This window comes from Rousettus aegyptiacus, unplaced genomic scaffold (genome assembly GCF_014176215.1).
Source record: "Rousettus aegyptiacus isolate mRouAeg1 unplaced genomic scaffold, mRouAeg1.p scaffold_m13_p_3, whole genome shotgun sequence".
Classification (NCBI taxonomy): Eukaryota; Metazoa; Chordata; class Mammalia; order Chiroptera; family Pteropodidae; genus Rousettus; species Rousettus aegyptiacus.
Genome location: NW_023416306.1, coordinates 140,820,492 through 140,964,670, shown reverse-complemented (window position 1 = coordinate 140,964,670; position 144,179 = coordinate 140,820,492). Strand labels below are relative to the sequence as shown.

The window sequence follows — 144,179 nt, the reverse complement described above, 5'->3', positions numbered from 1 at the left end:
AATGCATTTGAGTTATATTTTTTAATCCCGATAAAGAATTGAATCTATTTTCTATTGACCAGTACCATATTGCCTGGTTTCAGTTTATAAAAAAGCAAAGAAATAATCTTTTATAGAAGAGACACCAAAAATACATTTTTTTCTCCTGGAATCATTATATATATTTTTCAAAATGGAAATAGTTTCATTTTTTTTCCGATTAGGAATGTGTGATTCATTAAACTTCAGTGAAGGAGAATATTTAAATAATAATAATAATAATGAATTGCTAAAGGAAGAGCCTAGTTTGATGATCAGACCAGGAAACATGTATGATCTTACACATAATTTCCTGACACTTAAATAGGTTGTAATTTATGTTAACTCACTAGGCCCTAAAAGTTAAGAGCATGAGAAGATGGGAGATTTAAGACAATTGCATGCACTTTTGCATGTGCAAATTCTCACAGACTTTGATTTTTCTACAAAGCAAACACACAGGAACCCTATTGGAATAGTCAGCAAAAAGAAAAAAAAAAATCAGATTATAACAAAAGCTACACTTGGCTCATATTTTCTTCCCAGTTCCTGGGGAGAGGGAATTGGAAATTAGCAATAGCAGTTTATTAAATGTTGCAAGAGTTTTGCTTATGTTGGCCGTGTAGAAAACCATACCTGCTTTTTCCTCCACTATGAAGAATGGTTAGTCATTCTAAAGTACTCTTGTTTACTGCTCATAAAACACTTGATTAAAAGAGCTCTCAAGATCCAATGCTATTATTGGTAGGGGCTGAACTAATGGGTATTATTTGAATGATGAAGTTAGGAAATGGGTTTTCTGAGAGAGGAAATGAGATAAGCAATACCTTATAGAGGGAAGTGCTTTAACAAAGTTTATATCTGCCATATGAAACATGATTTGCAGTGAAAGATTGTTCAGTCATGTCACTTTCATATTCAGAAAATAGTTTCTCGGAAAGAAAAAAAACAAAATCTGAAATTGAAAACTCAAGACATATGCGTTCTATTCCTACAACTGCCATTGCTACATTCTGAGAATAGGCAAAGGTTTCTCTCTATTGGTTTTTTAGGTGAATTTCTCATCCTCATTATCATGATTTCTAAGTAATTTGAAAAGTTTGAGCAAAAAAGTAAAGGAGTCATTAAGAAAATTATCAATAATACTGTAGTTTTGCTTTGCACTATTCCATCTATGCCTTAGATTCCACTTTAAATAGAGTGTTAAAATCTCGCAATATCTTACTAAGAAGAAATAACTGTAGTAATTTAAGTGCTTGTACACATTTCTACAGAGTTCATTTTGAAATATCAGCAAAAGTTTCTATCATATCCTCATGGTGCTTGAGCAATCCTGAGTGCTATCGGGATTTGAGAGAGGCCCAGTGTGGTGGAAGCATTTTGGCGGGAAATGCTGCCTGATTGATTTTTATCTAAGATAATTTTATCTTGGTGAATTACCTAAGGTCTACAGTTTAATTTCCCAAGTTCTGGCATTTAATATCCAGATTCTGTTCTGAGTGCATCAGGCCAAACAAATTTATGAGACTTTTGTATAAATGCAGAGAGCACTGTTCAAGTGATAACTATAATCTTCATTCTCATTGAGCTTACGGGAGAGAAACAGCAAATTAATAATTGTACAACTAACTATTAAATTAAAATCTCTGAGTGAAAAATTTCTGGGAGCTATAGAACATGTAATGGGGCATAACCAACAAGTAAATCATGAGGAAAGACATATTTTAAAATTTGTTTACAATTTGACCTTTTCGTTTATTTATTAAATACATTATCATATCAAGTATAATAATTTGCTGTCTGTCTCCACAGTGGAGATATCTGTTCTACAGATTTATAATTTATAGTTTGCTTATTGGGATTCTTCAACTTCCAATTTCATCTTCAACTTCTTTTTTTTCTACACTTTTATATACGCCATTTCCAACTGTTGATATATTCTTTCTTTAAATATACTAATATCACAGATCAAATTATATAAAAGTAAGGAGTTCTTTCAGCTTCAGAGACTTGTTTTTCACTATATGTTAATGTTACTAGTCGGAGTGTCTGAATTAGTTGGGTATTTAGTACCCCACTACAAGCACTCATGGCAAAAACAAAATAAGCCATTCGGAACTTACTGTATGCTCTCATCAACGGCTTGTGCTTTTAGAAGAAAATAGCAGAAAACATCTACTCAGCAGTGCTATTAAAATTCATAGCAGCGTTGTTCACAATAGCCGAAAGGTAGGAACAACCTAAATGTCCATCAACAGATGAATGGGTAAACAAAATGTGGTATATTTATACAATACAATATTATTCAAACTTAAAAAGGAATAAAGTTCTGATACATACTGCAACATGAATCAATCTTGAAAACATGCAGGTGAAATAAGCCAGACACAAAAGAACAAATATTATATAATTCCACTTATATGAGGTACCTAAAATAGTTAAATTCATAGAAACACAAAGGAGATTAGAGGTTACCAGGGGCTGAGGGGAGGAGAATAATGGTGAGTTGTTGTTTAATGAGTACAGAGTTTGTTTGGGATGATGGAAAAGTACTGGAAATGCATACTGATGATGGTTGCTCAACGTTGTAACTGTACTTAATACCACTGAACTGTACACTTAAAATAGTTAAAACAATAAATTTTATGCTATATATATCTTACTACAACTTTTAAAAATTGCAAAAACGAAACCAAACCAAAAGTGTCCAGATGCTGTCACTGCAGGATGCCTAATGCCTTGTATATCAATATTGTTTCTGCTTTATTGTTATAAAGCAAAACGAAGTTCTTAATTTCTTAATTTTTCTTTTCCACACTCAATCTTTTCACCTCTTTCAACTACCTTATAGTTATTTTAGTCTGTCACCCACAGTATTTTCTGCATATAAGTAATACAGTATTATTGTCATGATCATTATTATTATTAATTCTTGGATCTCTTTCATTGTTCTGGTGTCCCATTTATATTGAGGTATTGATATATCCAGTATAATCCTATAAAAACATAGATTAAAGGGGAGTAGAATAGGATAGTGCTGCTGACAGTATAATAATTTTGTCTGATTCTACCAAGCTTTCATTCTTGGTATGTCAAGACACTATCAGATACAACTGCAGCTTTTCATCTAGTTTTGTATCCTTTGGAGATGACATGGGCTCACCTTGACCTTGAGAGGATGCCTGAAATACAATAAAGTACACAAAGAAACTGCAGATCTGAAGATTGTTCTTCCAGTTCAAGAAAACACTTTTTATGAAATTGTTAGAAACATATACCGAAACCTTTTCTTCTTCTAACACCTACTTGGCCTTATAGAAATATTTTTATCAACACAAAACATGCTTACTATGCTATATGTTAATTTATAAGGGAAAAAAAGAATTCATCAGTTTCAGAAGTAGCTAAACCTCTGTAAAAACTCCCTTTATTACTTGGAAGGATTGTAAGAAAATGCACTGTTATTCTTGAAGTAATGAAAATTATTTATAGATATCTTTATCATCTAAAATTATGAAATAATATTTTTATTTAAAAATAGAACAAGAAAAGAAAATAGTGAGCAAAAATGAAAATTTTCCACTCTGCCCCATGGCAGACAATACCTCTCCTTTGAAATAATCAATGTTAAAAGGGCCACCTTTTATCTATCTAACTCATATAAATAAAAAATAAAAATAAAATACATAAAATAATATATATTAGTAATCTAAGAAGAACAAAAAGACATTCTTCTACAATGAGGTGTTTTACTTATTTATTTGTTATAATATTAAGGAAAAACAGATTATTACTTAGAATTGATTTGTATATATTGCTTCTTCTTTTTTAATCTATAGAATAGCTGTAAATCATAGAAAAAGTTTAAAGTGAAAAAAAAATCCTGTTTATGTCTGTCTCCCTCATTTCACTGCAAGCTCCTTCAGGTCAGGAAATATGTCTGCCTGATATTTATAGCCTCAGAACCTAATAGCATCCCTGGCACAAAATAAGTGCTCAATAAATGCTCATTAAGTATTGTGGACTCAACTGGGCAGTATTTATCTTGAGCTGGTAGAATGCAGTGCATTCCAGGACACCATCATATACCACATGTGAAGGCCTTAAAGGCCACAGGCCACTACCTGCCTTAAGAATTCTGGAGTCCAGAGATATGACTCATATGCAGATAGTTTTCTTCTCCTAAACTCTCCAAATTTGTGTATAGATGTGACATTCTTTTATGTCAGATTTCTAAAATGCATACTGTGGGCTTCAAGGGAATCTCAGCACCCTTGATGGTTTATTTTCATAAACAAGAGTCTGGAAGGGTCCTGTAGATTTATCTATGGCAGTCTTTCAAAATATCAGCATTGGAGTGGTTGTGTTCTTATGAGAGTGTGTTACAGCAAAGGTGGAATTGCAATATTGTGTAAATGTGGCTTAAAAACAAAGAATATAAATAGAAATTTAGCTGTACTTAATTATTTCATACTTTTGCTCCAAATTTCATTTATCTGTCCAATTTCAGTGTTTAAAAATTAATATTTAAAAATATATTTCATAAAATAGTATTTAAAATCTTACAAAAATATAATATTTTAGCTTTTTTATAAGTGATTTCAAGATTCTGTATTCTCATTAGGGAAGTGGCTCTCAAAATTCACCAGCTGCCCAACTGAATGAATTGGGACCAGAGCTCAGAGATTTATGGCACAATTATTCTCAAGACACATGAGTGGCATCATAGGTGGAAAGAAAGTTTGGATTTAACTTTGAATTTATTGCTAATTGTGTGGCTTTAATCAAGAAATCACTTGACTCTTCATTATTGGTTTAGATTAGTCCAAAATAATCAATTTCCACTTGCATGACTTTAATCTTTAATCCTTTGTTTGTGATTTTCTGTAGCACTTTGTTGAGGAGGATTTTGAAGCTCTGTCTCAACTCTATGACAGAGCTATCAGGACCCAGCAGTATCTGTCATGGCATGCAGGGAGGATGGAGACATATGTGTGGTAGTATATACAGGTCCCATTTTTTGTCTACACTATTCCAAATTAATTTGCAGGATTCTTCTAGCTCTAAAAGTCTAGTTCTCTTTATAAGTCCTTCTTGTACTTATATATTTCAGTTTAGAATAAATTCTAGAAAGATATTCATCAAATTGTCACCTGCTAACTTCTGGGTGGTAGAAATAAGGATGTTTATTTATTTTTGTCTTCATTTACTAACTTTCCTTCAGAGATCATGTATTACTTTTATGATAAAATTGTGAAACTTTTTAAAATGTCTGGTCCTAAAACAGATACTTAAGTGTATTTCCAAATTATAAATTTTAACAGGTAATTAAATCATCTTAGATTAATTATTTATTATAATAAGCAAAATGAATCTACTAGATGTCATCAATAGTATTATGTACATATTTAATACTAGTTTCTCTTTAAGAGATTGTTTCATTAATCTTTTAAACTAAAAATAGTTATATATACTTTTAGTAAAATTTCCAAAAAACTATAGAATAGAATGTAATCTTCTCCTCTGAGACTCTTAATCTTCCTCCCAAAGACAATTACAATTACTGGTTTCTTGCATATCATTAACAAAAATCATCATATGATATATAAATATATTTATGTATTTATATATTATTCTCCTCAAGTAGAAGTATACTACACATAGCATTGTGTTTTTATTTACTTTCTCTTAATAATATATATCAGAGCCCCTGTTCATTGACACTTAAATGTTTCCAAATTTTTTTGGCCGTTTCAAACAATGCTGCCTTGAATATAATTGTTCATATATCTTTGAGCACTTGTGTGAATATTCCTAGAGGATAAATTTCTAAAAGAAGAATTGTTAGGTCAAAGGTATGTGTATTTAAATTTTTTGTAGACAGTTTTCAAATTACTCTTCAAAAGAGTTGTACTAATTTAATATTCAGTGATCATGTATGAGAATGCTTTTGTTAAATCTATGACCACATTGTATATTACCAAACATGGATCTTTTATTTTTCTAATAGATGAATACAGTAACTTGTTTTAATTGGTAATGCTTTAATTATATGTGATATCTTCCAATTTTTTAAATCTTATTCTGAGAATTGCCTATTACTGTCTATTTCTCATTTTTAAGAGCTCTTGCAGAAGTAGTTAATGAGTGAACAGATGATAATAAAACATCTAAAATTAATTTTTTATAAGTTGTCATTGATATCTTTAAAAACATAGATTCCATTTCACTTAGGTCAATAAACATCTAAGGGAAGCTTTCCAAATGCAGAATTGTATACACTGGGGTGGGGAGGGGCAAACAGATTAAATGGATAAAGGTTATCTCAGGGAGCTCTCAATTTAATACAGAAAATGTAGACAAAAAGACATGCTCATAAAATTATATTATGAGGCTATAGGAGAGTGTAAGCAATTACTTTAGACAGATTGAAGTCAGGGAAGGTTTAATGGAGTAGGTGCCATCTAAACTGGGTCTTAAAGGACAAATGTATTAGATTCTCAGGATTGTTGTAATAAAGGACCACAAACTGGGTGGCTTAAAAGGCAGAAATTTGTTGTCTCATAGTTGAGAGGCCAGACATCTGAAATTCAGGTGTTGGCAGGGCCTCTGTCCTCTTTCTAATTCTGGTGGTGGCCAGCAATCTTTGGCATTCCTTGGCTCATGGCTGCATCAATCCAATCTCTGCCTCTGCCGTCACCTGGCTGTCTTCACATCATCTCCTATTTGTGCATGCCTGTCTGTATCTGTGTCCATATTACCCCTTTTTATAAGGACACCAGTCATATTGGATTAGGACCCACCCCAATGACCTCATCCTAACTCGATCATTTGTAAAGATCTTATTTTCAAGTAAGGTATTTTGAGGGGACACCATTTCAATTCATAATAATGGATAACCTTTTAATAGAGGAGAATGATGGGAGAGGGAAAGCAGTGGATAGAGCAGGTAGGCTTCCTAAGAGAATAAAATGAGTAAAGACTTGTGACTAGGGAGCACCAGGCATGTCCAGAAAACACAAGTACTTTGTCTAGCTTCTCATAAGCAAGTTTCAAGTGAGGAAACTATGGGAGTTCTTGTGGCCATTCACTCTCCAGGAAGTGGGTAATCACTGAAGCTTTTCAAGGGTGCCTGGTTCTGTCACTGGTGCTTCAGGGAAATTATGCCATACAGCTGTGTGGAGGATGAATGGGAAGGGGAAACTGGTGGAGGCAGGAAGAGCCAGAGAGGAAACTACTGCAGCTGCCTCAGAGGGATCAGGCAGCAAAAAATGAACCTGTAAAGACAATGGGTTAGGGCATCTGCGCTCACTCTCAGATGCTCTCCAGCTCTGGTACAAAAGAACTGCTAGCTTTGATTTGAAAATTCCCATAAGCCAGAGGAATTGCCCTGTTCCATCAGAAAAATTGCTTAAAATATACTAATGTATTCCCTCACCTGACAGTTTGCTTTATGAGTGGCAGTATTATACTCTTGCAAAGGTTACACATGTTGCTTACTTTAAAAGAGGTCCCAAGGTTGTTTATGACTATTCGGAAAGCCTTTCTTTCTGCTTCTTCCCTTTGTATTTTCAGACTGACTCAACAAAACGCCTGGGACCAGAAAATGAAATTTGAAAAGTGTCTTCTCCTTTAGGTTCTTAAGAGCTTTTTCTTACCTTTCTCTCAAAAGAATGTATAAAAGTGGCCGAATTAAGCAGTGCCAGGCTGGCAGACATCGTCTGCATCTCCAGAGGATGTCCACCCGCTGTTTACTATTGTGCTTATCTGTAACATGCTTATGATTATGTAGGGGGATCCAGTAACAAAAGAAAATAAAAGTCGCCAGAAATAGATGAAAAGTTACCATTGTTTTCAGGAGCAGAGGTGATGCACATTTCAGAATGTCCTGTTTTCTGCTCCAAGGAGAAGAGGAGCTGGATGTAAATAAAGTAACAGCCATCCTAAGACTAGGTAGTGCTCCATTCTGGGGCTGTTTCTCTTGAGATACTCAAATACATTTAGCATCTCCTTGGCTCTTTACAGAGAAGGCTATACTTGGCTTCATCTTTCTTAGTAATTGACTTTCAATGTCATGTAGCCAGTTCTGCTACTTCTGCTACTCAAACATAACACAATGTGCCAACACACAGATAGGGAACAAGAAGAACAAAATTTTACAAAGCTGACATAGGTTATCCTGAGAATACCTGGCTGATATTCAAAAGGCCACCATCATACAAGGAGAAAGAAAACTTGGAAAAACAACTTAAATTGAGATGCAAATCCCAGTGCTAATACTCATTTTAAAGACATTTTGTGTGCTCTGCCAGACACCATGTGCCTATATGTACATATTATAACCAATGTGTATGCTCAAGGTATGTAATGGACTAAAAAAGCTATTGCCCAGATATGTGGAAGTAAACGCAGTAGGCTGAATTTAACCGCTAACATAGTATCTATAATCATAAGGTGGTCCTGGTGGTATAGCTGAATTCAAAACATAAAAAGTACACTAAAAATGTTTATATCAAGATTAGGGACTCGATTATTATACATTCTCTTAATGCAGTGTTATAAATTCTAACCCCAAATGTATTTATTGTCCTCTGAACGAGGTAGATACCAGTTTTTCAGAGAGTAATTTGACTTAAGATGGAAATGACTTCAGTAGACACGAATCTGCACTTCATTTATTTGTCATTTTTAGCACCTTTCACTGGTGGAGCTAAAGTATCCTTTAAGCTATTCAATTATCTTTCAGAATAAACAGATATTGAACACCTTAACAGCAAATATCAGCATAGGAAAATCTACACAAGCAATGCTTTTTTTAACCATAAATAATAATCACACTACATTATCCTTGCCTTCAAGAACGTTGAGAAATAAAGATCTCTTTTAAAAGTCTCTTTCCCTTAAAATATAATAACAGAAAAGAAAGGCATTCAGGACCACTCTTTTTTAGTACTGTGAGTACTCAAGAAATAAAGACATTTATTTAAGTAAGTATGTACATGTATTTTAAAGTAATAGCAACAAGAGAGAAAGATTTATAGAGAATAATCATTTTGTTTATCCTTTTTTCTTTTTTACCTTCCTGCATTTCTTTTGTCTCCTTCTCTCGTTTCTTTTTCTTTCAGGTTCTTTGCAATTTAGGTTCTTTTCTTTTTCACTTCCATCTTTCCTGGTTAAATTTTTCTCTCCCTTTCTTCTTTTCTCTTTTTTTCTTGACTTTTCTGGCTTCCCCATCACACTTTATAAATACAACTTTATATTCAAGATAATTATTAAGTATGTCATTAAATATAAAACATATATTAAAGTTACAAATATTTTAATAAAAACTTCTCAAAACCCATGCATATAACAAATAAAAGAATGAAATTCATCAAGAAATTGAATTGTTTTTTCTGCCTTTGTCTCATTTCACATAATGTTTACAAATGTCTCCACCTTTCTTATTCAAATACCAGAAGCTAAGAATAGAAAGAAATATAATGTTATTATAAATCAAAATCAATTATAACGAGAGTTTAAAAGCAATTACATGGATTCAGTGATATTCTTTCTCTTATTTTTATCCTACCAAAGACAACACAATTGGCAAAATATTTGCTCATATTTGTCACCTTTGGTTCATAAGAAATATTGACATTATAGAATAAAAATACTTGGCAACAGGAAGTATAACAATCACAAGAAAGTTTTTTAGGAAAAAACAGTGCCTAGAGATCAAAGCAAAACATTTGAGATACTAGCAAAGCATGGTAACTTCAAAGGTTGTTCTCTGCACAACTGTGAATCTGCTTTAGGTATAAAGCTTGCAGGAACTTGAGCATCCTGAAAACATTCCAGATTAACTTCCCAGTTTGACAGAAAGTAATTAAAGGCTTTGAAAAGAAGGATAGGAAACCTAAAGCCCAGAAATTCATTTCTAAGATATTCTTTTCCTGGGGAACCTTTTTCTCAGATAAAAGCATGACTGGCCACTCTTAATATTTTGTTCAGAAACAGAGTTTAATGAACTATAACTGTTCAAATGGAGGAAGAATGGCAAACATAGATAGACTCTAATTTATACATGGATTAAATACCAAATATTACACCAGTAATACCTAATGCTCTTTCCCTTAGGTTCTGCTGCACAGATGACTCACCACCTCTTGATTTCTTTCATTACTTTTGATCAAATTTCATCAAAGCCGCTTCATTATTAGCTTTCCTCTAACTGCTTACTTTCTGAAACTTCTACAAGGACAACATGCTTGTTATGAGTAGACTGAGGTGCAAATGAAATATGGTTCAGAATTGATATTTCAATACAACCGCAATATACTTTTGTACTGAAGTGGAATGAATGTTAATCCCTTTTTGTGCATTCACATCCATTTCTCTCTTCCCTTCCTTTGTCTCAGTAATGCCATTCTTTCTTTCACAAACCTCTAGAGTTATTGCTCATGTAGTACCCAGCATGTACCTACTAAAATTTGCAAGCTTCTTTTTCTACATGGATTCCTTCTCTGCCACATGTAATTTTGACTTTACCGTACATCACTCTCACATTATAATGCAACTCATCAATTGTCCAACAATAATTCATCAATGAGGTAAAGTTTCCTCATGGTGGCTTATTCATAGGCACCAAGGATCTACTTTTGCTGCTTGTTTAGGGCTTGTTGAGACCCTCTTCTGTGTCAAGAAAACTTTTGAAGAGCAGAGTCACATTCTGCCCACATAGGCATTAAGATGGAGGGGGACCTTGTGGGCAGGATTCCAGACTCCTAGACTCACCGCCACTGAGAGGATTCACCACCATGTTTAAAATTCTCTCCTTCATTGTCAAGTAAATGAAGACTGGGTTATATATCCTATTTTTGTGCTAATGGTTTAATCCTCACAGTGCCCAAGGTAGGAAAAGTAAAACTTAACAGTAAGTCTCCTTTCTGAGGATAGGGAGTAATAGGAGGAAGATGAGCTTTAAGGTACTTTCAGCATTATAAATCATTATAAAGCATCTACATTCATGACTATGCTTAAAGTGTTTTATCAGGGAAAAGAAGTGTTTTATCAGAGGAAAAAAATTTGTATTTGGATCTGGAAATGAGGACAATAATAGTACTTACCTCGTAGGGTTACCATAAGGATTAAATGACATAATGCTTATAAAGCACTTAACTTAAGGCTGAGTTAGTACTCACTAGTATTCACTATTAATTAGTATATTGTACATTATTTAATACAAAAATTACACAAAAGTCTGCAGTGTTGCAAGCATTCAAAGAAGTGATTTTTAAAAGCATACATTTTTGTTACCCAAATTTGTCATTTAATTGGTTTTCCAAAACACCAATTTGGATATTTTCAAACACTTTTAGGTGAAGAAAATAGGTTGTCACTTTTGGGAGCTGATTTTTTTATATTACATTATTCTCAATAATGTATTGTTGGTCTTAAGACAAACTGTTGTAACTGAAGATGAACCCCTGCCCCAAAAGCAAACAATACCGATACATTTTGACTTTCTCCTTTTCTCACTCTCTTAATGTGAAACCATTAAGGTAAATACTCTTCTATTTTTCCATTCTGATAATGCTGAGGAATCTCAGAAATCAATGAAATGTTCAAGAAGGCACATTTGTTCTATTTGCTTGTCCTGAGTACACGCAGCTATAATATTGCTCTTTTGGGACAATAATTTTTTTATATTAAGTACGGTGGCCTAAGACTACATGAGCCTAATCTTAAATAATTTTCTCTCATTGTTTTTGTGTTCCTTAAAACAAACTAACAGAAATAGAAACAGACAGTCTAATATACTGCAAGTGTGAGTATATATTGATACAACGTATTTGGAGGTCAATTTAACGATTATTATTAAAATTTAAATGTGCATACTTTCTAATTCTGGAATTTCACTTCTAAGGATTCCTCATACAGAAATATTTACACAAGTGCCCAAAAACATGTATACTAGGATGTTTACTTCCAGTTATAATGGAATAACACTGTCTCCCAAAACCCATTAGGGACTGGTTAAATAAAATATGATGCATTCAGACAGTATAACACTATTCAGTTATTGCAAAAGACTAAACTAAATATGCATAAAACATATGGGGGAATGGGCACAAAGAGTGTTTATTTCTCTAGTAGAAGTAATGTGAAGGATCTTTACTTATTTTCTTCTTTATATATTCTACCAACAGTTAAATTTTGAAATAAAAATAAATTGCTTTTGTTAGCAAGAATACACACACACACACACACACTCACACACACACACACACACACACACAACGATGTAATAAATACACATAAAAACTCAAAGGAATGTGCAACACAAACCAGAGTGTTTGGGTGAGGTAAAGCAGGAATAGTATTCAGTCTCCTGATTTCAAGTCTAGTGTGCTTTTTCTTTCCCCACCCCCAGTTTTATTGAGATATAATTGAAATATAACATTGTTTAAGGTGCACGGCATACTAATTTGACATATATATATATTGTAAAATGATTATCGCAATAAATTTAGTTAACATCCATCATCTCATATAAATGCAAAAAAAAAAAATGTATTTTTTTCCTTGTGAAGAGAACTCTTACGATTTACTCTCTTCACAATTAGCCAATATTCCGCCCAGCAGTGCTAACTGTAGTCATTGTGTTGTATATTACATCCCAACACTTATTTATCTTATAACCAGAAATTTGTGTCTTCATCCAATTTCCCCACCTTTCATCCCCTCCTTTGGTAACTACAAATCTGATCCCTTTTTCCATGACTTTGGGGGCAAGGGTTGTTTGTTTGTTTTAGATTTCACACATAAATGAGAACATACAGTATTTGTCTTTCTCTGCCTGCCTTTTTCACCTTCAAGGTCCATTCGTGTGATTGTCAATGGTAGAATTTTCTTTTTTTTTTAAATGGGTGAATAATATCCCATTGTATATATTGTGTGCTCTTTCTTACAACACCATTTATATTCTTGTGCAAGCCACATATGACATCGGTTTATGCCCCTATGAAAAGGGGAAGGGCCATTAGATTTGGCAAACTATTTTTTTTTAATTTAGCATTCTTTGTGACTTAGACTCCTCTTTTTTTGTGGTTTTCATTTTCATTTCCCTGATGACTGATGATGTTACACATCTTTTCATGTGCTTATTAGCCATTTATACATCTCCTTTGAAAAAACGTCTATCCAAATCTTTTGTCCATTTTTTACTCATGTTTGTGAGTTTGTCAAGAATCAAAATCACATACTGTCAATATTTAAGATTAAAGAAAAACTATTATCATATATGCTTTTTTTAGTTTAGCACCATTTATTAAGTGATCTCAGTGCTTCAGTCCATCTTATCCAGGACAGAAGGATCCTCCAGGTAGCATGCCAACAGAACAAGAGACTCCAGTGAAGCCGGTTTCAATGACGATGCCATCCAGAGAGGAAGAGAGTCATGGCACATTGAACCAGGGCTTCCAGAGGGGCTGAAAAAGGAGGCTTTGGGTGCCCAGACTGCTTGGCATTTTGATGCTGTCATTGTGGGTTTTGTATTCTATAATGATGTTGGGAGATAGGTTAAGCACTCACCGAAGCGTCTCTCAGATTCGAACTGTGATGGTTTGGTCACTGGCAGTCTTATTCCACATGGAAATAATGTCCTCCTGAAACCGGACAGAGACCACAACCCCACAGATCTCCTCCCTAACCATGAGCTGTTCACCCAACAAGGCCAGGATAAGAGTCTCCCAGCAACAGGATGCCAAGCCCTTTCAGAACCAAATAATCCGGTTGCAACAATTTTTATTGCATCATCCTCCCACATGAGTTTAATTCCTTCTTTGAAGAAATGGAAGTCACTGTGGCCTGTCAGGTCCCCAGGACATATCACGTGGCTGTAAAACCTCCAGAACTGTTCCATAGAGGCAAAGGTGCCAATCTGTTTAATATTCTGCTCATAGCCCTGTGAGCTGGTGTGACAGCCGAGGGTTCTCCTGGGGTGCCAGAAAGTGTAGTTGTACTGCAAGGGATGCTCTGCTGGTCCAGAGACAACAGCCCTCCTCTTGCTGCTTCTCTGACTCTTGTCTCATTTCATTTTTTCCTTCTCACCATCTTTCTGTGTGCTCTTTTCTTTACTCTGATCATGGTCCCCACTGTCATCATCTTTCAATGTGTCGAATTTGTTATTCATCCTCTCGTTGTTGCCACTTTATTATATTTTTAATAGGGGAAAAACAATCTAAATTTTATTTTCTTCTATCAAAGAAAAAAGAAATAAACTTCCTTTTTAAAATACAAAATAAAGGGACTAAATTTTAAATATTTTTATGAGAGTTAAAAATATTTGAATAGTACCATTTAATTTGTAATTTATAAATTAATATTATCTACCTTCCAGGGTTGTTGTAAGAATTAAGTGAATATTTAGTTCAGCACTACATCCTTAGAGCTTAGTACAGTATTTGGTATATAGTAGACACTCGATAAATACATGTTAAATGAATTCATAAAGTACCCAGTAGAGTCTCGTAAGCACATGAATAAGTATGAGTTCCTTCCCCCTCTTCTTCAGGAAACTTGAAAGAAGAAAGAATAACCATACTAGCAGACCTCTCTGAACTATCTGGATTGGTAGTACATTATAATGTGTTGAGTCAGTTGCCTTCTAAATACTGTGGGATTTTCGGAGCCAAGTGATTTAAAGCATGCGAATACTGAAACCATCCCTGTTTTCACTGACAAAAGAGGAGTCTGAATAATGGTGGAGAATGTTTGGGTTAGGAAAGATAACGAACACCCCCATAGGCTAAGGTATTCCTAACTTTGTGACAGTGAGTAGCTTGTCAATAGATTTTTTGACTCTATGTTCTGAGTGTCAGTGACTTACCAAGTACATTGTCATTGTGCTCTAAATGGAGAGTAGAAAAGCTAACATGCCAGGGAATTCAAGATGTTGAGGTGGCTTAAACATTGAGATGTTTGTTTTTGGAAATGGTTACAAGTTATTGTCATAATGGATATTTTATAACTAATACATTAATTGATATATCAAATTTCAGGTAACCTCTGTCTCGCCACCCCTCCCTCATATAACTATTTTCATTTTCTAAAAATATTAAGAGTATTGCATAAATCAGGAAAATTTGTTACTCACCCTTTAATATTATTTATATCAATGCATAGTCCAACACAACTAAAAAAGGTCCTGCTTACACATCCTTATAAACAATGTTTAACTCTGGACCTAAGAAAAGAAGCTACTTATTACAAATTGGAGATTTCATCTTTTTTGATATAAAATGGCTTGTCAGGAGCATGACAGTTTGTAATACCTGAAAAGTAGAAATGACTTACTCATATAGTTGAATGCAATGGAAATAGCTGAAGGCACAAATTTGCACAAATTTTAAATCATTAGTTTTTTTATTCTTAAAATATTAAAAAAAGAAGAAATATTTTAATTTTTAAAGTACCCTGAAAATCAACAAATTTCATGTTGCACTTTTTTCATAGAAGGTGTGTGTGTGTGTGTGTGTGTGTGTGTGTGTGTGTGTGTGTGTGTGTGTTTTAACAAAGATATATTTAATTTTGCTGAACATTCATAATAATAACCTTTGGGAGAAAAAAGGAACTTACCTCTTCGAGATATCTGATACAGGGAAAGCATTATGAATCTACAAATCTCATTTAGTTCCAAAACTAAACTGTAGTTAATTTCTTTTCTTGGGGCTACACCAGGCAGAACTTAAAGACCAAGATATTCTGATAAATTTGATGAGCTCCCTAAGGTCAATGATTATGGAATACATCCTCCAGCAATGACTGGAGGCTTAACACCTGCTAATTCTGTGCTACTATAAGACGTTATTACCTTACTGAGTCTGAAAAGCAGGATTTCCTTTTAACCTCTGGTATTTCTTAGAAATTGCTGCCTGTTGGATGATCACCTGATGGTGCACTTTTAGTCAATCTTATGTCTTCACGGGAGTTTGTCTGTCTTAAAAAACACTTAAAGAAAAAGAATGGCTAGTTATACATAGGTGATCTTGTTAACTGAGATTTCAGTCAGAGTTAGAAAAATATGCTAAGAAAATAGAAAATATGCTTAGAAAAAAAGCTAAGAAAAATATGATGTGCATCATGGAGGAAAGGGTGGGTAGCAGATGTAATAATGTGAAAAACCATTAAAGGTAATAAAATTTTAAAAATCATTTATGAAAACAGGTAAATGTCTATTTTAACTAGTGGTCAAATTCTTGGAAAACTGAACCTATGAAAGATAATTATGTAGTTTGGCAAGAAGTCTATTACTCAGAAGCAGCAGAGGGTTTTTGCCTAATAGGCTGCAGAGAGGTGGTAGATGATAGCCATGGAAACACCATCCCTGGGCCAACCGGGTGCTATAAGGGGCAGCTGGGTGGCTAGTGCACACAGGCGGATGCAGGCCAGCATTTTAACATGACCAGTCATGTCTGCGGCTCTCACTGTAGCTTGTTCTAAATCGAATTTTGCTTCTCGAGTATGTTTTTTACTTGGGAAATTCAAAATAAGGTCAACAAAAGAACTCACGGTGTTGGCATGTTTTGGATATTATTGGGAAAGAATAAAAGAGTCCTTATGATTTGGGCATTTAAATCAATTCATCTGCTTTATTCCTCAGGGTCTTTATTAGTTTTTAAAGCCTGTTCTGGATTTTGTTTCATGAAGTACTATATTTCTCTGAAATTTTATGTGAGTTCTACTCACAAAAGGGTAAGACATGGTTTCAAATATATATGATAAAAATGTACTTCTTGACAGGTGTTATTTTTGTGAATAGTATCTTTCCTCTTTTGTATTAGATACCTAAAAATCTGAAAGATTTCCAAAAACATGTTCTTCAAAATCATAACATCCAGCAAGGATAATTATGCTTATTATACTTACAAGAGGCAGAAATGGAAATTGTTGAAACAATTTGTCCAAATGATCTCACAAATTCATGATTGAGCTATAATTTAACCTGAATTGCTAGGGTCCTATTTTAATGATTTTTGCTGTTGTTTGTTCAAATAAAAGAATATTGATTTTAAAGCATTCGCTACTGAGATGTAGTTAATATTTCTAATAATTTTCTCAGTAATACTGTTTTATTTCTCACCTGGAAGTAAAAGCATGTGTAAATGAGTTGAAATGATATATTTTGGAAGTACAGTCTCTACGTTTTCATAAATTAAAAAAAATTATAAGATGAGGGTTTAGTCAGGAGTCAAAATAAGAAATTTAAGATATATTAATATATAAGAGCCTTCTTATACTTTTTATTTCTTGGAGAAAGAGAAGAAATCAGAGTCTCAAAGAAATAAAATAAGAGACTGACCTCAAAAGAAAAAACAGTACCTTGTTTCTCTCAAGTAAATAAAAACAGAGGGGTTCATTTAATTGGCTAACTGAATTTTTAAATTTTGAATTTTTAAATGACAATCTCTACCAACTAGTTCCTTTGCTTTAGCTATAGAACTCTTTGTAGGCATGGATTAATTATAGTAAACAAGTATCACATATTTATTTTCCTAAGACAAAGAAGGATAAAATAAATTATTCTAGATAACCTCCCTGGAAGACTGTAAAAATTACCAAGATTATGGTCATTGGATTTCATTTTTATGGAACAGGTAAAAACAATTTTTAAAAATGACTAATTGAAATTAATACCTCTTCTGGGTAAAAACTTTAAAGAAGTATGTAATTAAGCATACAAAAATATAAAATACCTCATTCAAAAATTCTAGTAGAACAGTAGAATTTATTAACATCAATGGCAAACATATATTTAAATGTGCATATCTTATTATTTTTAATAACCCCCAGCATCACATTATTGACAATTACAAATAATAGCAAGATAAGCATCTTGATAAATGCAAAATATCATGGAAATACACTTTGCAATTGTGTAGTTCTGTTTGTTTATCAAAGTGTTTTCACATTTATTATATTATTTTATTCTTCATTTAAAAATAATAAATTATTTTATACCTTACAGGTATTCACATAATTAAAAATCTCTTTGCATGGAAGAAAATCCAAGGAAATAGCCACACACTCTTCTACCAGTTTTTTTTTTTCTTTATCTAAGTTGATTTTTAAATGTCGTTGATTTTACTAACTCCTGTTTTACATTCTCTACTTTCCCTTAGTTTATTCCCTAGAATACTGCTACCTCAGGAATATCTTTATCCTCGTGATCAGGATTCTTTTACTATTTTTCTTTCTTTTTCCTACTGAATAGGATCTCTTGATGTCCTCCTTGTTAACTATGGCATATTCTTCTTTGTATTATAACACCAATCATAGTGTTTGGCTGCAGGATTTATTGTACTACTCAGGCTATTTTCCATATTTCCCTAATTTGTACTTTTCATTCAGAACATAATGTAGAACAGAGATAATAAAGATTTAATAAGGAATCAAGTTTAAAATCAATTGTGTCTGCTGTATAATAAAGGCTGTATCTATTTGTTCTAATTTCCTTTAAGACATCACAAATACTATATTCCATATTTTTATGTTTTTATTACAACTGCTCTTTGATTGAAACAGCTATAAATGCATAACAATATGTACTTCATAACTATTGCTATAAACATAGAAACATTCTTAAGATACTTACTATCTGCCGAATTGTCATTAAAATGTCTACATGAAACCAGAGACTTACCCCGTTGATAACTTGTCTTATTTTTATGCTTCTTCATTTAACTTTTCCTTTGCCAAAACTAACAACCTGTTTATTTTTGTGATGTTTTTACTGAGAGAATGGAATCAGTTACTTCTCTAAAATTATTGGTTTTGTAAAATATTAGAACATTTGTGTTTAGTCTATTGGCTTATAACTTTGCAAGTTGTATGAACTTCCAACCTCATCAGTACTGTGATACCTGCTGTTCAAGATTTGTCCATTTTTATTTATATGTTTAGTTTTTTAGTCCTATACAGAATCCAGATTATCTACTACTTTATTCTTGAAGTTATCTTGTGTGGCAATTGTCTAGCTGTAAATTTTCATAGAAATTATTTGTGACAAGTGATTGACTTGTATCTTCCAGAGCCTTTTGCTTTCACCACTGTCATTGGTGCCCATTACATGTCACATGATGACTGTCATGGTCCATACTGAGGAACTGTGTGATTGACCATAAATGAAACAATTACAGTGTCATTTCACCTGTTTTATATTTTTTAAATTGGACTCTATGAATGAATTACTAACCATACGTAGATTACTAGATCTAGTGTGAAATAGCTATGTTGTTGACCCTTCCACCCTGTATTTTCTTAGCTATAAGGGTATATTTTGAGATAGTAGTAGTTGTAAGGGAAGTGGTCGCAGTATTAGAAACTCTTTAATGTCTTTATATGCTACAACCTCAAACGATCTTTGAACTTAATCCAGTGCCATTTCCATCGTGTTCAAATGAGAAAATGGCTCTCATGGGAATTCTTTTGACTATTTCCACCTGCCACTGGGTATTAGCAGATTAGAGCAAACATTGAGAAGTGCCCTGTGTCATCTAAGTGAACAATAGCCAGTTTGTTTGCCTTTCTAACTTCAAGGATATTTGAAGGTTGACTTTTGAAGAAAGTGTTTTGTGAACATAAAAATAGGCAGATACTCGACTGAAAGAAGGATCTTCCAAACACATAACTGCAAATGAAAAAGAAAGCCTAACATGATAGAGTAGTTCTCTTTGTGTCTGCTTTTTCAGTGTGCTGAGGGCCTTGCCCACCCATAGACAGCTCCCATTCAGGGAGGCTCTGTCTTAGAGACACCCAGGATCACACTGGAACTGTAAACCCTTGTCAGCAATCCTATCCCACAGGTGACACAGGAGAAAATCCCAAAGGGGAAGTGGTGAAGAAGTGTTTTTTCTTTCCACAATTTTGGATTCCATAAAGTATTGAAAGATACAGATTTCTTGATGCTGTTCCTGCACTGATAAATAATAACAATAGCAGTTAAATCATTTTATAAATGGTTTTCCTGGAATTTTCCACATTCCTCTTGCATAATAGGGATCTGCAGGAATCATGCAACTGGCCTTCATTTCCTTTTCTACAAAATGGAAAGAGTAATGGGTGTCTCATTCTTATATAATAGGATGTTCTATACACGTTTAAGAAATGTTCATTTAAGGAATGAACCCTATGGGCAGACAGTTCTTAAGATCCGTAAATATCATATTATTCTTGACATCTATAATACTAGATGAAAGAAAATGGTTTTTCATTTTACTTCTTATTGAAGAAAACAATGATATTTTTAAAAAGTTGACATACCGTAACAACTGGCAAAAGACACTCAAAAGAGTGGTGTGTGACGATTGATATTACAGTAAACAGTAAATGGATAATTGAAAAAGTTTGGGTTGTCAAAGTGTTATGTGGGAGATAAAGTGCTAATATTAGAGGCATGTATCTAATTCCATATGCCTCCAGAAACAGGAAACTGAACTGGGTTCAGTTATCGAAGAAGAAATCATTTAAAACAGTTGTGCCATGCTTCATTTTATAGTTTATTATAAAAAGCTGAAGCTTAAAACTGGTGAAGCCTGAGGAATAAAATTTCCATGCAAATAAGCTTTCAAATATATATATAGAAACAAGGCCTTTCGATGTCCAGAGTTCTGTTTTCTTACCGTGGAGTTTTCCAGAGGTCCAGAGGAGGAGATGTAGCCAAGCTTCAACTAGATGCAGGTGCAGCTGCTCTTCCACAGAGAAGGAACAATGTCGGGAGTTAGCGTCATTGGTTTGGCATACCCCATGGTGACTGCCAGTCGTTTGCAGGCTTTTGTCTATTCTTTGTGTACTGCTTGACTCAGCTAGAGCCAAAAGAATCAGCTGCTAAAGCTGGAGCCTACCTTTCTGTATAAAGAATAATGTTTGATGTTTCTGGACATTTTTGCAACACGTAACCCCTACCCCGAGCTCCTGCCGCCTTACAAGCACTTCTCACATGAAAGTATAAGACTCAAAAACGATACCTTCCATACACTATATTCTCATTTAGGAGGCAAGCAGGCAGTGCTTCCTGACAGGTGGCTGTCCCTCTGGTGTTTGATGTGTGGCAGAAAAGCACGGTGGGGTAATAAGGGAGATGGATGTTTCTCTAGGTGACAACCCTGTGTTCCTGAGATCAGACTCCCCTGGGCTCCCTGCCCTTCTGCCCTGCACGCCGCCTCTCGCCACAGGATGGCAGGCATCGTCTTAGTGCAGTGTAGCTAAGCTCTCTCTGTGTATATCTACCTGGCTTTTCATTAATTTGCAATTTCTTGATCACAACAAACATTTCAACCACTTCCTATAGTGTCGTTAGCATGAATGCATTTGAAGAGTTTTTTTTTTAACAACTTCCACTTTTTTCCCATTTTTATTTGTGCCTGAAATTCTGCTTTATTTTTATTCATTTGTGAACATTTTCTAGCCTCTCCATTGCAGAAAACTAAAAGGAATGTATACTGGACAAAAAGCAATCACCTGCCAAACTATATCAGGCTAAAGATAATTAATTTTAAACTCTGAAAATCTTTAGTTTCTTGCATTCGAAGTTTATAAATAGTTCAAATACCCGCATACTCATTGCTATATTATGCGTATCCAGTTTAAGAATTATTCAGACATGTATTTTCTGAAACAACTACATTTAAAAAAATTGTACTTGGTAGCTACAAAAATGCTTTACACTTTTGACAGAATATTGTTGCTTAACAAATAATAAAACATGAAGAAGCATGAATTATTCAAATGTCAGAATTGTCTGAATTCCCTTATTATAGATAAATTGACTCTTTTTAAAACAACATAAACACCAAACTTAGAAAAACCAATCATGTGCACACTTTAAAACACAGAAAATATTTTAAATTTTATATAAGTAAAATTTAAAGGCTGTCACTTGTAAAGAACTCTTCTGAGCTGTAATTATTGGGAAATTTATTTCAGAAGGAAATAAATCAATGAGCATTTTGCTGCAAAGATGATCCAGCCTTCTTTCTCCTTACCCAGTGTTATCGTCTTTGTTTCTTTTCCTCCTCACATTCTCTGCGCATTGGTGGTGGGAGGGAGGCCATCACAATTAGCCTTGGGCTGGCATCTAGTCTCCTTTTAGTTCATGAGATGAGAGAAAACGTCCAGAAATGGCTAAACTCAGCCAGGTCCACTCTGGGCCTTGCTCCTGCCTCCTACATTGAAAAATTAAGCGTTTCTGTTCTGTCCTGGGAGATAGAAGGAGACAATGGATTGGGCATCTGCTGACTGTGAGGCCAATACAGCCGGATGTGGGGAAAAGCTGAAATGGAAACCCTTGTTGTGGTTACTATCAACATGGAAAAATGACTGATAAAATTTGAAGTGAATTGAGGATAATTCTTGGGTGTTAGGGCGTTGCTGTTTGTCTTACTTAAAAATGGGGGTTGGGGGGAAACCCTCTTGTTTTTAAAAGCACAGTTTTAAGAGGCCTAATGAGGCATCTAGTATTCGCAAGTAAGTGGATTAAAAAGTAAGTCAAGGACAGGCTTACAGTGACTGCTGTTCCCAGTACTCTGGTCAGAAAGTTTTCATCATCTGCATCTACTCAGAGTTTTATGATTTGGCCCACCCTCCAGTAAAAGCTGAGAGATAAAGAAGTAAAAAAAAAAAAAAAAAAGCCAAAAACCAGGGAGAAAAAAGACCAAAAAAAGCAGAAAAATTACCATTACCAAAGTGTTTTTTTTTCCCAAATTTTGAATTCCCTCTTTAAAATCCCTTGTTCTTTTTTTACTTTTCAGAGGCCCCAGTTAGTTGCTTCTTATTCTTTGTCCAGAATTTTTGTTTATATTCAGCGGGAGAGATCAAGTTAAACATATAGTGTGATTACATATCTGTAAAAATATATGTAATTACATATATTACTTTTTTAAAAAAAATCAGTTGTTCAAAATTATCATCTTGGTTATTTTGGACTGGTGAGATTATGTTTTTTATTTTCTAAATGTCTTATAACCTACCTTTCTCAATGCTCTATAATTAATCTTTTTCTTCTGAATTTTAGTTAGCTGAGTCTTTTTCCAAAGGGTCATGTAGTTTACGACCATTAGAAACCATTAAACTCTGTATCAGCTAGATTTTTTTCAGCTGCAAAAAAACAGAAATTACCAACTTGGTGGCTTAAAAGGTAATGAAATTTGTTTCTTCACGTAATAAAAAATCCAGAAGTAGTTGCAGGGTCGGTTGACAAGCTTTATCTCATTACCTGCTGTACTTACATTTGGCTTGGGCCTCAGGCTGGTTTCCTCCAAGGCTGCACAATAGTCGCAGCAGTTCTAGGCATCATTTCTAGACACAACATCCAGAGGCTGAGAGAGGGCCATATCTTTCTTTGAATTGGTTAGTATTTGGTTTGACTGTAAATGACAGCAAACCCAAAATAACAACAGCTTAAGTGTAGCCTCTTTTTTGTTTTTCCAGATGTGGTCTCCATTTCCAAGGTCATTCACGATCCCCAATGGTTATTTCACCTCCAACTATCATATCCACATCCCACATGGCAGAGTAGAGGAAAGGAGAAAGAGCAGGAAAGAGCACCGGTCAGCTGTTAATAAGATTCCCAGGAGTTGCCGCACTGCACTTCTGTTTTTAGCCTATTGATCAGAACTTATCAGGCCTCAATGGGCTACAAAAGAGGCTGAGAAATATATCTTTTATTTTGGATGTTCGAGTACCCAGGTAGAGTTTCTGCTACTATGGACTAAGTGGAGCATGAACAGTGGGGAACACAAGCAGTTACTGCCACATTCTTGTACCTTTTAACAAGCTTTCTCAGAAGCCACCAGCAGATTTTCCCTTGTGTCTTATTGTCCAGAAGAGTGTTACATGCTCATGCCAAGGCCAAAATCTTGGCAAAGAAATAATATTACTATAATTAACATTATAGTAATATTACTATTAATCAGTCAAGAGTCACTATCTAGGCTTAAGGCCAGGGCTACCCTTCCAGGAAAAGGGCAGATACCCAAGAGAAGTCAGAATTCTTAGGAAGGAAAAAGGGGTGTAGGAAAAGGAGGGCCCCAAAGTGGACTTGGTAGGCAAAGTCACCTGCACACCCCCTGTACGGAGTATAACAGTGTCCATGTCCCTGATTTCATTTTAAGTGCCACTGAAAGGTTTACCTGTGATAGCTCCTGTCACAGCCCCATCTCTTCACAGCTGGTTATGTGGGGGATGAGACAAGCGAGTGGAACAAAACCCAATAAAATTCAGTTGCTGCTAGTGGCTCCCCCAATATGTTTTCTCTCCTTCTATCTAGGAGCTCGTTTGAATCAAGTTCTGATTATTTAAGTCATTTTTACTCAGAAGTGCAGATTAGATAAGCAATCTCAGGAAAAATATAACTGTTCCTTACTTATAGTTGACTAGGAGGATCCCCAAAGAGAATAAAACAGAGCAAACAAATTGGCATTTAGAATTTAGGGTGTTTTGATTAGTCACTTCTACTCTTTCCTCACCACATTTTTTGGGAAGAAGGAAGCCAGCATATAAAAAAGGATGAAAAAATTAGATGGAAAAAAACGGTGATGAATGAAAGTAGGTAAGAAACAGTAACTGGGCATGTATGTGAGAGAGGGAGGGAAGTAAGAGTGTGATTTTGTCACTATTATGTTGCTATGGTAATGAAGCGACATTTGACTGGTATAGCTCTGCTGGTTTTGTTTTGAATGAGGGACCAAATATGTGCAAGCAGAATAACAAATTAAGTCTTTAGTAAAGTAAAGAGATGGTCTAATTGTATTTCATCTAAAACTTCAGTATAATTTTAGTAAGAATGCCTACTTTGCATTCAGATAAGATCTAAAGACTTTGAAGACTTGTGCAATAATTTTGAAGATTTTTGTGAATTAACAGTGAATTAGAACTTCTCAATTATAAATATATATTCACCATAAAAAAATTAATACATAAAAGAACAAACCCGATATGTGTACACACACACACACACACACACGCACGCACATACATACATACATACATACATACATATATAAAAAGACACCTGATCCTGTCAACTTTTTGCTGTATAGCTTTTCAGTCTTTTCATATATGTTTTTACCAATTGGGATTGCACTTTATTATTGTAGGTTGAATTTAGGTTAATTCGTTTTCCACTGTCTTAGACAGCTTGGGTTGATATAACAAATTACCATAGACTGGATGACTTAAACAAGAAACATTTATTATTTCTCACAAATCTCAAAAGGTTAGGAAGTCCAAAATCAAAGTGTCAGCAGATTCAGTGTCTGGTGGAAGCCTTCTCCTTGGTTTGCAGACAACCACCTTTTTTTGCATCCTCACTTGGTGGAGCGCAAAGAGGCAGAGCAAGCTTTCTTGTCTCTTCTCATAAAGGCACTAATCCTGTTTATGAGGATTCTATCCTCATGACCTAATCACCTCTCAAAGGCCCTAACTCTAAATACTACCACACTGGGGATTAAGGCTTCAACATTTGAATTTTAGAGGAATACAAACATTCAGTCCACAGCACATGGACTTATAAATAAGATGTCTTTATTATTGTTGTTGTTGTTATTATTATTATTATTATTATTATTATTATTATTATTATTATTTATGCCTATAGAACCTGGTCTTCCTAAGTGGTCTCCCAACCAAGTACTAACCAGGCCAGACCCTGCTTAGCTTCCGAGATCAGACATCAGGCTTGTTCAGTGTGGCATAGCCAAAGACCATGGACTGTGGCTCCACTGGGGCACAAACCCAGGACCTTCTGCTACATTATGGAACCATATCCATAAATAAGATTTCAAGGGAAAAGTTTTACATACGTCTTATGTGCACTTTCAAAAAGTACCTAGAACTTCTCTTGACATGTAAACATTAAACAAATAGAAATTATCATTTTCACTAAGAACCACACATAAGTTTAGTGTGGTCAGTAATTATTTGTTGACTTAACAACTGAGGCTGCATTTGAAATGTTATAGAAGGTGACTTGCACAAGTCCTGTTTAAGTGTGTGGCTGGCAGGGTTAGCAAGACTTCTGCCAGAGGGTTCCACAAGGTGACATTTACTTTTCTAAGCTCTCAGACCTGAGGTTTTGCAGAACCTGCATCCACCTATGCACTCAAAATTTGCCGACTCATGTAAGTAACTAAACCCAGTAGAAATGGCTGAATTAATACAAATTTTAATTGGCAATGAGAAATATAACTGTCAGGAAGATGGTGCATTTCTATCTGCATACCCAATATGTTATCTTTTTGGACTTAAACTACCAAAAAGAGAATCAGAAGGTTACTAAAAACGAAATCAGATAAGATTTTGATATGCATGCAACCTTGTCATTCAGGTAAGTCACTCTCTTTTCTTGACAGTTCGTACAGTCTATTTCAGTTTTGGTACCATATAATTCACTATATAAGTCTCTATTTTCTAAACAGTTTGCGGTTGCTGGACCTTCCATGTTTTCTTTCCGCTCCAGGCTTTAGCTCAAAGGCTTCTCACTTTGCTTCAAATGTCCTTGTTACTTTGAGGCTAACTCCTGTTCCTCCTTTAAGGTAGGACTTGAGTATGGCCTCTCCAGGCATCTTTTGGTGACATTTTTACCCTTGCCTCTCTGGTTGAGATCTTCCAGACATGCTCTCACAGCACTGTGACATATGCTAGCAGAGGACTCTCTTTGCCCTGTGTTGTGAAAACAGATCTATTTTTCCCCCCACTAAGCTGCAAGTTCTTTGAGGGAAGAGATTGAGTCTTATTTGAATTCATATTCTATTTCCTGACTTGGAGTTTGACACATAGTGGATCTTTAATAAACACCTATTGAAGAATAAATGCATGAATGAGTGAGTTCAGAGAAGATGCGTCACTCACTTTAGGTTTAGAGTCTGTGAACTCATTTGCATTTCGAACGATGATGATTCTATGAAACATTGCTGGACCATATTTTATTTGAACACTGTAGTCTCATTAAAATTTCTTTGGCTATCAAAGCTAGAAAAATGATCAAATGTCTTATTTTTACAAACAAAGAAACTAAGGCACAGGGAGGTTAAAAGACGCTCGAGGGCACGTGACTGGGACAAGCTGAGATAGGGTCCTGGGCTCCTCTATCCTGGACCCAGTGTTTTTTTCCCAACTGCTTAGCTGCCTCCCTACAGCTCCTGTAATTTCAAATACGTTTGATCTTGTTTCTTTGAGAAACTGTTAAACACTTCTAGCCTCAGGAAATGGACACTCCCACCTGCATATGTCTCTCAGTAGACATGTAACTCCTTTCTGAATTGATTTTACTCAGTATTTCAGGCGGGAGGGTTAAACAGAGCATCTTCCAATTTGGCTGCCCCTGGCCTCCCCTCTACACTTTAGAAGTTCCAAGAAAGGGAAGTTAGCTTCTTCTCTTATCTGTCTGAGAGCATGAACATAGGTGGGCTCTGAGACAGGATTGACGTGATTGGGCGATGTGCCTTCCTGGTAGATTTTTATAAAATCCATTCACAAGTAAGTCATAAAACAAAAGCACTTGGTGTTAGTGGTGGTAGGGTGGGTGTTCAGAAAGAAAAATGCAAAGCCGAGAGCTGTTTCTATGATCGTTTTTCATAGTAATTTAAGCTTATTTTTAAGCCAAACCTAGTTTAGTGCTTGCTTCGATTTTCTTCTTTCTTCTGTTCTGTGTCTCTGCCTCCATCTGTTAATATGACCTCCCCTGATTTTTCTTCATTTTAGTTCCCTGATCACTGGACTTATTATTGCTTGTGGTGTTTGGCAAGTAAACTTGACTGAGATTTTCTTTAGTCATGTGACATAACATAGTTTAAATATTTGATTTATTTGAATTGCTGGATTCAAAATACTGTTGGGCATTTTACATTAGTTTTTAAACAAAAATGTTTTGTAGATGACTAGTCTCTCCAATTATTGTCTTTTATCATTTCACAGAAGTTTTCATAGTTCTTCTTTTAAGTGATTGTTAAGGATGTTTACTTACTACTCCCCCATCAAGAAAATAGAAAAAAAAAAAAAAAAGCCCTAAACCTGATCGCTAAGGGGCAAATTGATAGTGCAGACTTCCATCTTACCAAGGCTTTTCTGGGTTCCACTTTGCCCATAGATGGCATGCTGAGCGTTTATATATGATGTGTATGTGTACATATGTATTTGTTTAAAAATGTATAAATATAGCCACCATGAATGCTTATTGGGGTGGTAAGTTGAAGCACTCTTCAGAAATATTCTCTGCTAAGGGAAGGAACAAATTTGAGTTCCGTGGAGAAATTCTAAGGAAGCCTAATTAAAAATCATTGCATAAGGAGATAGAGCTTTTTCATGTAACATATTTATCACATAGTCTTATAAAAAAAAAGACACTCTAAATGTTTACTAATGAAGTCTTCTGAAATAATTTCTTGCTCATTTTTAGTTGAGAAAGAATAAAAATTCTAGGCGATAAACCCAAGGTCTGAGATTACACAATAGAGAAGAAATGATTCTGGAACTGACAATGTACTTGAATTTCATGGCAGCTTCACCTGCCAAGAGGAAGTCTGAGCATCCTCACAGTTTCCTCTCCCCCTGTCCATCCTTCCCTGCAGCCTCCAAAAACGCTTGTTCAGGCAGCCTCAAGCTTCCGGTAGGGGCTGCTGTTGTCTAATACAAGGCCTATTGTTCTCACTTCACTTTGGTTGTCGCTTTAGATCATTTCTAACCTTTGCCCTTTCCCAGGATTTAATCTGTTTAAATTGATATTGGTTATTTGCTCTTGAGTTTACTCTGAATTTAATCTTATGCTACTGTTTAATACATTAAAGTGCTATTTTGGTTGCTGCCGCTGCACTGATTAGCATTAATTTTCTCCAGAATGTGTTTTGAATATCAGTGAGCTTGTTCAAGAGAATGAATGATAATTTTATTGTTTTAGAAAACAGTGAAATATTTGATTACTTTATAAAAATGCATGAAGTGAATTCTGATGAGATATTTTCTGGAATCAACCTAAGACTTTCAAAGGAATTGAAACACCGGCCTTGATATACAAGTTTCACCTTTAAAATTTTATTTAAAATTTTATTTTTCTGCTTGTAGAGTTGCAATGTATTTGCATTTTTGAGCCTGAATAATTTTAATTCCGTTTTTATTGTATAAACCCAAGAGGAGCATTTACTTTGTTTTCGCTGATTAGTTATACAATTATTCTTTTCAGATACTACATGGACCATGAACCATAATATTATATTCCTTGCTAATACATTTTGGCAAAAGTATTTACATGAAAACACAATACATAAATGTAATGACTTTCTCAAGTAAGCACATTGTTGCCACGAAGCAATCACCTTTATTTTAATACAAGTAAAATTCATTAAATTTGTCTCAATTAGCAAAGTGACTTTTCCAAATGAACTAGTGAAGGAAAAACATTGCCTGTTATATCCTAACCCAAATGATTTGCCTTTTATTACCAGATGCCTATTTAAGGGGGAGGGGGTGGGGAAGGAAGTGTTTAATTTTAATAAACTTGATACAACACTGACTCTTAGGGAATTAGGTATGGTTCTGATATATTTAGCTTCTTTTTGGTTAGTTTCAAAGTAAAAGTTAGATTCCAAAGCAAAATCCTTTGAAGCAAAAATATTACCCTCAAGACTCTCATGTTGAAAGAGAGAACTTGGAAATCCAAATGAACAAATTCTTTGAATTTCAAAACTTACTTTAAAAAATATTTTATTTTTCCTTTTCACTAAAATGTTTTAATCCCATCATAAATCTAATAACCAGATTATATCATTTGACACAGACGGTTGAGTTGAGCCTTGTTTCTGTAAGTACAAATGTAGATTTCACGGGAAAAGTACAAGTAACTTTGAATTTACGTAGTATGGATTTCAGACTAATTTAACTGCCCCTTTCTGAAGTAATTTTTTAGTTATAGTATTATTCATTTTCTGTGTAGAGTGAAAAACATCTCCCTCCCTCTCAAAATAAGTTAGAAAAAAATGACACTAGCTACATGCACATTCAGGGTATGAGATTTATAAAATCTGTTAGGTATTCCTAATAAAAATGTGAAGACTAAGCCATAATGTTAATTATCACTGATTCTAATTCTCAGAATACTTCTTTCGCATTCTTTAGATGGATTATAAAATATTAGTTAAATAGTATCGTTAAGGGTACAAGGTTGAGACTGAAAATTCCAATTTCTAGTATTGTTTTTCTAGAATAAGAGACCACTAGTATATTCTCTGTCTTGTAGGAACCTATAAGAAGTCTGTTTTGTATTAACACTTTGTTCTAATACTTTAGAACAAAGTTTACATTAATCTCGAGGTAAGTTATTAATATCTTCCTCTTTCCCTGATATCCCAAATAGCTTTTAAGTTGTCAGGGAAGTAGAGTCCTGAAGAAAAAAACACAACAGTTTGGGGATATTTGACATTTTCTAATGAAAGGAACCAGGCTGATTATAGAGCCAAGGCAGAGAATATTCAGGATGAACCTGGAGTACCCTGTAGTGCCAGAGAGTAAGGAAGTGCTCAAAAAAAACCAAAACAAAAACAAGCAAACAAACAAATTAGTCATCTTAAAGGAAATAAGAGCCAACCTAAAAGAACAACCAATGGACAAACGTGGAACAATTTAGGCAACAAAAGAAACGATAGTATTAGATTATAATTCAAAGTATAAAATATATACCCACAAATCCACAGTTGAACAAACAATAAATAAATAGAGGTTAAGAGATAAATCTTTCATAAGGAAGAATTCCAGATAATTTATGTAAATACCACACTCCCTCAAAAAGGTGGAACTGAACTCTCCACCCCTTAAGTGTGGGCTGTGTGCTTAGTGACTTGCTTCTGAGCGTAGAGTGTGGAAAGGGGAAATAAGTGACTTTACAAACATTACCTGGGACAGGTAATCAGGATGAACATCATCAGGAATAAGTCATATTGGTAGCATGTATCCCTGATGTGACGTGAAAAGAATGGTCTTCACCTCCGTGGTCTTTCTTCTGTATAGCCATGACCCCAGTCTAACCATGATAATAACATCAGACAAAACCAAATTGAAGGACATTCTACAAAATACCTAAACAGTACTCCTCAACATGGCCAAAGTCATCAAAAACAAAGAGAATCTGAGAAATTTTTACAGACCAGAAGTGGTTAAGGAGATATGATGACTAAATATGCGATCTTGGAATATGATCCCGGAACAGGGAAAAATTAGTGAAACAGAATAAACTGTGGGATTTACTTAACAGTAGAGTACTGATGTTGATTTCCTAGTTGTGACAAGTGGATCACTATAAGATGTTAACGATAGAGGAAACTGAGTGAGGTGTATAAGGGAATTCTCTGTACTATTTTTGCAACTTTTCTGTAAGTCAAAAGAATTCTAAAATAACAAGTTTATTAAAAACAAAGAAAAGGTATGTAAGATTTTATTTCTGTTACATAGGACTTATAATATTGGGGGAGGTTGGAGATGGAGAAATAGGAAAATATGACCCCAAAACTAATCTTTCCTTCAAAAAGCATAAATTATTTGTGAAAAATGCCCTTGTCCCATACCCACAGCTTTTTGCCCTTCTGGATATTAGTGTTGATAATGGAAATTGGTTTGAAGAAGTCTGTTTTGTATTAAGCTAAAGATTTACATGATGGATATGTCCAATTGTGTGTAATATAGGCTAGAACTGTGATTCTACATAACTTAAACGGTATCTGATCACTTTTGTCCTGAGGACTCTCTTTACTTCTTTAATGTACAGAATCCTTAGTCTATAGGGCTCTAAGTTTTTCTTAATGGCCTTTCTCCCACCCCGCCTTTTCTGTGTGTTTATATATGTCAGAGGAAGGACATCCTCCAATAGTTACGTGAAAAAGTCTGCATAGCAAACAAATTTGTGGGACCTTGAATCTCCGAAAATGTCTCACTTAAGTGATATTTTGATTGAGCCTGGAATTCTGAAGTGGAAATTATTTTCCTTCAGAGTTTTGAAGGCAATCCTCCATTTACTTGTAGCTTCTGTGCTCTCCCAAGAAGTCTTATCTGATTTTCAGTCTTCACTGTTTATATCTAATCTATTTTCTCCCTTTGGAAATGTTGAGAATCTTCTCATGGTCCTCTGAGTTCTAAAACTTCATCTTTATAAGCCTATTTTAAGTGTATTTTTATTAATTATACTGGGCCTTTTCAATGTGGAAAATCGTGTTCTTAATTTAATTTGGGGAATTTTGCATGGTGATTTCTACCTCTCTATTTTTCCTGTCATCTTGTTATTCAGGTGTTGGATCTCCTGTATTTCTCGAATTTTTTTATGACTACTTTTATATTTTCTATTTGTCTTTTGATCTAATTTTGAGTTTTTCAGTTTCTTTCCTAATTCATTTCTGTTTTATCCAAGAACTCCTTTTTTTATACATTTTTCTAAATATTCCTTTTTAATAGTCTCCTGTTTTATAGATGTAGTCTCGTCTCTTATTTTTCTGAAGATTTTAATGACAGCTTTTAAAAAAGTATTTATCTCTCTCCTACAGTCTTTGTTTCTTGCAAGTTGCAACTTATTTGTTGCTTTCTTTTGGTTTATTTTGGACTTCATCTTTTAGGTTGAAGGTTTTCTTCGGCCATCTAAGGATTCTTACCTGCTTAATAATTAAGAATGAATCACTTAAAAACTCAGCGAACTTTCTATGGTTAGCCTGGAAGCCTTGATGACTGTGGGTCTCTCTGTAGAGTGGTAGGGCTGCTCTATATATGGGAACTCCCATCAGTATTTCTAGGTCATTTTTCTTGATGGGGTCTGATTTCCAAAGAAGATACTTTATCAGCTCCTGCTTGTGTGGTATGAGCCTCACTGTTTGTTTTCTGGGAGCCAACTTGGTATGTATACATATTTTACTTAATCCTCTTCCTTGCAGTATAGTGTCCTCTGAACCCCCAGTTCAGAGGCCCTCTGTTTTAGCTTTACTGTAAGGGAATCAGGCCCCAGTTCTCTGCAAGGTAGAAGAAAGGATGGAGGTCCAGTTACAAACTTCTACTGTTCCTCCTGCTTTCAGTTTCATCATCTTCATACACATTTTCATAAATATCTCAGGCCATTAACCCCTGAGGCTTTAGAGATTCAGTTGTATAAATCATGCTGGTTTTCTTTTTTTTCTTTCCTTGCCTTAGGATTCAAATTTCTCTGGTTTACTAGGTGAGATATCTTCTTCCCAGCTTCCAATATTTTGGTGCTGTCATCTCTTTTCTCATTATCTTTCTTTGGGACTTTATGCCTCTTGAAAAAAAAAAAAACTTCCTGTTTTTTTGTGTCTGTTTTGGTAAGAGTGTCAGAGGAAGTATGTACATTTAACCGGTCATTTTTAGGTTGGAGTGTAGCAGAACTTTATTGAGCACCTGCTCTGGACTAGACTGTGCTGAGAACAGTGAAGAATATACAGATATTCTCTTGGGTCATGTAACTGAGTCATTGTCAGGTCTCAGTTTTGACTTGAAATCTAGAATTGACCCTAGAAAGGACTAATTAATTCTAGATGCCGATTTATTCATGCTTGAGAACCAAATCAAAGGGGGAAAGAACCAAATTGATGTAATAATTGTGCCAGTTTAGAATGAGCAAAAAAACTTTTCGTAGATACTTTATGGACTGAGATTTCTATACACTGTAGTATTTCTTTTCTTCTTCTATTTCTCTATTAGGTCAAAAAAATTAATAAAGAAGGTGGGAGGAAAAAATGACATTTTTTCCTCCTGAGCATGTGCAAGACAATCTTAGAAAAATAACTCCTCTGTAAAGGGTCTTGAAGTTCCCCAGTATTCAAATATATTAAAGCAAACGTCATACAATCAGATGTCTATAGGAAACACATGAGCATTAATATTGGGCAACATTACAGAGAAACAATAGGGCATGATAACAATACAAGGCAAAAGGCCTTTGGCCTCAGTGTTGAGGAAACTGTAGGAAGCAGCAGGAACTGTGGAGAAATGTAACGAGAATTCCTTATTTAAGTGAGCTCTTGCTGCAGAAATCACCCTGTTGTTGCCTAGTGGAAATGAGTAATCCAAGTTGTCCACATAAACCAGAAATCTGGTTTCAAGTCTTATATTAAATTAAAAATAATTTATATTTTAATATAAATTATTTAAATGAGATATCATAAAAATGAAGTATTAAAATGAGACATTAATATATAAATATGAAATAGCCCAATTAAAGTTTTAAGTATTAGCAAATAGTTTAAAAATTTTTTAAATATTGTACAAAGAAAATACATTTGTGAACCAAACTGAGTTGGGTGTCTTTGATTTACAACCTATGCTAGAGTCTTCCATTTGCCCTGGGTCCATTTTTCAAGATTACACAGGATCATTCATAATTTTAATGGCAAATATAACCGAAAAGTTTGAGGTTAATTTCTGGGGAATAATAAACGTTTCAAGATGTGAGAAAAGATTTAGATTTACTAAAAATATGCGTCTAGAGAGTCTGTATTCTTTTTGCCATGGAGTGACACTATTTTCTCACATAGAGTTGAGCCAACTCCTCAAAACCAACCTTCATGTGCAAAAACCTTCTGATCAAAATGGATCCTGTAATACCACCTAGCTGTTTTAAAGAGTAAATAAGCTCCGAAAAGATACATTGTTAGGTAAAAAAGAAAGAAAAGAAAGAGAGAGAGAGAGAGAGAGAGAAACAAACAAGGTAGAGAACAATATGATACATTTTGTCTTAAAACAGAGGAAAGTAGAGGCAAGTTTTATAGATGCTTGTATATGTGTGAAGAAAATCAATTAGGTTACATACAAAATTTAAGAATGACTGTTAACCTATGGGGTGGAAACTGGGCAGATGGGACAATCTGGAAGAGGAGGCTTTTGCTATATATCTTTTTCTTCAGATACAATATAAACTTTTTGAAAAAGTAACTTTAAAAATATATTCTATTTTAATCACAAATCCATATCCAACTAACATAAGTTTGAAAAGAGTGATTTGTTGGCTTATGTACTTGAAGAGGCCAGTGGCAGGGCAGTTGGAAAGGCATGGCTGGATAAATCAGAACTTTTTTGCTTTCATTCTATGTCTCTCTTAAGTCTCAGCTCTTGGATGTTGGCTGCGTTATCTCTTGCAGCAGATGGCTGCCCTACAATGTTCAGGAAAACTGGCCACAAGATGTATGAGTCATAGCCTTGTATTATTCTGATAGCTTGCCAAAGGGGAAGAGAAAACACTTTTCTCTTCTCTGTCAGTGAATTGTCAAGAACTCTGGACCAACCTGAGTCACATATCCTTCTTAATGTCAGGAGGTAGAATGCTTTGATTGGCCAGGCCTAGGTCACATGGGAGTGGTGAGGTTACCCTCTCTTGTACCGCCTAGAAAGGGGAAGAATAATTCCCAAGCTAGGGATGATGGACAATAAACACCTATCTATTATAGAGCCAGATGTGCTTAAACCCAGAACAAACCTAAATTCCTGTGGCTCAGATCTTTATATCTATACTTCCTGCAGAACTCAGTGAACTGCAAGATGCTAGGGACATGGAAAAAGACCAAAGTTATATAAAAATGTGTTCCCCATTTTTGTGGGCTTTGAAGTTGAACCTGGAATATGACACCTTTCTCTAAGACCCTACTTGATTAAAGTTGCTGCTACAAATTGGAAAACACTTCAAGCCCCTTCCCCTCACAAACTGTTTTTCCTTCTTGGTACTAATAGTTTTTTAAACTAAATTTAAATAATGAGACAAAGGAAGATGTTTACTGAAAAAACGAGTAATGCAAGAAACCCAGATTTCAGAGATGCTGAATTAACCTCCACGAAACTGCCAAATTTTTAGAAAATTAAAACCTCAGCTAACCTCATTTAAAAGCTGTATAACCTGATGACCGAAGTTGAAGGGTGTCCAGCTAGCAAGTTACCTAATTCATATATCTTGCATCTCTTTCAGAACCTTGGGAGAACCCATCTGCTTCAAAAGACTGCGGTGCACTCACATGCATAGCTGCACACTGTGCATTGTGAGAGGAAGTAGGGTGAGCTAAGTCACTTGATACCCTTGAAATATCAGTTTGCTCATCTGTAAATGGAGATGATCAATTCGTTTAGGAAAATTATTGGGAGTTATACAAGTGCTCTCTTGCCGCTAAAACAAGTTGCCACAACCTTAGTGGCTTAAAATGACACAAAGTTATTATTTACAGTTCCAGTGGCCAGAAGTCCAGCATGTGTTGGCAGGGCTGCGTTATTTCTGGTGTCTCTAGAGGGATAATTCATTTTCATTCTTTTTCCAGCTTCTGGAGGCTGCCCACATTTCGCAGCTTGCAGCCCCATCTCTCCGACTTCTACTTCCTTGGTTATAGCTTCTCCTCTGACTCTGACCCTCCTGCCCCACTCTAATGATCCTTGTGATTGCATTGGCCTACCCAGAGAATCCATGATCATCTTCCCACATCAAGACCCTTAACTTAATCACATCTGAAAGTCGCTTTTGCTTTAGAAGGTAACATACAGATTTTAGAGATTAAGACATGGACTTTTTCGGAGGTCATTACTCTGCTTGTTGCAGTAGTATAACATGAAATAATACCTGTGAAGTTCTTGGCATTATGCTTGCCACATAATAGATACTTGACCAATGTCAATTTTCAGTTGATAAGTTTTAACAATTCAGACATTTAGCTATATATCCTGTCCACCTGTCCAGCCTTAAATTCTTAGATCTTCTATGGGGGTAGAATAGATAATGCTATGTTCTCAAGCCTGCCAACCTTTTTTTTATTTTTTATTTATTTTTTTTTACATTTATGAGCTCTGTCTGTGTTCTAAACTGAGAAACACTTTCTATCTAAAAGCAAAGGACAGTCCTTGAATGGAAGAAACTATTTTAAACATCGAAATAGTCAATATGCAAGTTCCCTTCAGTTACTTTTTAATGGAGACCAAACGTAATACATAGGTTGTGGAGAATTTTCAGAGAATACATATAAAGAAAGGAAAAGATTAAGGTTCCACAAATTTCAGTGAGAAAAATTAACACCCATGATACCCAAAGGGCTCAATCTTTGCAGTAATGAAGTTTAAATTTGGTATGATGGGCCATCCCTTATATGTGTTCTTTGTGGTTAATAATAGTCTTTGTTTAGTAGTCACTCTCCTAGGAGGGAATGCTAATGTAATACTCACTGAGTTTGCTGCTGCTGGCTGGGAATTATCAATAAGTCATAAATAAACTACCACCACATAAGAAAGACAATAAGATTATATATACTCCTACTAACTCCAATTACAGTAAGAGCAACAATTACAAGGTTGTACTCCTACAGCCACCCTAGGGAGAAAATGAGAGGAAAATGTTCCATTAGCTTAATGAAGAGAGCACAGCAGAGCCACAGTCAAATTTTCTCACTATTAGCGCCTATGGTGTGCCCTAGCACAAGAGGGAAGCTGGAGATGCAGGGTAACAATTAAACTTTCTGACAATTAGCCCCTACAATGTATGTTCCCTGAACCCAAAGGAGACATTTCAAAGACTCACATTTACATTTTTCTCACCTTTTCCCTATGAAATTTGAGTGAGTCGTTTGCTTGTGGAAATAGAGGGAGTCAGGACCGAAAGTTTATTTTACAGATGACTACAAAGTATTATTGGCAGACTTTCTAGAGAGCGCACATCAACTGAATAGCACCTTCTGTAAAAGGAAGGGTTAAGAAAGATGAAAGCAGGGAAATAGTCACACCAACCTAATTAGGGAAAAGATGAACTGGATTAATGTGAGTATTTAGCTTTAGTGTACTTTTGCTAGGAGGAAGACCACAAGAGAAAAAAAAATAGTAGACGTGAGGGCTCTCACTCCAACTGCCAAAGAATGAAGTTTGCCTTCTGGAAGGCATTGTATGAGGGAGAAGAAATGTCCCAAGATTGGCTGCCCTGTGCTCAGATTCTGATGCCACCACTTAACCTTGTCAAACTCCAATTTTCCTCTTCTGCAAGATGGAGGTGCCAAACCTTCATGGGTTATTGGGAGGATTAAAGAGAAAATGCCCAGGGATTAATTGATGAATGGTAAGTGCTTAACAAATGTTTGTTGTTATTATCTATGCTCAGAATCAGCTTAGAACACTATGCATTTGTATGGTGTAAGTAAATATTTGTGTGATAATGAATACTCTCAAAATTTCCTTCTGGAAACCAGGATTTAAATTTCACTTGGGTGGTAGAGAGTGAGCAGTCACTTAATTTCATCTTCATTAAAGGAGAAGTACAATTTGTATAATTTGAGGATGTCTGAATTGTTCTGTAAATTACCCATAAGTATATGGATAAATGTAGAGAAATAATGGGTCCCCGCCCCCAACCACTATTCAGAACACAAGCGGCTTTTGCTTGATCCAGCTTCATCCAATGAAGCAAAATACTATTGATCTTGATCACACCAGTCCATGACTACTATTGCTTCCTGTCGCCACATGAAAAGCGGATGCTCTACTGTCCAGCAGGCCACGCCTATGATACAAGGAGGCCTTTGTGGGCCTGTCAAAGCAGTTCTTAGATAAAGTCCAGCTCCTTTTCCTTGAAGCTCACTTTGACCAAAAATGAAGCTCTAGGTTGTGCCTCTATCTGTGTTATACCCCATGTTCTCCAGGGTACCGGTCAACCTCAGTACTTCTGGATCCGGACTGGTCAATCTAGAACCCACCAGTCAACCCAGAACCCTCTCTTGCCACCCTTCCCTGGAGTTTGCAATTCCAGGAACTGGGCAACTTCTCAGTTTAAACCTTCAAAGCACCCTCAGAAGAGTTTCTTGTCTTGCAAATTTCCAATCTCTGACTTCTGGTAAATTACTGGTAGATGAAAAAAAAAAAAGGCAAGTCCAATACCAGATTATCTTATCTTATTGAGAAAGAGTATTCCCCTATGATACGGTATTTCAAGCATTACTATCCTTAGTGTTTGTGGATTCTGCTGGAGTGTCACAAGTTAGTTTGCAACTGCAATTAGGCTTTATATGTTTTGTAATATTACCACAGTTGTTTCCAAAATATTTAGTTTGTATTAAGATACTGAGTTCGAGAGGTAGAAGTACTTCTCAATTGCACCTTCACTTGTTCTTGTGACACCTTGTGACAAGCAAGGACTGGGTCACTTCTCTTTCCTGAATGATGTAGATGCTACTTTTCACAGCACTTGCTGCTCTTTTCCTGATTACCAGCAGGCTCACTCTTACCCCGACCCCAACCCCACTGCTGTTTCTGTGACCATTACATTTAAAAAAATTGTACCCACTTTCACTTCTAAAATTCTTCATTCTTTTTCCTTCCCTTCTTTTTCTTTTTCTTTTTTTAACTCCAAAGAATTTATCACTACCTAATAGACTACACCTTTTATTGTTGCGATTTTGTTAAATTAACATTTGTTAAGTAGAGCCCCGGGTATAAGATAGTGAGCATGGTGAGTGGAAGATTCAACAAAACACAGGGAAAGTGAAATAGAGAAATTATTACTCATGGGTCCTGGAAGAGGTATATAGAATGCCATGAGAGGCTATGAGGGATATCAAGGCAGGATGCAGGTAGTGAACAGAAGGGCCAGAGGCCCACATCTTTATTAGGATCCGCGGGTAAAGTGCTTTGGAATTCCCGGGCCAAAGCCTGATTGGTCAATTCAAACCAAAAAGAGTAGGGTTTTGGAAGCTCCATGGGGGTCTTATCACAAGGGTCATTGAGAGAGTCATATCAATAATTTAGATTTACTGGTGACTCTTTGGGCCGTTAGTTAAGGCATGCATTTGAGAGAGGGTCTAGTGTCAGTTCAAAACCTCTGCAGGCAGCTGGCTGCACAAAATGGATGCCACAGCAGCTATACTATGGAGCAGCTTTGCTAAAATCTCAATATTTATTTTGTCTTTATTTTCTATCTCCTTTTAGTATAAGTTCCACGAGAACAGGGAGTTTTGTTTTGATTTTTTTGCTGAATCCTCAATTCCTAGATTAATGCCAAACATAGTAGATGCTTAATAAATAGATGTTGAATTAAAGAAGAATCTATGGGTGAAATTTAGCAAAACATTTTTTGTGTGTGTATGACCTAACCAAGACAATTCTATAAGGGAAGGATTTTTCTACCTCCACGACTTCCCTTCTTAACCAGAAGCCCTCCAATCATTGTCACCACCATCATTTTTTCCGATGATTAATAATTTGTCTCCTCTCTTTTCCAAAATTACATGGTTACAAATGTTAAAATTTGGTTTATATAACATTTGATTTATATATACATGCAATCGAAGCAAAAAGGTGAAACAAACATTGGAGATAATTCAACCACTTTGCCTTGTTCTTTTTTTTTTTTTTTAAGGTGAGGATATTGACAATAAATAATGGAGTTGTGATTGCATAGCTACCAGCCCTGCCTGAATCTAAAGGTTTTTTTGTTTTAGTTTTAAGATAGAAAAGTCTTGTGACTTTATAAAAAATTTTGAGAACTTGTCCTCATCAAGATACCAACTCCCATAAGTTCACAAGCTCTAATTCCCCGTTTGGAATCACAAGGTAATCGTTTGGTCTAAGTCACTTTAGCAGGGTGGGCCATGTGAGTAGAATGAGTAAGGAGGAGTCCTTGATGTGATATAATCTATAACGTAGTATGGAGGCTCTATAATCCAGAATATAGAACCCTGTCAATGTCAGAAATTGCACCACTGGCCTTTGTGTAAGCTTTATTCACTATGCAATCTTATTTGAAAAGCAAATCCTCTGATGGTGGGACACACAGGTTCTTAACACTTTAGTGGAAACATAGCAACTTCAAAGTGATCCTCCAAATCTATGACCACAGGAGCACTGAGATTCTAGGCATGAGGAGGGAACAGAGTGGAAACTAGGATTGTGCTCAAAGATAAAGCAAAAATGCTGAGGGTCAACTGCTCACTTAAAGCCAACTCTGAGTTTCCTCTCCAGTTAAATTGTTTAAAAAAAAAAAAAAAAAGGCCTTTCTAGTGTTAATAGTGGGATGTGATGCAGAATTTACCATGTTTAACGGCACTGGGATGCAGTGACACAGTTATTTAAAAATTGTTAATTTTACTAATAGACAGCACCCTGGGATCTCCTAAGTGAATATTAATGAATATGTAAAATATTGATGAATATTGAGATTGATGAGGTACATCTCTGGGTATTTTCTGCCATTGATATATCTGGCCCAAAACAAAGCAGGTTTTGTGGGTGAGATGAAATTAGAGTAAACAGGGATGTGTGGAGGGCAGGGTGGTCTCCCCCTGATATAGGCAATAAGGAGATACAGTTTCTGCAGAGAAGCTAAACAGGAATGAAACTGACCAAAAGTTGGTCTGCTTTTTATTATTGTCATGTGCCAACAATTCTAAAGAATGTCAGAGATGAAACAATCCTCCCCCATACTACCAGTCTAAATTTGAAGCAATTGCTATGGTTATTGTTGAGTTGAGGTAAAATACATGAAAGCTTCAAATTAGTACATTTTGATAACTTATCCTTTCGCAAACCTTGCATCCTGCACATAGGTTAAGTTAAGTTAAGGGAATTCCCACGTATACCGTTGGCCTGCACATGTGGGCTCTGCTGCACCCATTCCTTTCCAGTGTGTTAACCATTGAGAATTGTCGAAGCTTGCTTTGAAGGCAATTTCTATCTCCAAAGTTTGTGGCACTACATAATCCTGTGTTTAAACAGTATGTTTGAAATTAGCAATTTAGCACAGTGATTTGAAAGATGAAGAAATAGAATTTGAATTACTTAAATTCAGCCATTCTGGGCAGTGTTTATTACAATAGTGAAACAGCATGCTAACTCTGAGGTGTAATGTTTTTGTTTGAGAAGTGTAAATTTTATTTCAAACATCAAATCTTTTACTAAATTTGAATATTTATTTTTTATTGTTAATCATTGGTTTTAAACTAAAGCATAACTCAAGAAAATAGAATGTTCCGGCAGTGGTATGATTTAGTTGTCTAAATTGTACCTTTTGCAGATATTTTGGTTTTATTAATATTTACTTATTGGATACTGTAACGTTGTTATGCATTACTGTGACAGACCGATATGTAGTAATAAATTTGTCTTATTATCAAGATACATTAATGTAACTTTAAAGTATTAGCATATTATTATTTATTTGCTCTGTAATAAGTATTTCGTTTTGTGATTTTTACTGGCATGGTTATATGATATATAAGTATATATAGTGCATGTTCCTATATATCTGTATCTATATATACACACACATATATATCTAATATATATATATGTTTTCCGGACATCATTCTTAATCCTTTCATGATTATTATTGAAAATAATTTTATTATAATGGTGTTAAAAAATAGACCATTCTTGGTGGTGAATACTCTAGGTGTGCCACCAAAGCGTACACTGCTAATACACTGAGATCTACCAGGATCTCTAGTAACTAATTGCAGCTTTGTCAACATACTTGTATTTTGGTTGATTTTTCTAGCGATTACTATGCCAGCAATGGGCTATATAAGAATAATTTGAGTTCCATCTTTAATTCTATCAGCAGATAAGAATTCTTATTATTGTAATTATTTTGCCTTTACTGGTTAAATTAACATTCAGCTACTGGGGTTGCTGTGCAATATATGATATTATTTTACCTACTGTGTGTTCAAAGTAGCCTTACCATAGTAACAGCATGCTAGCATGAAAAGCCTTATAACGAATAGGTAAATACATGTCTTTTGTGGATTAAAAGGGGGGTAATTATGTCGGCTTTACTGAATTTGTGGGTGAATAGCTAAAAATAATAGAAGTAAAAATGTCAGGAAATATTTAACATTAAAGACAAATAATCACAAGACTGTCATAAATATGAGAATGCCCTTCAAAACATTTTTTTGTTTTTCTTGATAGAGTATCCAGATTAGAATATAAAAATACATGCACAAACACTCTTTTATTTTTCCTTCATTTTAAGCAGTTGCGGGCCTACCTGTATACTACAGGTACAATTGCTGTAATTTTCTTGTCAGAATAGATCTTTGCTATAAAGGACTCTCAAATTATTATTTTTATTTTAAAAATTTATCTTTATGCTTTATACAAACAGAACCCAAATAAATCCTGATATTAAAAATATTTTGGCTTCCTAGAAACATGTAGGACTATGCTGGATGATGTGTGCTTATTATTGAGGTTCATATGAAAACAAACAGATCAGAACTTGCAGCCGAGCTTCCAAGTATTCTCTTTGATTAACCACACATTTATTCCACGACTCTGTTGTTGTGCCAAATCTTTCTGGGAATTCCTTTCTCTGTGTGAATGACCTTCAAACTACGTGGCAGAGTCTTCCAAATGCTTGATTTCTTAAAATTGAGCCCATGAACATAAGACAGTTGATTGAGCTAAATAAAGTGGTTTTTATTTAAAAAGAAAAGGCATTCATAAGGTTTATTTTTCTTCTGTAGCTTCTAAATTAGCTTTGAAGGCTTTTACAAAGAAAAGTCCCTTAAATATTTTTTAGCCATGATGGCTTCACTGAGAATCATCTCTAGAGGAGGCTAATTTGAAAGACAGTACATCTTTGAATACATGAATTGGTGGAGTTGTTAATAAAGTTAGTCTCATTTTTATTTTTTTAAAAATAGTCAAATGGATTCTAATGGTTGTTGATGTAAAGCAATGGTTGGTAGCATAACTAAGTTAGCTGTGTTTGAGCAAGAATGAAATGCTTAAAATGAGAAGTTACCAGGGAACTGTTTGACTCCATAGGTTTCAGGATCATATTAAATTTTCTCCAATCTTTTCCTCTTGAATTTTGCATGGAACATTATCAGTGGTGCATTAATAACACTATTTTACACATATAATTATTTTTAATGTTATTCCAAAAATGACTTGAGAAAACTAACAATAAAACATATAATAGTATAACATCAACAAAGATCAATGTAATAAGATAGGGTAGTACAATAGGTTACGATAAGATAAAACGCAAATAAATTGAAGCAAAGGGAAAATAGAGAATAGTAAAATAAATACAATACAAAGAGAATAACCAAAAATGAATATGAAAAGCTCTGGAAAAGGTCAAATAAAGGTCAAAATTTCAACTCTCAGCTTTCAGTTCCCAAAGCAGAGAGGAAATTATTCATTATAAGAATATATATATATGTGTGAGTTCATTTTGTCTCTCTGTGTATCCGTGTAAGGAGAAGCAGTGAGACTAGTTAGCATAACTAGATGAAAAAATCTAAGTCTGAATTTGTCATTAACATGACCTTTTAATTTCTCTGTGTTGCAGTAAATATGTGGATTTAATATTTTCCCCCTATTTTGCTAGCATGGAACGTAAATAATTATGACCTACTTCCAGTTTATAAATCAAGAAAATAGAAACAGCCAACATCATTATTCGAGCGAGTGTCCAAGGAAATGAAGGGCAACGCCTGCCTACCTCCCATTCACTTTATATACGCTATGTCACTTAATTTACACGGCAGTCTTATGAAGTAAGATTTCTATTTTACAAATTAGGACCCTGAGCCCAAGGTTTACTTAAACAGAGGTAGCATTTGAACTGTGTCTGCCAAAACCACAGTATATTCTCCACTAATGACATTGCTTGTTAACCCCTCTAAGGGCTTTACTGAAGAACTGTCGTAAGTGGCATAATGAAGTTATCCCTAGTTCAGATTCCCTAAGCATCGCTCTTTGATTTTCAAAAAGCCCAAGATAACTTTCGTGCACTCATTTGAATTTCAACCCTTTTATTATCCATCTAGCATCTGAACTATTATTTACTCGATATTTTTTCTTTACATGTATTCATTTTTAAATTGAAATTTAAGGAGGAAATTCTGTCACTACGTCATATTTAAAATATTAAACCAGTGTTTTTTGCTAGAAATGAAATTAAGCATAAAGAGAAATAACTATTAATAGATGTGAGTCAGTGAAGCCTGTAGGAATCGCTCAGGCACCACCAACTGGGCATGCACTGTGGGAAGTTAGGAAGCTCCTCCCCTCTGGGTTGTAGGGGCGTGGTCTTCAGCTGGAGTTTTCTGAGGGTCAGAGAGAGGCTCAGCCCTGGGGAAGAGGAAGGAAGATGCCCTCTGTTATTAAAAAACTGCAGCTGTAGCTTTGAGTATTTTACTCAATAAAGCCAATTTTGGCAAAAGAGCAGTTAGAATAAAACAAAACAAAATGTCCTTATTCTATGAGAAGAGAACAAATCATTTTCAACTTTTTATCATTATTAAGACTTAAGATTCCTTGTTCTGAAACTTCAGATTTCTAGCAAGCTGTTTGACTACTTAAATATTGTTGTATTAAATCAATAAATCAAGTAATCTGACATTTAAGACTATGTTGTCAAGTAAATCAATAGTTTTCTATTATTTTTAGAAAAAATATTTTAAGAAAATTCAAGAGAAAACAGCTGGTACTTAAAGCATTTCTATATCTTTCAGATTGTAAATTCTGGGAAAGCAAGCACTTAATCTTTACATTTCTTCCTAGAGTCGATACAGTATGTTGCATAATAAACATGTCAGAATATTCTGAATGTGTTCATTTCCTTACTGGACATCAAAACTCAGGTTTAATCAGTAGTTTATCTTATGAAGAAATGACTTCTACTTGTAGCAAATAGTTTTGAATGATGCAGACTATATCTTGAATATAAAGAAAAGCCTTACAGAAGTTAATTGAGCTCTATTAAGAGTTTGTGGGTTATTAATACATTTGTTCAATGTTCCTGTGGATGAATTTCATTTTTGTTCAATCCCACTTTTGGCAGAATATCACTATTTTTTTCAAACCTTGTGCGAATTATGAGTAAATGTCTTTCCATGAAAAATGAATTGTTAAACTTTAGTAAACTTTTATAAAACGCTTATATCCGCTCAATTCTACAGCCATTTTATTAGCTCCCAGGACACATTCAAGTAACAGAGCAGGCATTTCTGCAATATAATATACAACTGAACATTCAAAACCAAGCCGAAAGGGATAATTCATATGATTTTGATAACCTGAAGGCATAATTGTCTAATTATAGACAGAACATGAAAGACCATTTCTTAAGCTTTGATATAAAAGGGAATGAATATCGGTTGAATACCAGAACCTGGTATCATTCAATACTCACAATAACCCTATGAAGCTAGAAGCGAAGTGAAGACCAGAGAGGTTAAGTAATTTTTCCTGAGCCACCTAGCTCATAAATAGCAGAGCTGGGATTTGAAACAAGGTCTGTATGACTTCAAAGACTGCATATTTCCTTTATACCACTCTGCCTGTGGTTAATGGAGTCTCCCGTATTATAATGGAAATGTTCAAAATAGTCACTTAAAATTCTTGGGCACTGGTAACTTGTTTTATCAGTATATGGCAATCACTGAAAGCTGTGGCTTATAGAGTGAGGGGAATCATATCAGGTCATATTATACTGACCAAAGTCAGGATTGACTCTGGTGAATAGTGGGGAACTCACAAAACCATTGTAGAGTGAGTTCCAGAAGGGAATTTCTAAGATGGGAGGGCCAAATGCTTTAAGGTTCACTGAAGCATAGCTGCAAAGAATGTGTCCTATGACAGGCAGCAACTGCAGGCCTCAGCTGTTGCTAGTCTGACAGGCTGAGCCAAAGCTATGCACAGTGTGTCTGAAGAATAGTGTCATAAATAGTGACGAATTCTCTGAATAGTGCCAGAGATATCACAGGATTGAAATCACCTGTGCTGAATGTAGACTGAACCACTGTTTGCACCATAGATTTTTTATACACACACACAAAACAGTCACTCAAGCATCATTGATTTGTTTTAGGTGGGAGAACTACCTTCTTTCTTATGTATTTAACATTTTGCTACTTTATTGAATCAAGACTAAGCTGCTTTTGTGTTTCTGGTGGCATTGGGAATACAAAGTTGCAAAGATGAACATTGTCCTCAAAAAGTAAAAATGTTGGTGTGGGAGGTAAGGGGAAAGATTTGCAAACTCATATGAAACCAATGCTCTAGAACTTTATTTTTCATTTTATACACACATGTATGTGCATATATATACATATTCAACTGAAACAAGGCTAAGAATGTATTCTGAGGTAGAAGTTCCACATGTGAACTATCTTAAATAAATATTTAGCTTTTCAATTGACTCAGCATAATACATATTAGCATATTGAGTATATGATAATTCTTTACATACTTTCTTCATAATCCTATTTACATATATTTGATATTTTCTTCATTGATAATGCAGAGGAAAATGTCATACTCACACATGTAAACATGCATTCAAAGTGAGCAAGGAAGAGAGTTAGAAGGGGGAGACAGTTGGGAGTGTATGTTTAGTATGTAGGAGTGCTTTCATATTTGTGTATATTAGGCTAGAAATTAATCACTTTCCTTAGAAATTTATATTTATTTACATATCCGAAGTTTAAACATTTGGAAGCAAAAAATATTCCCTTGCATACATATTCTTACCATATTAGAAGTTCAGGTTTCTAGGATTCTGCTCATCAGATAGACCTACAGAGATAGATGTTGCACTTCTTTCTTTTGGCTAGCAAACTTTAACCATCAACTCTTTGGACAATTTCTGTACTAACAGTGTAGTCTCCCGTATTACAATGCTAATAAATTGCCAGAGTTATACGATTCAAAATCAGGTACTATTTTTTGTCTTTTTGTCTAGTTCTAGAGTGGCATATAATAGCACAATAAAAGTTTAATATCAATGATGTTTTTATTGACAAATTAAGCTCTCCATGTCAACTAGATTACTCAGCAGTTTCTAATTCCAAATCATACCTATGTTTAATTGTTTAGGGCCTTAATATTAAATGGCACTTACTATTTTAACATATATAAGGGAAATACACATTATGGGCATGAAGCCGCTAATATTCTCATTAGTTAGAAAGCCCTCTTGCTACTATTGGGTAGCAAGCTATAAGCATTACTAACCACTTCTGGTTACTTCTTTGCAAAGAGAGAGTGAAAGTCTTAGCATTTGCTTTATTTTATATTCAAAAGAAATTTTTTTTTAGATTATGATTAAAGATCGACATTCCTTAGGAAAATATTAAATATTCATTATATATATCTGTATATAGTCACTGTAACTTTTAAATAATGTTATCAATTCTTTTTGAACATTAATAAATTTATGCTGCTCTGTAAATGTATTATAGAAATGATAAATAATAAAAATCTAGCTAAGAGGTTCTCAAGGGCGTATAGCATGGGCTAATCTTTGCTAACTATGACAGGTAAGATTTTTAGGCTGAAATGTGGAAAATGGACTACTTATTCTATTGGTGAATCTAATAATATTTCTTCAAAAATTAGTTAATCCATAAACAATTACTGAACACTGAATTGTATTCAATAACACTGATAAGAGACCAAGAAAATATGGTATTTTAATTCCTGTTAAATACTATGCTTCCCTTACTTCTAAAATATAAAGGTGATTTTAATTGTCATTTCAGACAGGTGAAAGCTGAAGTTCCTTCTGAATTTTTAATTATGGACTTTCCCGTTATTTTACTAGTACATATAATACTTATTAAATTTTTAATGTCATATTGGCATGCCTGTTTTCAATTGCTGTGTCTATTCTAAATTTAGTTTTTATGTAGTTCAAGATGATAGCTCACAAAAACTCTCAATTATCAAGTTATTTCTCAAATGAATATATTGTATATTTAATTACAAACTCACCAGTAATTTCACAATTATTTTATTTTTTATTTTTAGCTTATCATTTCTTATATGTTGTAGTTTCTAGGAGGAGGGTTACATACAGCACTTGGGAATAATCGTAAGTTATATTCAAGCACATGAGTCTTTTTTATGGGATACATTTCCTAGAGATGAAAATCTTTTAAAGAGAGAGTATTAAGTCTGATACTTAAATATTTTGAAGATAGTTTAGAAATAAGTTATTTTTCTATAATGTAAAATGACTTTTTATTATCACTCATGCACTGTAATAGTAGGGAGAACAGCAGGTTGAAGATGCAACAAATATTCTTTGAACACTTCAATAAACACAATGTAAACATTCACTTTAATGTTTCCTTTGTTAATGCAAAACTGTGTGCATTTTTTCCTTGCCTTTGGCTGAGTAGCAACAGCAGAGTGCCAAAAGAATTTTTCAACTGCAATTTGCTTGTTCTAATTTACTTTTCAAAGTTGATGATCAGGATCATTATGTTGCTTGCAAAAAAAATCTATTTCTATTAATTTGATCTAGTCACTCCTCTTGTTCTCATCATATTTAGTTCCCCTGGAAGCTTTAAGTGAATCAGAGTGCTGCTGGTGCTCCAGTTCCATAGTTTTATATGTAGAAAATGAACTACAATATCCTTTAGAAACTAATCTGTTATATCCATTGAGAAATATGGGTACATTGAAATGAGGACTCATATGTAAAACCTTTTGCCTTTTGCTCTTCGAATAGAAATACTCATTTTAGTCAGTTGATCTATGCAACAATAATACCAAAGTATCTGTTCAATCCTCATTTTAAATTCTAAGACTTGTTTTATAGCTTGAACATAATCATCATTCATCAACAAGATCAAGAAATAAAACTCTAATGCAATTAAAAAATTTTACAAGATGCATATTGAAAAAGGCTTATTTCGAATGTATAACATTCTAAAAATGTTATGGGAAATAAGTTATTTTCCACATCTTTAATACATTTCAAAATAGATGTTTTCCTTATTTCCTTTCTGTGAGGGACTGTGTATTAATTCTAATGTGTATAGTTCCAATAGTTAAAGAGCCCCAGCTAAATGTTTTGAAAATTCGATGGTATTACATTCTTTACACTAAACACAACTAGAAAACAGGCAAGAAAAAGAAACTCTTTCTTCAATTGCTGGCAAATTAACAAAGTTAACAACATAAATAAAATAGATCACATTTACGCTGGTTATGCTTCTAAAAGGGAAAATCAGGGTTTAAAAAGTCATTAATTATCTCTTTATAACCTGCAGAGGGCACTCAAGTCCCTTGAAAGAAAAAGTAAAAATTTTATGATAGAAATTTTCATTTTTATTATTAAAAATGTTATTTAAACCAATTTTTAATATAAACTATCACTTAAAAAAGAAGACATCTGAAAGAAACACAGTTTTACTTTTAACTGTTTAATGATATCAAAATATACAAATTTTCACATGTTCTACTAGAAAAACAATTCAACAGGTGGTTTCCATTGCAGGGCATCTGTCAATCTGTAAATGCTGTACATCATACATTACCATCATATTGCCAAGAATCAGGTAGATTGGCCATGGCCTTAGAGAAATCAACCTGGACCTCAGAGTAACCTGCTTACAAGACAGTAAACTAGTAGTACAGATAAGGCCTTGAATTGCTCCATGCTATATATGGACAGTATTATTATATTCATAAAATAGTCGAGGAAAAAAATTAGAAGCTAGGGGAAAGGCTTCAGCTCATAAGAATATTAATAATTTTGTAAAAGTGATCTCATGAGTTCTTTAAAAATTTTCATTTTAATGAACCTCTTCATTACTATTAACTAATATTGTATTTGGGGGGAAGATATTCGAATATTTGACTTTATTCTTCTTCCTCTGACATGATACTAAATATTTCATAGAGAAATCTACTAAGTCACACTCACTAACATATATGCATTACATAAATATACACATATTTTATATACATTCTTTTTCTGATGGCATATTTCAAAATATATTGCAATATTTTATTAACTAAATATTCACTGAATAGTGAATTGTTAACAATACTAGTTTCCTAGCAACATAGGCTGGGAACCCTGCCTTTCATCTTATATTTTCTCTGAACCTCAATTTTACTGTAGTTAAGTAACTTGCTATCAAAAGATATATGCAAACAGGTTACTAAATTAAAACTAGAGAGACTGGTTTGGTACCATGGTAAGTTAGACATGCACTTGAGTTATTGTTTCAATTTAGAAATTAGGTCACATAAAGTTTGAGCCAAAAACACGGTATAATCATGTAAATATATAGCTTATGTTACAAACTGCTACTAGAAAAATGCTTTGTCTATAATAATTTAACTTAAAAAACAAATTTCGTTACAAAAGTTTCTTAAGGATCTTGAAACGTATGTGAGAAATAGATCCCCCCAAATTTGATATTTTAAAAGATAAGTATTGACATTGATATTGATGTTTTTAAAAGTAAATTTTTTTTGAGAAACCTAGCATGAAACATAGCTTAAAAATTTAATCTTATTGTGCAAAATTCCAAGAATATTTCAAAGTTTAGAGCTGTAGAAGAAGAGGTATCCAGTTAAATGACAAAAAAAAAAAGGGGAGGGGGGAGAAAAAAACAGCAAACAATACTGTGGAAATGGTTATTTTGAGATTGTAATTACTTAGAAGTATTTTTTTAATGGCCTTATTTACCTTTATGAAATATCTTCATTTTGAAAATAAATGCAATTATTCTTATGACAGGAACATAACGAGTTCTTTTCCTCAAGAAAAGATGAAGTTAACAAATAAATCTTTGAAATCAGAAGTCTTAAGTAATTGTGTATTGTGTTTTTCCCTAACTGGATTTCTTTACCACAAAGCATGACATTTTTTTTTAATGGGGGGGTTGGGGTGAGGTGGAAGAAACCATGCAGTTTAATAAAATAGAAGCATCTTCTTAACCTAAGTTGGTAGCCACCACTGTGATTTTAGGGTTATCTCAGGGCCAACAAGTACATACTCTAGTACTATATGAAACAAAACTAGACGAAATACTTAGAATGTAGTCTTTTTGTTTCTTCTTCCTTCAAAGCCTACGTTTCCTAAAATCATTGTTAGACAAAGCAAAAAGAAATGTTTGTTCTATTACGTAAGAAATAAACTTCATTTGGTATTCAATTGACTTTCTAACTTAGCAGACAGGACTTTACATCTTCAAATACTGAAAATAAATTGCATTCTTGGCCCTTAATTTAAAAGGTTAGAGAGAATAAACGCACACCCTGGTAGTGTTCTAGTGATCTCCCTAATCTCAGTTGCACTTTGTCAGAACGAGGTAACTGGTAGTTAAGTGAAATACCCTAGATCAAAGGGGGATTAATCACCAACTGAATCCTTGCTGAATAAACCTGTCATTCAAGAAAATTATTTCCACTGAACTTAGCAGAGGATTGAAGGTATTTGCATAACAGGGACCAACGTACTTCAGCCAGGTTAAAAGGTTCAGAATTCATCCCATGTTTAGCTTTTTGCCTCCTTTTCCTTTCACCAGCCTGGTACAATGGTTTCTAATCTGATAATACAGCTAACTATCTAAATGATGTCAGAACAGGAAAGTATTGCAAAGTTTGGATGAGGGATGGATCAATTTCACTTTCAGTAACTCCTAAATCTGATTTGTTGGAATTTAAGATGTAATCCTAAAAAAGTCCCTTAAACCTGAGGACTGTTTATTAACATCCCTTTTCTGACCTTTGTCTTAGAAACGACCATTCTGCTGTGGCAGCCGCCCCCAAAGAGGCTCTGGATGAAAACTTGACCTACTTACCTCCTAGGGGTGGTGCAGGAGTTTATGAATATCTATAAAAAGTAGTCTGAAATACTACAATAAAAATAAATTTTAGAAAATTTAGTTGTTATTATGTAGAAAATTGTGCTTTGAAAGATCTTAAATCATACAATATAAAATCAATAATTTTAATTAAAAATACTGAATTGGTGTAAAAAAGTTAAATTTTGAGACAGACTAATGTTTAGTCAAAAAAATTTGTTGAACAAATAATCTTCCAAGGTTATTTAATTCAAACATGACATTTCAATCCATTATTTATAAAGTAAAAAATGCCCACCACTGTAAGGGTATTTGCTGGCTTTAAAAAGTTTTAAAAATATTGTTTAGTAAAAATTGAAGAAAACAAGTTTTACCAAAATCATGGTCCATGTTTCTGGAGTATATTTCCAGAAACTTGATGCGTTTTGTATCTTTTGGGCCTACTGAAGAATAATTACCCATATGATAGACATCAGATTTCATAATCATATTTTGGCACCAAAGAGAATTTAGCAATTTTGCATCTAGAGTAGGTCTGACAGTATCCAAATCTTTAACTGGAAGTAGGTGCTCATATTCACTGTAAACGCAAAGCATCTTTCAAGTTAAAAAAATGCAAAGAATAGTTATCAAAGAAAATGAATAAAATCCATAGTGAGATAATTTTTTAGAAAATGATTGAAGTTTTAACCCAAGAAAGGACTCTTATAGTGTCTTATAGCTTAGAATAAGAACATGTCAATCACGATTAAGCTTCTGGAATCGGAATCCCTTTGAAATGCAGCTGTTTCTTCTTTAATTGTGGCAGCGGACTCTGAAGAAAAGAAAGGTCCAGCCTTAAAGATGAGTAAGGAATACAAAGTAGCTCAGGATTAGTTGTGGAGTTCAAAGGTCGCTAATTACACTAAGGAGTTCCCAGACACAGAGAAAACATTAAACAGGTCACCTACCAAACGGGAAACAGACTTTGTCTTCAGAAATTATCCTGAAGTGACAGGTTTCTAGACAAAATCAAAAGCATCACAGTGTGCCCAGCTGATCTCAACAGGATGAAAACATGAGTTGGTTTTAGTTCTGTAGTGTTATGTTAGAATAAAACGGCAATAGATGGCATCAGGTTGCCCTACACTTTTCCAGTACTCCCTAGATGTTCCTTAGGTTTCTAGAAATGTCAAATCAAAGATTCACGGGTTTCTCTGATTGCCTATAAAGAAAGTTTTCCCTAGGGGATCATTATACCGAATCTCTGCCTACTCATTAGATAAATACCTCTTGCTTACATTAGAGTCCTTTGCTAAACATTATACAATCGAGATGTCCAAACGGTTTCTTTAATTTTAATGTTAAGCTTTCCTTGAGTTTAAGGAAGATCAAAAGCTTAAGGGAAATAGTTTTTTTATTCTTTCAAAAGGAAAGTTTTTTACTATGATTAGACTAGAATAACAAGTTAATGTCCTGGTCAGGCAGTTATTCTATTTCCTTTATTATTTGGGATAATTCTGAACAGAGAACATTGTGCCATGATAATGCCTTGCAGAAAAAGAGAGTTTATAATGAGTAGAACTGACTTTAATTAAAAAATTATATTTCAAATCCTAAATTTATATGCAATATCCCTTCAAACTATCACAGCTCACTTCGAAGGAGTTAGCAGCTTTTTCTCAACTTTTATTTAGAAGACTCATTAAAAAATAAAAACCAAGATATAGTTTGATTGAATATTAATCTGTAACGTATTTTTTTTTTTTTTTATATAATGCTTCTACTTCTGTTCTGTAAAAAGAAATGACATGGATTAAGTTTTGAGGATCTTGAGATTTCATCTTTTCATGAAGGGTCCCTCAAAATCCAACTTGACAGTGAACTGGTTTGAAAGCAGAATGAGACATACAATTGTAAAGACAGGTAAAGAGAATAAAGACTATGACAAGATGTTCCTGAGGAAACCAAAAGAATGCTAACAAGAAAGTGAGAGTGACAAATTTAAAGAAAATATGCTACATGAGAATAAGACTGAAATATGCTACTAAAATAAAATTAAATGATACTCTCCACAGAATGGCTTTTGAATTCATTCATTAGTGAATTTTAATATAATAAAACATGAAAAAAACAACATTATACCTACATTTATCTTTAAAAATTTGGCTGCAGACATTGTGATCGCAAAACACTATGCTCGTCTTCTGAAGGTTATTCCACCCTTAGAATTCTTGCTGACACCCTAAGCAAAATGTCATTGTAGCAGATTAATAAGCTTACAAGAAAAGTAACTCTAGAACAGAGATAAACACCTTACGTAGAATTATGCAGATTATTTATTAGTCAATAGGATAGCTCTGTTTAAGAACAGGTTACTATTTAAACAATTTTCCTTTGTTTTCACTGGCTTTTTTTTCCAAGAGATTTACAGTTGTTCTAATGTGGTCGCTGGTATTCTGGAACAACACGATGTACTGGAAGCTTAGTACTCAGGTTTGGAAGAGTAAAGCAGTTTTTTTTGCACATCATCTACAAGCCATCAGGAGTGGCTACCTGCAGCTCTGTACTGAATAGGAGCCTGAGCCTGTGTCCGAGAAGGCTCAGAGAAAGAGAGAGGGCTGTGATAGATTAGCCAGGTCTGTCACAGGCACAGGAAGGAACATGTGTGGCAGGATGACCCAAGACTAGTCTAAAATAAGCCTAAAGTGACTCACTACTATTTTACACTCTAAATTGTATTTGAGTAAAATCAAAGGCTAACAAAATTGGAGACATTAGTCTTTAAAATATTTTTTCAAATTATGTTAGACTAAAAACATCAAACGAGCATTTTTATAATTAAATCATTCAATAATTTTTTTCACACATAGGTACTAAGCACACATATTAAGATTATGATTTAATTTAAGCTATGCTATTGTATAAATCATGTTTAAATGTGAAATAATTACAGTAATAATGATCCATATGTTACTGGAGCAGGAGCTTTAGAATTCCAGATGTAATAGTCAGAAGAAATTAGTTTCCGATCTGAAAAAAAAAATGATAAGACTGTATCATCTTGACAAAAATTCAATAAGACAGCCAAATCATGATATTTAAAATTGTGGAACAATAAATTTTTCAAGGAAGGCAATATTTTGAAATATTCATTTTACTTTGACTTTCTCAAGGCTTGAAACTCTTACTTGAAAAATATGTTTTTATTAAATAAATAACCCATCTTTAAGGTTATTTATGCCAAATTTATGCCAATATTCCTCACTGATGCCTAAGTTTTTTTTTTGCCTAATTTTTTCCTCACATTTTCCCTAAATTTTGTTTCTTGTGGACCATTACTTCAACTACAACTACAATATAAAAACATTTTTTATTGTTTTCCCTCTAGTAACCTCTTTCCCATGGTCTTGATTCTGATCTTATTATTCTCTTTCACTCAAAGTTTCAGAGATAGAAATAAACAGCCGACTTCCTAATAATGTTTTTAAAAGATTGCTTCGATAGTTTCTGATAGTTCTGATCAAATTTAAGCTTTTTTGTCTTAATAGCTTTGTAGCTTTGGACAAATGATAACCTCTTTGAAGTTTTCTGACATGTAAAATTGAGATAATGCTCATTTGGAACTAGTCACATGTAAATTCTTATTATTACACATATCACTAAATATTCAATTCTGCCTTTTCTACCATTCTTCTTCATGCCCTTCTTCAAAATGAAAAGGATATATATTATCTTATCTTTTTTATTTTATTGCTTTCAGTTTGGAAACTTAGTAACGTAGAGAGGCAACATAGCATATTGGTTAAGTGGCCAGGCCCCAGAGCCAGACCACTTGGGTTTGATTCTCAGTTTTGCCATTTATCAATTATGTGATCCCAATCTCTCTGTTCTGTCAGCATCTACATCTGTAAAATGGAGATAACAACACTTGACAGGGTGCTGTGAGAATTAATGAGTTAACACACATAAAATACTTAGAACTGTGCTTGGCACATAGTAAGCAATAAATGTTAGCTATTATTATTTAAATTAACATTTATGTTCAGTATCCTACAGATATAATCTAAAATATTGGTTTATTTACATTTAGACAAAACCATTGGTTTGTCCAAACTGACGTAACTATGTTATGCCTTAACGAAAAAATGCATCATGAATACTATCCCATATATATGCATTTCTTTAAAAAACAACCAAAAAACAATGTAGTAGAAAATACAGGGAAAGCCTACAGATGTAAAGAATATGGCTTATTCTGATTACACTACAAAGAATTTATTACTGCTCTTTACAAGTAATTACTTAGAATTCTGTAGTTCTGAGTTCTATAATTGTTTGAAACTTTCAAGTAAAAAGTCCTGTCCTATCTTTCCTATTTTAAAAACCTTAATCTTTATAAATACTTACCTAAATATAATAGTTTATTCTCCTTAATAAGAGGCAAGAGTTCTACTTATGTTTAGCTAACTCTACCCCATTTTCTGTTCTATGCTATGTGTATGCATTTGATCTAAATTAAATAATTCTGAATTGATTTACAAATTGCTTTTTGTCTCCCTATATTTCATGTACACTATATACATATTTTTTTTATAACCAACAAACACACCAAAAGCAGGAAACCTTCTTTCTATTGCTTTCCTATTTGTAATATAGAGAGGGTACTAAGTAATGTTCATTGACTACAACATTTGCTAGAAATACGTAAAATTTTAAATAATCATATTTAAAATCTATTGAATCCATGCTACATGCTAAGCAACATGCTAAGTACTTGGTTGATATAATTCTATTTAAACTTCACAACAATTTCGAGGTAAATAATACTATCATTTCCATTTTATAGAGAGGAAATTAAAACTTTGAGGTCTCTAATTTGCCTAAAATTACACATAATGAATTGTCTGAGCCAGACTTAAATCTTTGTCAAAGCACCTGTGAACAGCCTCTAAATAAAATTAAATATTATAAACAGAACACAAATACAACTTTATACTAAAGCCCACCTCTATGCCAATCCCTGCTCATTCAGACAATTTAATAAACAGGATACAATTTTATACAAAGAATAGGTTCAGGCTAGAATTTTGATAATTGGGATTATTCTCAGATCTCTTTCTGTTACATTCTAATTTTACCTTATGTAATAACTGTGTGACACCATTTTCATTCCCTCAAGTTAGTTTGAATCTGTGCAACTTACATGTACTTATTTTTGGTTTTCCTGATGTAAAAACTTGAACTGAATGCTGATCCGCGTAACACCCAGTAAGTGTGTAATCTAAGATCCTAAAATGAAGCTAGAAAAAAAAGAAATGTACCAAATTAAGGTGATTCTTTGGTAAAAATAATGGTCACACTTTTTTCCTCTTAACATAGTTTTAGGAATTTACTTTACACAGTTCAAAAAATTAAAATCATAAATATTAAACTTGAATATGTGTGTACGCACGTAGATGTATACAAGTACATGTACCATTTCCCCTTTGCATTAGGGTTGTTTCTCTGTGAGTTTGCCATTATTATGTGCTTAACACATACCAGACACTTCAATAATATGAACTCTAATCCATACCGCAAGGTATCCCTATTTTCCAAACAGAGATAGAAGCAATTTGCATCCCAACATGTAAGTAGCAGAGCTGGCATCTGTAACTCAGACATGACTGACTACAAAAGCTGGTGCTTCTTCCCCTATGGTGTTTGGTGCTCTGTATATTTTCTTCTATCTCTAAGGCTTTGTGATTGTGATATGTTTCAGATCATAATTCTCCTACAGGCAGAAACGTATACATCACTTATGAAAACACAAGAATGCAATTACTAAAACCAAAATCACCCTATCTCTCACCTATAAAACCTTTCTAAAATGTAATCCATAGTTTCTGGATTTAATTGATAATGTGGCATCATCAGTATAAATGCCAATTATTATGTTGTACTATAATAGAGAGGAACATCAGTACCTTCTCTGAAGGCATGGTGCTGGGTGCCTCTGAGTCAGAATGATATTCACTCTAACTATGAAAGGTCTATATCTTACAGAGCTCCAGTCTCCTTTTGCTGTGGTTCTCTTCATCTTTACTGCTAAAAGCTTCTGATTTTGCAACATCCTGATATCTTTTCTATATATTTTTTTCTTCCATCTCCCTTCCCTGCTAATTTTTTCCTGTTTCCTAACTTTCTCGTTTTGATTGCCAACCTAACTGATGAATGTAATTTTCAGATCTTTGCAATTTTTTTCTTGTTGCAATTCAAATTACCTTGAATAGTAAAGGGCTCTTGCTTGCTTATTTGGTGTAATTGCTTGCTTATCTGGATGCTGGAAGTTACAAAAAGGTTGATTTCCACACTATTAAATATTATAAAAATAAATCTAGTGAGTGAACACAAATATATGGTACATGCTTTTGACTAAACTATAACTGGTGAGGTGCTAGATATGAATAGAAAAGTCATAATCTCTACTATTGAAAGACATAGTGTACTAACATCCCACATTTTTTTTTCTGAAAAATATGTGGAATTAGAAATTTTTATAATAATCCTTGAAACAAATCTTGTGGACATTGTTGAAGCCATGACAGAAGAAATTATCGCTAGTATACTTCTGACTTCACTACCATTTCCCCTAATTGCTTTTACAGATAGATTTCGATCTTTTTTCTTTGATTTGATATCATCCTATTTAGGATTTCTTGCTACCTTTTTGATCACTCCTTCAATTTCCTTCATTGGTTCTTCTGAATCTTCTTCCTTATTTTCTCTCATCTTTTCCTGATTATTCATTTCCAATGACTCAACTATTTCTTCCCCATGGATAACCCATAAATCCTATACATAGTTGAGCTCTCTCTTCAGAATCGAGCTCCAGGTTTTTAACTACCTACTGGACACTTATATTGGGATATGTTATATTATAGTGATATGAAGCCCACTCCCTCCTACCTTTCTCCATATCAATAATTTCTTCTAAGTATATCAATCCATTCAGCAAATATTTATGTGCTAGGTACTAGATTAGATGTTGGTAGTAAAACAATGAATGAGATTCACATGGTCTGCCCTCTTGGGACTTCAAGTCTGGTTTAAGTTATATATGTATTTTTAATAACAGTATCTTAAATAAAAACTATTTCTTGTCTCTATATTTAATTAGTGACCAAGGCTTTACCTTTCTTACAACTCTTATAGCATTCTCTTCCTTTTACTTCCTTCGTTTCTCTATACTAGCTCATTCATTTACCTTTAACTTATTACCTTTCATCTGGAATACTAATATAGCTAAAATACTTTCTTTGTCTCTAGCTTTTTGTTTAACTCATCTTCCTCACATCCATTCTAGACTGAACTTCATAAAGTATTGCTTTCTAAAAGACCACTCCCATACCCCAAAAAAGTATAACATTTTGTAACAAAGGAATAAAAGTCAGATTCAAACAATCTAAAATCCAGACTTAGATCACTTATCTAGCCTTATGTGTTACTACTATTTCCAGCACTGATTCCTAAGCATGCTTTGCTATCTGTCGCTCTTTTAAATTATCTCTTTACCTATGCAAATGTTAGTCACTCTTCAAGGCTTCATAGTTATGCTTATCTGGGCCTCAGAGTTTTGCTTAAACTCTACTTCTACTGAAACACTTTCCTTGAAACACCAAAAGCAGATTAATTATTGACATGAATCATTGAAAGATCCCTAGAGAACAAGGACTACATCATACATGTTTTTATATACAAATCTCAAATGTGATAACTAGAGTTGGGTAGAACTAGATTAAGTTGAAGTGTTTAGGCCGTACCTAAGTTTCATTTTCAATATTTTTAAGTATTAAGTGAAACAGGAAGTGACTAATACTAAAAAAGAATCTCACAAAAATTTAAAAAAGAACTTTGCATAGACATAATAGAACTTTAAAAAATGGCTAGAAAACATTAAAAAGTCAATGAGATATATGCAATTTAGAAACAAGAGAAACGTTTCTAATGTAGTGAGCCATACAAACATATTTACCTTTAAGTATGCTGTACCTCCAATGCAAATGTGGTCAAATGGCTGCTTCTCATGGCTCTTGGCTCCAAAAGTTATAGTTCCAGAAAGACTGATTTCCATTGATTTGGGGAACTTCTGTCCTAAAAACACAAATACACCAATCAAATATTCTAAATTAAGTAGATCCTCAGCAAATGAAAGAAAAATAATTAATAAAAAAAACCTAGCTCACCAATATTCCAGATCAATAAGCTTTTCTCTCGAAATACTTCGAGCTGGCCAAAACTAACTTTGTATTCTACATGTGTGATTGGACCTCTTTAAAAAAGAAATAGACACAACAGAGAGAAGTAATGAGGACAAATATAACAGTTTTAAGAACTTTAAGTCAAATCTTGCTACTGTTACTTAATACAAGGTCAGCATAAAAACATATCTATATTCAAGTTTGTAGAACAGAGACTAAGTAACAAACACTGTATCTTGAAAAACACCAGAAACATAATAGATATTTTTGGTGATGATCTACATTTTATTAATTCTAAAGACAATTATAAACTTACATGGAATGTATTAACACAATGGACTGACATAACATTGAAACTATGATTTTACTATATATTTAGACATCCTATGAATAGAACTACGCTGTAGAACAAATTTAAAAGAATTGATGTGGAAGTACAGTTAACCCTTGAACGACACAGGTCCCTACATAGTTCAAACCTGTGTTGTTCAAAGGTCAACTTTATCAATCCAGTTCATAGATGTGAAAGACCTACTGTAGTTAGGATTTTGCGGAGCCAAAAGTTATATGTGGATTTTCTTTTTTTAAATTAAAAAATTTTGTGTGTGTGTGTGTGTGTGTGAGACATTGGTTAACGAAATCCAGTAAATTTCGGGTTGTACTGTATGTGGATTTTCAACTGCATAGGGTTTGGCGGCCCAAATTCAGAGTTGTTCAGGATCAATTGAAATCTTATGATATAAATGTCTTAATCCACCAGGTAGTTGATTATTGGGCTTGACTTGCATGTAGAATACAGAGAAACTGCTAGGAATAAAGCCAGGAGTGAAATAATCCCCTAGGAAGCTACACTGGCTTAAGTTTATATTTATTAGCAAGTTTTACCAGTGAAATAAAGACGTGTTTAAAGGTAAAGAGATTATTTTTATGATTATGTTTTGGCTCGGAATCAGCATTCATTTGAATAACATAAAAATACCTTAAAAATAAGGTAAAAAATACAAGTAATTTATTGTAAGGCAAGGGATATGTACTAAGGAAGGCAGAAATCATGTCGTCATGTTATTTTATTCTTACCTATTATAAAAAGGTATATGAGCTTCACAGAATTCAAAATTATTTTTCACGCTTTCATGAAGTTTTAAATTAATTGTTATTTTTAGTTGTATTTCTTCCTCTTTCATTTGATAAAAGCCCAAAATTGGTGGGACAGGAACCTGGAAACAAACATAAACAAATTTTTACATAATTCTCAGGTTAATGGGTCTAAAATAACAATGGTGATTGAGAAAAAAGACTTGCAGGAATATAGTCATTATATATAGATATGACTTTAATGACTAATGGATTACTCTAAGTTGTTTCGATAATAGATAATGGAGCTACTTTTGTTCTAAGGGCAGAGATTCTCCCATCTCTTTTTGTTTTCAGAGACAAAAAAGGTGTGCAATATATTCATTTTCCTACTCTTGCTCATACAGGTTCTCTTCCTCCAGGTTTTCCATGATCTGCAATACAGGATGTGCACTTAGACATATTGATCACTGACACCCTGCCCACAGTTCCTGCTGCCCCATTTGTATCTTGTGACACCCCCACTCACTACCTCAGCACTAGCTTACTAAATTGGTTATCAACAGCTGATTGAAAGGGAGACAATCTGTAGGCTGGGGTGAGCTAATCACTCTTTCTGGTACATGCGAAGTCAGAAATAGGAAGGCCCTACTTACACAGTATAGGTCCTAGAGCTGTAGGTCACATGCAAGCAGAGAAAGCCAGTTAGAAGAGGAGTCTGAGAAGCAGAGATGAGACAGTGTAGACCTTGAGTACAGAGTGATTTTAATTTTAATCTTCTGGTTCTAGTTCTAGTACATCTTGGGTCTACTTTCTCATCCTTGTATGACAGTAAGATTGCCTCTTACATTCTCAAAATAAATTCCATTTACTTAAGCTAGCTTGAGTAGGTTTTCCTAAACTATCGATTCGCAATCAGGAAAAGAGACAAATGGTATAGCAGAAAAGATTTTAGGTTTTGGAGTCTGGAAAATTTGGGTTGAATTCTAGGCTCTGCTAATTATCAGTTATACTACCTTGTGCAAGTCATTTAACTTCTCTGAGACTCTCTTCATCTGTAAAATGGGGTTAATTGTACCAACCTTATGGGTTTTAAAAGTACTAGAGAAAAAAATATATAAAGTGCCTAGGACAATGTCTGACACAATAGTTGTTTAATAAGCAACAGCCATTAATTTATATATTTGTAACCACAGTTGCCTAGGATTATAGGTATTTTTACATGCTCATGACTAAATCATACCAGGATCTATCCTATACCATGGACTCCTTATTAGGGAACATTAAAAAAAAAAAAAATCCCATAACTTTGAAAACCACTCAATGCTGTTTCAGACACCAGAGATAAGAGGCATCCTATTCAAAGAGCTGAATCTTCACCTTCATTCATCAATTACTGTCTGATAAATAACTCCAGAAAAGTTCTCATTTGGACCAAATATATGAATGATTCGCTTAAAACAGAATTCTTAAGTATGACGATTAGCTACCTCTCAATTCCTCCAAGGTTGTTTACCTGGGAAGTGTAGTAGCATAAGTTGAATGACTCTAATGGTGGACTGAATGGAAATTTGTACGGTCCACTGAATGCAGAATCATCCAGTGCATCAATGCTACTAGAAGTTAGAATGGCAGAGTCAAGAGAAGTCACGCAAGGATGAATTAGAATATCTTGAAGTGGAGATCCATTGGTGGGAAGATTCAAGCTGACGGTAACATTTGGCATGATTCCTTCTAAATCACACTGCAATACAAACAGAAACAGATCTTAGCGAGATCTTAGAAGCATACTTCTTGAGGCTTTTCTGAAATTATGAGTTATTTTCCACAACTTAACTCATTTTCTCTCACTGCATTATTCTCTTTACTTTCTGTGATCTGGTTAATAGTTCTATCACGCTCTCAGATACTTCCTAGAGCTCTCTGCTTATATCTGAAACTTGAAGAAAGCTATTTTAAATCCACTGACTTTTCTCCATTCTCGTTGCAAACACACTGGTACGGGCCCTTACGATTTGTCATAGATTTGTTTTCCTGTAAACAAATCCATCCATCCTCCATTGATGCTGAGATATGTTGATGAAACATATTTCTAATTATATTGTATCCATGCTCAAGATCTTTCAGTAGTTTCCTCTTGGTACTGTATTAATTTTAAAGCCTTTCATTGTTTGGCTCACACTTACCTCTTTAACTGTAACTAAATGCTGTGGACACTGGATTCTTGAATTTCCCTGAGTAAATCATAATGTCTTATGTATACCTCCATGCTTTTATATGTATTATTCCCTCCAGCTACAATCTTTTCTCTTTGTAACATCAGCTTATTTGAGACTGTGTGGGGCCCTACATTCAAAAATTGTTACCTACACGGCCTACTTCTGCCAAGTAGAGAAGCCCAGGATTTTCTTTCCTATGTGGTCTGGATTAGTTTGCCAATGAGAGGTACTCACGACAGATAGGGAAAGTAGAAGAAAAAGGGAAGTCAGTATTTTTGGAAGGTCATGAAAGCCATAATTGACAGCTTCACGAACCTCTACTGAGCTCCTGCTAAAGCTGTGGTGGCCAGATGTAGCACTATCCCAGATCTTTCCATGAATTACTGCTTTAAGGCTGTAATGGATTGACATGACAGCTTCTTAGAGTTCTCTGTGAACCCTGGCTTCTCCAGCTCCTTCAACTGTCCAGACTGAAGTCATTTAGTGACTGTTTCTGAAATGCTGCAGTTAGAGGATCACACTTTTATTCCCTCAGCTCTTCTTAAAATTGAGTAAGCCCTAATTCCTATATTAAACACACTTATTCCCATAAATCTTACAGTGGCTTCTTTCTCACCCAACCAGACTGATATACCTTATTTATATGTATGTGGGTAGTCAGGTTCTTCCTTTGTACCACAACTAACTTGACATTTACCTCTATTAAATCTCCAGTTAATACTAGCCAATTGAGCCATGCACAGCTTATTGAGATATGTGTGTGTATATATATATATATATATATAGAGAGAGAGAGAGAGAGAGATGTATGTATATATATATAGGCTAGACCACTAATTTAAAAATTAGTGAAACTCAGCAAGTATAATGCTTAGCTCAAAATGCAAGCAGTTAGTTCCACCATCATATGCACAGTCTATTTCATCTAATAACTATTCACCCCTATAGGTATTTGCCTCTGCCTGTTTCTCTCTTGATAATGTAAGTTCTTTGAAAGCAAGATTTGTTATATTTTTCTTCATCTCTCTAGTGCCTAGCACATTGCTAGGCATAAGAGACACTGCAAAAATGTTTGTTGAATAGATATCTTTTTCTAATTATGGACCTACCTTTGTTTTCCATTCTAATATGAAATATTTCATGTCTTTAGGTTTTATGTACTGCCTGACATATGCGTTAATTCAAGAATATACGTGCTATATAATGTAAGCACTTAAGAGCAAGGAGGCATTATGAACAATGTCATATATAATTAGTGCCTTTTCATGAGTTACAATGTCAATTACATTTGAAAATAAAAATGCCAAATAATCTTATTATAAAATTTAAAAATATTTTAGTGTTTCAACTTCTAAACCATCTGCTACTTCATTCTTTATACGTGAACTAGCAAGAACAAGTTTTGTTTTTTGACAGATATTTATGGAGATAAGAAAATAAGCAAATATTAATAGCAAATACTATAGAATTTCAAAAATATTTGGTTTATACTTAGTGGCTTCTAACATACTCAACGAGATTATAAAATTGTAATCATTATGAAAATCAAAAACAAATTACCCACTTCCTAGGCATTTAAAGTACCATATCACCAGTCATTCACTATAGAATGAGAACATCCATTCTAGAAGAAATCTATGTACTACCCTTTAAACCAATCTAGTATATGTAAATCTGGTTAACTAGGAATTATAAAAACAGAAGGGGCCTAGGAACTTACCTATTTTAAATATGACAAAGGATTAAAAAAATGATGTGACTTTTCCAAAGACTCACAGAGAATTAGCGGTAGAGTGGGGACTAAAACTTCAGTCCATTTAGCTTTCAGTTTACCAGGTATTCTACTAGGACTAAGATAAAATGAAGATAATTATTTCCATTTACAATAGGCTTTCACAATTAAACTCCTTTAAAATACTAAGCTTCTAAAATACTTAAAAAATGTTTGGCTAACAGTTATATTTATATACAAGTTTAAAGAAACATTTAGCATGTGGGTGAAGGTACGCATCTATTCTTTTTATTTTTAAAAGAAAGTTTTTTGATGAAATTTTCCATCATGATAATTTGTGTTAGACTAGGAACAGGATTCAATCTAAAATTCCCATACGGCATAAAAGAAGGTTAACCTATCAATAAACAGACATTTATACCATGATACTAATTAGTAGTAAATCATATATAACATATTCCCTACTTATTGTCACAGAATGAAAAAAAACAAATAGCGAATTTTCCTTTTATCTTATGGAACTTACAAGAAAGAGAATTCAACTACTTTAAAGATTTATGAATAACATAATCCATGAACATCTCAATTTTGGTGCTATGCACAATAGTTATTTCTTATAAAGTTAATAACTGAAATTTATTTTTGATCATGATGGAAGTGAGTTTAAAACAGACACATCAACTCTTAGGTCACTTTAAAGTTAAAAAGGAAAGAAGAGATCCAATTTGTTTGCCAGGACTGTTCCAATTCTGTTCTTGAAATCTATTTTTATCTACAGGATTTGTACATAGCTACTAATCATTAAGTTTGGTATATAAAAAGTTTATATTCATAAATGTAGAGAATAAAAAAAGATATCAGAAAAATAAAGGTATCTGAGAATATTAATATGCATTTGTAGAACTTGTACTTGGAAGTTTTTTATTTTGGATCATTTTTTAACATGGCACTGATCACTGCTAACTATGCTGTTATTTCTATTGTCTTTTCCCATTTTCTAACTTAAACCAGAGAACCCTATATTAATCTACTGACTTGTTTAAACAAAACGAAAGCCCTTCAAATTGGTTTTAGATATTAAGTTAGAGATTTATTGATTCATCCCCCTCTAGAAAAAAAGGAAAATACATATGATGGTTTTAAAACATTTTTACAAATTCTTTGACATTACTTTTTTTTTTTTTTTTTTTAAAGGCGAAGCCTAATTCCAGACCTCTCAAATGTGGACCATACTTAGTGACCTGCTTCTAATGAAGAGAAAATGGTGGAAGTGATGCTATATGAGCTCTTCGGTCTTGGTTATAAAAAGAACAGCTTTTACCTGTACTTTGTGTCTGTCTTTGTCGCTCTAATCATTTTGTCTACAGGAAATCAGTCACCAGTTGTGAGACATTCTTAAGTATCTCATGTTGAGAAGTCCACATGAAAGAACTAAGCCTACTACAGTTAACCACCCATGTGAGTGAGCCACTGTGCAAATAGATCTTCGAGCTCCAATCAAACCTTCAGTTGACTATTATTGCTCTGGCTGAAATCTTGACTGTGAACTCATGAAAGACTACACACTAGAAGTTCCAGCTAAGCTGTTCTTGAAGTACTGACCCATAGAAACTCTGAGGATAGTAAACGTTCATTGTTGGGATAATGAGGCAATTCATTATGCAATACATAACTAATACAATTTGTAAGGCATGCAAAACGGTAACATTACAAACTTTCACATGAATCTAATGTCTGATGACTGCTATTTACGATAAAAATCAAAATGTCATATAACAATACAAAGTAAAAGTTAACAAGTTTTCCTTTTCATAGTTAAGTGTTATGGTAATACAAGTACCTGAGAAAAAGCTCACCTTGCAAGTGACAGTTCCAACAACTTGCCAAGTATCTGCTATATCCTGTTTATCATATTGCATGGATTTTACCTTTTCAGTAATAGAAATAGAAACCTGTGGTTTTCCTTTGTATGTTCCAGCTTTCCAGGCTGGCTGTTTTTGTGGATGAGTCACAGAAGCAAAATTAATACTATCCAATGAATGCTGTAAGTTGGCATCTAACAAAGTTCCAAATGGACAAGCATGTAAAAGCAAGTCAGGCAATTGGCTCAATTTTGTATTTAGCTCAGTGTCATTTTTTTGACCTGAGTAAAGAAAATCCTGTATCCCAAAAAGAAGTTCAAAGCCTTGTGAAACTGCACTAATGCTTATTAATGGTGGACGAGGGGATAAAGTTTGTTCAACTAGTGGAACACAAGCATATACTGTGCCATTCTTCAGAAAAGCAACAACCGGCCAGAGTTCTTCACCTCCGACTGGGAGTCCATAAACAGATGTTTTATTGATGCGTGAACAGCTATCACGACTCTCCATGAAGTCCTTATCTTCATCCAATAATCTGAGTTCAAAGAGTAACGATTTAAGAAAGGGACCATCTTCAGGAATAGACACATAACTTGCTCCATTGAAGACTCTGGCTCGTTTTTCAACAGTTGGATACCGTCTGCATTATGGAAGCAAAAACATTATAAATGATTCATTCAAATAAAATAAAAATAGAAGAATCTAAAAACAAACAAAAACCCTCAAAACACAAGGCAAACAAAAATAACAACAAATGCACATTAACAGATATATACACACCCCCATGAAAACCACATCCAAAAAAATGTCACATGTTAAGTTCTGACTATAGTGACTGTTGATACTTGGTATTACCTCAAATGATAAAGTATCACTTCCTAGTACTAAAAATAATTCAATTTAGTTAGTTTTTAAAATAGGTAGAGCACATGGTTTTAATTCAAAACTCTAGTCTCTTGGCTGCTCAGATTCACACTTGGTAGGCAAGAAGTGTATACTGGACACATTTTAGACACCTATAAGAATTTTTTTATGATGCCATCTGGTAGAGTAGTAACAAAAGAAGTGGTTAATTTAATCCTCTCCAATTCTGAATTCACTAGTTGAGATGATACAATTATAAAAAGAAATGTTCTATTCTACTCAACCTATAGTGAATAACATGTACACTGAGCCTTGTCAACTCCTACAAAAATACATAAGAGCATTTTAATAATAATGGTTTACTTCTATGGTCCTGGAATATATTATAAGGTAATAAAAATAATAAAATTTGAATAATCTTTTATGGTTTGCATCCTCTGGGCTGAATGGTAAGTTACTAATTCATCCCTTTTTTGGTGGAAGAACAGAAGATGCTTTTGCTCACTTATAGAAATGAGAGATCACATTTTCCTAGTTCAAAAAATATGTTCTTTCCCTATTTCTTACTTCTCTAGTGGAGACTTCAAAAGTCCATAACAAAGTCATCTATTGGCTATTAACTTTTGTGTGAATCATCTAATTTCCTCGTCTGTTTTCTTGTAAAATAAAAAGATGGCTAGAGAACACATCAGTAATTCTTATCAAGGATCAAAAACACACCTGACCAAAATAATCTTTTTCACTGATACTACTAACAAAACATTGACGATTACTAACAATCTTAAAAAAGAAAAATAAGAATGTATTCAAAGTTATCAATGTATTAGTGCATCTCAATCATTCAATTCACATTCTGATGCATTTTCTTGATTGAGAAGGGTAAGAATTAGTTAGCACTCCTGTAATAAACTAGTAGGTGAATACCACTTCTTTCTCTGAGTCTCTAGATAAGAATAGTTGAGAACTTTGGACCAAACTCTAGTATAGTGCTTGTCTACTAGTTATCTAGAGGATTATTAGAATTCTTAAGTGGAAGAATCTCATGATTCAATGTAAAGATAAGAAATTAATCTTGGACCTTTCACAATGCTTCAATATGTGCTCAATAAATATTTTTGTCAGATGACTCAATCTGCCATTCAGATTTATTCTAGGTCTTTTCTGCACTAGGATTGAAACTTTAAATGGTCCTACAACTATATATATATATATATATATATATATATATATATATATATATATATATATATATATACATATACTGTTTGGAAGATGATGTTGGTACAATACCAACCTCAGCCAGACTTAATCTGATAGTATTACTATCTATATAGCAAATCTTTAAAACAGAATCTAAACCAAGTTAGATACAGAGAAGATCATTTGCTTTTTAAAATTAAATCATAGCCATTATCCTTTGGCATATATGTGAATAACATGCCAGTGCATACTACCAGCCCCAAGAGGTCAAAAAACTGAAAATAATAAAATTTAACACTACAGAATTGGTGACAGGTAAATTATTTGAACTCAACTTGCTGCGTCTGTGGAGATGTTGAAATATCCACCCAAACATATCTGAAATTTTCTTCTGAAATATTCTGAATACAGTGGGGAAAAATTTCTGAAAACAAGCATGACTTCTTCAAGGAGCTTTTAAAAAGCAGGAAAAAAAAAATCTTACCTCTATGGAATACTAAGACAAGCTATAAAGCCACAGATATATATACAGTGTGGTATTGGTACAAGAAGAGACAAAGTGATAGAATTGAGGCAGACCAATGTTTATATGGGAGACATAATAAACTATCAATAGCCTAACAAATTGATTAAGAAAATATATACTGTTTGGAAGATGATGTTAGAAAACTGACCCACGGTATAGAGAAAAACAAAATGAGATTCCTTCATTAATAGCACATCCAAAGGTGGACTACAGAAGAAGACTTAAATGTAACAGATAAAATGATAAAGAGATAATAATGTAGGACGATATCTTTAGAAAATAAGAGTAAGGAAAGACTTCAACAAATCTTCCAAAGTATTAACTATTTTGCTTGCAATAGAATTAGTGATTTCTTTTAACCAAGGGCAACACAAAGTTAATTGACAATGATACATTAAGAGAAAATATCTGTGATAGCTAAAAATGACATAGGACTAATATTGAGAATACACAATAAACTCTGGTAAATTAACAGGAAAAAACCCAGTAACTCTTAAAGAAAAGATGAACAAAGGATATGTACAGGCAATTTACAGAATAGGAAACCCAAAGGGCTAATTATTGCTACACGGAGAAAAGCAATGAAAATATAGATACTGTACTGGCAAAAACCCTTGCTCACCGCTGCTTAATGTGTAGACTGGTGAAAGTATTCTGAGGAGCTAATTATTTAGTAATATTCAGTCAAAATCAGCATAGGGTCGTCTGAGAATATCTACGGCAGTAGCGTTCTGATGCAAGAGTTCGAGGTAACCTGGGATATCATCACTGGGACAGGTAAAGTGTGGAGGATGTAAATCATGGAGTACTACAGAGCAAGTAGAAGTAATGGCCTCGATCTGCACTGATCAATATAGAAGGCCCTAGCCATATGTGACTATTTAAACTTAAATGAAATTGAGTTCCTCAGTTACAACAGACACATTTCAAAAGCTCAATATATGTGGCTAGTGACAGCATAAATTTAGAGCATTTTCCACATCCATCAATGCAGAAAATTTTATTGAACAGTGCTGCTCTATAGGAACACAAAATAACATGAAAGTTCCTTAAAAATATTGCTGAGAAATCCAACAAGAAAAGGGAATGAAGTCTATAGCATAATTATGTAATTTGAAAAATGCATACACAAACACACAAATACAGGATAGCAACAAAGATATGAGTTACCTGTGAGGTGGGGGAGAATGGCAGATATATAGATACTCAAAGGAATATATAAGTAAAACTTGGTCTACCTTGTTATATCAATGAGGCTGGTGAACCATACTAAAGAATATTATTAACCTCCTTACTTGAGGTACCACAACAAATGTCAGTCATGTATCCTGGGGGAAAATGGTAAACTCGAACTCTGATGCCCTCATCAACTCAGTTTAGGTTGCAAAGAGGGAATTTTTCACATGCATATCGCCAACCACTTTTCATTTAAAATCACACTTATCTCTATCTGCCTCAACCTCAATTCAGAGCTATGCTACTTCACCACTGAGCTTAACTCAGGGAAGAAGGAATTTGTTGGCAAGAACTGTCAATAGCCACTGAGAATAAAAGGTGAAAGAGTCCCCAAATGCCACCCACATTTACAATGAGTGACTGCATCTTGATAAAATGTGGCAAATTCTAAAACTGGAACCAGGTCAGCTTATATATACCATTTAAGAAAATGCGAATACAATTTAATTTTGTACTTTAAAATCTTTCTTTAGTAATTAGAAACTTGAAACGATCTAAAATTTTCTACTAATGAAACATAAGATGAAAATAACAACGTTGATACTGCTCAGCAAGGATTTTCCAGAACGAGTTAAAATGTCCTTGAATTTTATTAATGAAAGAAAAATTTTAAACATGTGTAGTGCTCAATAAATTTCCTTCATCATCTTTTTTCATCATCTCCATATCAATCCTAAGCAGGTGGAGTTAATTGATACGGTAATACTAATACTGTATTGGAAAACACATAAAACTTAGTATGTGCCAGGCACAGACTCATTTTATTCTCACAACACTATCAAGTAGTATTGTTAAATTTTCATTAAACAGATGAAATAAAGGTTAAGTAGCTCGCCCAAGGTGGCGAACCAGGGATACTTTGCATCACAAAGCTAGGCTACATCATCCACCCCTCCGACTCATCATTTACCTGGAGAATCTGACGGTGCCACCGAGTGGGGTCCCTGGTTCGTGGCTTATGAGCCACACTGCCCGCAGGGCCATGATACGCCGCTAACGCATGAGCTCGCCTCTGAGGCCGCCAACGAGGAAGAGCGCAGATCGGCTTTCCCAGACGGACTCTTAGAAGGCCCTAGGCTCACTCATCCTTAGCCACTTCTGCGCCACCACAAACAGGTCGGGCTCAGAGTCCCTCCTGGCCGACACACATCACAAAAAGTTCTGTGCATCCGCATCTAAAATCTCTAGAAACTTATTTATTCCCAGCCGCCCTAATATTTGCTTCCTTTAAATTCCACTTCCGGGATGGTGGCCCGCAAGGATCACAGTTCCTCACTCGCCCTAGCGACGAGCCTCTCAGCGGTTCACCGACTGTTTGCTTCGTCCGTCGGCCCCTCCCGACAGCCAACCCGGCGCGCGCAGCTCCACTTCCGGCGTGTGAGGCGGTGACAATGGGAGCGGCGCGGGCGGTGCCGAGAGGCAGCTGACAGGCGTCTGCGGCTTCGCTTCATGGCCGCTATCCCGCTCCGCCTGGGCTCTGTGGGGAGTCAGGGAGCCCGCGGCGGCCAGGAGCCGGAGCCGGCGAGCAGAGCGGAGACCTGTGCGCGGCGCCGCTGAGGCGCAGCATGTGAAGAGGAGACGGCGTCCAGTGCGAGGCGAGCCTCTCAGCCGGCCGGGATGGCTACGACGGCCGAGCTTTTCGAGGTGGGTCCCGGCGGCTCCTCGGGGAGTGGCAGGCCTGAGGTGCTGGCTGCGAGGAGGGCGGGCGGAGCAGCGGGTGTGCGCCCGCGGCCCGGGGGCAGCCCTCGGAGGAAAGGTGTGAGAGAGAAGGGGCGGGTGGCGGCTCCGGTGTCAGCGCGGGCGGAGCGTGAAGTGGGGGAGGGGTGGCTTGGGGACTGGGGTGGTGAGGCAGGGAAGGGAACCCCGAGTCCGAAAGGAGAAGGGGCGGTTGTATCCGCAGGGCTGGGGGGTTTGGGCGTTGGAAGGTGGACTTGGGCTGAGTGGTGTGGGAAGGGCGGACTCAGGCGTGGAAAGAGGAGCCATGAGCCCCAAGTTAGGCGAGCCCTGACTTGTCGCTTGGGTACTCGCGTAATTTTCTCAGGGCCACCTGAGATTGGGATGTTTGGGGGCTTCTGGTTGTTGAGTAATCATTCCGTTAGTAAAGGGGAGAAGTAGCACTTATTTGCCTGTCAGCTTACCCATACATTTGAAAAGGCCGAAGTATTTTTTAGAACAATACGGGCCTACTTAACCCTTCATGCTGAAGGGTGGCAAAACTAAATATTAACATTTATGTTCAGGTTTCAACGAATTGAAGTGTGTTAAAAAAAAAAAAAAAAAAGAACCCACCTAACTGCTAGCCAATGAATCCTTAACTCGTGAGACAGTGAGCATTCATTCTAATGTGTTTTTGGGCAAGATATTAAAGTTCTGTATGTAGTTCTTTGTTTTATTTTTTACATTTTATAAAGGTAGAAAATTATTTATGAAGTTGAGATCTTTAATTTACTTAATGAAATACTTGACCAGCTAGATATTAATAGAAAACTATTATTTTGTCATACAATTCATAAGGTATTAATCTTTGAGTTAATGAATCCTGCTTGACAGTCCCAATTGTGTTTCAGACCATGCTATGTCTATTTTTCTTACATGTTTGACCACATGAGTTCACATAACTTATTTGAAAATGTGTTCGATTTCTGTTCCCCTCCAGGGAGGGAGGGGAGGAGGTAGAGAAATATATATATTTTTACTTTCTAGGGTCTCACCATTTAGTAAAGTAAGTAGTTAAACCAAATTAGGATTTAACTTAACTCAATGACTCTAGTTATGTGATAACCAGTAATATTCACTTACTGACCAGTGACAGTAGAGACCAACTGGTTCTGTGGCCAGAAGGTTCATAGAGCAACCTTAAACATGCTTATGGATCTTAACTCATGAGACTTTTTCTTTTCTGATCTTATATAGTTTGTTGCCTCATCAAAATGAAAAGCATATCACATTACTAGTTACAGTTAAATATGAATATTATGATTAAGAAATATATTTATCTTTTCAGCCCTACAATAGACTCTACTCTTGGATAAGTGAAAAGTTAGTCTCTTTGCTTTAGAGGGTAGATGGGGAGAAAAAAAAAAAAACAAACCTCAGTCATTGCTGCTATTTCCTGTTGCTACTGCTGTTGGATCTAGATTGTAGGGACAAGTCGGGGAGTGTCTTTTTCTTTTGCTTCCCTTTCTTAGTCCCAGCTGGAGAACTGTGGGGAACAGAGGTCAGGATGTAGTCAAGGTTATTTTGTTTTTATGCATCCTGGTTTTAATGCACTATTAAGTTGAATTGTGCTTTCATTTTTCCACACTGAGTGAGGTCAAAGTAATACAAAATTATGTTCTGAACCCATGAAATTTCATGTGTTAACTTTGTTTCTTTTAAAATCTTGTTATTGGTCCTGTAAGACTTCCATTTTTTTAATATGAACACCTTCATACAACAAAATCAAACTATAGGATATTTCCTCAGTTTACAGAAATGATTAGTAATAGATGCAGCTATTTTAATAGTGAGTATCCTGGAAATTAACTAGAATACCTTTAGTTTCAGCCCTCGTTGACAGAGCTTTCTAAAAGGACCTATGTGCAGCGTTTCTAAATGATCACCTCAGGACGGACATACTAAACAGGAATTCTTATGTAGTTTGGATTAATTATTCCTCTACATATAAAAAATGGCTGGAATAGTAAATTCTTTTTCTGTTGTTGCAGATATTCCTGTCTTGTCTTGCCGCACTACTGAGGACATTGTACTCCCTTCTCATTTACTATTTTCCTTTCCTGTTATTCTTTTGTAGTCTTCTATTCTCGCTGGGCAAGTTACTTTAATAGGAGAGTTTTTTGAGAACTAGGGCCAGTTACCCATTCATTCAAGTATTTGCTGAGTACATATTAAATTCAAGATAAGGTGCCAAGGTTAATTAGGTTGCATGTCCCAAAGGGCATGCCATAGAAATATTAATCCTATGAGGTGTACTGCAAATAACCCAAAATGGTTTAGAGGCCAAATAAATTTTGGCAATGTGCACACTTTGTTTTGTTAGAGATTTTCAGTATACCTTAGTATGTTAAAGATTTTGAGTTCATTTCCCAAATATTTTTGACTATGAAACTTTTCTAGTGCTTATTAATTTTGTCAATTTCATTTAGCATACCTTGGAAAATGTTGAATATATATTGTACCTGTCCTTGTTGTTAAATAGAGGGAGAGAAAATAGATATATAGCTACATACTCTTGAAATAAAGTTATAAATGGTGCCAGGTCTAGATAAAGTGCTATTGGAGTTTAGAGGATGGTAGATTACCTTTAGAAGTACAAAAGGATCAGGGGGTGTTATTTGAATGATATACGAAGAATAAATTAGATTTGAGTTTGAGTTTGTGGAACTAGGTGAGGGAACTTTCTAATAAAGCAGACAGTAAAAGCCAAGACATAAAGAGGTAAGTGTAGCCCCTGAAGACAAGGGAAATGTTCATTTTGGCTGTCATGTAGCATGCATGAAGACAAGGAGTAGCATGCAAAATAAATTGAGATTTAAATGTGGAGGTCCTAAATGCCAGGATTGAGAATTTGGTTTTTTAAAGTGCTTTGATAATAGTATTTGAGGTCATGTAATTTGACTGTGATGACAATGGCTGTTTGACTTCCAGATTAGAAATTGAATATCCAAGAACATTTTCACACACAAACTTAGTTATGTCTCTCAGATTTTCAAACTTAGTAACAAAACCTCTTTAAACAGACTTAATGAGAAAGGCTTAATGAACATGAGATATACAAGTAAGGACAACTTTACCTTTATGGTGCTGAAATGCTACTTGTTTCAGCCATATTAGCTGAAATAAATGTTTGTGGAACCTGTCTACCAATTACAGTGTCATGTATGTGAGAAAATGTATTAATTTAGCAAACATTTTATTGAGTATCTTACCTACCCTAGGCCAGAAGTCACTCCAGATCCTAGAGTTAAAAGATGTTTTGAGTTAAAAATCTAATTGGGGGAGTGAAAGGAAAAGAACTCTTTCTCCTCTCACATTATACCACTAGTCTAATTACTTTACCTCTGACACCAGATGTGTGGAGATTTTTCTTATAACAATTCAGTTTTCCAGCGGACAACAACTGGGTATCCTACAATTCAATTTTGACATACTCTACCTGGAGTTAGCATCGGATCCCACAAGTTAAGGGCTCAGTCCCACAAGACAACCCCACTTCAGATATCTATTGCAGTCCAGGTTGTCACCGGTGCTTTTGACTAACTAGCTATAAATTTGGAGGTTTTCATGACCCTCTCTTCAGATTTAATAATTTGTAAAACAGCTCACAGACCTCAGGAAAACAGTTTACTAACTAGATTATTGATTTATTATAAAAGGGTACAATTCAGGAACAACTGGAAGAGATGCACAGGGGAAGATATAGGGGAAGGAATGCAATGCTTCCATGCCCTCTCTAGGTGTGCCACCCTCCCAGCATCTTGATGTATTCAGCAACCTGAAAGCTCTCTGAACCCCATACTTTAATGATTTATCTGGAGGCTTCATCATGTAAGAATAATTGATTATTAACTCAATCTCTACCTCTTCTCCCTTTCCTAGAGTATAGGGGTTGGGGATAAAAGTTCCAGTCTTCTAATCATGATCTTTCTGATGAGGAGTCCCCATCCAGGAGCTCACCAAGAGTTGCTTCAGTAGAATGAAAGATTCTCATAATATCCAGGAAACTCCAGGAGATTAGAACTTCTGTGTCAGGAACCAGGATCAAAGACCAAATATTAGAATAAAAGATGCTCCCAGCATCTTTATCACTTAGGAAATTGCAAAGATTTTAGGAGCTGTGGCCAGAAACTGAGTACAAAGACCAAAATATATTTCTCATATCACGATATTACAGGGAGAAATTCATTTACAGATAATATAGTGCAGTAGGAATACAGAATCTCTTCCAGGGATAAATAGGAAAGTTTTCGTATATTAATACATATAAATTAGGTATTGATAAATGAGTAGAAACTTTTCAGAAGTGCATTCCAAGGCAGAGATAAAAGATGACTCCAATTTTTAAGTTGAGGTGCATTCAGGAAATACTGAGAAGAGTTAGGATCTTCTCAAAACATGTATGCATTTTTAGGTGTGGGAGTGGTAGCTTCTAACAAGATGTTGAGACCACAGGGGCAGTTTAGGGGAAGCTTTAAGGCTTTATAGGCCATCCCGAAGGGAGCTAACATGACTTTTTTGGAAGGGCAGAGTGGAGCGGTAGATACAGATGGTTGTAACGCATTGTATTTTTGAGAAAGATGCTATAAAAGATATAAACGTTTAGTTGGATTTTCTCAAAGAAACAATGTTAAATTAGGGATTTATGTTTTTATCCAAGGGCTTGATGTCTTACTTTTTAATAGAAAGGACCACAAACCTCATGTTTTTCTTACAATTGGTAGCACTTGTAAAGAGTATGAAATGAAATCAGTTTAACAGAGAAACACAGTAACCAATTGTATAAAGTTGGATTTAATATGATAGTATCTTAGTCTGTAGTGTATACTTCTTAGGTTTTTGTTTTTGTTTTGGCAATTTTTGCTTTTAATTACCGTAGTAAAATAGAAGGTAAAGATATACCTTTGTCAGGTTCATGAAATTCTGAAGGATTTTGGGAGAAAATTGTTTACAAGTATCTTTAAGAATCCTCTTGGAAGGACTTGGTCATTTGGAGGTCTTAGAAATTATTAATTTGGCTATCTTTTTTTCATTGTATACTCCTTTGTAGCAAGGTTGTGTATTAGAAAGCAGGTTCTTGAAATTATTTGGTTTTATATGATCCTTTAGATCAGGAGTCAGCAAACTTACAGCCCAAACTTTAAAACTGTTTTTTAAAGTTTTATTGATACATGGCCATGCCTATTTGTTTACGTATTAGCTATGGCTACGTTTGTACTATAGTGGTAGAATTGAATGGTTGTAACAGACTGTATGGCCTGCAAGCCTAAAATACTTACCATCTGGCCCTTTAAGAAAAAATTTGCTGATCCTTGCTTTAGAGCTTTAAGAATAGCACTAATTTTTGCCATTCCACTTGATATACTATACTGAGTAGAGAGCGGGCAATTTCAGAGACTTCCATTTGCACTTTCCTACTATAATAACCCATATTGTACAGACCAAGTGCCGTTATGATGATAGCAATAATGATAAAAAGTACAAGGTTATCTATCACTCATTGGTCTTAATTGTCACCTCTCTCTGGATTCCTATGATCTAGTCCATGCTTAATTCTCAGTCCTCTGATGGGTTAAGCTCTATTGTCTCTTTCCCTAGGATCTAGAAAACTATTCATTCCATTTTTGTCTGGCTGATTTTTCTTCATTCTTCTGGTCTCATGTAATATATCACGTTCTCAGAGTTTGCTTGCTGCTACACCTGCTTCTTACTGTTCTTCCTCTATCCTTCACCATCTTCCCATTATCTCTGTTTCTGTTGTATACACTTAGAGCATCCAGGTCTTTTTTTTCTTCACAGTTATCACAATTGTAATTAGTTGTTTCTGTAATTACTTGTTCAATGTTGGCATCTGTACTTAGAAGATCATATCTATGAGGCCTTTCAGGGACTCTATCTATTAAATTCACATCTGTATTCTTGGTGCCTGCCACAGTGCCCAACACATAGTAGGTGCTCAGTAAACATTTGCTGAAATAATAAATATCCCATTTCCATCCTCCATCTACTTACTGAGTTGACAATTCACTAAGCAATTTTAAAACTGAAGTTTATGCATACATTTTAAATTTTACTTATCACATACTATTGCTTTCTTTATTTTTTTCCATTAGACTATGAGTTTCTTGGGGGTATAATTTGTTTTATGCATCTCTTTGTTCCAAAGCCTAACAGCGTGCTTGGCACTGGAAGTTTTATTTTTCAGTGAATGTTGATCAATGAAAATGTTTTTAAAGAATGACTAATACATGGAAAATTTTACAGATATAAGAATACAAACTAGAATCACTAGCAGATGCTACCAGCTTAGGTTACATACTAAACTGGGAGCAAACATATGTTATTCATTTTCATGAAAGAGGGTAGTATGAGAAATATGTAAATTAGTACTTATTAGTCTAAAAAATGCATTAGTCTAAAAAATGCTGATGGTGAACATTTGAATGTTTATTTTATTGATTGGTCCTTCTACACTTATATTCTTTTGTTTTGTAATTAATGCTTTTTTCCTGAGAAAACTTAGAACATTTTATATCCTTTTTCATGCGATATTATATGTGAGCATTTTTCTCATGCCATTAGTTTTTTTTATAACATGATTTAATAGGAACATAGTTTTTCATCCTATAAGTTTGCCATAATTTTTCAATAATGATTGTTGAATATTTATGCATATTTTCTTTATTGTATGTAATAGTGAACATTCTGCAAAAATTTTTGTGTTCATATTTACTTTTCCCTTCACATTTTATTTTTATTTATTTTATTTTAGTGGCATTCATTAATGAAATCCAATGTTTCAAGTGTACAATTCAAAAGTATAAAATTTTAAGTGTAGAATTCTTGGGTTAAAGGATAAGAGCATTTATAATACTGTTGATGTCACCAAAGTATTACCTGTTGCCCTCCATAAATGTTGTACCTGTTAACATTTCCAACAATAATATAAGTGTGAATTTCAGCTTACTTCTCTTGCATTACATATTATAATTAAAAAAACTTTTTCACTTTGTGAGATAAAAAAGTGATAATATGATTTTATTCGATTACTTATGAAGTTGCATATTTCTCCTGTTTCTTGACCATTTGTATTCTATAAATTATTTGCGTCCTTTGCTCACTTTTCCATTAGAATGTTTTAACTGATATTAGTAATTTAATTTCATTTTAAGTTCTCACATAGTAGAACCTGTTTCACTTTTGTAAGTGGTATTGTTATATTCTATGAAACTTTTTAAAGAACATTATTTTGTAAACCAGGAGCCTTTTGTGGCAGATGAGTATATTGAACGTCTTGTATGGAGAACCCCAGGAGGAGGCTCTAGAGGAGGATCTGAAGCTTTTGATCCTAAAAGGTGAAGTAAATTTTTTTTTTCATAAACCCAATCTAGTTCAAATTTGTGTTTAGAATAGATGTGAGTGTTGAATTCCTCTGAATGTTCATGTAAAGGGATTTCTGTTAACAATTGGTCATTGAAAGACACAAGCATCAGAAGTTTGGGATTGATTTTTTTTTTTCCTTTATGTTCCTTTTATTTTAGAGGAGGACTTTAACTGGAATGAGGGAAGGGATTTTCTTATAAGAATTGAATATCTTCTCTAATTCATAATAAGAAAGCATCGGTAATACCTTTAAAATAAAAACATGTTGAATATGTTGTTTTAAGTATAGTTGTAAATTGGGGAAACAGTCACTGTACCCTAGAATGCAGAATATTATTTTTATGTAGTATATTTATTTACTTTTGACTGTTTCTTTGAAATTGATTTCTGTTTTGGGGGGAATGGAGATTCCAGGTGAGGTTTTCATTCGTGTCAGAGATAATCCTTAACAAGATGCCATAGAGAAGATTAACATGATCATCCTTAGTTCAAGAAATGCTTATTAATACCTGATTTACAATTATAAGGGAACTGGTTAGTTCCTAAAATTAATCATAGATGGATTGATACATATTCTCATTTCTGTAGATTATTAGAAGAATTTGTAAATCATATTCAAGAACTCCAGATAATGGATGAAAGGATTCAAAGGAAAGTAGAGAAACTAGAGCAGCAGTGTCAAAAAGAAGCCAAGGAATTTGCCAAGAAGGTACAAGAGCTCCAGAAAAGTAATCAGGTAAATATTTAGCTAAGCAATGAATACTTTACAATAGGCTATAATATTTTTATTTCCTTCCATTTTTAAATTCTTCATAAAAATCTAGTTAAATGATAGTAACTGTTGAGGTTTCTCTTAATTGACATGGGATAAATGTTAATTAATTGTTATCATACTGGCTTGGCACTGAATGTTGATTTGGGATCACAGTACTTCCTTCTTAGGATTGGGTGGTATCCAGTACAGTGTGGTCCTTGCTTCCCCTCTAACAATGCAAGCCTTCAAAAATGATGCTTCAGCAAACCTGTATCTTTAGAGGCTCATTATTAGCTTAGATATTTAGGTAGTCGTTTGCGTTCTCTATCATAAAACAAAGTAATACCAGACCAGCTATTGTTTAGATTACGTTTTTCCCTAGAGGAAACTGGTCTGGGAAGTTTGACAAAAGTCAGGAGGTTTGTGCCCCAATGAGAATTCTAGTGTAACTGTGGGAAAAGCAGATGCAGAATTCTTCCTCAGTCCATTTTGGAGTAAAATTAGATCATTAGATCTGCCTTGGGGCTAAGTAGGCCAAGCTTCTTAACCATTCTTAGACCCTAGATTTAATCTAGAACCTCTGAATGCCTTTCACAGCCTGGGCCTGATCTGGAACTAGATTGTTCTGTATCAAGTCTGTAAGTTTGAGGAATGTTGTTTAGTTCTACTGCCTCCCGGGGGCTATTTGTTTTTTAGTGTTAGGGATTAGCAAACTGATTTCTGCTCAGATTTCATTTATTTAGATTCCTTTAGATTCCTTCACTTAAGCATATATGGCTGTGAGAAAATACTTAATAAAGACGTCTGTAAATTACACAAGATAGAAGATGTGTTTTTAAGTAGTCGCGGTAATAGATTCCAAATACTTCTAATGCAGATTTCTCTTGATGGTAATAATAGTATTAATAGTTAATCAAGCTCTGGATCCTGTCTGCTCTGCCAGATATTAGCTGTGTAATCTCAAGCAACTCAGCCTTTCTGTGCCTCAATTTTTTTATCTGCATATAAAATAGGTTATTTTAAGTATTAAATAAGTAAATACATGTAATATGCTTAGAATAGTGTCTGGCAATAAAGAATGTTGTTAGTAACTGTTTTCAGGTTTTCCCCCTCAATTTAAGGTTAGAATAAAACTACCGAACTGAATTATCTGCAATTTTGTTATTGGCAGTTAGTTCTAAGGCATTCATGGCATATAATTTTCATCTACCATAGGATAATCAGCGTATCCTGGGAAAAGGGGTATTCTAGGAAGTAAAGTACTTTTGCCTCAGCAGAATAATTATTGCAATCTTTTCTGTTTTCAAAACTGGTCAAAAACCATTTTACCTTATTTATAATATTAGCGTTGCTCTTTAAATATTTTAAATAAATGATTGTTAAATATTCTTTTTAATCGGTGTCTTTTGACATATGTTTGGCCCATTTTAGTATAGTAACAAGTGAGTTGTTCAGGTGATTGGTCCCCCTTGATGCTTAAAGGTTCATTGTTTTCAGAATCATTATTTAGGAGTAAATAGTACTAGGAACTTTGTTAAACAGGACGAATGGTAAGCAGCCTTGCTGTTTGGTTGTTTAAGAATATATTCATGGTAAAATATGATAACTTTAATAGTTAAAAGTATAAAAGTCTGCAAATCTGTTAAGTTTTCAGATTGTGTGGTTATTTAATGGGCATGAATTATTTTTTCAGATCATCTCATGTATAGCTTTTTTGTTATCTTTAGTTACCTAAGTTTGAGAGTAGTGATGAGTTGGTTTAGTTTTTATATGATTTAACTTATAAACTGGATTCTGTCATGGTATTTTATACCTATGCACATTTTTTCTAGGTTGCCTTCCAACATTTCCAAGAACTAGATGAGCACATCAGCTATGTAGCAACCAAAGTCTGTCACCTTGGAGACCAGTTAGAAGGGGTAAACACACCCAGACAACGGGCAGTGGAGGCTCAGAAATTGATGAAATACTTTAATGAGTTTCTCGATGGAGAATTGAAATCTGATGTTTTTACAAATTCTGAAAAGGTGAGCACTGTTAGAAAGATAAAAAGCAAATTACAGCTTTTTAATAACGATGTCCTAAATTACAAAGTACAATTATTACTTTTCAGAGTCCGACTTCAAATTACCGAGTAGCTACTTTATTAGAAGTTTTCATTGTGAAATGTAAATTAGTACACTTACCTACAGATTGTTGATGAAGTGTTTATATTCAAATTTTTAATTAGGTTGCTTGGCATTTTTGTTTATGAAATTATGTGTGGCTTAAAAATACTGAGGTAAGCGTTAATGAGTATTTCTATTTTGTAATTGACTTAATTTTAATAGGATTCCTATAGTTTTTGAATAGTTACATTCCATTGGATGAGGGGGTGGTGTGATTTAAATCACTGATAAGCCGAAGTGACATTTTTGTTGTTTTATTCACTTAGCTTAAAGTGGGATATATGTAACAGTATCACCTGAATTATTTTCATAAATTTTATCTGTTTTGGGTTCATAAAGTCAGAAAAAACATACACTTCTGCTTTCAGCAAGTAATAAGTTGTATTGTTTTAGAGTAAACAAAATGCAGGTTTCATTGGGAAGGCATAATGACATTGTAAAATCATAAAATTTCTGTGCCTAAAAAATAATTGTTTATATTTTATTGACTCATAGGTGATACCCCAAATATATTCCTGTTACCCACAAAGTTTTATTTGTTGTGGATTTTAAAAGAAAATTTTGGGAGTTAGGATCTGTAGGCATACATAGGGGAATATTATTATTTTGAAATATAAAATTATTTTTTTGGTATACGTAAGGGTTTTTAAAAAATTATTGCTTTTATTTTTCAATAGATAAAGGAGGCAGCAGACATCATTCAGAAGTTGCACCTAATTGCCCAGGAGTTACCTTTTGATAGGCAAGTTTGTTTCTGAAGAGCTAATTTGGATGTATGGCATAAGTTATAGAATAAAATTGTATTTTTCCCTATTCGAATTTGCTCATTAACAAGAATTTATTGAGTGCCTTCTTTGTACAAGGTATAGTATGTAATAGTTGATTGAAAAATGTGGTCTCTTAATATATCAATTTAGTAATATACCTTGAAGTAATTTCAATCTTTTGTTTTCCTTCTGAAAAATCAATGGAGAATTTTAAAACTGACTAAAGTGAGACTTTGAATTTTCAGTTTTTGGACTTTGATAATCAGCACATGAAGGGACAGGGAGAGTTTAAACATGGGGCCATTCAGCTGTTTTTTCCTATCTCAGGACGAGAGTTGTTAAGTTTTGGGGGGTCTTGGAGACCTTTGAAGAGGTGATGAAAGCTAGAAAGTTTCTTCAAAAAATTTAGATACACACAGATTGCTGTATACAGTTTTATGGAGTTTTAGACTCTTTAGCCTAGCCTCAGACTCCTCCCTAGGGACTTCAGATTAAGAACCTTTGCTTTAGATGCAGAGTTCTAGGGCTATTGCTGAGTCAGGTATTAATGGTTTCATCCTAAAAGGAACTTTACTGAGAAGGAAATTTTTTCATGATTTTCTTTACTCCATAGAATGTCAGACACTTTAATAAAATTTTGGTAGTAGTTCTCCATGTGAATATCTGAAAGAACTATGTCTTCCTGTATAACAGACAATATATCTGTTATTTTGGTAATACTTGATGATTCTGTTATAGGTAGAATATAATTATATTGCTATACTTGAAGCCTGACCACTGTGTTTCAAACATAGTGAATTTCCTATCCCCAAAATATATTTTATTTTACTCTCAACTCTATGTCATCATAAAGGATTAGCAGTAATGATCGTCTGTCATTTAGCTATTATTAATAATCACATATTTGCCCAGCATTATGAGTAATTCCTTTTAAAGTCACCCACAAAAACCTCTCTTTATCTCATTTCATAGTTGGACCATTTACTTAAATGGGTAAAATGTGTGGCTCACAATAGGTGCATAATTGTTGGCTACATCTCTCACCCTTCTCTCTATCCTATTCTTCCTCTACAAAACACACATGCATATTCTCATCTTCTCCCACTTCACAGCTACATACCTCTCTTACAGTTTTATTTTAGCCTCTCTAACAACCCTTGGAATTGAATATATATCCTAATCAGATTTAATTTTTTTGCAAATATCAATATGGCCCTACAAGGACTTTGTGATCTTCTATAACTTTGGTACGGTCATGCCCTGCATGTCGATTTGTTCATCCATATATGATGGTGGTCCCATGAGATTGTAATGGAGTTGAGAAATTCCCATCGCCAAGTGATCTCATAGCTGTTGTAATGTTGTAGCACAATGCATTTCTCAAGTGTTTGTGGTGATGCTGGTGTAAACAAACCTGTGCTGCCAGTCCTAAAAAAATATAGCACATACAGTTATATATACTATATAATACTTGATAATGATAATAAACAACTGTTACTGGTTTATGTATTTACTATACTATACTTTTTATTGTTATTTTAGATGTAGTCTTTCTACTTATAAAAAATGTTTGCCATAAAAAAGTATGCTGTGTTACACCAGCAGCAGCCTCATATGTCATCTTGTGTTTACTGGGTCTTTTGATTAAATAATTTTTCTCTTCTGTAATTTTGTTGTACAGACTTGTAGCCTAGGAACAATAGGCTATGTACTCTATAGCCTGGGTGTATACTAGGCTATATCATCTAAGTGTGTGTAAATACACTCTATGATGTTTACACAATGACAAATTACTTAACGCTGCGTTTTTCAGAATGTATTCCTGTCATTAGGGACATGCCAACATATCAATTTTGTATAACTCTAAATTTGTATTACTTTCTTAAACTGTCTTTAGCATCTTTTTGCGAGCCACTTTCCTCTCTCTTCAAAGGGTTGTGTAGGATCTTTCAACATTAATTTTCCATGATGTGCATTCCCCTTGATAGTTAAGATTTGAAAAAATTCTAGTATGTGATTATGTTTAATGTTTAAGTTTCTGAATTTGCAAAGATTGATTACTCTGCTGGGCACATTGCTAGATTCTTTTTGTAACTTCTAGTTTTAAAATAACTCATTTGCATATACTTTTTATCATTGTTTTTATTTTAAATAACAGTAATAGAACTTTATATGAGAAAATCCCAATGCAGAGGCAGGGGCAGTGAGGGAGGGGAATAGGCAAATATCAAGTGAATTTAAAATGCCAGTGAATATGAGTAGGGACAGTAACTCAGTGTTGGGTCTGGCTGGATTATTAAGGCCTCATGTAATTCCTCCATTTTTAATAAGGAAATTGCTTTTTCAAGGTGAATTTTGTGAATGAGAACCACCTTCCCCATCTGAATTGCCCAAATTCAGTTTTGTTACCTAGCATCCCTTCTGACTTTGTCTTTTTTTTTTCTCTTTTTTATGATGACTTTTAGTACAGAGGGTGCCCATATAGCCCAAAACTCAGGTTATCATTTTACTAATATTTTATATTACTATGGTATATTTGTTACAACTAATTAACTTTATCACTGGTCTTTATCTTGCAGATTTTCAGAAGTAAAATCTAAAATTGCAAGTAAGTAGGGTTCTGTTTATTTAACTATTTTGAACAGATAATAGAATGACTTGTGTGAAATAAAAAAAGATAGTAAAAGGAGCAATAGTGGAAACAATGATGTCCTTCTCTATCCATGAGTTTGATTCCTTTTCTTTGAAACAACCATTACCAATTTCTTGGGTATTCTTTCAGAGTATTCTACAGATATACAAGCATAGGACATAAGTTATGTATATATGTGTAGAATTTAGTTCTACTATTCCCATTTATTTAAAAATAATTGGTGGCATACTATACAAATAGTTTTATACTGTCTGTTTTTAATTTAAAAATGTATCTTGAAAATTGTTTTATACCTATATCTCTAAAGTAGATTTTTATTTTTTTTTTTAAGCTAAGCTCATATGAGCATTTGATTTTAGTACCCATTTAATTCTGGTTTGATCCTTGTCAATCTTTGAATTATATTTTAGGTGGATCATACTAGGTTTCTGGAAAAGCCACTATATTTGCAAACTTCCATGGTAGCCTGAGTCATTGTTTGGGAGACCATTTTTTGTAGAAGGTTCAAAGAACCATCTATTTTCCCAAAAGCGTTAAAATAAAGATGACATACAGAGTTGGACTTCCTGGCAATGTTTTTGATCATTGTAGTTTAGACCAAAGTTCCATTACTCATTCAGAACCGTAATAGCCTCAAGAAGATAGTGAATCAAATATTACATCTCAAGGTAAAATTCAGTGTTGACTCCACCATTGTTTATGTAAAGACATCTGAACCCTAGTAAAGATTTCTGTAGTCTTCCTCACACTTTCCATAGTTTCAAGTTTAAGATTTTTCCTACCTCTATCAGAAATGACATCTGGAAGGTTTTTCCCAGTCAACTGCTTTTTAAAGTAATGATACTCAGACTCTGGTATTATATCATTCAGCTACTTTGCCATTTGGGAAGATTTTTTTTTTTTCTTAAAAATATAAATTTGTATATCTCAGTATATTATAGGGTCTAGATTCACTGCCTATAATTTCATATTGTTTTTGTAATCCTTTCAAAAGAAGGCCAGATCCATACTCATATTTATGAGTGATTCATATACTAGTATACTTTATCTGCTTCATTATAGTTGAATGACTTTCTTTTTAGGTAAATATCATGATTTAGAATGCCAACTGATTCAGGAGTTTACCAGTGCTCAAAGAAGAGGTGAAATCTCCAGAATGAGAGAAGTAGCAGCAGTTTTACTTCATTTTAAGGTAAGTAGTAAAAATTAAATATGAAGATTAGTCTTCAAGACTGTGAAAATTATATAAATTCTGTATATTATTCTCTCTGATTTCCCCCTATTGTGTCACTATCACAATGATAATTTTCATTGTTTTGAATTATTTGAATGTACATGTCATATCTCCATAAGTGATGTTAAATTTTAGATATTAATATTTAAATAAGGATTTTATAATGTAATGTTATATTCTATAACATTAATATTTTATCAAATAGCTGTATGTAATATCAATATATTTCAAGCTATATATGAATAATTTTTATATTGACATAGATAATCATGTTGTTTACCTTCTTGGTTTGTAATATATATATTTTTTCAGTCAAACGTGTTATGAAATAGATCAGAAATAAGAAGACTTGACCTTAAGTATCTAGTGGAATGTAGAGTAAATGAAATGTGACTAGTAAAAAACTTAAATTCATAAGGTCTCAGGTGGTAATACAAAGGAATATTGTGTTAGGAACTGTCTTACTGGTATTTGAATTAGGGAGGGAATCCCTGTATGGTAGTACATTTCTCCAAAACAAATGCTTAAAGAAATATTGCTTCCTTCAGTCTTTTAATTTATATTTGTATCAGATTAGGGAAATATAAGCCAGTTGTTGAACTTTTCATTTAAGTAACATATCAGAGTATTAAGAATGGCTCTTGAGACAATAGTATACTTTATATTGCCTACCTCACTTGTTTTCATGTATGATTTGTTAACAAGTAAAAATTTCATTTTAGTGAACTTAAATTAATATGACAATTGTTTAAATATTCTATTAAAATGGATTTAATTTTTAGAGTAAATGTCCAGAATGTCAGTTAAATACAGCTCTGTCCATATTCTTGCAAGGGAGGACAAACACTTTAAATCCAAGAGAGGAAATAAATAAATAAACAAATAAACAAATAAATAAATTTATATTTATGTATAAATAACCTTTTCTCAAGACCTTGAATCTGTGTGTGTGTGCATGCATGCGTGTGTGTGCACGTACGCACACATACACGTGCATGTTTTGGAGTTGAAGGAGATGGCTAGGCGATGATAAGGTAGAATGACTATAAAGAACTCAGTTAAACCTCAGTTTTTTCTTTTATTCTGAAATCCTACAAGGATACAAACCAGCTGATCAATTCTGTAGAGAGCCATTGGGAGAAGATACCTGTATTAGGTTATTGGTTTTCTACAATTGCATTTAAGTCCAAGAACTATTAGCTAGTATATGGCCATGCCACCTTGAACGTGCCCAGTCTCCTCTGATCTTGGATGCTAGGTAGGGTTGGGCTTAGTTAGTACTTGAATGGGAGACCACCTAGGTATACCAGGTGGTGTAGGTGTTAAAAAAAAAAAAAAAGAACTGTTAGCCATTCATTGGGACAAAAACATAGCTTTATTACATATAATATCTCTCATTGATATTATAATTTAACCAAAACAGTGATAATGTATTTCTTTCTTCTTTATAGGGTTATTCCCATTGTGTTGATGTTTATATAAAGCAGTGCCAGGAGGTAACATAACAGTACACTTCATTGGATTTTATTTTATGCTAATTTGTGTTTAAAAACATTTAAAATTATATATTCATTATGTAAAATGCCTCTGCTATTTAGGGTGCTTACTTGAGAAATGACATATTTGAAGATGCGGCAATACTCTGTCAACGGGTGAACAAACAAGTTGGAGATATTTTTAGTAATCCAGAAACAGTACTGGCTAAACTTATTCAAAACGTATTTGAAATTAAATTACAGGTAATTTTAAATAATCACTAAGTAGTTTTTAAAGCAATATGTGATCTTTTTTTCTCTATGTTTTAAAAGTTTTTTAAAAATTAGTTTACTTAAGTAATGACCATAGAAATAGTAGTCTGCTTACTCCGTGAAAGGGAAAGGGATGACAATGTTGTGCTTTTTAAAAAATGTTTTCCTGTTCACCAGGAAAAGAATATGCTAATCACGAAGTGTTATCAGAGCACACACTTGAATTTTGTGTGACAGTGGTAGTAGTGACAGTAATAGGTTGTAATAGGGTAGCCTCAGATTTTTATTTTTATTTGATCTTTACCTTGACCAATAGATGGCATTTGTGAAATTGAACAAGAATTACAAATTCAGTCTATAGAATTTTTTATAATATGGCATTAACATGGAAAAAAAAACAAACCAGGAATTTAATTTATAACTTACTTCCCATAGCAGTATACTTTAAGGCAACATTTCTTAAATTATGTTTACCACTGGATTAAGAAACATTAAGTAAGTGTTTTTAAAACACAATTCAGGACTTTTAATATCTCTTAAAGGTACTAATATGTATTGTGGTTCTCTAGAAGTGGGAGTGTAATGTACGGCATTTCCCTATTACAGAGTAATGCCTGTTAACGTCTAAAGTGACACTTATGTTAGTTACCCAGACCACAGTTTGGTAAATGCTTCTTTAAGGAGTTGACTATATTGATATAGCCTTAGGTTTTGTTTCTTTGGGGATTTTTTTGTTGTTTTTTAAAAATGTATTTCATGAGCCAGGATAGGCCATTTTCAAAAAAAAGAAAAAAAGATATTTTGAAATTCTTAGTACCTATTCCTAAGACTGATATAGATGTACAAGTAAATACAGCAGTAAAAATTAAAAACCTATTTAAAAATTTTTAAATATTGGTCTGTTTTTCTCTGCATTGCCTTGTAAGAACAGTTTAAGAATGTGGAGTAATTTTGGGAAAAAAATCTTGACTATGTAATTTAATATTTACTTGACAGAATCTCAACTTCTTTTTCTTTTAGAGTTTTGTGAAAGACCAGTTAGAAGAATGTAGGAAGTCTGACGCAGAGCAGTATCTCAAAAATCTCTATGATATATATACAAGGTATATTTTTTAATTATTACAAAATAACATCTCAGATTCTCTTTTTTTTTTTTGTAAATGGAAAATGGGGAAGTATTCAGGTATTTCTGAATAACAGTTTGTCAGATAGCAGTATGCCTTTTAGCATTAAATACTTGCCTCCATAGACTATTATACAAGAGCAGCATTGTTAGTACATCAATTTAAGGAATTGGATATATACTTTATAGTAATGTACTTTGATGAAACATAAAACTTTGTTTACCTTGTTTACAGTCGAGAATTTTATTTCTGATTTTAATCGTAAGCTAGTTCCTGTTCTTTAATTATTTTCTCCAAGAACTAGTGTAATAACATCTGCAGTTAACACTTTAGAAATTGAGAAAGTAAGTGACAAATTCTTTAAAAATGATAATTTCAGCCTTAAGTCTGGTGTGAGAATTTGTTTTGTTCTTTTCTAAAAGGCAGTATTACAGTTAGAAATATCATAAGAAGTTTTAACCCAACCCTATGGCTAGTATTCTTCAGCGTCATTATTTTGAGAGGAGGGTTTTCAAAGTAACCATAATCTGAAAGTTCATATCAGCAACATTGTAAGCCTATCTTCAACAATGAAAAAAGAAAATTAGAGGAAAGTCCACATGGACAAAGTCAGAAGAGAATGATCAGAGAGTAAACCTCTCAGCATTCTGACTTGGGTGTCATGTTGTGAAGGACATTAGGGCATTCTTAAAGCCATTCTGCCACTCGTTGTCATTTCTTCACTGGTTCATTGACTTAGTTTCCTCTTCTAGGTCATCCCTAGGAGTTTATGACAGTTTTCAAAACCATAATGATGTTCATGATATTCGTTCTACTTTATATATAACACTAAACAGCTGCTATCTGCATCCTAAGTACTTTCAAAAGGTTTAAGAAATGGTGGTTTAACCTAAGTTGTTAAAATCACATTGTAAAAATATATATTCCTTAGTATTGTTACTATACCTAAAATATATATTAATTTTTTTTTCCTCCTTTTCCATGAAAAGAACCACAAATCTTTCCAGCAAATTGATGGAGTTTAACTTAGGTACTGATAAACAGACTTTCTTGTCTAAGCTTATCAAATCCATTTTCATTTCCTATTTGGAGAACTATATTGAGGTGGAGACTGGATATTTGAAAAGCAGAAGTGCTATGATCCTACAGCGCTATTATGATTCAAAAAACCATCAGAAGAGATCCATTGGCACAGGAGGGTGAGTGTTTCTATTAAATATTATAGTTAGAACTGAAGATGTTAAGAACTTTATTACATTTTGACAAACTTGCCAAATATTGACAGTCATTGCAATTTTCTAGGAAGAACTTTTTAAATCAAGTTTATGTATGCCATTGATCAAATCCTGTTTCTTAAACTACGTGTTGAAATGACCTAACATAACATGATTAAAATGTAAAGCAGAACTATAGAACTATAAAGAGTTCTATAGTTTTTTAAATATTTTCAGACTCAGTAAATTATTCCAGATTATTAACTAGGGAGCACATCATTTTTTTGTTGATTGTTGCAGGTGTGGAAAAAAACAGCAAATAGTTCACAGTTTAAGTACCCTGAGTTTTTCAATGACTTGTGCATAAAATTATTTAATTAATACCTTAAAATTTGTGATTATTTACATACTAGAAGAAAGTTATATGCTGTAAGAATTGGTGACACCTCAGTAATCCAGATCTCAACTATCTGGAACCCAGTTGATACCAGGAAGAGGCAAAATGACTTCAGTGGAACCATGCAATCAGGGTCCAGAGTACACATACATATACACCCAAATCAGTTTCTTATTTCTCAGTTTGTCATATATTAAATAATGATCAGAGAGAGGTTATAATGAAGAATAAAAAGTGATATCTGAAAGGCAGTAGCAAATAAAGGAAGAGAAATACTAAAGAACTATCATAATATATTTTCTTAAAAGTAGTTCACAGTAATGTGGAGCTATATATTCTAGGAGCAAAAATCAACTAACTTTCTAATGATGCCATCATATAATAAATGTTCAAAGTGACCCTTAGTCATTAAGAAAAGCTAAATTATGTTTAATACATCTTGTTTAACAATGATGAAGAAATGAACAGTATGCTTAAATGGTTAAATGTATTTTAAAAATATTAAAATTTTAAAGTTTATTTTAAGCGGGACCATTTAGTTATCTGAAATCTTAACTTATTTGGAATAGCCCACTTCCTATGAAACCAAACAAGGAGTTTTTGGCTGTTGAGTCAGAATCATATAGCTGAAAGAGACTTCAGTGGTCATAACTCTAAATTTCCTATTTTTTCTGATGAAAGTCTTCTATGTAGAGATTTAAGGCTTGCTTCACTTTACAGAACTAATTATTAGAATTAGAACTTTTAGGTATCCTGGCTATTGGTCCATTTTTCTTTGTTGATGTATACTAAGATTGAGAGTACTCAAAATTGAAATATATATTAAGTATTCTTTTTTTATTTGTCAATATGATGCACTAGTATTCAAGATTTGAAAGAGAGAATTAGACAACGTACCAACTTACCATTGGGGCTGAGTATCGATACTCATGGAGAAACCTTCCTATCCCAAGAAGTGGTGGTTAATCTTTTACAAGAAACCAAACAAGCCTTTGAAAGATGTCATAGGGTAATTGTAAATTTATTTTATTTACATATATATATTTTAAGTTTTGCCTTATTTATACTGAGATATAAATCTCTCTGCTTAGGAACAACTATTTTTTATAATAAAAATATAGAGATTTTGCTTTAGAGAACAGAATTTTAAAATTATTTAGAGGTACATTTGTAAAAATGTTACAGTATGGCATATCTGGGTAGATGATGTTTGTATTTGGTACAGTAATATCTTTACTTTTCCGAGTGCTGTAAATATGTTAGAATATTTCTAAAGCCTCAAATCATCTAACATGAAGATGTCAACATTGTATCGTTTGACTCATTGCAACTAGCTCTAGGTCATGACCTTCTGTCTGGGAAGTTACAAGATTGAAATTCAGTTCAATTCAGTGCAGTCTGATTCAGCAAACATTATTGTGTTTACTTTGTACTAGCTGCCATGTTAGATGCCGATGATATAAAGTTTAGACATATACACCACCTTAGAATAGTGTGGAGAACAAGGTATACATGTAAAGAATTAGTGCAGAGTAGGTAGGTATACACTGTTGGGACCAACGAGGAAGCAACCAGCTTTGCTTCGTTAAGGAATTGAGGAAGAATATCAGGAGAGGTTTCAAAAAGAAGGGACATCTGAAGCCTGGGTCTTGAAAGGTAAATAGGGTTTTCAAGAAGACCATTCTGGTAGGCTTTTTCAGGCAGAGAGAATAGTACATGTACAAAGATGTATACAAAGATCAGTCATGTTGCATGAAATGCTTGCATTAAAAATGTACATGAGAAGAAGAATAATAGAGAGGAGGTTGACAAGGTAGACAAAAACTCTGTGTACCCTGCATAGAAATTTGGGCTTGACTTTGTAGATAATGATGGCAGCTTTAAAGAATATTAGAAAGGGCAGTGTAATGAACAAACAAATTGGTGTTTTTTCCTTTTTTAAAAAACTATTTCATCATATAATTGGGATTCAGAAAACTGCATATATTTAAACTGCACAACTTGGTAACTTTGATAAATTATATGTACATTTGTAAAACTGTAACTGCAGTCAAGATAATGAATAGATTCATCATTTTCCAAATTTTTCTTTTACTCTTTTATAATCCCTCTTTCTTTTCCTCTTGCTTCTGTCCTTAGGCAACCATTGATCTACTTTATGTTTCTATAAATTAGTTTTTAAAAAGAAGACATTTGAGGACTAAGTCTTAAAAGCTAAATGGGATGTCTCCAAGAAGTTGATTAATTTTCTAGAATTTTTTAATAAATAGGATTATAATATAGTATGTACATGTGTTTCTGGCTTCTTTACCTGAAGCATAATTATTTTAAGATTCATCCATGTTGGCATATGTATTAATGAGCATGTTCCTTTTTATTGCTGAGTAGTATTTCATCAGTTGAATTACCACAATTTGTTTTCTATTGATGTACATTTAGATTGGTTCCAGTGTTTGACTATTACGAATGAAGTTGCTATGAACATTCATTTATATGTCTTTAAGTAGACAGTGCATTCATTTCTCTTGGGTATATACTTAGTAGCAATGTAATAGTAGTGATGATATATTTCTTTTTAAGAAACTGCTTGTTTTCCAAAGTTGTTTCTTTTGACATTCCTACCAGCAGTGTGTGACTATTCCATTAACTCCACAAGATCTCCACATTTAATATGATCAGTCTTTTTAATTTTAGATAATTGAATAGGGTATATAGTGATACCTCATTATGGTTTTAGTGTGCATTTCCTAATGACTAATGATGTTGAGCATCTTTGCACATGTTTATTTACCATTCATACCTATTCTTTGTTTTTTCATGTGCATTTAAATTTTTTTTTTTATTGTTCTCTATTTATTGCTTGTTAAGGGCATCTGTTGAGCATCTGTGAGCAAAGAGGGGAGGGGAGAGTTGTGGTAGAGCCTGATGAAGGCTAAAGATTGGGGTGGCATTAAGAAGATAAGGGGGGGAATTGAGCAATACCAAATCAGTATTTATAATCAGTGGAAATTTAGCAGATTTAAGATGGGTTATACACTTCAACTCTTAACTATATATATCAGATAATAAGCATTACTCAGGATGCATGAATGGAGACTACAGATAGGCAACAATCAATTGATAAATAATATAGGAAGCAGTTATAAGAAGCTAAGAGGTAAATTTCAAATTAACAAGTTAAGAGGGATTTTATTTTCTCAGCATGACTACTAATAATTCTTTTGCTGAGTCAGTAGTGGAATCAACATCAAAATGAACATTGGGCTTACTATGTGCCAAACACTGCTAAAAGTACTAAAGTACTTTTTTTACATGCATTTTCCTATTCTCACTTTAAGACTAGGATGTAAGTACTATTCATACTATTCCCTCCTTAAAGATGAAGAAATTGAGGCATGGTAGGGTTAAATAACATTTGAGAGGTTCACTCAACCAGAAAGTGATAAAGCTGGGATTTGAGTCTGTCATATTTTATAGTGCATCTGTTTATTGATTTTCTCATTCCTATCCCCCAATAAAAAAAAAAAAATACTTTTTGTTGTGAGTTTTGCTAGAATATGCTTTATTCAGTTGGTGGCTCTCAGACTTACTTGACCATGACCCGTAATAGCAATTCATTTTACATTGCAGTTCTGTATACTTTTGTTATATGTATTTGTGTGTATATGTATTTCATGAAATCATATTTGATTTTACTGTGTACATTATACTTTATTTTGTATTCTCTCTCTCTCCTTACTCTCTTTTCACAATCCACTAATGGATTACAATCTAGGTAGGAAAAACATAGATCTAGTCTAAGGCAGGAGAGTTGTTGAGCATTGTATGTACATGAAAGAAGCTTTAGGGGTGGGGAAGAAGAGTTGTGTAAGTTATCATTTTGATACCTGAATAATGACTAGTTTTATACAACATCAATTGCTAAAAAAAATAAAAATAAAAAGGTTCCCTTTTTAAAGGTAAACTTGAGGATTGATATATTTGGTTTCTGTTTTTAAAGCTCTCTGATCCTTCTGACCTACCAAGGAATGCCTTTAGAATTTTTACCATTCTTGTGGAATTTTTATGTATTGAGCATATTGATTATGCTTTGGAAACAGGACTTGCTGGTAAGTATATTTATTTGTGTTATCATTGGTATTAAATCATTTAACCCGGTTTGGTTAAACTATGTTTAATGTTGTTTTGTATATATTTAACTCTGTATGTCAAATTTAATTCAATGCAATGAATAATACTGTTTGAGCCTCTATAATGGAAGGATTTGTCAGGTGCTGGAAGCCATACAGAGACACAGTTTCTCTCATATGGTTTATCATACTGAGCAGGGCAGGGTAAGCTGCATCAGTCCCTGTGGTATATGGCAGAATGCCATACAGTGCTATAGGTTATGTCAAGGAAGAAAAATTAAGGTGATAGCAATTCTGGTTGAGGTAATTGAGTAATGAAAAAAAATATATTTTAAAATAAGTCTGGGAAAGAATAGATTCATGCAAAATTTTTCTTTTGCTTTTAGTCTTTTGGGTTTACTGGTATTAATAGGATATTATTGACTTCTTCCCTAAATTCTGGTCCCACTAACCTGGTAACCTTTCCACCTGTTCAGTATGCATCTCAAATTTAACAAATCCCAAACGAAACTCTTTCACCTAAACCTGTCCCTTTCCCATTCTTCCCTATGTCTTTAAAAGGCATTACTGTTTACCTACTGGTTGCTCAAGTCCTAAACCCAGGAGTTGCCATAATTCTTCCTTTTTATTAATCCTAACATATACTTCCAAATGTAACTCAAATTCATCTACTTTTTTTCCATCCTTACTGATGCTGCTCTAATTTAAACACCATCTCTGTTCACTCTTAACTAATTTCCTTGTGTACATTCTTTCTTCTCCAAATTACTGACTCCGTGAAACAGTCAGTTTGATTATTGTTTTCTTGTTTAAGACCCTTTACTGGCTTCTTGTTACTCTGAGAGGGAAAACAGCAACAACCTCTACATAGGCATGGCTTTTGAGCTGGTCTACTCTTAAGTAGTCATCCTCATCTCCTATTGTATTTCCCCTCACTACCCCAGGTACTCTGTCTGGCCTTCATTCTTTTTCTTCACTCAGGCTTTTGGCACATGGTGTTTCCCCATCCCCAAAATCCTTTTCCTTCAGTTCATCTCGTGTCTGGCTTTTCAACCTTCTTATCTCAGCTAAGATATCACCTTCTCAGAGAGGCCTTTATTGATCACCCCTGCTTAGATAGCCTTCCTCTTCCAGCTTGTTACTCATTATTTTGTCTTGAGATTAACTTTTTTCATGGCACTCATCACAGTGAAATTTTCATCTGTTAATGTCTGCCACTACTCACCAAAATTGATTCATTCAGCATGTACTTAAAATGTGCCTACTCCTGCATTCATGGAGCTTACATTCTTGTGGAATAGATAGACAAATGACTAGGAAGAAAAACAAAATTAATAAGATAGAGAGTGGTAATTGTGAGGTGGGATGGGAAGTTGAAGGGTGGAGGGCTTTTTTAGAAAGGATGGTCAGAAAAGGCCTCTCAGGAGATATCAACCAAGAGAGTGAAGGAGTAAACTGAATATTTGGAGAAAAAATATTTTAAGTAGAGAACAGCATATAATCTCTTGTAGGTAGAAATCTTACCTGTCTTATTCACCAGTATAGTCTAGCACCTAGAAAGCACATAGCAGATGCTCAGAAAATATTTATTGACTGTACATAACATCATTCCATAAAGTTTCTAACATTGAGCAAAGTTATATTTAGTAATCTTGTGGTTTATTCTTACCCAATTTTTTTTTATATTGCTGCTCTCTGGATGTAGATAAGCTTTGTATCCTCTCTTTTTTGTTTCTTAATTGCAGCAGTCTTACAATCAAGCATTTAACATTTGTCATTTGCAAATGACTTAAAGATATGGCAGTTTATATTGAGAAGATAATACTTCAAAGTTGTGAAAATTAAAAGAGATAATGAAAAAAGTACATTAATTTGAATTTTATGTGGTATGAAAAATTTGTTATTTAGTTAGTCTGGAAACCTAGCATCTTCTTCTTAATAGCAGCATTCACAATTTGGAAAACATTAGAAAATTTCCTGGTAGGATAAGAATGTCCCTTATATTCATGAATATTTTCCCAGCATCTATTTAGTTAGTACTTATGCTATTATTTTTAGTGATTGCATAAAGTTTTGTCATACATGTATATTGTAAAGTTAACCATCCCTATTATTAGACATATTGGATCTTTTTGGCAATTTAGTAATATAAATAATGTTACAATGAACATTGTAGAGCTTAAATGTTTTCTTATTTTGAATTATTTTCTTTGGTTAAAATCTCAAAAGTAAAACGATCAGCTCAAAGTATGTTACACATTTAAAAAATTTCTGTACATATAAACTTTTCCTAATAGGTGTTCCCCCTACTAATTTACACTGCTACTGGCCTTTATGACTGCACCAGTTTTTCTGCACATTGTTGAATATTCTTTTAAGAATTTAATAATTTAGTGGTTAAAATATGCATAAATATTGCCTTAATTTTCTAGACTTTCATTAATAGCAAGGATTAGTATTTTCTACATGTATATTGATTTTATTTTTTATCTTATAAATTTGTGTTGGAGACTTCTTTTTTGTACCAATTGGTGATTTTGTCTTTTGTGAGAAAATAAAACACCTTTGTTTTTCATTTTGAAAACTTTGAGAAAAATTATCCTGTGAAGAACTCTCTAGATATTAAATTTTTATTTTCTCATTTGCCATGTATATTTTTCCTAGTCCTTTTAATTTTAGCTAGACACATAAATATCTAGAGTGAGAAAGGACCTTAGAGTTTATTTATTACTCTTTTACAAAAAAGAGGATATTGAATTCTGGAAAGGTCAGCTGTCTTTTGGGGGGTCAGAATGTTGAGTGGCTTGAATACTATGCTGAAAATCAAGAGTTTATTCTGTAGACTGTGAGGATACTTTATATTTTTGAGGCAATAGTAGAGAACATGGTGAGTGAAGTGTGTAAGTTTAAATATGTTGCTATGGCATAAAATATAAAGAGATTTGAACCAGGAAGCTAATAAGAAAATTATTTTAACTGTTATCAGAGATAAAGAGGCCTGGCTATAAGAAAAATGGTGAAGTGTATTCATGGCTCAAGTGAATCATTGGGCACAAGAGAGTGGGAAAAGGAAGGAGAAGGTATAGTTCAAGATGATTCATTTGATTTTTTTTTTTGTTTTCGGTTTATCTCAGAAAATTCCAAAGACTAAGTAGCTGGTGAAAGTTTGGGCATAAAAACTTTGGGTGAATTTTATGACATTGTTAACAAGCTTAATTTTACTTCTCTGTCCACAAAAATTATTGCTGATTTATTAAAGCAGCATGTTGTAGTTTAAAACCACATTTTTTCTGTTGCCAAGATGAACTTTTTAAAGTATGATTCTAACATCCATATGCCTTCTAATTTTAGGAATTCCTTCTTCAGATTCTAGGAATGCAAATCTCTATTTTTTGGATGTTGTGCAACAGGCCAATACTATTTTTCATCTTTTTGACAAGCAGTTTAATGATCACCTTATGCCACTAATAAGGTTAGTGTCTGATTTCCATTGGTATTGCAATGAATATTGTAATATTCTACATATATTTTTGTTAAAATTTAAAAGAATACATATTCATAAAAATATCAAATAGGACAGGAAAGTATGAAATAAAAAGTAAAAGTCCTTTTTCTTCTTTCTTGCCTTCCTGTTTTCTCTTCCTACTCTGGTATTAATTTTGGTTTATTTGAAAAGACTGAATCTGTCATCAACCTATATCCGATGTGAAAGAGGACCTTGGGCTTGTATCAACTTGTTATAATAAAAAGACATATAACACAAATTTTATGAGATTAATAGGACAGATTTTGATGAGGCATTAAGTAAAGTTTGGTTTATATCTTCCTATCAATTTATGTGAACTTTTAAAGCACATGAGCATTAAATAAGGTAGTGTATTTGTTAACATGTTTTATAAAATTGTGTAGTACTATTATTAAAGAGAAATTTTCATGTAAAGATAAAATTCTAGACATTTTGTTATAAACATTGATATGCTAAGAAATCAGTCCAGAAACAATCTCAAAGATGAAAGATCACTTGTGATCTGTGAATCATACTTTGAAAGGAAATTTACTTTTTAAAGAATTATCATGCTGCATAACAAAGAATTCACATAACTGTTAGACTTGCATATTCCTTAATATAATAGTGTTTTGATATTTAGGTAGCATTCAGAAGGCAAATATGATTGTCAAGTTTTCATTGTTTTTAATGTAGGAAAGCTAAATACGATGGGAGTAGCTTTTAGTCTCCAAATTTTAATGAATATAACTTACTATATTCTTAAGACTCTGGTGATAGTCCCTGACTTTGCCTGTTGTTATACAAGATATTTAATTAAAAAGGAAACCAAATAATTTCAAAATTTCAAAATCACATTTTTATATTCTTAGGGATGTCTCCTCTGAGATGAAAGTAACAGATCTAAATCTTCCTCTTCCTTCACTGTTAACTGGTTAAGTTTTCCTATTGTGACTATTATAATGAATTGGGCATAGTGAATACTAAATACAGTTGACCCTTGATTAATGCAGAAGTTAGGGACACCAATCCCCCTTGCCTCTGCAGTCGAAAACGTGTCAAACTTTTGATAACCGAAAAACTTAACTAATAGCCTACGGTTGACTGGAAGTCTTACTGATAAGATAAATAGTAGATTAAGACATATTTTATATTTTATATGTATTATTTATTTTTATTTTTTATTGTTTTTATTTTTAGGCGAGGCAACCTTTGGTTGACCTCACAGATTGCAAGGACCTTGTCAACTTACAATCCCTTATTTTTTTATTTTTTACACTTGCAGCACCTAGTCTTCCTAGGTGGTCTCCCATTCAAGTACTAACCAGGCTCAACCTTGCTTAGCTTCTGAGATCACACATCAGATGGGATTGGGCTTGTTCAGGGTAGCATGGCCGTAGACTATTTTATATGTACTATATACTGCATTCTTACAATAGAGTAAACTGTTGTGAGATTCTCGAACAGAGAGATGGGACACTGAGGCTATATTCTGGAAGCAGTGTTTATTGATGCTGGCACTGGCTCAGTGGATATCCAAAGGCTGAGCCCCGATTGTAATATAATGGGCAGTTTTATACAGTCTTGTCATTCCTACACAGCTACAGATATAATGAAGAACATTGATTGGTTGGCAAGCTATGAGAAAACTAATGTTAGCTGGAGGGTTGGGGGCAGGAGGCAGTCAGCAATAAACTCATTCGAGCAGAAAATGGCCAGGTAGGGTCAGGTGGCCACAAAGCTAGAGAAAAGAAAATGTTATTAAGAAAATCATAAGGAAGAGAAAGTACATTCACAGTATTTATTGAAAAAAATCCACATGTAAGTGGACCCATGGAGTTCAAACCCATGTTGTTCAAGGTTACCTGTAATTACTTTACTACTTATGTGCTTTTTGGATTTGTGAGCATATTAAAATAATGTATATGTTTATGTTTATAAATATATAGCAGTACACATGCATATGAAAAACTTGTAGAATTGTAAGGCTACTAACGTGATTTATTTTTTTCAAACATTCAATAGCTCTTCTCCTAAGTTATCTGAATGCCTTCAGAAGAAAAAAGAAATAATTGAACAAATGGAGATGAAATTGGATACTGGCATTGATAGGCAAGTTATTAGTTTTACTTTTTCTCTAACATTTGTAAAAATTGTGAAAACATTATAGTAGCATAAAACTAGTTTTCAGAGAAGAAATTCTATCTTAATTTCACTATCTTACTATAACATTTGACTTTATTTTTACATGTTGCCTTCATCCTTATTAGAATGATATTTTTATTGGATTCTCAAGCTTATTATTTCTTGAACTCAGTATGTTTCTTTTTTTCTTGCTTTCTTTTTTTTAAATGTAGTAGGGCTAAAAGCCTGTAAAATGACATTTATTTCATTTTTTAATTTTTTATTTTTTAATTAAGTTTATTGGGTAACGTTGATTAATACAATTATATAATTTTCAGGTGTACATTATCATTTAACATCTGTATATTCTGTTATGTGTTTACCACCCAAAGTCCAGTTTCCTTCAGCTACCATATATCTGATCCCCTTTACCCATTTCACTCTCTCCTTACTCCCCTATATTTGACCCCCTTTATCCCATCTACCTCCCCCTCCTCCCTCACCTCTTACTTTCTGGTAACGACTAGTCTATAGTCCATGTCCATGAGTCTCTGTTTGTTTGTCCTGTTCCTTTTTTGCTTTTAGTTTTATATCTCACATATAAGTGATCATGTGATTTTCAACTTTTTCTGTCTGGCTTATTACACTTAGCATGATTATCTCAAGTTCCATCCATGTTGTCGCAAATCAGTATGTTTCTTGAACTCAGTGTGTTTAGATTTACTTTTAAAAGAGATTCAGTCAAAAACTATTTTCGTAACTCCCTCCACCCACTGCCAGCTCCTAAACACACTTACACACACACTCCACACTCATTAAAAATGCTATTTAACATAGAGGATTTTATTTTTATTTACATTTTTCAAGCTCCTATCTGAAATGTTTTAAATTTTCTAAAGGTAACTTCCATTAAGTGAATGCAGACCCTGCATTCAAAAAATTTTTGTGATGTTTATTGTAATTAATTACCTATTCATAGTGTAGAGCAATAGTTGCTGGGGTTTTTTTTGTTTGTTTTTTGAGATTATAATGGGCATATATTTATTGATGATGATAATAGGTACCATGTATCAAGTATTTGCTATGTGGCAGGCACAGTGCAGATCTTCTACCTGTATTTTATTTATTAGGTAGGAAGAATCTTTCCGTTTTACAGATGAGGAAATGAGGCTTAAAGAAATTAAGTAATTCACTCAAGATAACACAGTTAATAGTGGTAGAGCTGGACCTCAAATTCTAAAGCCCATGCTGCTAGGTTTGGGCATGTTTTTTATTGACTGTAATTCTATTCCTTTCTCTTCTATTAAGAAAGCATATTTGAATGCAAGTTGTTACTGTGTTTTTATAAAGATAACTTGGAATTCACTCTAATTTATAAAAATAAATAATTTTACTTTATTAGTAGTGACAGACTTACAACTCATCTCCCAATTATCTTCTCGCTAAGATGAAGAACTACCATTGAGTATGTGATAATAAGGAAAAGGAAAATAAAACTGCCGACTAAAACTGGAAAAAATAAGGTTGTTACAGAATTAATTCCTGAGACTAGTTTACTGAAGAATTAAATGCTTAGAAGAATCCTAAAACTGGTCTCTCTCTCTCTCTTTTTATTCAGAACCACATGAGATTATACATACACAGAACTTCTTTAATAAAATAATAATGTAAATGTATACATTATATATATTATAATTACCACTTCAAAAAGTATGTATTTTCCTAACCTAAATTCCTCATGTTAAGTTGTTTCTTCTTGCTTTGCCTCAGAACACCTGAAAATTATATTTGTGAGGTGGGGAGATTAAATATGTTAAGCCTTCAAAAGTGTAGGAATACATAATTCCTTGTTGTCTTTTTCCATCTTTCCATATAAGTCTTAGTTTCAGAGTCTTGCGTTATCCGTTGAAAGCACAGTGGTCTGTGGTGGTCTTTGATTGTGAACTTCTAATTCTCCTTTACCCATGTACAGGGAGGCCAGAGGTGAGCTCAGCATTCACTTGCATCCTTGCTGATATTTTCAGACCAATATTTGTCTACGATTAAGCCAGAATCCATTTGCTTTTGAAGCCCACATCATCTTCCCTTTCTTATGGCTGTTCTTGCTCAATCATTTATGTCAGTTTCTTACATTTATTGAAGATTTGGGAATCTGTCTCATAGTTTTTCTTTTAATCTTGAGTCTTAGATTATTTCCACTTGCCATGTGTGTGAGCCATTCATTTTCTTGATCATCTCAACTTGAGCTGCCTACTTTCATCCCTGTTAGACCTTGTTATCATTGGTAACAAAAACCTTGAACCTGAATATTTTACTTAATGCCCACAACTTCCTCTTCCAATTACATATACCCGCTTTCTTACCTCAGCAGGAACTCTAGCCCTTAATATCTTCATTTTTTGCCAATCTGTCTGTTATCCTTTTTCTAGCTTTACTTTATTGATTAGATTGCTTGATCCATCTTTTGAATTATTCTTTCATAATTACCTTTAAAATCCATTTTCTTTAACTATAACTGTCTTACAGATCCTAAACTCTGGATTAGTGCAGTCTATTTTTTTCCCATAACTGGGCGGATGATTGCTGTTGGAGAATATCACACAACTCAAACATTATTGGCGCTGTTACAAACTCATGCTGTCATTTCTCAGCTGAGTCTTCTATACCACTCACTTGTCTCCAGTCTCCTGCTTGTCCTGAGACTGTGAAACTCATGTCCTTCTCACCTGTTCTTTCAAACTTCAGCCATTCTTCTGAAGCCCTCTATCTTCCCCACTAAGCATTCTTTATATGTATATGTAAAGAAATAAATTAGTGACAGGCTTAAAATATTTTTAAGATTTAAATAAAATATTGGGCAAATGAATCTTTGCCCTGTGTTTTAAGCAGGACGCTAATAAAACCAAGAGTTCATTGACATTAAGACCTAGAATTTACTTTTTCTAAAATCTAAAGTCTGTCAATAGTAAAATAGTTTTACGGTGATATGAAATTAAATACTTTTAGTGTAAATACTATAAATAAATTAAATGGATCAAATATATAGTGTTCTCAATCTCTAGGACATTAAATTGTATGATTGGACAGATGAAGCATATCTTGGCTGCAGAACAAAAGAAAACAGATTTTAAGCCAGAAGATGAAAACAATGTTCTGATTCAGTATACTAATGTGAGTAAAATGATTTGATATGCTACTAAGAATATCTGCTTTGTTATTATTTTTGTTAACATTTTCATTGGTGTATCTTACTGTGCTTTTAGTTTTTTCTTTTATACTTAGAGATTAATGAGAAACTATATGTATTTTCTCCTTAGCTAAGCTGATACATATTTCTTTGTAATAAGTATAAAAAAAATTTTACAGGCCTGTGTTAAAGTCTGTGCCTATGTAAGAAAACAAGTGGAAAAGATAAAAAATTCCATGGATGGGAAGAATGTAGATACAGTTTTGATGGAACTTGGAGTACGTTTTCATCGACTTATTTATGAGCATCTCCAACAATATTCCTACAGTTGTATGGGTGGCATGTTAGCAATTTGTGATGTAGCTGAATATAGGAAGTGTGCCAAAGACTTCAAGGTATGTATTCACAAATATCAAACTTGTAAATAGGCTCAAGAACATAAGTCAGACTTCAAAAATCTGTACCGATTTATAATCATTAATGAAAAGTTTATAACTCGTGATATTGTAGTGAGAAATATTTCTTAACTGAAAAAAGTATTGTTCTAATCATATTTTTAGTATTAACACATTTTTACTTTGTGCATTATTTTAGACAAGGTCATATTTCAGTTTGGCAGTTCAAATGACCTTGTTGACTTGCATCACTAATGCTACATATGTTACTCATCTGTAAAATATGTTCATGATTCTTCAGAGATCTCTGAAATCACTTTTCCTTAAGGTTTAAATTATTTAAGAAAAGTGCTAAATTAATGGTAATTAGTTCTACTCCACAAAAGTATAAATGGCAGTTACTATCGAAGAAAATTGACATAATAAGAATCTTTTCAAAAAGATTATAGCTAAGTTTATATAACAACTGAAATATTTGAGTTTTAACACTTCAGGAGCTTTTAGAAATTCTAATATATTGAACTCTCCCACATTAGTAAATCTGGACTAATAGTATTTGTGTGAGAAGAATTTACATACTAATTATAAAACTAGCAATTATTTTGTTTCAATGTTGTTTTTTTCCTATTCTTATCTCATTCAGATTCCACTGGTATTACAACTTTTTGATACTCTGCATGCACTTTGCAATCTTCTTGTAGTTGCCCCAGATAATTTAAAGCAAGTCTGCTCAGGAGAACAACTTGCTAATCTGGACAAGAACATTCTTCACTCCTTCGTGCAACTTCGTGCTGACTATAGATCTGCCCGCCTTGCTCGACATTTCAGTTGAGGTTGAATTTGTAAGGGAAATGTGTTGTATTTCAGCAAGCCTTGGTTGATAGAAAGCACAGCAGATTTCTTATGACATAGCCAGCATTTTATGGAAAAATGACTGGAAAAACAGCAGCCATACTTACCTTTACCCTTGAGATTTTTTTTTGGAATTTGGACACTACTAGCCATATTTTAGTTTGTTTTTTCCCCTTAAGTTGAATTTTAATTCCATTCTTGATCTCATAAAGTTTCAAATTCTGTGAAACTACATGTCACAGTTTTCATCCTGGCAAATGTTAATGTTAGAAGGCAAATGAAATGTTACAAGTGTTCTGGTTCATGTTCTTTAACATATTCCATTGGAAAATTTCACTGTCTTATTTTGCATTAGTAATAGGTAGATTACAGTAAAACTGCATTTATTATTTATCAATTTTAATGATATTTTCGGCGCTGGTAATTGTTAATCAAGTTATTTTCAGTTTTCCTGGAGACTTTTTGCCTCTTTCAAAAGCTTAACAATTGAGCATAATTTCCATAGGAGATTGATTAAATTTTTTTATGAGATACAACATTATTATTATTCCAAGGAAAATGTTATAAACTAAAATGATGAACTGTTTTTTTGTAGATATTAGGGATGGATCAGAATACATCTGCTTTCTGGGTAAAAAAAAAAAAATTAAAGTTTACTATTTCTTATTTAGTAAACAGATTTTAAGTCAATGCTAGTAAGAAATTAATAAAACTACCTTATTTTATATTTCATTTAAGATAGGGTAGAGGACCTTAACATAAGGACCATATTTATTCATTATTTTAATATTATAAGGGAAGTTAAAAAGTGAGGTATAGTCTAAATGGTGCATATGAGAGATTGACAATGTTTAGCAGCAGTGCAGTCCCTTAATATATCTATCTTAGTGCTAAACTGGAATAAAATGGGATGTCTAAACATGAAGGAAGTCTTCTATTTTAAGAGGAATTGGGAATTGATAGGTAATATTATATATTGTAAGTCTGGGAATGAGCTTTGCAAAGTCTACTTTTCAGATCTATAATTTCTGTCATCTTTTTCAAGGCATTTCTGAAGCAGTTCCTACTGAATGTAGTTAATTGAATTGACTTAATTTGGTGACATACATCACTTATAAAATTTTAAACATCAAGTGGAAATTTAGATAGGCCATTAACTCTATAAACTCTATAAACTTGCTCTGTGAGAATGCATTTTTAACTATATGTAGTGTTTCAGCTTCCATTCTATTCATAGTCTTATAGGACAGATTATCTTTAATGTTCAACTCATTCTTGGTATTTTTCCTTTAATGTAGGCTTTTGGGCCTAATTTTTGAAAACTACTTTTATTTTAAGAATTTGTTTCTGAATGGTCATCTACTTCACCAAAATGTTTAGGACTAGAGCTAGCTGCTATTTAAGTTACTGTTGACTGACTTTTTTTTAACTTTCTATTTAGTCCAGTGTTATCAAGGTAAGCAAGAGAAATGAAGTATGCCAACTTTTATCAAAGCATTTTTGGAAATTGTGACAGCTTTAGAAGGCTGTCTAGTTTTCTATTCCTTAGCCAAGGGAGAGCCAGAACAGATTTTGGATAGTAGAGAAAGTCATATGCTTGTACCATTGCCATTTTAGAAAGCTCTGATGTGAAATCAAATTATACCTCTGTTACTAAAGCCAACAATTTTAAAGCAGTAGTTTTACTGGCCATTTGACCTCTTTGTACACAGTGTCAGTTTGTAAAAAAAAAAAAAAAAAAAAGGTGGGGGGAATCTTAAATAAAACAGAAAAGAACATTTTAAGACTTACAAATCAGAGAAGTGCTTCAAATTCTTTTGTTTGGATTAATTTTTAAAATGTACAGCATATACTTGTTGCATAGATATTTTGTTAATTATTATTTCCCTGGTTGAGTTCTGTGCAATATTTTCCATTATGTCCATTGACAGGGCAGTGATAAAGAAAATTCATAAGCGAATACTTAATTTAAAAGTGTTAAATTAATACTCAATAAACAAATTCCCTGCAATCGTTTTTTTATTTCACTTCATTTTTACATTTTAAGGACATCCGTACTGAATTTTATAATTTTTTATTTAAATTTTTAAGATGTTCCTTATTTTTCATAGCATACATATTCCTTTTTTAGCAGAAAAGTAGTTGACTGTATAACTGAGATCAGAAATTTTGCCTAAACAGGTTGTCTTTCTCTAAGGAAAAAAAAAATTCTTATATAAACCAATATTCATTCTTTGAATTCTGATCTTTTAAGTATTTTTCATGTTTATAGCCAGTATAAAATTTTGCCCACAATTTATGGCTCCAAAGAGATGATTAATAAGTAAAATGTTTTTCATATGCACATGGTAAAATCTTAGGCAGCAATAATGGGACTTTGTATATTAGTAATTTTAGCCAACATTTGAATAAGGATAATCTTTGCAATTTTCCGCAGTTCCACATGAGCTAACAGGCAATATTTAGGTAATGTTTTGAAGTTGAAAATAAGCTCTAAAACACTGCAAATTATTTTTCTAAAACTTAAGTATATTATGTTTGCATTCTGTGAAATACAAAACATAGTTTTAAGAAGGAAGTCTGGCTTCTATAAGTAATGATATTGAAAAAAGACGGTCAACCAGAGTATCTGACTATTCCAAGACAGTTATTAGCCTCATTTTGTGACTATCACCATGGTTGCAACTCCATTAGCACATATCTTGTTTTTAAAAGAGCAGCTAAGTAGGTTAATTTATGGTATCTTTCATGTCATTTTTAAATTTTTTCATTTTAATATTTTACTGTTTAAATCAGCCTTCTGGCTCGCAGTAAAATAATTGAATTATCATCCGGTAGATTGATTCCAAGTCGAGAATGTATTGCTTCCTTAAAATCCCTTTTTCTCATCTATGATGTTGAATATTTACAAGTATTGAGATAAAGAGATTTTGGTTCCTAAAATGCTACAAAACTTCTTAAGGTGGTCATGTTTATAAGGCAGTGCCAGAGGCATGCTTGAACTCTATGTGAAAGCAAGGTTCACTGGTGTATAATTTGTAAATGACTTAGAAAGCTCACATCTAGGAGTTTAACTTTTTTTTTAGTGCAGAAATATTCTACATATTACCCCTATGTTAGCCATCGACTCAGAAGTGTGAGATGTTTTCTAGGAGCATATTCAATTCTCCTGGTTTCTAATGGAGAATTTTATATACAAAGCATTCTGTGCTTTCATCCAATTAATTTAACTGTATTCAGTTCCTTTAGTACTTCTTTCTGCTTGAGAAAGTCTGTCCTGAAATATATTTTGTACTTTGGAAGAAAAGTCCAATCCATACTGTTAGAGTAAATCTCTAATTCTACGTAAAGTAAAAACAGAAATTTTAAAATTTTGATGCATAATAAAGATAATTATAGCTATATTTATTGACTTAAGTTCTATGTACTGTAGTAAGCCCTTTGCATATATTATCTCATTTGATTCCAAAGCAGCCCTAGGGGCTGGGTACTGTTATATCCATTCAGAGGAAACACCTAAGGCATAAAAAGGTTAAGTGCACCTGCTCAAGGTCAACAGCTAGGAAAAGACTGAAATTGAAAACTAAATCTTTTTGCTCATCTATATTCTATACACTATTCTGCTTCTGTAACATTAAATAGGTCCTTTAGTTTGATAGGCTCATTAGTTTTGCTTACTCTAATTTTCTTTCCATCCAACATTTGTTCTCATTGTAGTGTTTAGATCAGCAGTCCCCGGCCTTTTTGGCACCAGGGACCGGTGCTCTAATGAGAATCTAATGTCTGGTGATCTGAGATGGTGCTGAGGCTGTGATGTTAGTGCTGGGGAGTGGCTGCAAAAACAGATGAAGCTTTGCTTACTCACCCACCACTCACATCCTGCTGTGTGACCCAGTTCCTAACAGGCTGCAGCCCAGGGGCTGGAGAACCCTGGTTTAAAGTATAAAGTTGATATACTGTGTCAATATCTAATTTACTACTACTGGATTTTTAAAAATATGTCCAATATGTCATTACAGTTTATAAATTTAGTTTTGAAAATTTTATAAATGGTCATGATATTTTAATTGAATATTAAGTTTGTACCTAATGGAAATATTTTCATCAAAAAGTTATCTTCAGTAAGTATTATTTTACATAATCATACTACTATTTCTGTTTAATACTTTTTACAGTAGAAAGAGTCCAGGTATTTTGTACCATATCTTGTAACATGGGAGTAAAACAACTCTGCCTTGGAAGATGTGAGGAAATCAGTATTTCTGCCTTCAAAAATATACTATTTAAATGTCATAAGTTTGCCAATTTTGTTAATTATTTAGTGCGTTGGTAGTTATTAAATGGCTAATATTGGAGTGAAATGTAGTGGGAATGTATTCAGTGTATTAGCAATAGGTAGTCATTTTTATGTAATCAAAAATTGCATGTTTAATCTTTTTAAAAAATTGCCTTAACTCTTAACTTTTATTCCTACCACTGATCAGTCCTTACTCTGTGGTTTGGAAGGTTGTATTCTGCCTCACCATACAAAGCCAATTTAAATATGAATATATCACATCAAACTCCAAACAGCAAACAACCTCAGCGGAAAGTCATTTATTTAGAAGGCATAGATTTGTGCTAGACAGCAGCGATGCATTACAAATATATAATTATTTGCACTAATATTTGAGCAGGTGGAATGGATTAGAATATGGTCAACATTATGCTGCTGATAACATGTATTTTTCTTTATTAATATGTACTGTGCAACATGTATTAAAATTGTCAATAATTCATTTTAGTCAAGATACTAATATTACTGTGTTGAAGAGACAGTATCCAGCTGAGCCATTTTTAATTTAAAAGTCTGAAACTGGAATTAAGTTTACTTTCAAAAACCACTTAAATCACTTTATAATCACTGGAATGTCAGTAAAACAATTTTAGTGACTAGTGATCTAATAGGAAAAAGTTAGAGGGTTAAGAATGAGGTAGAAATCTGGAATGAGTAAGTTAAGTTTCATTTATAGCTCAGATGAGTAACTTCTTTTCAACTGTTGGCAATCTTTGGTGAAGGAAAATGTCTTATCCCTTCCAGAGTATCTTCATAGTAATAAACTTAAGTATGAAGATTGGATGGAACCAACTCCAAGGAATTAATCTCCAGTGGTGGACTTTCAAATTTTGTAGATTAAACTTTGAGAAGTAGGAAGCTTTCTTGATGCCCCTGTAATCTTATATAGGCAGGTGCTTTCGAATGAGGCCATCTCTTTTTACTTGCCTATCATTTTAAGCTTTATACTGCGGGTAAATTTGTTTCATTTGAACTCTGGTGTTTTGTTGTGGCAGTTTATCAAACCTGCAGCTTTTTGCAATAGAGAATATTATCCCAATAGAATCTGGACAATGCTGACCTGAAGAAAACTGTGAAACTACCTCTAACTATATTGTTTGCAAATGCCGTGTGCTGTTTAGAGGATTCACATAAAATTATGTGAAAATACTTTATAAGGAGTAATTCGAAGTGCCTCTATATTAAGATTCTCCAGTAGAATGTAGTTTCATTTTTTTCCACAAGGGGGAGATGTTATTTTTATAGTAATACCTGCATTTTTGTTTGATTTAAAAAACAGAAGTCACATAGCTTTTCTCTCCCGAACAACACCTATGAACATGTCACTAGCTGAATAGGAGGGGGGAGAGTGAGAGAGAGAGAGAGGAGTGTGTGTGTGTATGTGTGTGTACACGTGCGCACATGCATGCTTCAATAAGATTCTGAAATTGTGAGAAAATTTTCTGGATAAATTAATGACAAAATTAAAACAGTTTTGAAGAACGTGTGTGCACAATAGATAGGAGTTGGACGGAGTTCGTCATAATTAAAATTATTTAGAGTTATATCTAATGAATTCCTTTATCAACTAAGAATAATAAGAATCTATTGGTTAGTTTTATGCATTCTGCTTTTTAAAGAAAAAATTTTGAAACAGCCTTAAATTTATAGCAAGGTTATAAATACAAATAAAATTTTTCCACTTTGAGAATAAGTTGCCGTCATGATGCCACATCACCCTTCAGTACTTTTGTATTTCCCAAAAGAAAGAATTCTCCTATATAACTATAATACATCAAAATCAGAAAGTTAACATTGATATATTACTCTTATCTAATCTTTACATACCATTCAAGTTTTACTAGTTGTCCCAATAATGTTTTATAATGATTCAGTTTAAAATCTTGTATTAGCTTAAGTTGTAGGATCTCTTATTTCTTTCACTCTGGAATAGTTTATCAGCCTTTCCTTGACTTTGCTACCCTTGGCACTTTTGTAGACTATAGGCCAGTAATTTTGTAAAATGTCCCTAAATTTGGATCTATCTTTTTCCTCATGGTTAGATGCCAGTTGTGCCTCTTCGGCAGAGATATTACAGAAGTCATTTCATGTTCTCATTGCATCCTATCAGGTAGTACACAATTTCAATTTGCCTTATTTCTCCTGGTCTTTATTTTGATTAGTTAGCCTATTAGGCTTCTTCACTGTAAAGTGGCTGTTTTTCCCATTATGAGTATTTTTCGGGGAGGTAGTTTGAAGCTATGAATATAGCCACTCCTAATCAAAGTTTTAATTTATTAATCAGTATGGATTTATGGTTTTCTAGTCAATGGATTATTGTCTTATTTCTTTTGAGTCTCAAGTTGTCTCATATTTGGCCAGTGGGAGCCCCTTCATGTTGGCTTCTGTGTCCTTTTGACATGCCATTATTTTTTAAGCACTTTCTTTTGGGCACACAGAATTTTTCAAATTTGGCTTGTACTTGCCTCTGCTCTGGAATCAGCCATTTTTCCACCTTTTAATGGAAATTGGTATTTAGGAGCCACGATTTGTGTTGAGGTGTGCTTATTATGATTGGGATAGCACTGCCCCCACTCCTCCTCAGTAGACAGTGCTGGGGGCTTTATGTGTGTGTACAGCACACACACACATGTACGTATTTTAGATTTACACACACACACTTCTTTCTCTGTGTGACACCCTTCTCACCCCACTTGAGCTCCAACACCCTATATTGATTTCCCTGCTCCCTCACTCAGGAAGAGGGCTTCCTCACTGCATTCAGTTGCCAAAGTGTAACTGGTTTTAAGAAAAAGTTGGGGGAATGAAAACAGTCATTACAGAAAACATGTAAAGATTTAAAAATTCTAAATAAAAATTACTCATAATTTCATCATTCAGAAAAAACTAATTTTTGATGCGTTTTTACTGTAGTGAACAAATTAGTAAAGCTGAATTGAGAAGGATAAAGTGTTTATGCCCAAAACATGGAACTTAACATTTTGAAGGTATTAAATTTGAAATACATTCCATATGTTTTTCTATACTGTATTTCCTTGCTATTAAGTGTAGTTTCTAATTACTGATAGAGAACATCAGAGAAACTGATTGTATGACTAGAAATTTCACTATTAAGGAATGAATACCAGCGGGATATTTTTACTAATAAAATTCAAAGGAAAAATTATACAATTATTTTGTTGGCCAAAAATTAAAAATACATTTTTAGATAGACTTTATGTGAGAAAGGAGTCTGTATGTGGATTGGATTTAATACATGTTAAACTTTGTATGAACTGGGAATCTATACATGGGCAAATTACTCAATTCAGTTTTGTTATTAGGTCTCTCCGATCATTGCTAGGGCTAAAATTCTATAATTCTAAATGCAAGAAAATGCACGCATTCTATTAAAAGCTTATAGTGATATCAGAAATAGATTACCTCAAGAAGTCATGTCTGAGTTCACCTGAGAGTCAAATCCTCCCCCAGTGCTATCAGCATGCAGTGACCAGAAACCATTGTGATTAAGAGCTAAGGTTCTTGAATCAGACAAGTGGCAGATACCCGTCTTGACTTTGTTACTTACTAATTATGTGACAGTGTGCAAGTATTATGAAGTGGAGAGAAAAGAAATTCATATTCTCACTTCTATCAGCTCTTTGAAGGTGTTTTCAGTCCTATATGGGATTACTTCATTCATTTTTCATCTGACAAATATTTATTGAAATTCTATTCTTTGTCAGGCACTGCATTAAGTTAGCAATATTAAGATAAAGATATCCTGCCCTCAAGAATCTAGCCTAGTGAGAGAGTGAATGTATTCAACGAATTAATAGTACTCTGTAATGAGTGCTATAGTAATAGTGTGGAACCAGATGTTGTAAGAGCTCAGAGAGATGTGCTATTAAACCTCTGGGCTGGTGGGGGTGATGTAGGTAATTAAAACTATTCAAGTTTTATTAAATACCTACTAAGTGTCAAGCACTTTGCTAAAAACATGTTATTGTTCTTAATCCTCACACTGGGAATTAGGTACTGGCATTATCCCCATTTTGCAAGTGAGGAGATTGAGGCACAGAGAAGTTAGATAACTTGACCAAGGTTATATATCTAAAAGGTAATAGTTAGAATTTAAACTACCTGCAAGCTCCCAGAGCCAGTGCGTTAACCACTGTGTCCTATTACTTGTTAGAAGATTTCACAAAAAGGAGGTTACATTTCAGCTGGACTTGGACTTGACAAAGGCAAGGAGCATTTTAGGAAAAGGGCCAAGGGAAAGGGCATTCCAGGTAGAAGTGACTCACACTTGCAGTGATGTGGAACATAAGTCACTGGTATAGTCAGTGAATGGGAAGACCCTTGTGAGTAGAGCTCAGTGTATGGTTTACCCAAAAAGGCAAGTGAAGTTGGAATACTTGGGATGGGGTTAGCTTATTAAGAGTCTTAAGTGTTATGCTAATTGTATGCTAAAGATAAACAACTGTTGATGATTAAGTAGGTGAATGATGTGAACAACTCTTAAAAAGATGACTGATAGGAATGTATGCATTGGATGAGAGGGGAGAGGAAAGCAGAAGATAGGCAATTGCATTAATCTGTATGGTGAAGGCCTGAACTAGAGGTGTTCATGGATTCAGGGAACACTTGGAAGAATAAACCAATAGGACATATCTGTGGTTGCTTATTGAGTGTGGAAGGAAAGGAAGAGAAAGAATCAAAGATTCTTCCAAGATTTTTAGCTTATATATCTTGGTGAATACTAATTATTGAGTTACATTATATATATTAGCAAAGGTAGGTTTACAGGGGATGTCAGTGAGTACTGGAAGAATATTCTCTTACTTGGAGAACTTGGTTAAATTAAAGTCATGTAAAAAAAAATTTAACTTAAATCTGCATTTCAGAAGTACTAGAAATGTGACAGGAGAAAAAACATCAATTTTCTTTTATGTCTTTGGATCATAAGGGAGTGATTTTTAAATTTAAATAATACATTATTTGATAAATGTGTAATTGTTGTTTTCTTAAAGCAAAAAAGAGAAAAGGTCTCCAGCATTTTAGTGTATGGACTTAATGGGTAGACTCAAATGGAATGGCACTAGTTTCCCCCTGACGTCAATCCTTTAGAAAATTTAAATTGGAAAGTATATAGGTAATTTCCTATTGTTGGACTGTTCAGCTGCTAGGAATGCTTTACACTTTGATTCTCAATTCTGAGCCAGACTTTTCCACCCTAACTGTGAGAATATCAGGTAGCTTCTTCTGGGAAGACACTGCTAATCTATAACAGTTCTCAGCCATTTAACTATAATTCCAAAGAATACGTGTTTATCTCAGTAACATTAACAAAAATGACTCCTTGGCAATAGTACATGTAAAGTGTAATTACAAACTATGGATGTACTACAAACTAATTTTATTTGATAGATTTCAGATGGATGTTTTGAAAGCATATTTTGGATCTCTTGGAAGTTTGACATAACTGGGTTGTGTAAAGCAGGCTCCTAGTTAACTGACAAGATTAGCAAAATCCTCTAGAGGTGATTTATTTCTAAATCTTATAGAAAAAAACCGCTACACATTTTCATCCTTATATTTCAGATACTTTCTATTCTGTTTTAGCAATATTATTAACACAATGAAGTCTAATTATTTCATTGTGATTACTAATGGTTTTGATCAAAAGAACATTTACAAATATTGAATATTTTTAATAAGTTTATGGATACACATTTCATTAAAATTTTGAAAGATTTAGTAAATATTTCCATTTTAATACATATTTAACTTTTATTAGTAAAGAGATGTGTCTTAAAATAGATTTTTGATTTTGATTTTTCAATAAAGGTAATTATATATAAAAGTAAATGGTAGTCACGCATAACCACAAAATACACATTCATTTCAAGTGCACATGGAAATTTACAAAATCGACTATGTGCTAGACTATAATATCCTAATGGTTTTCAAAAAATTGAAACATTCAGAGTATGTTTTGTGGCTACAGTGGAATTAAGCTAGAAATAAAAATAATAAATTTATTCTTACTCTTGGAAACTAAATTTCTAAATAACTCAGGAGTCTAAAAATTAAAATAGAAATTACAAAATTTTTTAACAAAATGGTAAAAACTCAGCTTATCAAAACTTGTGGGATGCAGCTAAAGCAATACATAGAGAAAAATGTAAAGCCTTGAATATATTGGTAAGAAACAATTGAAAACAATTATTCAAATATATCCATTTTAAAAATTAAGCATAAAGTGTCAAACACATAGAAAGGGAAGAAGAAAGGAAAATAACATAATAAAATGTAAAACAGGAGAGTCAGTAAAAACAAAAGTTGGTTTTCTATAAAGACTAATGAAACTGAAATGCATCTGTAAGAACTGATCAGGAAAAAGCTCAAACAACCAATATCAGAAAAGAAGAGGGAAACTTCTGTGCATGTTCTACAGTTGTTAAAAAGAAAACAAAAGGTTAATATAGCCAACTCTTTGCTAGTAAACTTTAAAAATTAAGTAGTTATACTTCAAAAAATTAAATAAACAGTAATAAAAGATAAAATAGAAAATATTAACAATTCTATATTTAAAATAGTGAATCCATAACTCCTGTGGAGAAAACAGGCTCAGATGACGTCTCAGTACCTCCAAACATGAAAGGAAGAAATGATACCGATTTTTCACAGATACAGAATAGAAAAGGAGGAAGAACTTCTCAACACTTTAATGAAGCCAACATAATTTTGATGCGAAAAACAGAATCTTGCATTAGCATAGATGCTAAAATTCTAAACAAAATATTAGCAGTCTAAAACCCTGTGATATATAAAAAGGAAAATATATCACAACCATCTTAGGTTTATTTTTAAAATGGAAAGTTGATTAAATATTTGAAAATCAATGAAATTTACCATGTTAACAATTGAGGGAAAAAATCATCTCAATAGAAGCAGAAAAAAATGAAATTCAATACCCATTAATGATGATGATAGTAATATAATAATACCACTTTGCAAATTAGGAATCAAAAGGAATTTCCTTAAGCTGATAGAGTATAAAAAATATACAGCAAACATCATAGTGGTAAAATACAGAAAGCTATCTTCCTGAGATCAGTAACAAATAAGGCAAAGATGCTTGCTGTCACCACTTCTGTTTAACATTGTAATGGAGATTCATTGCAATAATGCAAGAAAAAGAATGGTTAAGACAGAAAGGAAGAAATAAAACTATATTTGCAGATAGTGTGGTTGTGTACATAGAAAGTCCAAAAGGTCTACAGGTAAGTTATCATATAAATGAATTTAGCAAGGTTGCTGGACTCAAAATCATCTACTACAAATTATGCAATTTTTGTCTTTATACCAATAAACAATTTGAAAATAAAAATTTTTAAATGATACCTATTACAAAAACATCAAATACCTAAGAATAAAGCTGGTGAAAGACAGGCAAGACACATCTATGAATAAGACTATAAATCATTATTAAGAGAAATTAAAGGGAGCGAAATGTTATATTCATAGATCAGAAGACAATATTATAAATCAATTCACCACAAAGTAATCTATAAATTTTAATAAAATCCTAATCAGAATCTCAGCTGGCTTGTTATAGAAATTGATAGACTAACTCTAAAATTCATATGGAGATGCAAAGGTCCAATAATAGCCAAGGTATTCTTAGAGAAGAAAAAGTTGGTAGAACTTTCACCATTAGATACCAACACTTATTAGAAAGTTGCAGTAAGACAGTGTGATATTGACAAAAGGATAGAAAAATAGACGAATAGAGCAGAATAGATGGTCCAAAAGTAAATTGACACGTACATGGCTACTTGGTTTATGATAACTTTGGTGTATGTATATTAGAATCTTGATCCCCCAACTTAATACAAAAATAAATTCTAGGTGGATTATGCACCCAATTGTGAAAGGTAAAACAAGCTTCTAGAAGATAATAGGCAAATACATTCATAATTGTATAGAGAAAAATATCTTTGCAAGTAACAAAAAATTCTAAGGTTACATTAAAATTAGGAACTTCCAATCATGCTAAGGTATAAAAATGAATAGATTTTGCAATCAGGAGGAAGCGTTTAGGACAGAAAGAGCCTCTGAACCTCTGGGGCCTAGAGGTTGGGGAATTGGATTTAAAGGAATGAAGATCTTGGAGAAATTTGTTGGTGGGAATTAAGAAATTGAAAAGTCTTAAGGGTAGGAAAAATATTTGCAATATGCATAAGTGACAAAAGATTCATATTCAAAATATATGAAGAACTAGAAATCATTAAGAAAAACACATTCCAGTAGAAAAATGGGCAAAAGATTTGATACACAATTTACAAAAGAGGGAATCCAATTCTCAATAGACTTACTGGTTATCAGGGAATGCAAACTAAATACCATTACACATTCCCCAGAATGGCAAAAATTAATGAAGCCTTGACAATTCCACGTGTTGGCAAACGTGAAGCAATGTGGAATTCGCATACATTTGTAGTGGGAACAGATATATTGCTCTTTGGATAACTATTTGCTCTTTTATACGGCACATGTATACCCAGGAATTCCACTCTTTGAGGAGAAGGAAGGGTGGTATCTGAGGAGGGTAGTTCTTAAGTAGTGGAGCTTCTGGGGTGCTGTTCCAGTTCTTGATCTGGGCACAGTTACATGAATGTATTTACTTTGTAATAATTCATAGAGAAGTACATCAACAATTTGTGCACTTTTCTGAATGATATTTTAATAAAAGGTTATTTGAACGAAAATTAGAACTACAGTTTTGTATTCATAACATAAATACAGTAGAATTTAGAGGTATTGAATTCAGAGGCACATTTTCTAGAACATTTTGAATATAATACAAATCCTGGTTTGCACTGTTTGTTTAATAATTAACATCATTTGACCTCAAAGAATAAGACCCTACTTTAGTAATTCTTGTGTAGATGAATTAAAATACATGTATATGAATAGGGTTTTTTCTCTTTTCTCATTTCTAAAGTAATGTATACATGCTATAAATACTTCAGACATTACAGAAATATACAGTGTAGTATAACCATAACTATATAATATAGTTTAGTGTTCTGTTTTACTGGCTTGGTCTACAAATGGTCAATTAAAAAAAAAAAAATTGAGATCAACTCCAGCCTAACACCTTGAATTCCCCCCAAACCTAAGGTCCTAGTTAGTAAAACTTTATTGTGTGTTTGGGGGATAACCACAGAACAGCTCCAAAAGTGATTTACTCTGTCATTGGCAAAGATTTTTCTCTGGTTCATGAGCCCCAAATTCAATATCAAGGACCCTGTGGAGTTTCTGTCCAGCTTCCAGATGTTGAGGTCAATTTAATGCTCATCGTAAAAACTCTCCAAGAAGTTTCATGCTCCAAATCCACACTCAAAGAGGCTCTTTCTACCCCACCCCTACACTTGTGACTCCAAGGCCCATTCATTTTTCTGCTTTAAAATGATTGAAAGAGGGATGAGAAGACCAGTCACAGTAGAGTAGATTTCTTAAAGCTCAAATTAGTTTATTTTTAACCACTTAGGAACGCTGGGAGTCCTATCTAAATCTATAGGAAAGCATTTCCCATTGCTTCCAGAGCCCAGCACAGCCAACACCACATCTAGTTATTAAACAGAACTCCTGATAATGATAGCTAATACTTGTGGAGCATTTACTTTGTGTCACAGTGTGTTAATGATGTTACATTCAATCTACACAAAAAATATGAGGTAGAAAGTAATAGTGTCATCATTTATGAATGAAAGTGGAGGCATGGAGAAACCCAATGTAGGGGAAGGTAGAGACAGGATTGAACATGGACAGTCAGACATTAGAACCTGTACTCGTATCCACTGTTATATTGCTTGGAAAATCAGCTGCACAGATTATAACATCTGTACTTCCGTGATTTCACATGTTTCTCTAAGATCAACTGATGAACTCTCAATTTGTGTAACATAAGACCCTCTTCTGGATAATTTTCCCCAAATAAAGGGTATGTCTCAGAATAAAATGGATTTATCTCCTACCAGAAATCTAAACTATCCCGCAATCCCCAAAAACCAGATCATTTAACAAACCAGCACATTTAAAAAGTGAAAAATCCCAATTATCCTCTTTAGAGCTCAACTCTGTTAATAATCGTACCATGAATTTTGATCGATGAAGCTTCTCAAACTTGTTAACACTTAAGGAAAGCTGTACTTTCACGTGGCCCATCGTAGCATGAGCAGAGGTTGGAAGTGCCTGAACCAACATGAAGAATTAAGGGAGTGAGCCTTTCCTTTGTTATTTAGAGCCAATGGGTAAGAAATCATAGTTCAATTGGTAATAATGTTGTCTAAATATGGGGTTAGGCCAAACCCAAATCTTGGTCCAGGTTCAAAGATGGGCGATAAAGACAACTTGGACCCATTTTAAGGTTATTTTACCCAATTAACAAACCTGCAAATAAACAGCAATACAAGCATGTGAGTGGAGAGGCCCAGTGTCTCCTCTGCTCTTCATGGAGGGGTGTTCAAAGTTTAGAAGTGAAAGCAGCACATTTTTCACAAGGAATCACCACAAAACTCTACCTCTACAGAGTTTTATTAGCCTAGGATAGAGGCCCTATCAGTACCCAAGGATTTATCATTCGCTCCGTTCAATAAATATTTGCTATATGCTACTGTTCTAGGTACATAAGATACATCAGTGAACAGTCACAGATGTTGAGCTTACATTCTAGCAGCAGAAGCCAATCAACACAATTTTACAATACATTAGGAGATGGTAAGTGCTCTAGGGGAAAATAGATCAGGATACAGATCAAAAGAATAGTTGTCAGGGAAAAGTTTCCATTTTAAATATGGTGGTCCTGATGGCAAGGTCAACTTCATACATGTACATGTGGTTTAATACTCTGTTGACATCATCTTGAAATTTTAACACTTTTATCTTTGAACTTATGTTTTTTTTAAGCGAAATCTGATGGGACAACGGAGTACGTGTATAAGTAGAGGAAATATGCACAAACTGCATGTCTGCCATGTCTGCTGAGATTCTGATTGAAACTGCATTGCATTGGTATATTAATTTGGGGAGAATTGATATTTTTAGAATATTAAGTTCTTTCCATCCAAAAAGATGGTATACTTTTCTGTCTGGTTTTATGTCCTTCAGTGATATTATATAGGTATTTTCTATTTCAGGTCAGCACATTTCTTTCTCATTTATTTGAATCTAAATTCTACATGGAATTTTCTAGGGGTACAGCAGCTTCAGTACAAAGCACTTTTTTTTTCATATTACTTTTTTGTCCTTTGACTTATAATTATAGAACAAGGGAGAAAGTTTTAGGGAAACATACAACTAGAAACAAAATAGTCTGTTGTTTCCTGGCATTTTGTATTCCTAGCTGTCTTTTGCTTGCAAGGTTATTCTTCTCACTCAAACCCATTGGAATAGGGTAAACAATCCCTTTCAGGGGGAGACAGAGGGATCAGTGAGTTTCAAAGTCAGAGTAGTAGTGGAAAAGACAAGGCCCATACTGGCCATGAGAACAGACTGCTCTGTGTGGTTACTTGTTGGGAAAGCCATGGTTGTCAGCAAGACCAAAGAGAAATAGCCAGAGAGGTCAATGACCCCGTGGCCTCTTGGGTGGTATCTACATATGTACCTTTGAAACCCATGGCCAATGAGGACTGAATGCAAAGATCAGCACAAGCAGGGACCACAGGGGCTGATGTGATGTGTGGTCCAGGCTTGATTTGTACAAACCAGAGTAAAAGGAGTTCATCCCAGATCAATAAGGCTGTAAATCTTATTGTAAACCACAACAGACATATTTAATCAGCAGAGATATTTTCACCAGCAGTACAGAGTGTGCAAATGCACAGAGATGGAACAGCTAAATGAAGATTAAGAATAAAATATGAAAAGTAGCGACAAAATCATGGCAGAAATAGGAAGACATCTAGACTAAAATTAAGTGGACACAGAGGTATTCGGTATGCTGCTACAGCCCAGCAGCATGTTGCTGGAGACACAGACTCACAGCAGGTAATCAGCTCAGAAAGGACAAGCATGGCTCTAAGAGGAGACGAGGCAGAGAGAAGTTACAAAATTAGGCCTGAGACTGCTTCTCTCCCCTTTGGGCCATAGGAATGCTATTCAGCCTTAGAGAAAATATGTGGGATATGGTGAATTAGTTGTGCCCAGATGAACCACTTTAGTGGATCCAAATGCCATTTACTCCTGTATAGTTTCTTACCAATTCATCCCTTTGTTTACAGTGGCCAAGGAGATCTTCATTCAGGTGTTAAAACACAATAGAAACAAAAAAATCTTCCGTACCCAGCTGTATATTTCAAGCCAGGATATTGGTTACTACCAGAACACTTAATTGTCAGGCCCCAGTTTTGTAGACCACTGTGATTTTGAGGTTATGGGAAGGTAGAATGGGAGGCTCTTGTTTGGATCAAAAATGGCAACACTACTCTTAAGCATGCATTTTTCTCAACTGAGCATTGTGTGAAACCCAGGTAGGAAAATACTTGAGTATGTCAAACTGCATACACAGAATAAGAAAGAGGGAGAAAGAAATGTTACTGGCATATTTTTAAACAAAAGACGTGAAAATGGCGGCTCTTCTGAGTATGGAAAAAATTTTCCTTTTCACACATATTGACAGCCAGAGGGGGTTATTATTGAGAATATGAGTAAAGTTACTGCCAGTTTCTGCTGGTACTCATGTTTAAAAAGAAACTATGGAAACCAGGAGAAGGAATATTAATTAAGTTCAAATTTGGAATGTCTTTGCCAGGGGTGGATGAATGAATTCAATGAAGCAACCTGTAGGGTTGTAATTCAGTGTTTTGTTAGCAATTTAATAGAACGCTGAACTTTTCATAAATTAACACTTTGTTTTAATAATCTTATTAAAAGGTTATTTTTGATAAGATTAGTGCTGGAATGTGATTTTGTTTTACATTTAAAGAACTAGTATATATATATCACAATTTTAAATAACCATATTATTATGACTAAAAAATGTTTAATACCTCTACATGTTAAATATAAAAAGCATAAGATAATATACATAAATGTCTTTTCCATTCCAGACTCTGTCTTCCCCTACTCCTAAGTGAAGAAACCTATTATTGGTTTCTTGTATATACTTTAGAGAATATGCATATCTCTTTCATACAAATTCACACAATCTGTTTTTTGTGAGACCTATTGCAACTATTTTTAAAAGTTCCTATATATATATATATGATATATAATATATTTAATATATATTCAAGGCCCTTTGATGACTACATCTTTGGGATATCATTCACTAAGAACACATGGCTTTTATCTAATGGTGAAAGTAATATAGATGTCTGGAGAAGATAATGCTAATGAGAAAATACAAAATAGGAAAATTATTCACCTGAATAAACCTGGAGAGTTTACAAGTAATGCTTTCATTGGTCACTGCAGAATTTAAAGGAAGTTTCCACTTTATAATATAAATTTGTTGTGGTTGTTCATCTTAATTTTTTGACTTATTTGCTTCTTTTTGGTGGGGAGGACAGCAATGTTGAGAAAACACTGACTAAACCAAAAACCAGCTCCATTTAAATGTGAAGCTGCGTTCTACACACAACCATAGTCTGCTGAAGGGCTCTGAACATTAAACTGCATGCCTTGCTGAATTTTATTTCAAATAGACAACAGCAGATGGTAACAATGCACTTCTCATAGATGGTAGGAGGGAGGCAGTCTTGTTTCAAGTAATACTATTTCCGGGCGATAATCCAAAATGTGCAGTAGGCAGAAGTTAAAAGGAAGCACTTGCTTTTAGGTTTTTAAAATATATCCCTTAATCCTGGGTGATGATTGACAATCATGATTTAGAGTATGAGGGGTTTCTCTTTAATCTGGCAAGTTTGATGTTATTTGCGTATCTAGTAGGGCTTTTATTCAACTAAAACTAAGTAGAAGCCTGTGCAATTGATGCCGCATTTCAGAATTGATTCCTGGCCTGGTACTCTATTTACAGATTAGTAAGTACACAGGATCAGTCCTCCTCCTCATCTTTTTGAAATTTAAGGGCTCTAAAAGGCATATTTACAATTAAAATGTTTCTTGCTGTGGAAGACTATGACCAGGGATGATGTTTTTTTCCCCACTATTTAATTTCTTGAGAAAAGAAGCAGTCTATAAGATTATAATAATCCTGTTTTGATCCCTAAAATATAATATTAGCTATTGGTATTTACCAATGATTAAAATATTGTTATTACTTGTTTCATGTGGATTATTATAAGTTCTTGGGAGAAATTTTAGTGAATCACCTCCAAGCCTCCTGCTCCTATTACTAGTTTTCTGGCAAACCTTTTGTAAGGAATAGATCAATTGTTTTTCAGCTGTGAAAATAAACTGACTTAAAAGCACACATTATTAAAATACAATTAATTAAATTATAAACTCCAAAACAAGATACAACTAAGAAAATAATATGTGCAGGAATGAAAGTTAACAGGTGAATTTTACAACAGTAACATAGTGATTTTCATTGATTGACACACTTAAGCACTAACATTAATGTCTTTGTCACAGTTGCACTAAACAAAGCAAAATGGGTTTATGAGAAGTGAAAAAGAGGTATATGTGAAGCCCAAGTAATTTAATATTTGACCTGTGTTCTCGTTATGATGTATTTATTTATGTAACTTTGGGAAACATTTTAAGAAGTAAAACGTTCATTAAAAAATCGGAAAATATAGTAAAGTATAAAAAAAATATTACCCTCAGTCCCATTTTTTAGAGATAATTACTGTCGTATCTAGTTATCAGTCCCCCCCCCCCCCCACCTAATCTTGTTGTATTGCAAAAGGCTAAAATATACTTTCTAGGAGACATCCTCAGGGCAGAAGCATTCAGAAAGAGCCTCTTGCAGCCTCTGGACTCAGGGTGAGTAACACAGTGCTACAGGTTTGGTTTCTGTTTTATAGCTGCATGGGCAGAGCTTTCTTCCCGCAGAAACCCAGTGATGGAATCCTTTGTGTTTAGAATATATTCTAACCTCATAAGTGAATGTTGCTAATGCCTATTTCTGTTAACATTTCAAAAGCCCATTTTTGCTGCAGAATCGTGTTTGATATTTAAAGGCTAATAAAAATAAATCCAAGTGATAGGAAAATAGTATGAAAATCATATTGGAATATCCATTGCAAACAGTTTCCAAATTTCCTTTTTACCTTTGGACTTGCAGTTTCTTGCTGGTAAGTGAGTGGTTGCAAAAATGAAAATACTGCTTGCCTATAGCTTGGCTGATGTTATTCACGAGAATTGCATAGGTAGCTTATCAAATCCTCATCTTTATGAGAATTTTCTGAGAAATATAGTAGGTAAACCTAAGTCTACAGGCTCAAAAATTAGATCCCAGCTCCTCAGATGGCCAAATCCAGGGGAAAGTCAAGGACCTTCCTCTCCAGCCAGTGATGGCCATAATCTCAGGAACCTATCCTGTCACATGGTTTTCCCTACTTCCCACCCATATGTCACTGGCTGCCCTCTTCCTTCATGATGCTGCTCGAATGTTTTCTGTGCCATGAAACCTTTGCCTACTGCCCTCAGTAGAGTGCCTGGACACTCCCTCTGCACTGCCGGGGCGCGTCACACACGCACCTCCACAGCAGCTCTCATCGCTATTTATTCACTTTCCCCCTTACCTGTGAGCTCTCGGAGTTAAAAACATGATTTGTTGACTGATTGAATTACTTAAATAGACAAACAAATGGATGGGTGAATTTGTTCATTAGATAAAGGCGTCCAGCACTCAGTCAGACTAGCAGCACAGTTAGTACACATAGTAACCATAACAGTCTCTGAGGCTTATTACTCTTACTGACATTGTATTCAGTGCTTTAATGAGTTGCTTGTTTATGGTGTTATTATTATCCTTATTTTACAGAGGAGGAAATTCTGAGGGTTAGAGGGAGTAAATCACTTTTTCAAAGGCAGACAGCCCATAGCTCATAGGGTGGGGACTCAAATTCACACTGCTGTTCCAAAGCCTGTGTACTTACCGTTATCAAATACTGCCTTTGTCTGCAGCAGTCCGTCAGTACTTGTTGAGTGAGTGAATGAATGGTTACTCTCCCTATATGAAAAAAATTTTGATAAGAAGTTATAATAAAACAACACCAGAAGTACAGTAATGCTCGATAATGGCAGTGCCATCAGCTTTGTTATTTTATCATACAGTCTGCCTGGAAAGGACCAGTCCAAATACCATCAGTGAACTCTGACGTGAAATTAGGTCTGGATTAATATATGTGAGCACTGTAGATGCCTAAAATACTTGCTCAACATTTGTTAAGTGATAAGGGGTTAACCCTGACAAAAATGCTTTCTTTTCTCCTTTCATTTTTTCTTTTCTCTGTAAATTTCTTCTGAGAGGTCATCTACTTCAGTAGAAATGGGACCGTGTTATATTTTGTCCTTTATGTTAGGAGGTACGTATAGAGACCTGAGTTCACTGGCAATGCATTCTGTAGTCTTTTTCACACTTCTATTATATTGGTATCACAGGCATTTACCTGGTGGGTCCACCTCATAATCTGGCTCTGCATAAAGATTGATATTATTTTGACAAGTGCCAAAAGATGTCACAAGTTCCAGGTGATCTATATGGCGCAGCAATTCCCAACCTTAGTTTTAAATCAACTCATCTTGGGGAGTTTTAAAAATTTTCAAATTCCCAGCATCCAATCTCAAAGTTTCTGATTAAGGAGACCTGGGGAGGGTTGTGGTTGACATATGTATTTTTAGGAGGCTCAGCCCTGTGGATAGGGATGCACAGCTTACGTTCAGAACTAATGAGACAATGTATATAAAGACCTCTTCAGTGTCTGACATGTAAAATAAGTATAAACTTTTCTTACCTTGAACCCTCCTAAACAGGATGACAGACAGAAAAAGGGAGTAGGGATTTATTTCCAGCCTTATCTGATGAGGGAGAAGGGAATCTGGCTGTGGATAAATTAATTGGTTTAACAGATATAGTTCAGTGGTTCATAAACGTGGCTTTTCTTTGGAATCACCCCAGGGACGTTACACACACACACACACACACACACACACACACACACACCTGAGTTCACAGGCAACACATTTCTGTAGTATTATTAGAAGCCCTAATCTATTGATGCTTTGGGTTCCCACCTCTGGGGATACTGATCTGACTGCTCTGGAGTGTGGCCCAGGTATCTGGAAGTTTCAAAGCTCCTAGTTGATTCTAGCATGTTGAAGAGTTTGACATCCACTGGTCTGGCTGAAGGGGTCACAGCAGATGGTGGGTAACTGACTGACTCTGGCAGTATCCCTTCAACAAAGATATGCTCTTGGACCGATTCTTCTCTTACTCCCAAAGTCTAACTCTCAGAAAGCAGGTCTTTGTTTCAAAGGCAAGGAGAAGAAGCGCCAGTGAGTATGGCTAAAATGTAGGAATCTCTGGTTTTCTAGGACTTCTGGGTAGGATATGAGGAAGCATGTTGCGGAGGTACTTCTTTGTTATGTACTTTTCCTCTCTCTTTATTCTCACTAAGAAAGCTCTTGCCCTGAATTTAATTTCCTAAGCTAAGGTGTAAGTTGGCCAACAGGAGTAGTCCATTTGGCAACCAACGATCTCAAGAATGAGTGTGCACTGGGTTATGAGATGTGTGGTAAGTTAGTATGATTCACCTCATAAAGGCCCGATCACTCTCAGGTGTACTGATAAAACTAAGAACCAGATCCTACTTTCTTGGTGATCCTGCCAAATTGCCACCCTGTGAGACAGCTAGCTTTAATCCATCTCTTTACAGGAAGTCCTGGGTACCATCATCACGGCACTTACCATGTTAAATAAACAGGGGCCCCTTGCTCCCTTAGCTGAATGCTGGAAATCGTGGGCAGACATTTTAATTAGGCCTAAGAAGGAAAATAATCTGACAGCATGGAGAAAAAAGAAATAATTGAAGGGTCTAAGGGTAGGCAACATGAATGCCAGTCAGAGGGTGCTGTGTCTGAGAGGCAAACCATGAGATAGAATGATTCTAAGCCAAATGCACATGTCTGAAGGACCTCCCAGTGACCGGTCCCATGAAGCTCACAAGTGGTAAAGGAAACCATGGGATGTCCACCCACGTGGTAGTGATTTCAATATAGAAGTCCTCTTCTCTCCCTGCAAGTATATCTCTACTCTGCATCAGTCTCTTGGCCTACTTGAGAAATCTCAATTTGACATAGAATACTAAAATCTCTAGAAGGGAGGGTAATATAATAAGCCTTCCTATGAATATATAGTGACTCTCAACCCCAACTACATGTTAGAATCACCTGGAGGCTTTTTCTTTCTTTTTTTTTTTTTAAATACTGAAGCCAGAGGACCATTGTCAGAAATTCTGATTCAGTTGATCTAGGGTGAGGCCCAGACATAAAAGATGATTTTAACATCCAGTCAACATTGGAAATCATTGGTGTACCAGAGTGTGAAAATTTTGATCACATCCTTTCTGGAGAGCAGATTTTGATTGGGAAGGAAAGAAAACGAAGTCCTAGCACAATGGAAAGTTGGAATAAGCACCTGGGGTTTTTATAGGAAGGTGGGCAGAGTGGAAATTAGGCATGAGGAGGTGGTGTTGAAAATAAATTTCTATTTGTTGGTTTTGCCTAGGGCTAGCTCTGACCCACAACACGAGAGATAAGAAGTAAGGAGGAGAATGAGCTTATGAGAAAAGTGCATCTTCATGAATACATATTTTAAAACTGTCTTAACAAGTATTCTCAACATTACTGGATTTTGGAAACCGACCACGTCTAACAGAGCAGCTTTAGCTCCTATGCTACCAATTCTTCCTAGAAAAGCTTAAAGTAAAAACTGTTTCAAAGTTGAGTATTAAAATATGTCTGTGGGCATAGGATCCTTCAAGATAGTTTATATAAGAAACTTGAAGTGTGCCCTCAGAGAAGTGTCTTATTTTGTTATGAAATCAAATTTTTTTTAAAAAAATTCCAATTCTATCTTGTCGTTCTTTTTTAAAAAAATCCTTCTCTATTGTTTTCTGGCCAAACAGCTCACCTTTTGCCCTGCTCACTTGTCACTTTGCTTGGCATGAAGAATTTTAGTTAGTTTTGTTGGTTGCCCTCATGACTTCTGTTTAGTGCATTCTCCAGAGCTGCTGCTGCACATCTGTCCCATGGCCTCTGAGAGGCAGTGTGGCATCATGCATCAAGCTGTGTGGCTTGGGTTTGAATCTCAAGTCTCTGACCTTGGGCAAACCTTATTGATTTCCATTTTCCTCATCTGTAAAATGGGAATGATGCAAATACTTACACTCGTAGAATTATGAAAATCAAATGACAATACATGTGAAAGTTAATTCATAAACTATAACATTCTTTTTAGGGAAAGGGGAAGCTCATTAAATCCCTTCAGCATAGCATGAAAGAGAGCTGGATTATTTGGTGATATTTTTAAGGCATCTGCTCTTGGTCTGTGGACCATTTCAGAACAAATAGGCTGAGATCATCCTTTGGCCAAAAGTCATTGTCACCATCCTCTCAGTACATTACCCATTGGGTGCTCTGTCCCAGAATCTGGCAGCAGAGAGATGTGTATGAACTGCTGGATTTGTGGATCTGAACTTGGATAGGGCTCTAGATTAAGCCACTTCAGAGTGAGCCATGTGGCTTTGAAAATATTGGACTAGAGTTTTCTCTCAGGATCACCAACTTAGCTTTGGGTCCACCAGTCTCTCAGCCATTAAATATCTCTTTCTTGGTCCATAATTCCCTGGGGGATGTGAGAATTTCCTAAAACATCAATCCAAGGCAATCTCTGCATAGAGCTTTATTGGTAGGACTTACGGTTGTTCATCAATGCTATATGATAGAATTTGCCATGGAAATATAATTCAATAGGAAATATAAGGGTTTATTTATCCTTCCTGCTCCAAGGCTGTCCTTGTCTTGCTATAGGAAAGTGATTCTCGAAGTGTGATTCTCCAGACCAGCAGCCATAGCATCGCCAACGGAACTTGTTAAAAATGCAAACAAATCATCTACTCCACCCAGACCTTCTGAATTAGAAACCCTGGGGGTGGTCAAGCGATCTGTGTTTTAATAAGCCTTCTGAGTGATTCTGATCACTAAAGTTTAAGAAATACTGATATAGAAGTCAGCTACCGAGGAAGCTGTGACCACCTGTATTCTCTCCTGGGTTCATTAGAAGTAGAAATGACGATCTCCGAGGGCTTCTCTTAGGTACCCTCATTGTAGTCCCCCAATGAAGGAGCCATTGTCAGTGGCCCTGTGCTCTGAGAGCAGCTGACCAGCTGCCATTGGGTTCTCCATCCAGCTGGCTGCACTCTCAGACCTTCGCTGCATCAACTTCCTGGATTCAGGGGCTTTTACTTTCAGGTCTAACAATTTTGGGAAGAGAAGCCTATGATTTCTCTTCTTGGATAAATGTGCATTTTGTTATCTGACCTCAAGAAATAGCATGAAATTAACTTATTTCCCTTACCCTTGGTTAAAAGAAATGTAATTTTGTTCTGTGGCTCTTCACACGTTTGGTAATATCTGACCATAAATAGTTTTAGGACTAGAGAGGGTCAAGCAAATAAAACAGCCTTGCCCATAGGCTGGGGGAAAAAATTCTGCCCAACAAATTTAAATTGCCTTTCCTTTGATCATAATGCATATTGGTGGCCTGAAGGAGGATAGTACCAGTGTGCTGAAGGCTAAAATTTCCATTTCTATCACTTTTTCTTTATCCACTGGAATGGCTATCTGAAGGACTGCTGGTCATACTCTCTAAGTAGGGTTCTGTGTCAGTTTCTGCTTTCAAAATGTGCTGGAGATCTGTGTAAAATGGCACTTTTTACCAATAGCCAGTAATGTGTATTTTCTTGTTTTGCATGTGACCACCACTATGATATTAATATCTGAGTAGTCACATTAGGAAGACATGGGGAAAATATTTCCTTACATTATTATTGATCTTGAGTCTTAACAGAGTGTTTCCGAGGTTCTATTTGATAAGACAAAGAGATATTCAGGACCTACAAACTCAAAGAAGGTTTGCAACTGTTATTCAACTGTTATTCAATGAGATCCGTCCCATACTAAACAAGATCGCCTCTTCATTTGTTCTTGAACTCAAGATTATATTGTGTTGCAATGAGCCATTCCCCAAAGCTTTATCCGTAAAGCCAAAGTGCTAGATTGTTTTCATTTCGTCACCACCAAATAATCCAGGTAAGAACCTGTGATCTTTAGCTTTCACCCGATTTTAAGCCTTTTTTTTCTTTTTTTTTTTCTTTTTTTGGTCACATTACATATTATCATGTGACGGGTAGGATCTGAAAAAATAAATTGGCTGAAATGTGAGTGACAGTATTATAAGAAAATGAGAAAATGTCCAGGGCAATTCTGTCCAACCAGTTGCTGGGGATAATAGAACCATCCAAATCTATCCCCTTCCCTCCTTTGGTGGGTACCACCTGTGGCAATTTTTTACTTTGGCTTATATATCAATATGGGTAATTCTGGAGCTTGTGCCTGTCTAGGACTGTCAAAACAATGACAGCAATTTCGAGACTCTCCCAGATAATCACTTGTACTTGAACCGGTCCAGCAGTGGGAGATTGAGCTGTCAGGATATGCCAGGGCGGGATCCCACCCTGTCTGCTTACCAGAAGCCTCACTTCCTCCCCACGGAATGTTAGAACCAGCACCACTTGACAACGAGGGCTGGGGGAAGACAGGAGTCAATTGCTAACCTTGGTACATCGAAACTAATTGGGGTTTCTGTATTAACAAGGTCGGCACACTCAAGGTTAAAAAAAGTGTTCAATTTATGTTTGATAAACTGAAAGCACATACCCTCTGGGAGACAATGCTAACTTATTAAAATTTTAACTTTTTAAAAGCTATTCTTTATCTTTTACTTCATTTTATTCCTACAGCTTTGCGTTTTGGTAGGTTAGGGCCTCTTTCTTGATCTGCATTTTTCAGGTGAAGAACCTGAGGCATAGAGTGGGCAAATAGCCTAAGGTCACACAACTAGACAGAAGGGGAGATGTGGCCCAAATCACTGCCTGGGATTGCTGGTCTAATTCCTTTTCTACCTCTACCTTGAAGCAAGGAGTGTTAGAGAGTATGCCAGTTATATAACTGAGATACTTGCAAACTGTATTCTTTCCCTCAATCAAAAGAGTAATCCAAACAATGGTCTAGCATCAATAAAACAGAAACACCTTTTGCAAGAGGGTAAAATGAAGAAACCGAGATTCAGACTCAAAAGAGATCAGATTTGTTTGCATGTGCCCAGGGTTTTGGAGATGATTCTATTCATTGCCACAAGTCCAGCACATGCTTTATTAACTTCCCGAGCTCTGCTTCTTCAACGCCAGTACAGCGTGGGCTTGGGGAGCCCCCGTTCATTCTCTTTAAGTTCACAGGTAAAAGTATGTTTCATTTTGTTCAGTGTGTGTTTTGGAATTCGTTTCTGTGTCTAGAAGAGGTTTCAGAGGGGCAGAAACCACTAATGTACATGCTTATCATTATTACAGTCAAGTGCTATTTAAATGAGCGATTATTTACTTAGTTGGAAGTGGTGGTTTTTGTCTTCTAAGGAGAAATAAATTTTGTCACTGTTTCTTTCCTCAACTCTTTTTTCTTCACCTCCAAAGAAGTGGAGACTTTATATTAACCCCATAGCTGCTGCTCTTTTCCACTTATTCTTCATTATTTAAATCAACCAGGCAAATGTGTACGCCTGTTAGTCTGAGACTATGAGAATAATCAATGATGATTTTATTTTATAACTTGAGTACCCCCTGGAGAAAGTAATTGTCAAAAATGTCTTGGCGTTTTAATTCAAAGTTGAGTTTTCAACGATTGACTGTGAAGTGCATGAATTTAAAAATCAGCTTTTCGGATTTTGTTAGCCTTTAAGTAGACTTACCAAGAGGCTTCTTTTTTGTGATAAAATCTATGTTGTAAGCTAATATGTCCCATATTATTCATCTAGGACAGGGGGGTGGCAAACTTTCTCTGTAAAGGGCTAGATAGTAAATATCTTAGATTTTGTGGGTGTGATATATACCAAGAAATACATTTTATCTTTGTCCTCAGTTTTTGCAGAGCTCTTAAAACCCATGTAATTTCCCAAGTGATAAGGGTGCTAGGAGCATATTTTTTTTCTACTATTTGATCTTTGACTCTGGTTTCTGACATAAGAACTCGCTTCTAAGATCCTTGGAATCTCTACAGTGGTGACAGTGTCTTTTTGTATTCCAATGAGGTGAATGACTGGTGTCTTGGGGACCCTACTTAGCTTCAGATGGGAGATGGTCACCAGAAAGACCAGGTCATGATCAGAAGCTTGGAACTTTCAGCCCCACTCCCTATTCTCAGGGGCTGCAGATTGAGTTCATAATCGATCTCACCTACATGATGAATCTCCATTAAAAGCTTAATTTCAGGGTTCAGAGAGCCTCTGTGTTGGTGAGCACATCCAAATGGAGGGAGGATGTGCACCTCGACTCTACTAGAACAGAATTTCCTGCACTCAAGACTCTTCCAGACCTCATCCTATGTACCTCTTCATTTGGCTGTTTATCCACATCCTTTATTGTATCCTTTATAATAAACCGATTAAACTAAGTTTCTCTGAGTTCTGTGAGCTTTTGTAGCAAATTATCAAACCAGAGGAACAGGTTGCGGGAACCCTGACTTATAACCTGTTGGTCAGAAGTAAAGGTGACAACCTGGGACTTGTGATTGGCATCTGAAGCGGGGGCAGTCTTGTGGGACTGGGGTTCTGCTAACTCTGGGTAGTTAGTGTTGGAACTGAACTGTAGGACACCCAGTTAGTGTCTGGAGAGGGTTGGTTAAACTAGAGGGAAAACACTCTAGGGTTGGTGTCAGAAGTCATGAGTAGAGAAAGAAAACAGAGTTTTTCCTTTAATGAGCCTTATGAACTCTGTCACAATTACTCATCTCTACCATTGTAGTGCAAAAATAGCTGTAGACAATATGTAAACAAATGAGCTTGGCTCTGTTCCAATAACACTTTATTTACAAAAACAAGCAGTGGGCTAGATTTGGCCCATGGCCTATGGTTTGCTGACCTCTAATCTAGGAGCTTCCTGGAATAAATTTGTTATTTTGAACTATAGAAGATTATATCACAGAAAAAAAAGTTTAGGTAGTCATGGACAAGGTAGCTATCATTTTATGATTCTGACTCCTGCGATTCAGTCTCTGGAAGTATATATACTTTTAAAAGAGGGAATTCCTGTCCTCACATAAGGAATTAGGAGGAACAATTAAGAGAACTTCATTTAAGTGCTTCATTTTAAAATACAACTTTTAAATGTGGTATGTTCCTCTTGAAAAATATGTACACATTTTTTCTATGTATCATATATATATATATGTATGTATGTATAATACATCTATACTTAGATCTAGTATAATTAGATCCAAAACCCTTCAGCAACTTTTTCAAGCTTTATTTTTAGTAACTACTTTCAAAATAATAAGGCTGAGTCCCTCCCTGTCCTTCTCTAGACTCCAAGTGGAACAAGCATCCCAGATCCACCATATATATTACAGAGGTAGTCTTTCCCAATGAGAGCTATCTCTGGGGACAGTGAGTGTGTGGGCATCTGTGGCTCCAAGGCTGGCCCCCTGCCAAAGTGATTGCTTGCCAGGTTGTTTGATCAAGGGAAAGAGGTAGTAATCAGAGCCCAGGTCATGAAGACAATAGCTGGAATCTGGTAAGGGGCATCAAAATGGCAAGTTAGGTAGACAGGTAAGAAAGGTTTAGCTCATTGAAAGAGAGATGGAGCAAGATAAGGTACAGGCAAAAGGGTAGTTTGGGGGCAAATTTTGTGAACCCTGGGCATTGGCGGGGACAGCCCTTCTCAAGGGCAGCCTGGCACTCTTTGCTGGCTGGTGGTAGACTTTTACATGGACTGGACCCTATAGGCTACTCAATGACCCTTTCTAGGGATTTGTAGTTTCCTGAGGCTCAATTCACCTTGGATCCCACGGCATAAAGTTGACTGGTCAGAATGAAGGCCAGTAAAACTGTCATCGGACCAGTATTAAGCACAGATTGTTTGATAAAGTGACATTTCAATGTGTGCTGGTGTCTTAGATGTCCTTGGAGGCAGTTAAAAGAAAGGGCCCAGAAATTCAACCGTCAGGATTCAAATGTCAACTCTACCACTTATTAGCTGTGTAATGGTACTGCGTGAAATAACCTAATCTCTCTAAAATTGTTGACTCTGTAAGATAATCTGTTCTTCTTTCTCAAATGGTGTGTGCTCCTGCCTGCCCACTTTGCTTGCCCCTCACCCAATCCCACATATTTTCCTCTGGCTGCCACGAATTGCTGGATGGGATCATATGAATTCTAAATTACTTTTTAAAATTGACATTGCTTTGCTGTAAGCCAACTATTTCATAAGCTGTGTCAGCTAAAGGTCTCCCCACCAGTTAGTCTGAAGAAGTTTTTGCTGTCATGTCTGTCCTGTTAATTTAAGCAGAAACTGTAATTAGATGTAAGTGGTCCTGTTCCCACAGAAATGAATGGCAGCATCTGTAGAGAGAGAACCGTTCCAAACCCTTTTGGCTACCAGTGCTCTGCAAGTTAGCAGTATGGAGTGAGGCCCAGATCCAGACTTCTGTCGGCCTAATTTTATATCTGTAGACACACAACACTAAATCCAATATTTCTAATGCCTTGCTGTGATGGGTGCAAAGCCAAGCACATTCCAGACTTTTATGCTGGTGGCTCCTCCTGAGAAGGACACACCACTAGTGTGTGTGTGTGTGTGTGTGTGTGTGTGTGTGTTCTATTTTTTTAAATCAGTATAGATAGTAAAAATAGAGGTTTGATAAGTAGCAATGTGTAAACCAGAAAATCAGAAAGGGTAGAAAATTTTGTTTATTATTGAGCAATGGAATCACAAAGATATTTTGAATAAAGACATTTTGTTCTTTTGTTTAGTTCTCTGATAAAGGAATAAACGAATTGTATCCTCCTAGTGTGGCCAATGGTAGAGCCAAGTGCAAGAACCTGCTATATATATGGGTGTGTACTTGGGGGAAGAGTATCTAGGGAAGACACATTTATATCCAGGAAGTTAAAAAACTCTATGTTGAGATAGTTCACACTGTACTAAAGCTTCAATAATGCACTAAAGCAGCCAGTTGTTGAATATCTACCCCTCATTCATACCACAAGAGCAATAGAAAACATGATTCCTCTGCTCAGTGAGCTTGTAGTTTGGCTGGGGTGTTGAAATATACAAGTTCAAAAATAACACTGTATAAAATGAAGTACAATAGTAAGGAGAGTGAAACTCTCCATGATGTGAGAAGCATAGTCCAAAAAATTCACTTGCTTAAAACCTGGCATCACATTGCAAGATTAATGAAATGGCCAGAGTGAGGTTGCCCAACTAGCCATCTGGGAGTTCCAAGGGTCTGTGCCATCTGAATCCATCCTTGTCCTGGCCACAGTTTGGTGCCACCTGGTGGCAGTTGTTTTCTCCAGCTTGAATGTACATGGAATGATTCTGAGCCCTATGGCTGACAACACTTCCAAGAAAGAGACAGTGATTCCAGGAATCTCCCAGATAGTTGGTTCCCATTTTGTTAGCTTGATTCAGGAAAACTGGAGACATGGAGACCACCTTTGGCTTCCCTGCTTCCTGATGGAGCTGCCTGCATAGGGTCCCCTTTCCCTTCCAAGCAACCCGTCTTCCCATCCACCACCATCTTTGAGAACAGTGTTGGGCAAACAACGGCAGCCAATCATTATTTTTGTCATATTCGAATTTGCCTTTTAGAGTTTTAAAATTTTTTTGTTATTTTTGACTTCACAAACTTGAAGAGGAGGTACCGCCATGTAGGTTTAGCAGCAGAAGTTTCTTGAAAGAAGATAGACTTGGGTCTTTCTGGAAATGTAAACTGTAGTTTTCCCAAGGGGTAATGAAGGCCTTTCAGGAAAGACAAACTTTATAATATCAAGTAAAGAATATTCTCCCAGCTGATGTTACGGTTTTCTAGAAAACATGTATCTGATTTAGCATGTGTTTCACCAAATAAGATTCATTTGGGGAACTTCGGAATTTTTTTTTTTTTTTTTTTTTGAATGGTAGTAAGGGACAAGAATCTGTATGGGTACCCGGCAATGTTTCCTGTTTTCAAAATATTTTATGGCCCCTGAGCACTTTTGGCAGTACCAAAGAGAAAAAGCTTTTTTTTTTCATGGGTAGATATTTAGCTGTACTAAGGCATGACTTAAAAAACCATGAACTGTGACACGTTTGAAAGTGAAGGTCAACAAATGAGAGTAAGAGAGACAGGGAGACAGACAGACAGGAAAAGAGAGAAAAAGTGCCCCGATGCTCACCTAAGAATTAAGGTACTTTGGATTTTTCTAATTTGAAAAATGGGTTTGCCCTTTGTATAAACACAGCAGCTTTGCCTGGAAATTTGATTTAGGTTAAGTCTCAATCAGGTAAACTACAGATACTCCAGGGATCAAGACAAGAAAATTAAGTTCATATCAATCGTGTAGCTCATTTTTAGCAAAGGCTTACCTTTTGGCTGATTCACTTGTTATTACCTCTTTCCTTGGTTATTTTCCTATTCCTCCCCATGGTTAATGCTTTGCTTTTTTTTTTTTTTATGTAGTGCATTTTAATCTTTAAAGTGCCACGCAGGCAAGAATTAATCTCCAGTGGAATTTTTCCATTTTGTTGATGGAAGAGATAGAGGAGGAGATGTAGATAGATTGTCGGGGACCCCAAAATGGAATGTTTTCAGAGCTATGATTTGGTGAGCTGTCCAAGCCCTAGAAATTCTGAGGCAGTATTAACATACCTGTTTGCTCCTGGATTGTGAATTCTCTTGAACTATATCTGTGACTACATGTGTTTGCATGTGTTTGTAAGGGGTAACCAATGGATAGAGTTAAAAAATATGTTGTCAATTGGTCCAATTATTTTTTAAAAATCTATGCCCAAACAAGAAATATCGTGGCCTCAGATATAAAAGAAAGAGCTCTAGACAGTTTATTTCTTTGGGGTGCAGTGTCTTCATCTATAAAAACAGAAACAAAGACAAAAATATTTACTGAGCAACTGTTCGGCCATATGCCTGAAACCTAATGGTCACTGAATTTCTCCAAGTCCAGTATCTTAGAAAAAGGAGACTCAGAGTGATGCTCTAACTCATTCATGATTTGTTATAGTTCATTTAACTATGAACAGAATAGTCTAGTCCTTGGACCTAGATCCAGTGCTCTTTCTATCACATTATAGCTGCCTCAAAAGAAAGGGCAAGACTAGCTGGACTTGCAGGTCTTGGATGGATGTCATATCGTCTCATGGTGACCAAGAAGATATACTTCAATGAATCTGAGTGAAAGATAAATGATTAAAGAGCAGATCATCATGACGATAGCACACTGAGTCTAGAGCAGTGGTTCTCAATCTTGACTTTATGTCACCATTATATCATGAACTTAAAAAAAAAACATGCTGATGCTAGCCTCAGACACATTAAAGCATGGGGAAGGGGTTCAGACATCAGTCTTTTTATATCTCCCTGAGTGATTCCAATGTGCAACCAAGGTAGCATACAACTGCTTTAGACTTAGGAATTCATACTAATTAACTTCCTTTATTGAGATTGTTTGATACACTCCTCTCTCCCTGACCTGCACCTCATCTCCCTTTGCTGTTGCAAGCCAAAGGGAAGGACAGCAACCTTTAGCTTCCTTGCTCGTTCCCCTTATCATTTACAACAGAGCATGTTTGCTGTAGCAGAGGAGAAAAAAGAAAATAACAACAGGCATGAACAACAAACATTGGCAACAGGTCTGTTCCTGACAAAGACTTAGCAGTGCATAATCATGACATGCCAAAACATTAGCAAGGAGACTACTCACGCGTGACTTGCTCGGGTAGCTTTGCCAGCAGATATCAATAGGCTCCTGGGAGTAGCTTCCATCCAGTGCAGCTCCTCAAATAGAGGGTGTTTTGGATTTCCTTTAGGGGGAGAAACAAAATTGGTATGCAACGTCAAAGTATTCCCATGTTCAAAATGACCCAACACCATATGGGATTCTATGAGCAAGAAGATAGTTGATTAAAATCTCAACCCTCTTCACAGACCAAAAAGGATTTTATCCCCAAATCTGGCATACTTAAACTGTGGCTGCCTCTAGATTTTTATATCCTCATGAAAATGGGTCATAACAATTTCCATGGGTTCTTGTTTAGAGTTGGGCCCCCTGTTTTGGAATCTGATTGCAAACTCTGACAGATGGTAATCTACGCTTCTTGAAACAATAAACATGGGAGAGCTATAAGCAAATATCCAGATCGCATTATTAAGTTTAAAATAGTAAAGTGAGAAAAATGCATCTAGGTAGTATTTGGTAAAGTATTTCCAGGATTTTTCTAAATTTTAAATGTGTAAAGGATATTGAAAAATGAGTCACTATTTTTCTGTATTTTTCAACTGAATGAGAGAGGAGCAGTGAATGTGAAAACCTGAGTGTTTTCAAATTTTAAAGTTGTTCTCCCGACTCTCAGATTATTGAGGAGAATAAATTAGGGTGCTCTTTCATTTCCTTCAGAATTTTAATTTGAGTTTTGAATATTAATGAGCAATAATAAAAAGGTTAAAAACAATAAAAAGATTAAAATTATTAAAAATACTTTTTCTGTTTTTAATAATTTTAACCTTTGTATTGTGAAACACAAAATTGCACATCAGAAAACTGCAAAAATAAAAAAATTTTATCGATCTATTGATAAATGATCTATCACAAAGAACATTTGTGGATAGACCATCAGGCCAAAGAACAGAATATGGCAAGAAATCGGATAGTAAGTTTCTCATGTAGAAAGACGTTATCATTTCAAAATTCTAAATTTCTTTCAGGAAGAGTAAGAAAGTAGACATGTAGCTCCAAAAGATTGCTAAAAGTTTGGAAAAAAGAAGAAAAGCATGTCATTGGGAAATGTTGAGTACATCTGAGGCCTTGAGGACCATCTCTAGGCCAAGAAGAATTTTCATTGTTGTCTAAATATATTTCAGTGATTTTTTCCCCTGTTCTTCTTTCTGTTTGTGGAGTTCTAATCCATGGAATGTTAAAAGGAAGTTGATAAGATCTTTCTAAACATAGGCTTCTATAAGTAGGTAACTTAAGTATTAACTTTTATAATAGCCAAAACATGGAAGCAACCTAAGTGTCCATTGACTGAATGGATAAAGAAGGTGTGGTATATATATGCAATAGAATATTATTCAGCCATAAAAAGGGGAAAAATCTTGCCATTTACAACAACATAGGTGGATCTTGAGGGCATTATGCTAAGTGAAATGTCAGACAGAAAAAGACGAATACTGTATGACCTCACTTATATTGGGAATAAAAATTTTTAAAAAATACACATAAAAAAACAAACTCAGAAAAACAGATCAGATTTATGGTTATCAGAGGTGGAGGGTGGAGGTGGGCAAATTGGTTGAAGGTGGTCAAAAGGTACATACTTCCAGTTGTAAGATAAATTAGTACTGAGGATATAATGTACAGCATGGTGACAGTGATTAATACTGGTGTATGATGAATTTGAAAGTTTTAAAGAGAGTAGATTCTATAAGTTCTCATCACAAAGAAAAAAACAGTTTCTTTCTTTTTTTTAATAACTATATGAGGTGATGGATGTTAACTAAACTTACCACAGTAATCATCTCACAACATATTAAAGCCAAGTTATTTATTATGCTATATCTTTAACTTATCAATAGTGTATATCAATTACATCTCAATAAAATTGAAAGAAAAAAAAGTATTGACTAAGGTCCAAATAGCTCAGTCTCAGTGAAGAGTCATATTCTGAGAAGCCTGGCAACCACATGAAATTAAAGAACTTTATTTCTTGCCTGCATCACTTATACAACTTTTCAGGGGATATATTTCATGTCCCACAGTAACAAAAATCCCCTCTCCTCTTCCTGACTCTCCCTACCTTGGAAGTAATTTCTAGATAACCTCCTACCATGGTACTTTCTCTTCTGTCTCCTTCTCCTCTTTTTCTGTTTTTTGTTTGTTTGTTTGTGTTTTACTTATTATTATTATTTATTATGTAGAACAATTAAACCATTCATACTTTTTTAAAAAGAATTCTTTCAGTATTACCCATTGTCTAGACTTTTTAAAATGAAGGTGAGCAATGGAAGTGACTCTGCTAGCAAGATCCTTTACCATTGTCCTTTTTCATTTGGGTTCTTTGTCTACTCATTCCTCAAATTTAGTCTCACAGAGTCCAAATTAGTTTGGCAAAGGCCAAAATATGCTTAGAGAATGAGAGAATGGGGAAAAGTGGCCAAAATTCTTTCAGCTGTCAGGGGGTGTGATATTGTGTGTGGATGGGAGTGCAGGCAGAGACTGGAAACTCGCTTTAATAAACCTTATCCCAGAAATGGGTCGTTTGAACTTGGGAGTACTTCGATGTTGTTTCTCTCCTTAAATTTTTGTTTCTCTCCTTAAACTGACCTGAACTGAATTTAAAAAGCACAATAAACTGAATGTGAGTAGGAGTTAGGGATAGATTTTACATCTTAACCTCATATAATGAAAAGAATAGTCTGTTAAAAAGTTTTAAAAAAATATTGAAAGACTGCCCTGTTTGGGTCAGAGTTGCAGAAAGTATTGCTTTGACCCCAGAAGTTCTCTGAAGACTTGGGGAGTGGTGGTTGCGGCAGAGGGACCTAAAAGGAAGGAAAAGCCTAAGTTATCTGTTTGGGTGGGGGCAGTCTTTCTCATGGTTCTTTGCTGAGATCCTGTTCTTTCTCCTCTCCAGTCTGTGGAGACCATATCCAGACCTGCCTCACATAGGACAAAGCCAGAGGGGAGTAGGACCCGTCAGACCAGCAGGACTGAGGCCATAAAAACGGTCAGTGTGTGGCCACTATAGCCATTGGCCATGATCACCTGGGTGGTGAATGTGATGAAAAAGAAAAAGTGACCAGTCAAACCGTAGACCTGAGACAGTGGGTGGTCCCTTTCTCTAAAGTGTCAGGTAACCTAAGAAAAAAATGTAGCCTCAATAGTAAATGAAAGGAACATGAGGATGAGGTCACCTGAGCCCACATAATTAAGACATTGACTCAATGCACAGGCTACTTAAGAGAAAAGGAAGCGATTTTTAGAGAACATTAACAGAAAAGATATAGAGGCTCTATTTAATAAAATTTGTTTCTAGCCACCACATGGTATGATACAGAAATTCTGAAATAATGACTATGTTTCTGAAATCTCAGTTAAAGAACCATTCTGGACTTGTCAATAGTAGAAATACTTAAGTCTAATTCTACCCAACAGAATAGAGTGTCTGTCCACTCCAGTCACTGCCCATCAGGGATTGCTATACAAGTGGTGTCCTGAAGGGGATGATGCTGAGGTCATCCTCCTATTATTCCTGACTGATGATACTGATTCTGGATTTGTATTTTTTCAGTTTATGACTTCAGGTTTATAACTGATTGTAACTACTCATAACCGCCAAGCTTTATGGAATGACAGATGGATTTGAGTTGCCCAATCCAACTCCTCTTGTCAGTGGGACTACCAGATACATAAACTTTTTTTTTTTATCTTTATTGGCTCATTTCCTTTGCTCCCATATCTTTCTTATTAATGGCCCTGGAATACAGGAATGCCCCTATCACTCGAAGGACTCAGGGCAAGAGTAAAACAATAGTGGCCCACATATCCACGTAAAAGCTATAAAAAATTAAGCTCACAGACTATTGTATAAAATATGTTCCCTTTTGCCTGGACAAATAATACATTCATAATGACATAATAGAATAATGTGAGTAAAGC

At 34.4% G+C, this 144,179-nt stretch overlaps 2 protein-coding genes and 1 pseudogene across 6 annotated transcripts; 1 reads left to right on the top strand and 2 right to left on the bottom strand.

The window, feature by feature from the left end:
- Window positions 1–13,457: 13,457 nt before the first annotated feature.
- LOC107516414 lies at window positions 13,458–14,194 on the bottom strand (annotated as a pseudogene).
- Window positions 14,195–50,197: 36,003 nt separating this feature from the next.
- On the bottom strand, window positions 50,198–72,801 carry AP5M1 (adaptor related protein complex 5 subunit mu 1). Of its 5 annotated transcripts, none has more exons than XR_004956225.1 (10): window positions 72,456–72,801; window positions 67,714–68,359; window positions 63,423–63,650; window positions 61,910–62,049; window positions 60,818–60,903; window positions 60,607–60,725; window positions 57,796–57,892; window positions 55,544–55,622; window positions 54,739–54,834; window positions 50,198–53,446 (listed from the first exon to the last, which is right to left on the bottom strand). XR_004956225.1 is itself a non-coding variant. In XM_016156116.2 (9 exons), exons 1-9 carry the CDS (start codon window positions 72,527–72,529, stop codon window positions 54,804–54,806), a joined length of 1,500 nt encoding a protein of 499 aa, XP_016011602.2. In that variant the 5' UTR covers window positions 72,530–72,801; the 3' UTR covers window positions 50,198–54,803. The 5 variants fall into 5 exon arrangements, 3 of the variants coding, with proteins under 3 accessions (XP_016011602.2, XP_036094448.1, XP_016011605.2); XR_004956224.1 differs by having other exon boundaries at window positions 50,198–53,424; XM_016156116.2 differs by having other exon boundaries at window positions 50,198–54,834.
- A 112-nt stretch (window positions 72,802–72,913) lies between these two features.
- On the top strand, window positions 72,914–111,672 carry EXOC5 (exocyst complex component 5). The gene is made up of 18 exons (XM_016156115.2): window positions 72,914–73,189; window positions 80,522–80,616; window positions 81,233–81,380; window positions 83,231–83,425; window positions 84,244–84,308; window positions 86,913–86,941; window positions 88,069–88,178; window positions 89,672–89,716; window positions 89,819–89,959; window positions 90,989–91,071; window positions 92,082–92,291; window positions 93,565–93,712; window positions 96,704–96,812; window positions 100,185–100,305; window positions 102,364–102,450; window positions 105,525–105,633; window positions 105,829–106,044; window positions 106,688–111,672. Exons 1-18 carry the CDS (start codon window positions 73,163–73,165, stop codon window positions 106,874–106,876), a joined length of 2,127 nt encoding a protein of 708 aa, XP_016011601.2. The 5' UTR covers window positions 72,914–73,162; the 3' UTR covers window positions 106,877–111,672.
- The last annotated feature ends 32,507 nt before the right edge of the window (window positions 111,673–144,179 follow it).

What these genes read in the sequence shown, in the direction of transcription:
- AP5M1 (XM_016156116.2), bottom strand. Translation starts at nt 72,529, where the DNA reads ATGGCCCTGCGGGCAGTGTGGCTCATAAGCCACGAACCAGGGACCCCA. An exon ending in TATGCTACTACACTTCCCAG is followed by an intron (nt 62,050 to 63,422) that starts GTAAACAACCTT and finishes GTTTGTTTCCAG; the next exon opens with GTTCCTGTCCCACCAATTTT. An exon ending in CTTATTGATCTGGAATATTG is followed by an intron (nt 60,726 to 60,817) that starts GTGAGCTAGGTT and finishes TTGTGTTTTTAG; the next exon opens with GACAGAAGTTCCCCAAATCA.
- EXOC5 (XM_016156115.2), top strand. Translation starts at nt 73,163, where the DNA reads ATGGCTACGACGGCCGAGCTTTTCGAG. An exon ending in TTTGGAAACAGGACTTGCTG is followed by an intron (nt 96,813 to 100,184) that starts GTAAGTATATTT and finishes TTCTAATTTTAG; the next exon opens with GAATTCCTTCTTCAGATTCT. An exon ending in TTGGATACTGGCATTGATAG is followed by an intron (nt 102,451 to 105,524) that starts GCAAGTTATTAG and finishes CTCAATCTCTAG; the next exon opens with GACATTAAATTGTATGATTG.